At 33.1% G+C, this 121081-nt stretch overlaps 9 protein-coding genes, 1 long non-coding RNA gene and 1 pseudogene across 17 annotated transcripts; 3 read left to right on the forward strand and 8 right to left on the reverse strand.

Moving 5' to 3' along the window:
* Positions 1-20307: 20307 nt before the first annotated feature.
* LOC105788977 (UDP-glycosyltransferase 86A2) lies at positions 20308-23105 on the reverse strand. The gene is made up of 2 exons (XM_012616136.2): positions 22288-23105; positions 20308-21384 (listed from the first exon to the last, which is right to left on the reverse strand). Exons 1-2 carry the CDS (start codon positions 22805-22807, stop codon positions 20468-20470), a joined length of 1437 nt encoding a protein of 478 aa, XP_012471590.1. The 5' UTR covers positions 22808-23105; the 3' UTR covers positions 20308-20467.
* A 6983-nt stretch (positions 23106-30088) lies between these two features.
* On the reverse strand, positions 30089-33944 carry LOC105774941 (uncharacterized). Its single transcript, XR_008193752.1, has 4 exons — positions 33826-33944; positions 33122-33193; positions 30575-31117; positions 30089-30315 (listed from the first exon to the last, which is right to left on the reverse strand). It is a non-coding gene; the product is annotated as an uncharacterized LOC105774941 (long non-coding RNA).
* An 857-nt stretch (positions 33945-34801) lies between these two features.
* LOC128034568 (zinc finger BED domain-containing protein RICESLEEPER 3-like) lies at positions 34802-35349 on the reverse strand. The gene is made up of 2 exons (XM_052623085.1): positions 34913-35349; positions 34802-34805 (listed from the first exon to the last, which is right to left on the reverse strand). Exons 1-2 carry the CDS (start codon positions 35347-35349, stop codon positions 34802-34804), a joined length of 441 nt encoding a protein of 146 aa, XP_052479045.1.
* A 3423-nt stretch (positions 35350-38772) lies between these two features.
* On the forward strand, positions 38773-43436 carry LOC105788978 (dolichol kinase EVAN). 2 transcript variants are annotated; one of them, XM_012616137.2, is made up of 14 exons: positions 38779-39071; positions 39198-39310; positions 39478-39684; positions 39809-39913; positions 40013-40083; positions 40176-40256; positions 40328-40542; positions 40892-41081; positions 41192-41257; positions 41516-41604; positions 41693-41807; positions 42451-42502; positions 42615-42715; positions 42922-43436. In XM_012616137.2, the coding sequence occupies exons 1-14, from the start codon at positions 38887-38889 to the stop codon at positions 43033-43035; spliced, it is 1704 nt and encodes a 567-aa protein (XP_012471591.1). In that variant the 5' UTR covers positions 38779-38886; the 3' UTR covers positions 43036-43436. The 2 variants fall into 2 exon arrangements, with proteins under 2 accessions (XP_012471592.1, XP_012471591.1); XM_012616138.2 differs by lacking the exons at positions 42615-42715; positions 42922-43436 and having other exon boundaries at positions 38773-39071; positions 42110-42502.
* An 8275-nt stretch (positions 43437-51711) lies between these two features.
* On the reverse strand, positions 51712-55282 carry LOC105789715 (ABC transporter F family member 1-like). Its single transcript, XM_052627582.1, is given in 8 exon segments — positions 51712-52413; positions 52416-52553; positions 52556-53152; positions 53356-53590; positions 53690-53900; positions 54004-54077; positions 54763-55019; positions 55143-55282. Coding segments are annotated over 7 exon segments (1797 nt in total). The 5' UTR covers positions 54988-55019; positions 55143-55282; the 3' UTR covers positions 51712-52096.
* A 4587-nt stretch (positions 55283-59869) lies between these two features.
* Positions 59870-63536, reverse strand: LOC105788979 (ABC transporter F family member 1). Its single transcript, XM_052627583.1, has 6 exons — positions 63399-63536; positions 63044-63291; positions 62248-62321; positions 61934-62144; positions 61600-61834; positions 59870-61380 (listed from the first exon to the last, which is right to left on the reverse strand). Exons 2-6 carry the CDS (start codon positions 63257-63259, stop codon positions 60323-60325), a joined length of 1794 nt encoding a protein of 597 aa, XP_052483543.1. The 5' UTR covers positions 63260-63291; positions 63399-63536; the 3' UTR covers positions 59870-60322.
* Positions 63537-68116: 4580 nt separating this feature from the next.
* On the forward strand, positions 68117-72636 carry LOC105788980 (uncharacterized). 7 transcript variants are annotated; one of them, XM_052627585.1, is made up of 4 exons: positions 68117-68238; positions 69717-69832; positions 71269-71382; positions 72000-72636. In XM_052627585.1, exons 3-4 carry the CDS (start codon positions 71293-71295, stop codon positions 72402-72404), a joined length of 495 nt encoding a protein of 164 aa, XP_052483545.1. In that variant the 5' UTR covers positions 68117-68238; positions 69717-69832; positions 71269-71292; the 3' UTR covers positions 72405-72636. The 7 variants fall into 7 exon arrangements, with proteins under 7 accessions (XP_052483545.1, XP_052483547.1, XP_052483546.1 ...); XM_012616143.2 differs by lacking the exon at positions 68117-68238 and adding an exon at positions 69107-69236; XM_052627587.1 differs by lacking the exon at positions 71269-71382 and having other exon boundaries at positions 68120-68238.
* A 4432-nt stretch (positions 72637-77068) lies between these two features.
* Positions 77069-78744, reverse strand: LOC105788983 (heavy metal-associated isoprenylated plant protein 3). Its single transcript, XM_012616150.2, has 5 exons — positions 78617-78744; positions 78347-78482; positions 78023-78255; positions 77840-77933; positions 77069-77717 (listed from the first exon to the last, which is right to left on the reverse strand). Exons 1-5 carry the CDS (start codon positions 78623-78625, stop codon positions 77266-77268), a joined length of 924 nt encoding a protein of 307 aa, XP_012471604.1. The 5' UTR covers positions 78626-78744; the 3' UTR covers positions 77069-77265.
* Positions 78745-86719: 7975 nt separating this feature from the next.
* On the reverse strand, positions 86720-89939 carry LOC105788981 (probable CoA ligase CCL7). The gene is made up of 6 exons (XM_012616149.2): positions 88774-89939; positions 88276-88465; positions 87588-87733; positions 87309-87376; positions 87091-87193; positions 86720-86985 (listed from the first exon to the last, which is right to left on the reverse strand). Exons 1-6 carry the CDS (start codon positions 89788-89790, stop codon positions 86872-86874), a joined length of 1638 nt encoding a protein of 545 aa, XP_012471603.2. The 5' UTR covers positions 89791-89939; the 3' UTR covers positions 86720-86871.
* Positions 89940-93450: 3511 nt separating this feature from the next.
* Positions 93451-96836, reverse strand: LOC128039253 (probable CoA ligase CCL7; annotated as a pseudogene).
* Positions 96837-106217: 9381 nt separating this feature from the next.
* LOC105789716 (uncharacterized) lies at positions 106218-106751 on the forward strand. The gene has a single exon (XM_012617079.2). It carries the CDS (start codon positions 106218-106220, stop codon positions 106749-106751), a length of 534 nt encoding a protein of 177 aa, XP_012472533.2.
* The last annotated feature ends 14330 nt before the right edge of the window (positions 106752-121081 follow it).

Here is a 121081-nt window from a genome sequence, read left to right on the forward strand (position 1 = left end):
GGACGGGTCATCTTTTTTAGCCCGTGAGTTGTGTGTTTAGGGACCATTATAAGGTCCCCAATGTCCCATTTTTGGCTAGAAGAGAGAAAGTTTTTGAAGAAGTGAAGAAGAAGAAGGAGAGGGCAGGAAGGGGAAAAAGAAAGAAAAAAAAAAGAGAAGCAAAATAGAGAGATGGGAGGGAAGGAGAAAGAGAAGGAAAAAAATAAATAGAAAAGGAAATCAGAGTTTGTTATTTAGGGAAGACTAGGTGTTTAAGAGAAGGTAATTTTTTGTTATAAATTAATGTTAATATGTTTTTGTTGTTATTATTGTTGATTTGATTCGGATTTAATTTTTAATTTTATTTTTGTAAGGTATTATTTGGTTAAAAAGAGCTATTAAGGTATGTTTGTATTTATTTTATATTTTCATTCATTCATAATTTATATTTAATGTTTATTGAAGTAAAAAGCCTATTTATGTTATGTACAAAGAATGATTTATTTTTTATGTAATTTATTTGTTATGTGTGTTTTAGGTTGATTAGATTTATTTTTATGTAATTTATTTGGCATGTTATTTTGATTATTTTAATATAATTTTTCTAAATTTTTATGTAGGTAAAAGATGAGACCATTGATATGGAATTTGTGAATATGACTATTGAGTTAGAATTTATGAGATAAATTAGGAATAATAGTTTATATGTTCTAATTTTTAAGATTTTATAATTGAGAATAAGAGTTTCTTTTTTTAAATTTTTTATGTTTTTATAAATATTATAAATGAAATTTCTTTTGAATCCTTCTATGCAGAAAAATTATATTTTTTGACAATAATTAAGTTGGCATGTTATTATATATATTATATTTTAAACCAATACATTTTACTTATTATCATTTTAAAATAATAATAATATTCATATTTATTATGTTGAGATAGTTTATGTTACGTTTTGTTATATTTTTTTATTGGCATGTTATTTTTATTATTTTAAATTTTATTATTTTTATGTAGGTAAAAGATTAAACCATTGAGATGGAATTTGTGAATGGGACCATTGAGTTGGAGCTTGGGTTGAAATTTATAAGATATATTTATTTTGTTAATGTAGTATAGAAAAAATATGATGTGGACAAAATTGTTTGATATTTTTTGTAATTAAAAGCAATATATAAAATTTAGGTATTTTGATAAATATTTAAAATACATCAAACTTTAAAATTAATTACCGAAATTTGTTTTGAAATTACAAATATCGCAATGGGTTCATTGATTAAGAACGATGGTCACATATCAAACACAGTTAATAATATGATAATATATTGTTATTTGTTAATCACGGGTTCCCTTAAAAAAATTCTACGTCATTTATAGAAATAAATTATGTTATTATAACTATTTTCTGTAATTTAATAGTGTCAGGGCCCGTACCGCGCATTGAGGGATCAGGTGAATGGTTTAGGATATACCTCGGATGAACGACTGATGCCATACTTGGAGTTAGCTGGATTCGGGTCAGTAGCATTGATCCGGACGTTTGATTTGCAGTACGATATAATATCTGCATTAGTTGAGCGTTGGTGCCCAAAGACCCACACTTTTCATTTGTCGTGTAGGGAGTGCACTGTCACTCTGGAGGATGTTGCATTGCAACTTGGGCTCTCAATAGACGAGAGTGCCGTAACGGGCGTAAGTACGATACTTAAGCCGACTGCCCTTTTTTATAGTCTACTAGGAGTCTCACCCAACGATGCTGAGTCCAAATTTACGGGTTTGAGATTTTCATGGCTGAAAGCCAATTTTGAACATTTATCACTTAGTGCCACTGAGTAGGAGGTGATGTGCGCAACTCGAGCGTACATTATGCATATTATAGAGGGTGTACTGATGCCGAATGCGAACAATAACAGCGTTCATTTGATGTATTTACCCTTATTAACTGATTTGCAGAATGTTTGCTCGTATAGTTGGGGTTCCGCAATTCTGGTTATGTTGTATTGTGAGCTTTGTCGGACGACAAAGCCTGATGCCGTAGTCATAGGAGGATGCCTTATATTACTGCAGTCATGGGCTCTTTATCGGATGTCATTCTTGGCATCGGTTAGACACCAAGCATACGTATTTCCACCAGTGAACAAATGATAAAATTTAACTTGTTATAGCAATTAATTGACATTTTTTCTAATGATACTATTCTAACGATACTATTCTAACATGTAATTTGTTTTCGTAGATGGAGTTCTTACCCGGGTATCAACAGGTTGTACACTGTCCCAATATATCGCCTGATGATAGAACAACATGCCGGGAAAGGGGTAAGCTATTCCAATATTCGTAACATATAATTACTTTGTATATCTTACCCGAACCGTGTTAAATTTTAACAATGTTATTAATCGTGCAGTCTATCTGGATGTCGTATCGGAGACCAGAAATTGCGACTGTTATACCATTGTCTGCCTATATTCATTCTCACTTGTGGTGCATTAACGTACCAATTATCAATTTCCAGACAGTCGAGTGGTATAACAGGGATCAAGTACTCTGGCAGTTTAGTTGCATCTAGTATATCCCGGCTCCGCCAATGCAGTTGGGGAAGATTCACGGGATTAACAAGAGAGGAAAACAAGGTAATAATTGAGGGGTTGTGCACCAAAAATATATTGCAGTGTGGGATAATCGAATGGCGTGAAGACCTCAGATGGATACTTCTTTCAATTTGTTACCATCGTTAGAGTACATACAATGGTATTCTAGTACGGGAAAACCATATTTACTTGGTGGGCAGTCGACTGTAGTCCCTCCGCACATGCATCGACTTAGGGCATACGAGCCAGTGTCCAATATAGAGGCCGAGCTCGAGCCCGAGCCCGAGCGGTCACATACACATTCCAGTAATAGTTCTTATCATTCAGAGTTGTAGGTCAATGACTATTTCCCGGGCTCGTCGGGACAAGGATATCAGTCCGGGTTTGATATCTTTAGTCCAGTACCACCGCAGTACAACACTCCTCTCGGCTCTTATCCAACACATTACTCCGCTTCTTCTAAGTCGTATCCACTGCAGTACAACACTCCTCTTGTCTCAAGTTCATCGATAACATTCGAGGCATATGATTTTTCTTTCGTGTTTCGCACACCCCCACCTGCGATTGAAGAGGATGTTGATTGTTCCGATCACCCACAACGTGAACGTCAACCTCCACAAAAATATACTCCTAGGACCACACCATCAAACCATCAATTTTAGGGGTTTCTTGCAATTTAAATATTACAAAGTTTGTACTTTTTTTGTTATAAAAAATATAAATCAAGAAAAAGACAATCTTTGTATTTATTTAATTAGATTAATTGCAACATTAAAACTTAGAACAAACTTTGTGGTCATAAATTAGATTAATTGCAACATTACAACATTACAACATTAAAACTTGGAACAAACTTTGTAATATAAATTTTGTTATATAAATTAAATACACTACAACATTAAAATTTGAAACAAACTTTGTAATATAAATTTTGTTATATAAATTAAATACATTACAACATTAAAACTTGGAACAAACTTTGTAATAGAAATTAGGTACATTGGATTACATAAGCTCAATTCCTACCCAATCGTGACGATTGTCTAATATGGTAGTTTCGCTGCCAGCATTTACTCCGATTATGATAAGCTAATCTGCATAATCTACAACGCTTATCGTCAAATTTCTCCCTAATTTCCATTTCATTATGGATTTTGGATGATTACAAACAACCTTTCGGAGGCACCTCCCACGTAGATAGGTTAGACAGGACGGGGAACTCATTCTCCTAGACACGCAACATGCGCTCGAGGGTGTACACATCATCGACAAATTGTTCAACATTGAGCGAGACTTTAGCACACGCTGTCATTACATGCGCATATGGATAATGAAGTGTTTAGAACCTCTTGTAATCGCATTGTCTGTTTGGGAGATCAACTCCATAGGACCTAGGTAGTATACCAGGTCGACGACTAATGGTCTCCGTAACTCAAAACATTTCAAGACGTCGTGAATATACTTCTACATTCATTGACCTCGCTGTCGAAACCATTTTTAAATTTTTGAAAAACGAAAATCAACTTTTAGAAAAAGAAAACTCTGGGAGTCGCCACCGATCTTTTATTAAGGTTTGGTCGGTTCACCATTAAAAATAAAATTTAGGTCCGCGAGATTTAAGAAAATAGGTCCGAGAGTCGGTTACGCACGAGGAATGATTAGCACCCTCGTGACGCCCAAAATTGGTACTGAATCGATTGTTTAATGTCTTATTGTCGAAAATTTGAAACGATTTTTAAATATGATATTTGAAGTTTAAATTTGAATGAACCAAGTTGAATAATAAGACAGACTCATTTTGAAGAAGTAAATTGCTATACTCAGTGAGTTAGGGTACAACAATTCAATCTTTGAAATTAGATTTGTTCCTTTTTAGAAAATCATGCGATTTAAAAAGGAGATGCGATTATTTAAGCCAATCGAGAAATTTGAACCCAGTAAGTTAGGGTTTGCTCTCTCGAAATTCTTAAACAACTGACATTGCCTTTATTTTAAGAAACGGGATAACAAAATGTTGTATCAAGTAAGTTAGGATCAAACATTTTGAAACCTTAAGAATTTTGTTTTAATAATTGAATGGCTTTAATAAAAATGGGCACTTGGTTATCTAATTTCATCGAGAAGAATCGAAGCCCAGTAAGTTAGGGCACGATTCTCTCGGGAATTTATGAACGCCAAGCCCCATTTTTTAGGATCATGAAATAAAACGACTATGAAGCCCTTTTTTAAAAAAATCAACTCTCACGAAAAGAACACAATTAAACAACGATACATATAATGTAAAAGATAAATAAAAACTTAAACTTAAACTAGCAACAATAAACTTAAGCTAGCAACAATTAAACCAATAATAAACAAATACAAATATCAACTTTGATCATATTATACAAACAATCATAAAAATAAAAAAAATTAAGCATCCCATAAATTCATACAAATTAAAACAATAAAAGACAATAGTAAATAGTGCCCACATTTGATACAATTTAGTAATAGCATTAAGAAGACAAATAAAAGGTTTGAATGAATTTTAACGAGAGATTTAAAAATAAAGAAACGAATAAAAGGGTAATAAAATAAAAGTGAGCAATTTGAAATTAATATATACATTCTAATTTTTAAAAATAAGACTTAATAAAATTAATAGTACATACCTAGTGGTAATATATGAAGGTTAAATAAATAAAATAGAATGACGAATCTAAAAGAATAAGGTTTTCATACATAAAACTATCATTTGAAAATAATAATATAATTATATATACATATATACTAGAAAGTTTATAAGAATAATAATAATAATATTACATACGCACATATATATAGTACTATCTTAGAAACTAACTTTATATGAAACGAACATATAAGAATACAATAAAACAATAATAAATATAAGTATGATAATAAAATAACAATAAATTTCTTAAATAAAAACACTAAACGACAAAAGGGATTAACTTGCAAACAACATCGAATTAACAGAAAGAAAATAAAAATAAAGAAAAGTAGGGGGACCAGGCTGCAAGACGCGTATTACATGGGGGCCTGATTGGGGAAATATCCCGCTTCCCCAAAACGCAGTGTTGCAAGTCGGGCCGAAATGGAACGAAAGCAGAATATGGGGGGCTAAATCAGAAAAGAAGAAGGGACTTGATTCCAAAAAAAATGGAAAAAGGGAAGGGCTGGTCGAGCAAATATCCCTCCCTACGCCAGAACACACGGGTCTTGCCACGTCTGGGTCAGGTCATTGGTTCGCGCTCTAAAACGGCGCCGTTTAAGAGCCACTGAATCAGGCAATACGGCGACGTTTCTTGATTCTCCTTAAGTCCCCCTTTAAACCATATCAGTTACGCTAAACAGAAATAAAAGAAACCCTAAAAAACAATTTCATTTAAAACAAAATAAACCTAAACTAAAAGAGCTCTGCGCCGCATCAGAAATCAGAGGCCCCTCCCCCCATCCATTTGCGCCATTTCAAACATGAAACCCCCCATCCAAACTCCGATTTATGCGGAGTAGACCAGGGCTCCGTCAGCACGCTTGTAAAGGTAAGATTAACTCTTCTTTCTTTCTGGCGCCACAACCTTGAGGGTTCATCGCCTCTTTTAGAGGCTCTCCGAACCATGCCCCTAACTCCGATGACAACGAAGAAAGGGCAATCGGTCCAGTAGCGAGGTATGATCATCTCTCCCTTACTTTTTTTTTTGTTTTTAAAAAAAACAAACAATAGATGTAGAACGAAAAAAAAAGAACAGAAGAAAAAAGACTGCGAGAAAAAAATTCAAAAATCACCTTTTGGTGTTTTTTTTTTTGTATTATGATTTCGTATATGTGTTACAACAATGTTCTTGGTCTTTTTATAATATCTATTTACAGAGAATGAAAAATACAAATAAAATCAAAACAAATCACCCCTTTTTTTTGTTATCTCTGCTTTTTTTTTGCTTGTCTTTTTCTCTGTTTATTGCTTTGTTCGTCTTTTACAGTGCAGTCGTTTGGGGGCGTCATTTATTACTTGTTGGAGGCGATGATGCTAGGGTTTCTATTGTAACGGGTTTGGGCTAGGCTAGTGTTTGGGTAGTAGGTATTTTTGTAACCGGGTTTAGTGATTGGGCCGTTTGGGTTTAATTTAATTTTTAATGGGCTGTAAATTTGGGCTAATGTAATGGGACTGTTATGGACTGTTATAATTTTTGTTTGGCTTATATATTTATTTTCTTTTATTACGGGCCGGACAAATTGGGTTATTACATTCATTGACCTCGCCATCCGACGGTTTGCAACCATTGCATCCCTGACATCTTCGACAAACACATGTCCCGCCTCCATCTAGTTGACTTGTTGCTGACCCATTCTTGGCATCAAGGTAGTCAACCTGTAGAATGTAGCCGAAAAGACAGATGAAATCGGAAGATGTCATGTTTTCAACAACATAGAGTTCATCCCCTCCACCAAGTTTGTGGTCATTTAACCATAGCGAAATCCCTTGTCAAAACTTTGAGCCCATTGCCACGGCTTCATGGTACCTAACCACTGTAAAAAAGATGTGTTCATTTGACCCTCCGTGTCACTCTCAAGTCGAGTAATTCTTTGGTGAAAAATGTGTGGCTCTAGCTCGTGCACTGTATATGTATTAAGAAAAGATAAGTTACAGTATTCCCCTAAAACATTAAAACTTATATTGAAAAGATAAGGTTATCCTTTACCCATTCTTACAACTTGTCTCTGCCAGTCTGCATTCTTATAATCTCGATTGAAGTTAGCCGCAGTGTATCGGATGAAGTAAATGGATCTTTATGGCACACCGAAACGCCTAATGGCGACAATTAATCCTTTCCCTCAATCGGATATGATGCAAATATTATCATTGCTAATAACATACCTCCGCAGGCTGGTAAGGAAGAATTCCTACGATTCTATGTTCTCTTTATCTACGATGACAAATGCTATTGGGAGCACGTTCTTGTTCCCGTCTTGAGTAACCCCAAGAAGTAGTATCTGTGTATATTTTCCATATAGCCAGGTCTCATCTATTTGCACAAACGGCTTGGAGTGGGGAAATGCACGCACACATGGATCAAACGTCCAAAATATCTAATGGAAAATTTTTTTCCCGGTTGTAATTGGTCATTCAGGCCGTAATAAGGTCATGTATGTAACTAAATGATAGTCCTCAGTACGTACTCCCGTATAGGGACTATTTATCCCTGTAGCTCATTATACGACGTATCGAAATCCCTGTACAATTGCTTCATTGGCATATGCTTAGCTATCCACGCCTTTCGGTATGATACTCAATACTGGAATCGTGCCTGCATTTCAGAAATCAGTATTGAAACTTTAATAGTCGACATGTCCTTCACCATTGGCATGATACACGTATAGATAGTTTTGGAATCAAGTTTTTGATGATCTTCTGTTTTACGTGTTGATGTGCATGTGTGAGGCCTAACAAATTTTCATATCTCTTACATCTGCGGCTTTTGAATAAATACAGCTCGTACCCGACAATTTTCAACACTCCCCAATATATAATGTCAGTTTAGACACTGCGACTTTGTAGTCCACTAATATATTCATGCTTATACTGCTTAATAGCAAATACGCACTCTTTCTTACTTTTGAATCTTTGGCCTACGAATAACTCCTCAGGATCGGAATCTACGGCCAACCTGTGAGCAAGTAGTATTTAAGGGTACTCCGAAAACTCGGCTACGTGCGCCACGTCGAGGTCTATGAGCGACATGTGTGGCCCAGCATTATTGTGTATCACAATACATTAAATCTAGTTCCCGACTGAAGACGCGTTAATGTTTCCATTGTCATTCACGTCTTCGTCGTCAATATCATCGGGGTCCTCGCTCACATCGGGATCACTATCACTATCGACCTCTTAATGACAAGGATCACTACTATTGTATCCATCATCACCAACCACATCAATATCGGGTGCAACATTAAGATCGATATCAATCGCGTGTATAGTCTATTCACTATCAACGTACGATATTGAAGCCACCATACACGGTTCTTGAGCTCCATAGTCTTCACCAGATGCAGTGAGATCTTTAGTTGGCTCCACACCAGCTAACTCAGCAAATAACTGAATTAATGCATTTTTGTTACTCTAATTCCCAAAACAAAGAGCGATCATTGTCTCCACGTCTTCATCGTCTACAAGTTCCATTTCAGTGAATTTGATAGGATCTGTCTAAACTGGAAACTTGTAGAAACGTTTTGAGATCCTTCTCCCACAACATCTAACAATTTTTGCGCTAATCCTTTCCTTCATATCATCGAACGAGACATTTCTATTAAATCTCATTACTATTTGTTGCCGATATTCAAATATATATCCAACGGTTGTTGTCAAGATGATTCCATTGAAATAAACACATACGAAAAATTGATTATCCATCTTCAATACTTAATCTGTTAAAAAATAAACAAAAATTCTCAAAACAATTTCGAAAGACATAAAAATACTTACATAAAAATTTAATGAATAAAAGGAGACTATTTCTAACAATATCAAATTTATTACCATTTCTAACAATATCTATGATGAAATATTTTCAGTATTTATCTTCTTTTTTTTTTGTTATCACTAGCTAACAATTACTTTATAATAGTTACTAACATAAAACTTTCAAATATATTAAAAATTTTAAAACATAACATTCATAACCTAACAAATCAAAATAAACCTTAAACAAATAATTAATATAAATACAAAACTTACCAACAAATTACAATAAACAAAACTTAAAAATAACACTAAACAAACTATATAATACTAACAAAATATTTTTTTCTTATCATAATCTATTCTATTTGAAAATAACAATAAAAATAATAATACATTTTCTTTCTTCTCTTTTCTTTCTTTCTTCTGTTTTCCCTCTCTTGTTTTACTATTTTTTTAACTAATACTTTAAATTTGAGCCGGATAGGGGAGCCGGGGGGAGGGGAAATGCTACTGGTGTCGTCTATCAGATAGGGTTTAGGGTTGTCATATTTTTATACCGCATATATACCATTCTGGACAAAAGTGGTACCGCCTATCACTTTGGAATCACTATTAAAATATTATTTCTTTAACTGAAATGTGACAGAATTCTAGGGTGGTGTCGCCTATGCACCACCCTCCACTTATTTGGATGTACAATTTTGGTACATAATCTTTTTAACATACCATTTTAGTATTTTATTTAATTTTATAATATATAAATAAAAAAACTCTATTGATGCTGAATGGTGATAAGTCGGTTTAGGAGAACCTGAGGCAAACTTAGCTATGGGCCCCTCATCTTCTAAGGGAAAGTAAAAAGTTAAGGGAAAGAAGAAGCTGACTAAGTCTTCGATTCCATCTTGTGTGGATGGGAAGAATTTTAAGAAGTCAAAAGATTCTAAAAAGATAAATGTTTCTTCTACAACAAGAAAGACCATTTCAGATCAAACTACAATGAGTATTTGGATTACCTAGCCAAAAAGATCAAAGGTATGAAACTCTTTGTGGTTTAAGCTTGCTTAGTGAAAGAATCAATTCACAATTGGGTTATTGATTTTGGAGCCACTAACCATGTGTGTGTTTTTTTTACAGGGATTTAGCGAAACGAGAAGCATGTGTGACAGGAGCCTCTCGTTGTAGACCGGAGATGGGAGTTATGTTTCAACCAAAATAGTGAAAGAAGTTATTTTACATTTTGATAATTTTAGAAAAATTGTTTTAAATAACGTATTTTATGTACCTTATTTTAATAGGAATTTAATTTCTGTAGCATGTTTTAAATACCGTGACATTCAATAAAGGGATTGTTATTCACAGAAATCGTTCTTTAATTTGTAATGGATGGATGGAAAACAAACTCTATTTCATCAAATCAGATAACTACTTGATGCTTCAAACTGAAATAGTGAATAAAAAACTTAAAACTTCTCACTCTAATGAGGGGTACCTATGACACTTAAGGCTTGGTCATATTAATCAAGAAAGAATCACTAAACTCACGAAAGATGGTCCCTTAAGTATGCTTAAGGAAGTTAGTTTCCCACAATGTGAATCTTGCTTAGAATGTAAAATGACTAAAAGATATTTTAATGTAAAAGGTACAAGGGCAAGCCAACCTTTAAAACTTGTGCACACTAATGTATGTGGTCTCATGAGCATCATTGTCCGAGAAAGTTACGATTGTTACGTGAATTTCATTAAAGACTATTTGATAAATTTGATAAATTTATATCTAATGCACCACAAAAGTGAAACATTTGATAAATTTCAAGAGTTTCATGCGGAAGTAAAAAAGTAATTAGGTTTATCTGTAAAAAAATTTAGTTTGACCAATGTGGAGAATACTTGTCTGACGAGTTATTAGGATACCTCATAAAGAAGGAATAGAATCTTGCTTGATATGGTTCATTCAATGTTAAGCTATTCACAACTCCCTACTTCCTTCTGGGGATATGCGATACAAACGGCTTACTATATTCTGAATGATGTGCCAACCAAGTCTGGCATGAAAAGAAACCCGCTTGTAAGACACCTTATGAACTGTGCATGAAAAGAAACTCGCTCTAAATCACTTTAGAATATGAGATTGTCCAAAACACATTCTAGATAAGGATATTCTAAAGGAACAAATGGTGAATTATTCTACAATCCAAAAAATAATACGATCAAAGTTTCTACTCATACTACTTTCCTCGAGGAAAGCTACATGAATAACTTTAAGCCTTGAAGTGAAATGATACTCGAGGAACTTTTGGGAGTTGTAGAACAATCACCAAGTTCAATTCTCGAGAAAGTTGTAGAAAGACTTGCAAACAATCAACAACATAGGGGAATCTGTCGTACTGGGAGAATTTCTAAGAAAAAACTGGACTTCTTCATCTATGATTATAGTATTTATAATACGGAAGCCAATCATTGGATGATGATCCACTTACTTATGAGGAGGCTATGCATGATGTTGATTCCAAGCTTTGAAAATAGGTCATGGATGTCGAGATGGATTCTATGAAATCCAATACGGCGTGAGAACTTGTAGACTTACCAATTGAGATTAAACCCATAGGGCGTAAGTGGATCTACAAGAAGAAGAGAAATGTGGAAGGCAAAGTGGAAACACATAAAGCTAGACTTGTAGGAAAATGCTGCACATAGAAAAGATGGCATCGATTACGATGAGACCTTCTCTCCAGTAGTCATGCTCAAGTCCATCCACATACTCTTATCCATTACCGTTGCTCTCGATTATGAGATCTGGCAAATGGATGTCAAGATAACAGTCTTGAATGGATATATTGATGAGACCATTTATATGGTTCAACCCACTGGCTATTTTTTCAAAAGAAAGGAGGAGAAAGTTTACAAACTGCTAAGATCCATTTATGGACTAAGCAGACGTCCCACTCATAGAATAAAATATTTGATCAAACGATTAAGACTTTTGGGTTTGAGCAAAACGTTGATGAACCTTGTGTTTATAATCGTATAAATGACAAAAATGTGGTCTTCCTCATTTTGTATGTCGATGATATTCTACTTATCGAAATCGATGTAAGAGAATTGCTATCGGTTAAATTGACGTTACTTCAACAGTTTAGCATGAAGGACTTGGGTGAAGTTATTCATATTCTTGAAATTTGAATCTTTAGGGATCGAAAGAATAAAACGATAGCTCTATCACAAGCTTCATACATCGATTAGGTATTAGAATATTTTGATATGACCGATGCGGATTCAGGCGCTCAGCCGACCGCAACAGGCTTTCCTCTTTCTTTAAATGACTGTCCTAAGATAGTAGAAGAAATAGAGCATGTGAGTAAGGTTCCATATGCTCCAGCGGTTGGAAGCCTTATGTATGTGATGCTTTGCACATGTCTAGATTTCTGTTTCACAGTTGATATCAAGCAAATCATGGTCTCAGGCATTGGCAAGTTGTAAAGTATATATTAAGGTATCTTAAAAGAATTAGGGATTATATACTTGTGTAATCTAGGCAGAACTAGGGATTATATGCTTGTGTAATCTAGGCAGAACCTTACTCCTATTAGATACACAGACTCAGACTTCCAAACCTGTAAATATTTGAGGAAATTGACATCGAAAAAATGTATTTGTCCTAGGTTGTAGAGCCATAGTATGGAGAAGTGTAAAAAGAACTTGCATTGTTGACTTTATTATGGAGGTTGAGTATGTGGCTGCTTCTGAGGCAACGAATGAAACAATATGGCTTCTAAAGTTCTTAAACAAAATTGAAGTCATTCTTGGTATAGAAAAAGTTATAACACTATGTTTTGATAATAATATTACAATAGCTAATACAAAGGAAATAAGAAGTCACAAGAGGATGAAACACATTAATCGAAAGTATCACTTGATATGAGAGGTAGTAGCCGAAGGAATTATAGATATGGTGAAAGTAGCTTTTGAAGATAACCTTACGGATCAATTTACTAAGACTCTTGTAACTAGGAGTTTTAACAAACACGTTAAGGATATGAGAATGCGAAACATGACACATTTACTTCACTAGGACAAGTGGGAGATTGTTGGAAAATGTGTCAATATTGTAGTAAACATGTAATTATTTTTTATGTATTTGAACGATAATTAAATAAATTTCACATTTCATTGTTATGTCTTTTGTATTTCTGTCTTTCATATTTTGCATACATAGCGAAATTGAGATAAGCAAATATTAGCTCATTGATTGTCTAAGTTCAAACTAATAATAAATGGCACTGTAAGAACGTTTGCATTGCGAGAAAGGCAACTTACTTTAGTAGATAATCTAAACAAGTCCATAATTCCATAAAAAAATCAAAGTAAGCATTTGATTCAAATATTGAGAAGGATTATTATATCGTCTACAATTCCAATTGAAGAGATGCTTAGTTTTGGCTATCAGAGCAGTTGACTCCACGGGTAGAGACATATATATATTCATTAGCAGAACGATACATTGGATTGGACCTAAGATAAATTAATTCTGAACCCATTTGTGAATTAATTCACTTGTGACATTCATGGTGTGGTTTACTTAAATCCTGAGTTAGTCACTGACCATGCGTATGTAACTCATGTACTTTGATATAAGTGGAGGCTTATGCTCTAAAGATGGTTGACCTGATAGCCGGTATGTTGGGTACATGAATTGTGTATGGCATGGCTTTACTAGAAACAATGGAATTCATAACTCAATTAAAGAGTTAACAATATCCTCTCATTGCATTATATGGATTGATAAATATGGAACGTGGCCACAGGTTGCTAGTTCTCGAACGAGCAATTTATCACTGTCATTTGTTGATAGTGGTCATATTAATCATTAAGAAGAGACAATGGTGACAATGAGATAAAATAGTAGTGTATTGAGTGAACGGATTTAACTCAAAGGAATTAAGAATATCATATGAGGGTAACACACATATGACGATATCATTGGACAAAGCAGTTGGATGAATTGCTTTTGTAAAAAGTATGGCTTAACATACCTTCAAATTGATGAAGACAATCCTGTTAGCTGGGGTAGAAATTTGTTCGCTAATATAAGCCATTTTAGTTGATGGATTATTGTCATAATCTTGCAATTGTATCAATGCATAAGAGAAGGGTTTGGAATGAGTTGAAAATAAGGAAAACATATTTGATTAGGTATTTTGCCACTAACCCCCCAAATATTTTCTATTTTATTAGTCGATGAAACTAAAATCACAAATTCTCAGCTCGCAATTATCGTCCAAACAAGCCCCTTCACACTAGCAAGTTATGATCAATAAACTAGCAAGCATCTTGACACAACAAGAGAATACAAATCGAACCAAATTGAAAACAAATATAGCAAAGTAATGAGAAATAGTAGTAGGATCAAAAACAAAAAAAAAAATCAAATATAACAAAGTGATGCAGAGGCAAAGGCAAAGACCAGAGAACACAAATCAAACCAATCTTCAAATTACTTTAAGGATTTTGAAAGTTACCTTGTCTTTCTGGTCTTTAGCTAGGTTGCCGAAAACTTGAAGGTAAAAGAAGGGTTGGGTCAGTGGTTGAAGGCGGCAGAGGGAGGGGTAAAATCTGAGGGAGAAAAGACGAGGCGGTGGAGGGATTGATGGGACAGGTGAATTTTTTTGGTGTGTTTGCTTGGGTGTGTGTAGAGGAGAAACAGTTGGAAAATGTCTTGCGAGACATTTCCTAAAAAATGCCTTCATTTTACCGTGTTTTAGAGAATGATTTCATTTGGTAACTCATTTTCCACCAAACAAACATGGGAAAACAATGAAAATATTTTTCGTAAAATCTTTTACATGTAAACAAACTGACCTTAAGACTTTTGTTATTTTCTCTATAAATAGAGACTAGGGGTTAGGTTAAACACGTCTTTTTTGCATCGATATTCTGTCAAAATATAATTTAGTTTTATTTTTACAAAATAAATTATAACGATTAAATCTATCTAATCTAAAAATACAAATATAATTTGAAAAATGAATTATTACTATAAATATCACAATAACTCAAATCTTTAAAATATTTTTTTAAATATATCTAAAGATTGTTTTAAATAAATTATTCTAATAAATACAACTAAAACCATAATAGACAATTTAGTAACAATAAAAATGCCAATATTTTTGTATGTTACTACACTACTATGGTAAGTTTTTATATTTCCTATATTTTGGTAATTTGTTGCTTATCATGAGTTATGTTTAGTAAGAGCATAATATATTTATAGTATAATTTCTTAATTCTACAAACATAATTATAAATTTGTCACGTGTCCTATTTATATATATGTTAAATTTTTTTACTATATTCTTTTATACACTTATTATCAACTAAATTATTATGTACGGTTAGAATTAAGTGACCGAATCTTTATTTAAATCAAATATAGTGGTAAAATAAAATAAAATTAAAATCTCTATAGAATTATACTTCTTTTATTTTATTTTAGAATAAGGTTTTTTAAACCATATTAAACCTTATTAAACTCCATTTATTTGATATTGATTAGAATAAGGTGTTTCAATCTTACTACACTCCAATTTGAATATAGTTTTACAAGCCTATAAATAGACATAGTCTACTCCTCTTGTAATTAATTAGAATTCGACATAGTGAATTATCTTCTCTTTTGCCTGTGGTTTTTTTCTCGAAAGGGTTTCCACGTAAAATTTGTGTGTTCTTTATTTTTCTCTCTCTTTTTCTTTGTGATAAATTGTTGTTACCGACGTTCTATTTTTACAAATTGGTACCTGATCTTCTGGGTTGTTCATCTCAATCACGGTAATGGCGTCTTTGAAGTATGAAATTCCACTATTGGATCGCAACACTAGATTCGCGTTGTGGCAGATAAAGATACATGCAGTTCTTGCACAGATGGACTTAGAGGAAGCCCTACTAGGGGTAGATAAGATGCCTTCAACATTGACGGAGGAAGAGAAGAAACATGAGGATCGAAAGGCGTTAACACAGTTACATCTGCACTTGTCTAACAAAATTTTACAGGATGTGATGAAGGAGAAGACCGCTAGTGGATTAAGGAGAAAAACAAATATGTATGTCGAAAACTCTAACTAGCAAGCTGCATATGAAGCAGCATCTTTATACTCATCGTTTGGAGGAAGGTGCGCCTGTGCATGAACACTTAATAGTGTTTAAAGAAATTTTCTCAAACTTGGAGGCCATGGAGGTTTAGTATGATAAGGAAGATTTAGGGTTGATTCTAATTTGTTCATTGCCCCCATCTTATTCAACCTTTAGAGATACGATTTTATATAGTCGCGAGTCTCTCACAGTTGATGAGTTTTATGATTTTTTAACCTCGTATGATAAGATGAAACATCTTGTGGTTAAAATCGACTCTCAGGAAGAGAGTCTCATTTTTCGTGAGAGACAAGATCGAAATACAGATGATGATCGTGGAAGGACGTAGGAACGGAATTCTCGCGGTAAATCTAAGGGTAGATCAAATTCTTCAAACAGAGGTAAAACTTGTAACTTCTGCAATTAGAAAGGGCACATTAAATCTGAGTGCTATAAGCTACAGAATAAGATCAAAAGGGAGGCTGCGAATTAAACTGGAAAACAACCAGAAAATTCTGGTAAAGCTGATGTTGTAGAAGACTACAGCGATGGTGAACTTCTAGTCGCTTTTGTTAACAATTCTAAAGCGAGCAAAGAGTGAATCATTGATTCAGGTTGCACCTTCCACATGAGTCCCAATCGAGATTGGTTTACAACTTACGAAACAATGTCTGAAGAAGTTATTTTGATGAGAAATAATGCTTCATATAGAATTGCAAGTGTTGGAACAATTAAAGTTAAGATGTTTGATGGAGTTGTTAGAACACTTAGTGACATACGACATGTTCCAGAATTGAAGAGAAATTTAATTTTGTTGAGTACTCTTGATTCAAAAGTGTACAAATACATAGCTGAAAGTAGGGTTTTGAAGATTTTCAAAGGTTCCCTCATTGTGATGAAAGGGCAAAGAAAGACTGCCAAGTTATATGTTTTGTAGGGTTCTACTGTTATTGGTGATATAGCTGTCACATCCTCTTCCTTATTAGATGATGATATTACTAAACTTTGGCATATGCGCCTAGGGCATATGAGTGAGAATGGCATGACAGAATTGAGCAAAAAAGGACTTCTTGATGGGCAAGGAATTTGTAAACTGAAGTTCTGTGAGCACAGCGTTTTTGAGAAGTAAAAAAGAGTTCGATTCACCAAAGGAATCCATAATACGAAAGGAAAGTTGGAGTATATTCATTCTGATCAGTGGGGGACATCTAGAGTACCTTTGAGAGGTGGAGCTAATTACATGCTAACCCTTGATGATTTTTCCAGAAAAGTGTGGACGTTCTTCTTGAAACAGAAAAGTGATGTATTTTTCGCATTTAAGTCTTGGAAAACTATGATTGAAAAACAGACAGGAAAATAAATAAAATACCTCCGTACAGACAATGGCTTAGAGTTCTGTTCTGATGAGTTTAATAAATTGTGCAAGTCAGAAGGGATCATGAGACACTTGACAGTTCGTCATGCTCTATAGCAAAATGGCATTTCAGAACGAATGAACAAAACGATCATGGAGAAGGTTCGATGTATGTTGTCAAATGCCAATTTACCAAAGTCATTTTAGGCCGAAGCAACCTCTACTTCATGTTTTTTGATCAACCGATCTTCATCCATTGCCTTTAAGAAAAAGACTCCACAAGAGGTATGGTCTGGTAATCCTGTTGACTATTCTGATTTAAAGATCTTTGGGTGTCTTGCGTATGCTCATGTTGATAATGGAAAATTGGAACCGAGATCCATTAAATGTGTTTTTCTTGGTTATAAAGCTGGTGTAAAAGGGTATAAGTTATGGTGTCCTGAAAATAGAAAAGTTGTGATTAGCAGAGATGTTGTTTTTGATGAAACTGCTATGCTACCTAACTTTTCTCTTAAAGACTCTTCTAATAAAGAAAATCAAAAGCAGGTGGAGCATCAGATTAATCCAGAATCTACAACAGAGTCGACTCTTCAAGCTAGTACAAAAATTGAGAATAAAGTTACTTCTTTACCACAATACTCTATCGCCAAAAACAGAACTAGAAGAGAAATTAAACCTTTAAAGAAGTATGCCGAGGCTGATTTAGTTGCTTATGCTTTACATGTGGCTGAAAATATAGATGCAAACCAAGAGCCATCTAATTATTCTGATGCGGTTAGCTGTGAAGACTCAGGAAAGTGGATGTTTGCTATGCAAGAGGAGATGTAATCACTCCACAAAAAAAAATATGGGATCTTGTGAAACTTCCTAAAGGTAAAAAGGTTGTTCGTTGTAAATGAGTGTTTAAAAAGAAAGAAGGGACTCCAGAAGTTGAAGTACCCAGATATAAAGTAAGACTTGTTGCAAAGGGTTACAGTCAAATCCCAAGAGTGGACTTCACAAATGTGTTCTCCCCAGTTGTGAAGCATAGTTCGATTTGAGGTTTGCTTGGTATTGTGGCCATACATAATTTGGAGCTTGAGCAGTTAGATGTAATAACTGCATTTTTGTATGGAGAACTTGAGGAGGATATTTACATGCAACAATCAGAGGGTTTTACAGTCTCAAAAAAAAGGATTATGTTTGCTTGCTAAAAAAGTCCCTTTATTTTTTGAAACAGTCACCAAGACAATGGTACATGAGGTTTGATTCCTTTATGACTTCTCATGATTTCAAAAGAAGTAGCTTTGACAGTTGTGTTTACTTTAAGAAAAACAGTGGTAGTTATTTTGTGTATCTACTCATTTATGTTGATTACATGTTAATAGAAGCAAAAGATAAATGTGAGATAAGAAAGATCAAAGCCCAACTAAGTGAAGAATTTGAGATGAAAGATTTGGGACCGACAAAGAAGATACTTGGTATAGAGATTCTCAGAGATAGAAAAACAAGTAAATTATACCTAAGTCAGAAGGGGTACATTGAGAAAATTCTTTGCAGATTTAATATGCAGAATGCTAAACCTGTTAGTACTCCTTTAGCAGCCCATTTCAGACTTTCATCGGCTTTGTCTCCATAATCAGATGATGAGATTGAGTACATGTCACATGTTCCATACTCTAGTGCAGTGGGATCTCTCATGTATGCTATAGTTTGTTCACATCCAGATTTATCATATGCAGTTAGTACAGTTAGCAGCTATATGGTGAATCTTGGAAAAGAACATTGAAAAGCAGTTCAGTGGATTTTAAGATACTTACGAGGTACTACTGATGTCTGCTTACAATTTGGAAGAACTAGAGATGGAGTCATTGGGTATGTTGATGTTGATTTTGTTGGAGACCTTGATAGAAGAAGATCTCTCACAGGTTATGTCTTCACAATCGGAGGTTGTGTAATCAATTGGAAAGCCACTTTGCAAACTACAGTTGCTTTGTCTACCATTGAAGTTGAGTACATGGCGATTACTGAGGCTTGTAAAGAAGCTATTTGGTTGAAGGGACTCTTTAGTGAACTCAATGAAGACATTCAAATCAATACAGTATTTTGTGACAATCAAAATACCATCTTCCTTATAAAAGATCAAATGTTTCATGAAAGAACAAAACACATTGATGTTCGGTATCATTTTGTTCGTGATATTATTGCTCGTGGTGATATTATTGTGAGCAAAATTAGTACTCATGAAAATCCTGCAGATATGATGACTAAGTCACTTCCTATAACCAAGTTTGAGCATTGCTTAGACTTGGTTGGTGTTCATTGTTGAAGTTAAACCCTTAAGGGGTTTTATGGAAGAGGTGGGGAACTTATTTGTTGAGAGTTCGCGATGAAGAACTTGTTCATTAAGAATTCGTGTCAATGTGGAGATTGTTATAATTAAGTGACCCGAATCCTTATTTAAATCAAATATAGTGGTAAAATAAATTAAAATTAAAATCCCTATAGAATTATATATTTTTATTTTATTTTATAATAATATTTTTTAAACTTTATTAAACCTTATTAAACTCCATCTATTTGATATTGATTAAAATAAGATGTTTCAATCTTACTACACTCCTATTTGAATATAGTTTTACAAGCCTATAAATAGACATAGTCTACTCCTCTTGTAATTAATTCGAATTCGACATAGTGAATTATCTTCTCCTCTGGCCGTGATTTTTTTCCGAGAGGGTTTCCACGTAAAATCTGTGTTTTTTATTTTTCTCTCTCTTTTTCTTTGCGATAAATTATCATTACCAACGTTCTAATTTTTACATGTACATATGGGATTATAATTTTTAAATAAAAAAATTTACAATTTTATTTTCAATGTTTTAAGTATAGATATGAGAACATATTTTAATCTAATAAAAATCATGAAAACCCTATTCTAAATAAATGGATGACAAATTGTTGTAAAGACTATTGAGAGATGGGTTTGATTTGACACTTAGCCTTGAGTTGCTTGATGAACAGGTCCAGATTAGTCCCTGATGACCCATTTGGTGCCAAAGCATTTTCTAATGATTTCCTCACCTCTTTGACTTTCACCCTGTACTCATCCCCTGATTTCCAACTCATCAGACAGTTGACATTATCCGAAACCTCTTCCTTGGTGACGGGTCTTTTATTGCTCAAATTAATCCCCATCTTCCAGTCATCAACCACTAATTTCCTATTAGTGAATTGATCCGTCAACAAAGGGAAACACAACAAGGGAACCCCACACCATATACTCTCCAGTACAGAATTCCACCCACAATGTGTTAAGAACCCTCCTGTTGCAGGGTGGGCCAGCACTGCATTTTGACAACACCAAGGTATGATCATCGAACGGTCCTTAACTTCCTCTTTGAATCCAACGGGCAAGGGATCCGTATCATCAGAACTGACAATATCAGGCCGAAGCACCCAAAGGAAACTCACTTTGCTAAGGGCAAGCCCTTTAGCTATCTCTATTAGCTCGCTTTTTTTAACGTGGGCGTAGCTACCGAAGGACGCGTACAGAACGGAGCCATGGGGCTTTTTGTCGAGCCATTGGGAGCAGTCAGACTCGGACCATAGACTGGTAGCGACGTTGCTCTTGGTAAAGCCGGGTGGGAAAATGGGTCCGATTGCATAAAAAGGGACTTTGGCATGTAGAGCTGATATGGTTCCAAGTTCGAGATCTTGAACGGTGTTACACAGAACAAAATCGGCATTTTTGGCATCTTGGAAGGCATTGAAAATGATTTGATGACAAACGGATGTTGTATCGGTGTCTTGAAGGTATGACATCATGTCTCTGGGTTCAACAGCTTCCACTCCCGGTATGTATTTTATGGTGTCTTCCCGACATTCTGATTAAAAAATTCAAACCCAAAATAAAACATTAGATTTGTAATAATGAGTTAAGCTTAAATTTCAAATTATGATTTTCATCTGTGACATAACTTGGTCATTCTGATGTTCACGCACTCAATCTTGTGCTCAAATTTTGCAAAATGTTGTTCATATTTGTAATCACTGAGTTTTGAATATTACAGCTTAAACATGATTATATTTTAATTAGATTTACTTTTGTGCATAATTTTTTATTCAAATCTTCTCTAATATTAGACAAATTTTAAACTAGTTCTACTATTATTAATGTTATTCCTTAATCTAATTTAGATTAGAAGTGTAATCGAGTCGAGCTAAGCTTGAATACTGTTAAGCTCGAACTTAACTCAATATATAATCAAGCTATTCGAGCTTGATTAAACTCATTTATCTATTTTTAGACTCTAGTTCAACTCAATAAAAGCATAGATTTAATGATATATATTAAAGGTAATAGTGTAATTTAGTAATATAAAAATATAGAAAACTTGATAAGGCTCGTGATTCGTTCGTATCAAATATTATTAAGCTCGAATTCAGTTCGATCGATAACTTGAGCTACTTGAGCTCGAGCTTAGCTCGATAATTATCGAATCGAATTTAAATTTTTTAGTCGAATTTAAATAACTTGTGAGCACCATTATCTGATTTAAACCTTAATTTAAACTAAAATTCTTAGAATTTATTAAAATGACTTTAAAAAAATCTACCTTAAAACCCAAAACTAGTAAGTTTATAATTATCAAAATTTATCATTTTAGAACAATCCTAGCTTAGTTGATTTTTATATAACAGTGGATTAACAAATTTTTTAATGATATTTATGATTTAATATACAATAATGTTATCAAATTATGTTAGTTAAATTAAAATAAAGTTACCTTGCTGACCAAAGTGACCATTTTCCCTAAGAAGATCCAAGTGATAGTACAAAGTAAACACCAAAGCTGGTTCCGTCCAATACGAGACATAAAGCAACCCAAATTTCTTTGCAATCTTTGAAGACCAAACGAAGAAAGTGTCAGCAATGAGGCAATGAACCTTCTCCCCGGACCCTACTATCCGGCCGACTACCTCGTCAACGTGGGCTGAGAACTCATGCAACAACGAAGCCATGAACTGGTCGTGGTTCAACGACCGGTCGAACTCCACGGGGAGACCGTCAGAAACGGTGGCGTACCGTATGTCGAGGCCCGATTCCCTGACCTTAGCGAAGATGTCGGAACCAATGTCGGGGTGAGCCTTGGCGGTCTGGTGGTGGACGGCTTGGGTGTTGATGAAGGTGATGGTGAAGCCCTTGGATGCTAGCTTGATGGCTAAGTTAACGGATGGGATGACGTGGCCTTGGAGAGGGTATGGTATGAAGATTGCATGTGACTTTTGGCTTGATTCATCCGCCATTGTTGGAAGATTTTTCTTTTATAAGTTGCAGAGAGCAATGAAAAAAACAACGCTTTTCTTCTCTTTTTTTTTTCAATAAATGACGAGATAGATGAGGTTTTTAAGGTTCATTGTTATGGACGTCATAACTAATTTCGCGGGAAACGTAGTCCAAAATGACCGACTTTGCCTCCTTTGCGGATATGGATGGATAGTAAGCTTTTTGCTTATTTTCTCTTTCTATCATTAATTAGGGTCACCATCCCATTCGACCCCTATCAATCTGTATCTTAATACATCATCCCAATTTTTTCCCTTTAAATATGCCTCTGTACACAAACAAAATATATATAAATATCAATTCATATCCATACTTAAATACCATTTAAACTAAAACTCGATTAAAAAAATTTATTTTAATTAATACACAATAATAGGTGTTTGTGGATTTTATTATTAGAATAATTATTTTATTTTATTTTACTAAAGTATTCTACTTTTCATCAACTTATAGTTGATGGTGTATTTAATATACATTTTTACATTGTTAATGAATTAAATACTCGATTTGATCGGGATTGTTTTAAAATAGATGAAAATATATAATTATATAAATTAATTTGATCAATTTTAACTTTTATAGTGAAAGCATGGGCAGCTTCTTAGCTGTGAACATCCGTAGGTTTAACAGAAATTCAGCAATGTTTTTTCTTCCTCAACAATATGTAAACAATGCAAACAGTAGAAATAAGAGAGTTTTGAAGGATTGAATAGCTCTACTACTCTTTAGCTTCATTGACTAATGTTGTTGGTAATAACCATTTTTGATATTTTTAACTCACTTGAGCTCGTATAATTAAATATGATGAGATGGGGTCTTAAGTCAGTCCAGAAAGGTAGGACTCAATGAAGTCATCAATCGGTGATATATTGTATAGGAAGCCACAGCCATTATAAAGGCGGCGTCTATTATTAGTATATCTTTTTTTGGGTGCAAAAAGGAACTCGATTTTATTAAAAGTTAACCAACAGTTCAGTACAAAAGTTCTCCATATGCATCATTCGAACAAACCTAAAGGTGGCATGGTACAACTAGACAAAAGATCAGCACTTGTGTATCGATTCTTCTCTCAAAAGACGTACTTGATTGTCCCTCGAGTGTCCTGCAGTAAGAAACAAGAGTAGATAGCAAAATTTTATTATTAGACTCATTATTTATAAGACTAAGGCTACGTCCGGGATTACTTGTTGAGTCCCAAAAGCACTTTTGGGCTGCAGAAGCAACCCTAAATACGGTGTGTTTGGGATGTAAAAACACTTTGGAGAAATGCTTTTAGAGACAAAAGAAAAAGTTAGAGAAAGGTGCTGTGGCTTTTGGGTTTTGAGATGTTAAAATATCATTTAAACCCTTATTATCTTCGTTCAACCAAAGTTGTTGGTTATATGCAACATACATTTTCTCTCTCCTGTTTCACCAAGAAATTGTAGAGCATGTTCTTCAGCTGTCATTAGTGGCTCAATCAACTCCCTCATCTCCACTTTCACAACATGAATCGACTTTAATTTATAAGGTTCAACAAATTCATATATTTGCAAGTTCAAAATTATCTAAGACCCCAAAGCTCCACTTCTAAATTGTTTGCACGAGATATGTGACGATAGGAACCTGTAGTCCATTTATCCTTTTCATCTCTAATAAGAGTTTTCGTACTTTAAAATCATCTATCATCATTAGTGAAATTTTATTATGCGCTACAAAAATATTGTATTACAAAAGTTCTAACTAAAGCGTTAGGCTTTTGTGTAAACCTTAAACATTTTGGTATTGGTATATTATTAAAACATTTTGGTATAACTTAAGAAATTTTGATCATTCTTCGTTGTTATAATAATTTAAAAATATATGTTTAAACACACTTAAATACGTAATATTTTGGTTATAAATAATTAATGTATTATACTAGATAGAATGATAGAAATAAGTCTTGACTTCTATGGAATGATGATTAAAGCTCTTGTCAGATACTAGTTTGATGAGTAGGGATTGCATGAAACTATGATTACACATCAATAGGAGAATAACAAATCAGACTTTTTCTCCTAATTTTCAGCTTTTTCCTCTTGAAAAAATTCAAATCCAACTAAAAATAATAAAAATTAGGAGGAAAAATCTGATTTGTCATTCTCCTATTAGAAAGGGATAGGGATGACGTGGAATTATAGTTTCATACAATTCTTTTTCCTAGTTTAATACGAATTTAACCGTATAACTCCTATCCCTTATCCTAATATCAAAATAAATTAATTAATTACCAAATATAAAAATCATTAATATTCTAATAACTCGATTGGCCCTTGCAAAATCCCAAGAGGTTTTCTATGTCGTTTTCTTCCTTCAAACGAAGTTATTAGCAAATTTGGATGAAGCAATGGATGTAAATTCCAAATTTGCATGTGACTCCAAAATCCTCACCTAGTGTGTTCTCAATTGTCAAAGGGGTAAGAGGCTTGTACCTTACACACCAAAAATCAACCTTCAAATATACCAATTTATTATTATTTATGAGTGGATCTCTATCGAGTTTGGCTCAGGTTATTGCATTGTTTTAGTATAATTTATATTTATTCAAATTTAGTTTATCCTAAAATATCAATATCAATTTTATCTCTGTTCAAACTCATTTTAAAAATCTTCATTATTTTTTATTTTTTCTTAAAAACAATTATGCTATTTTAATTGAATGTTTAATAACTTTATATTTTTTTCTTTTATTAAGTTTATTGAGGTATTATATATTTATTCCACCAGTAATATTTAAAATTTTGCCACATACCTTTTTTTAATATTTATTTTTAATATTTTACTATTATTTTATAGGACATTTGCCAACTCCTAATTTTGTTTGTGGTGTTTACCAAATATTCTCCGCCCCTCCTTTTCCAGATGACATGACAGCCTAAATTTTTACATGTGGCATACTTATCCTATCAACACACGGCAATGCAATTTATCTATATATCCATTTTTAAAATTAAAAGAAAATAAGATTTTGAAATTATTAAAATTCAAATTCAAATATATAATAAATAATTAAAATGCAATTCAAGTGAATAAATTAATCAAAATGATACAAATACAAAAAAAATAATTAAAATATGATAAAAGAATTGAATAAATATATAGTCCAAATATATATAATAAATTAACTCATGGTACACGTAATATGCAATGTATATTAAATTAAATAGCATAAATGAGTACGTGGTTATTATATAAATTAGTATAATGATATTAAAATATAAAATTAAATATTATATAATTACATGATATTAATATTAATAAATTATTACAATATACATATACGAGTTTATGCATATCATATAATATTATTATATAATAAATTATACAAAACTTATCATTTAATTAAGTGTATACTAACATAAACATTAATATATTTGTAATAACAATTGATAATGATAAATATATTAATAATAATGTGAATAAGTATCTATTGAGTATATATCATATATATAGTAATCGGTGTAGTAATAAATTATACAAAACTTAATATTATATATTAATAATTTTAAAAACAAGTATTATATATAAAAATTTTAATTCCCACGAAATATTTGTATAAAATTGAGAGTGAAATTTAGAGAATAAAAATTAAGTGGATTAATTTCTGTTGACTTGATAATTAAAATATTTATCATTCTAAATATGATTTAAATTAAAATTGCGCTAATTACGTTACTATTAAACCTTTATCACTTTTATAATTAAAAAATTTTGAGTAAATCTGGGCTAAAGAATAGGGCAATTTACGGAAAAAAGCTCCTTTTTCAAAATTTACGAAATAAGCCGTTTTATTATTATTTACGGATTAATTTAAAACCCTAACCTAACCTAAATTAATTAAAAACCTAATCTAACCTAAATTAACTAAAAACCCTAACCTAACCTAAATTAATTAAAAACCTTAACCTAACCTAAATTAATTAAAAACCCTAAACCTAACCTAAAATTAATTAAAACCCTAAACCTAACCTAAATTAATTTAAAACCCTAAACCTAACCTAAATTAATTAAAACCCTAAACCTAACCTAAATTAATTAAAACCCTAAACCTAACCTAAATTAATTAAAAACCCTAACCTAACCTAAATTAATTAAAAACCTAAACCTAACCTAAATTAATTAAAAACCCTAAACCTAACCTAAATTAATTTAAAACCCTAAACCTAACCTAAATTAACTAAAAACCCTAATCTAACCTAAATTAATTAAAACCCTAAACCTAACCTAAAATTAATTAAAACCCTAAACCTAACCTAAATTAACTAAAACCCTAAACCTAACCTAAATTAATTTAAAACCCTAAACCTAACCTAAATTAACTAAAACCCTAAACCTAACCTAAATTAATTTAAAACCCTAACCTAACCTAAATTAATTAAAAACCTAATCTAACCTAAATTAACTAAAATACCTAACCTAACCTAAATTAATTAAAAACCTAAACCTAACCTAAATTAATTAAAACCCTAAACCTAACCTAAATTAATTAAAAACCTAAACCTAACCTAAATTAATTAAAACCCTAAACCTAACCTAAAATTAATTAAAACCCTAAACCTAACCTAAAATTAATTAAAAACCTAAACCTAACCTAAATTAATTAAAACCCTAAACCTAACCTAAATTAATTAAAACCCTAAACCTAACCTAAATTAATTAAAAACCTAAACCTAACCTAAATTAATTAAAACCATAAACCTAACCTAAATTAATTAAAAACCCTAAACCTAACCTAAAATTAATTAAAACCCTAAACCTAACCTAAATTAATTAAAAACCCTAACCTAACCTAAATTAATTAAAAACCTAATCTAACCTAAATTAACTAAAAACCTAACCTAACCTAAATTAATTAAAACCCTAAACCTAACCTAAATTAATTAAAACCCTAAACCTAACCTAAAATTAATTAAAACCCTAAACCTAACCTAAAATAATTAAAACCCTAAACCTAACCTAAAATTAATTAAAACCCTAAACCTAACCTAAAATAATTAAAACCTAAACCTAACTTAAATTAATTTAAAACCCTAACCTAACCTAAATTAATTAAAACCCTAAACCTAACCTAAAATTAATTAAAACCCTAAACCTAACCTAAATTAATTTAAAACCCTAACCCTAACCTAAAATTAATTAAAACCCTAAACCTAACCTAAATTAACTAAAAACCTAATCTAACCTAAATTAATTTACAACCCTAAACCTAACCTAAATTAACTAAAACCCTAAACCTAACCTAAATTAACTAAAACCCTAATCTAACCTAAATTAATTTACAACCCTAAACCTAACCTAAATTAACTAAAACCCTAAACCTAACCTAAATTAACTAAAACCCTAACTAACCTAAATTAATTTAAAACCCTAATCTAACCCTAACCTAAATTAATTAAAACCCTAAACCTAACCTAAATTAATTAAAACCCAAAACTAACCTAAATTTTTTGGCTTAATAATTTTACATATTTTTTGGCTTAATAATTTTACATATTTTGAACACTTTAATAACCATTAACACAATTTTTGGACTTAATAATTTGAGATTATTTGATAAATTTTTCTAACCATTAAGAAAAAAATTTTGGCTTAATAATTTTACATAATTTTACATAATGTTAGATCTGGTAAAATGTTTTGACTGGTACTAACAGTTAAGAAATTAAACTAATTTGATAATTTTACTAACAATTTATACAATTATCAATTAATAATTGAAGAAAATATATTTTTTTTCTAAAATTACATTCAGCTATTGCGATTAGGGCATGATCGACTTGTATGGCCTAGGTTCCTACACCATCCGCACAACTTCTGCTGACTGGATGTTTCTCGGATATCCATATTGTTCCGTATTCTAGTGGAGCAAGGTCGACCCTTTGGTTTGCGACGCAATTCTCTATCCGGTAACAGCTTAAAAGGAGCAAGAGATACGGGCGGTCACTTACGTTCATCTGGGACCGGTGGGAAAACATGTCTCCAAAAGTTGTACATGTTTTCTAGTTTGTACACTTCGTCCACATAACTCATTGGATCCAGACGAAGTTTCTGGCAAGCTGCAATAACATGAGCACATGGATAACGAAGTGCATCAAACTTCCCACAGTCACAAGTCTTGTTTCGCAAGTGTACACGATACTGCCCACCAACAACACCTTGGTGCTGTCTGTCAAACTCCGTCACGCGAAACCATAAATTGTTTCGATCGTGACTAGACCTGTCCATGGGCCGGGTTCGGGCCAGGCCCACAAAAAAATTTCAGCCGTTGACTAGGCAGGGCCCGCCCCGCCCAAATATGGGCTGAGATTTTGCCTGCCCGCCCGAATAAAAATATGGGCCGAGCCCGGCCCGCCCGCCCGTTTTAATTAAAATTAAATTTATTTTTTAATAAAATTAAAACTAATTGTTATTAAAATTAATTGTTAGTAAAATTATCAAATTATTAATTGTTAATTGTATTAATTGTTGTAATAAAATCTAACATTTGATTAGTAAATTTATCAAATTATTAATTGTATTAATTGTTGTAATAAAATCTAACATTTGATTAGTAAATTTATCAAATTATTAATTGTTGTAACAAAATCTAACATTTGATTAGTAAAACAAACTTGATGTTTTATTATTATTATTTTGTAACACTAGTCAAGGAAATGAAAGTAAATAAACTTAAAATAAAAAACTATTATATTTTAAAAATAAAAATATATATATTTAATATTTTTCGGGCCAGGCCCGGGCCAAAAAAATCTTACTCGAGGCCCGGCCCATTTTTTAAACGGGCCTAAAATTTTGCCCAAGCCCATATTTCGGGCCTATATTTTTATCCAAACCCTCTCATATTTCGGACGGGCCGTCGGGCCGGGCCGGGCCGCCCGGCCCATGGACAGGTCTAATCGTGACACACTGTGTGCATGATGTTTGCCCTCGCCTAGGGGTGTTCAGTCGGTTAACCGACCCGAAATTCTTGAAACCGAATTAACCGACCTCCCAAATTTTTTAACCGTTAACCGAACCGAATTTTTTAAAAAAAATTAACCGAACCGAAATTTTTTTCAGTTAATAAGGTCGGTTAACCGAATTAACCGAAAAATATGTGTTGATCATTTTTGGTTAAAAATTACCCGACTTGCCCGAATTACCCGACTTACCCGAATTACCCGAATTACCGGAAAATTACCCAAATTACCCGAATTACCCGAAAATTACCCAAATTACCCGAATTAAATCACTACATAATTAAAAACATTACATAAATATTTGAATCACTACATAATTAAAAATATTACATAAGTATTTGAATCACTACATAATTAAAAATATTACATAAGTCTTGAATTAACACATAATTGAAATGTATGTTTTTAACATTCTCCATTTATATCCATTTCATCTTTCCAAAATATATCCATTTCATCTCTCCAAAATATCTCCATTTGCATTAAACCTAAAAAAAACATGAGCAAAAATTTAGCATATAATAGAAATATACGCATTTAAAAAAACTCAAATAATATAAACAAACGAATAGATTATAAATTAACAAGAATAAGATAGTAGTAAGCATACCCTTCAACTCACAAAGCTCATGAATCTAGGGTAGGCTCTAATGCATTCCAAGAAATGTCTAAACATTGAATCAATTAAATAAGTAAGAGTGATATGGTAAAAAAATTGAAACTATTAAAATAAAACAATAAACATACCATTTTCAATCTTGTCAAGCTCTTGGATTTGTTCTTCAATCTTTTTTATGTCTTCTTGTGATGATGATCTTCGAATCCAATCTTGAGTATACACAAGAGCTTGTACAATTTTAGGAGTTAAAGAACTCCTATATTGATCAAGCACACGTCCTCCGGTACTAAATGCAGACTCAAACAACCGTAGAAACCGGTATAGCTAACACATCTCTGGCAATTTTTGAAAGAGTGGGAAATCTAGGGCTGTTCACTTTCCACCACAATAAAATATCAAAATCTTCAACAAATTCTTCATTAGCCTCAGCTAGATATTTATCCAACTCAGATGTTTTATCCTCACCACAAATTTCCAACTCACGCTTTTTATACAAAGCTTGCATTCGCCTTTTCATTTTTTGTTGTGGTTCACCAATAGAAACATGTGTTGACACACTCGATTGGCTACAAGTACCATGAAGTGGAGGCTTATACTCATCAAACAATTCATACAAAGATTCCTTCAACTTTTGCATCATTTCACAAGCTGCTTCAGAACTAGACATTTCACTAAGTGCAAATTCAAGATACTTTAGTTTTTGTCTAGGATCTAAAACACAAGCAACAAACATAAGCAAATTCATCTTATCAATATCACCCCAATACTTATCATACTTCTCTTTCATCTTGATGGCCATAACATTAAATCAATATTACTATTTAACTGAGCATCTCGTAAAAGAATATCAATTTCAGAAAGCTCATCAAAAAAATTATTGGACGTGACATATGAAGTGCCGATATACATAAAGTGACTTCATAAAAGTGTTCCAAGAAATCCTCAAGTTTCTAACATTATCCCAATCATCCACACTAGGCCAACCCTCTCCCTTTCAAGTTCAAATTTCTAAAATTTGTGTCTTGCTCCTCAAATCTCTCAAAAGCTCTCTCAAAGTTCTGAGCAGTGTCTAACATTAAGTAGGTCGAGTTCCACCTAGTACAAACATCAAGACACAACATCTTCTTGCACTCTATCTTTTCCACCACAACACACTCCTTAAACTTTTGTAATCTAGCTGGAGATTGTCTCACATATCTAACAGCCCCCCTAACACGTTCAACAGATTTATTCATTTCCTTTAAGCCTTCAACAACAATCAAATTCACAATGTGTGCCATGCATCTCATATGAAGATATTTACCATTTTGAACTAAACCCCCTCGAGGGTTAATGTAACACCCCCTAACCCCAAACCGTCGCCGGAACAGGGTTACGAGGCATTACCGGACATATCAAACAATTTACAAATAAATCGAAATAAATAACCAACATATTAAAATAATTCATAAATTGTTATAAATTTGTACTAATTGATTTCATTCATTTTTTATAAAAATTTAATGACATTTCGACTTATTTTTACATTAAACCCCCAAATTTTCAAACATAACCAACCCAATTTCAAGATTTCAACCAATGCATTTATATACTTAATCTTACTTGACATATAGACATAACAACTTAAGTAAATAAAATCCTATTATCATTTCTAATTAACACATAAAACTAACTAAGCCATTTCAACTTGATACCAATGCTATAAAATAACTTATACCATTTTTCTAATATAATCATCAAAACACATAATATCTTACTTTACAACAAAACTATATAACATGCCAAAATAACTATTATAAATCCTATGTACATGCCACTTTCTCTTAAAGGAAGAAAACATCACCAAAATCTTTATGTCGAGTCGGGATTGTCCCGGATCTTGAACCGAGACTCTAACCCCTTTTCAACTGCAAGCGCGAAACAACCGTCTGTTGAGTATTTTATACTCAGTGGTATTACTATAAATTAAACTATTGAATAATAATAAAATTTCAAATATTGACCATAGTCTTTAAAAATCACTTTAAACTAAATAAAATATTCATATATCATTCCATAAATCTTAAATTTATATATTTAAATATTTACATACTAAATCAATTCATAATTTATATCATACATTCTTTCTCATATTTTCAATAATGTCAAATCAACTAATCTCATTTTCAAATTTCCATCTCAATTATTTACCCTATTAACAAGGCTCGGACTCTGACAGATACGCGGATTCCACCCAAACACACCAAAATATCCAACCTAAACACACCCGGAATAATTTAAATCCTCCATAACACACCAGTATATCATATCCTCCCAAACACACCAATAAGGCATTTAATGCCTCTTCGGATAAATCGAAGCATATAATAACATAGTCATCTTCTCGGCCGAACTACAAATCTCCTCATCACATCACAAATCCTATGGCATGCCATTTGTATCCAATCTAGTCCGATAGGGTATTATTTTACTTTTCCAATTTCGAATTCATTTCCACAACAATTTCAAATATTCAATCAATACAAAACATCTATTATTTCAATTCACATATAATTCAATATTCACACATATTCTTACTTAATTTCAAATGTTAATACTTACATTCCTTTAAATGTCTCATGAATACAATTTCAATATAGCATTTATTAAATAGATTAAGTTATAGTAATACAAACCCGGAATACGCGTTTACTCCTCAACGATCTTTTCTTTTCCTTTAGATGCCGATGCCTCGTTTTCCTTGTTAGCTACGAAAATAATAATTATTTTCACTATTAATTACAATCATTAAAAATAATAATAATAATTATATTAACAATAATAATAATAATAATTATATTAACAATAATAATAATAATAAAATTCTTATTCAATTCCTACTTATTCCCAATTTAATTCTAACTAAGCTTACTTATTTTTCTAACTTAATTCACACTCTATTTCTATTCAAATTTCTTCTAAACTCAAATTTATCTACTAATTTTTCAACATTTTCACTAATTTCGAATTTTCCTCAATTTAATCCCTAAAATTCAAAACTTATAGTCTAGTTCACAATTTAATCCTTTTATCAACTCTAACTAGAAACTCTATCAAATAAACCCTCAATTCCATCATTTATTCAACATAAACCCTAATTTAAGGCTTTTTATAACTTAGTCCCAACTATGTAAAACTTACAACTTAGTTTAAAAATCATTCTTTTTATCTATTCTAACTAGAAATTCTATCAACTAAACCCCTAATTAAACAACTTGTTCAAAATGAATCATGTTCAAAAACCTATGAACTTCCATAACCTCCACTTAACTTCAACAAAATTTTGTTTTAAAGCTTTTAAAATATCAAAATGAAGAGGAAAGGGCTAAATTTAGCTTACCAATTAACTTGAAGCTTTAAATCCTCAGTTTTCCCTTTTATTTTTCTTTCCCCTTATCTTCCCCTGTTTTCGTCTCTTTCCCTGCTTCTTTTCTAGCTTTTCTGTTTCTTTTCTTCTTTGTTTCTTTCTTTCTTTTACTTTATATCTTTTATTTTAACTAATAATATTAATAATAATATATTAAAAAATCTTTTACTTATTAATTAAGCACATATTTATTTTTATTACAAGTGTACCCATGTAATTATTACTATTACACATGTCTTCAATATTTACCATACATTTGTCATCTTTTTTTATTTTTTATTTTTACTTATATAATATAATACAATATAATATAATATAATATAATATATTATATAATAAAATAATATATATAAAACATAAAAATCTAAGATTTTATCACTTTTACTGTCCCATTTCTTATTAATGGCTTAATTGCCATTTTAATCCTTTTATTTTTTATTAATCTATAATTCAACTTTTACCCCTAGATCAATTTAGTCCTTTTTCTTAATTTCTCTTAATTAAACTAAATTCACCCAATTAATACCTAATTAAACACACAACTAGTCTAATAAATATTTCTAATAATTATTTTCGAACTCAATTTACTAAGACGGAGGCCCGATAATGTACTTTTTCGGTGCTTGTGAATTTTGGGTCATTACAGTTAAATTTCTTTCTCAAATAACCAATAGCAACATCATTTGAACTTGCATTATCAACAGTAACAGTAAACAACTTATCAATCCCCCAATTCAACAAGCATTTCTCAATCACCATCCCAATGGACTCACCCTTATGACTAGAAATTGGACAAAATTTTAAAATCTTTTTATTCAATTTCCAATCGTTATCAATAAAGTGAGCAGTGATACACAAATAATTAACTCTTTGCAAAGATGTCCATGTGTCAGTAGTTAAGCAAACTCTAGAACAAGAACTTCTCAAAAGTTGTTTTATCTTGACCCTTTCATCTAGATACAATTGATAAACATCCCTAGTCATAGTAGTTCGTGAAGGAATATGAAATCTAGGACATGCCACAAACATAAATTTCTTAAAACCTTCACTTTCAACAAACTTGAAAGGTAATTCATCAATCAGAATCATTTGTGCTAATCCTTTCCTACATGCTTCTTGATCAAATCTCCAAGTTGAAAGATTCTCTTCCCCCCCTTCAACTCCCTTTCTAGGTAAAACTAGTTGTCCTTGACTAGTGTCAACAACATTACTAGGATTTTTCTTACATGAACCAATATGATATTTCAATGATCCCGTACCATTTTTTTTCATATCACAACAAAATTCCTTTTCACAATAATTACATTTAGCCTTACTTGCACCCTCACTATTAATAAATTTAGTGAAGTGAGACCAAACTTCTGACCTTTGAGGAGGGGCTTTTCTTTTCCCGGTAGTCCCCTTTGTTTGGATTGAAGCTCCAACTCCCGAATTTTCAGAATCTATCGAAGTAGGAGGTGTAACACTACCCCCAATAGATGTTGGTTCGGTTGACATTCTGCAAGAAAAAAAGTATATAATAAATTAAAATAATACGACAAACTTGGGGTCAAGGACAATATTATTTACAAAATCCAGAAACTTAATTAAATTGATGCAATATGGAACTTAATCAACTTAATCAATTAAATTAGTTGATCATTATGGAACACATGCACTGCACCCTTCGGTATTCAACTTAATCAATTAAATTAGTTGATAAAGCCCAAGCAAAGTCAGACTAATTAAATAAATATGCTTTTGCATCATTGGGTGGAGAAAATTGTAGTTAGCAATAAAATTATTGTTGTTTTGCCGTAAAGAAAAATGATCATCAATGTGAACGATTCATGTAAGATTCAATTTGATAATTGAACAGAAATTGAATTAAGGTATGAAAAATAATCTTATATGAAAAATAATCTTATCTGTTGAATTAAGGTATTTAGTTTGAGCGGTTCAATTTGATAATCTTATATGATATTTCAATTTATGTTCAATTTATGTAATGACAATGAACCCGATATTCATTTGATAATTAAGATGTTTATTATTCTAAATAATAACATATACAACTGAATCATAAATAATAACAATTTTAATTTTAAATATTTTAAGATTCAAATGTTAGCATTTAATTATTTAATTAACAATATAGGATTTTGTTATTTAATTAATGCAATATAAAATTATCATTAATTACAAATAAAAAAAGTAATTAAACAACGACAAAGGTTAACTATAAAGATGAAAGAAAAATTAAGACAATAGTATACAATGAAAAATTAAGACAATAGTATACAATGAAAAATTAAGACAATAGTATACAACGACATAGTTTTTCAACTAATAAATATTTAACAATGAAAACATTAACTTAAAATAATAGTTAATAAATAAAGTAAGGCAACATTTTATTTTGTCAGTGAGAGATAGTTATAAGATAGTTATCAACAAGCTTTTAGAGTTCAAGCCTTCAAGGAAATCAACAGAGAAAATCAACATTTTTTTTGAAAATAATAATGAAAGAAAAGCACAAAAAGTAAGAAGACATTATTACTAACATAAAAGTAAGCAAAACCCAGAAATAAAAAGAAAAACCCATAAAAGTAAGCTGAAAGCACAAATGTCAAGCAGTAAGGAGAAATGGACAGCAACATGGTGTAAAATTAGAAGACAACAAACCTGGGTCTAGGTGTTGGTGTAGTGGAAGAGAAATGGACAGCAAAAAGGTGTGAAAATGGTGGGTTTTCTCGATTCAACTGAGATTGAGAATATTAGGGATTTAGGGGTGTTAGTGAAATTGTAAAAAGTCGGTTTGGTCACTTCTTTGTGGTAGTGTCTTGAGTCTTTGAAAAAAGTTTGGTTCTTAAAGGAGAGAAAATAAATTGGGCCAAATTTAATTTGACCTGGTTGAGGCCCATGGTAATAAGGGTCCAAATTTTTTTTAAAGCCTACCCTGCAATATTCGGTTAACCGACCGGTTTTGAACCGAATTAACCGTTACCCGAAAAATCAAAAAAAATTACCCGACCCCCGACCGAAAAAATTCGGTTAACCGACCGCTTAACCGAATTCGGTCGGTTAACCGAATTTTTTCGGTTTTAACCGAATTATGCACACCCCTACCCTCGCCTTCGCCTTGTTAATTTCTTGAACCACCTTACTGCACCATACATGGCCACCTCAAGCATCGGCGGCATAAGTTCTTTGTCGCTTTGGAAATAAGCGCCAAATGAAAAATCTGATTTGTCATTCTCCTATTAGAAAGGGATAGGGATGACGTGGAATTATAGTTTCATACAATTCTTTTTCCTAGTTTAATATGAATTTAACCGTATAACTCCTATCCCTTATCCTAATATCAAAACAAATTAATTAATTACCAAATATAAAAATCATTAATATTCTAATAACTCGATTGGCCCTTGCAAAATCCCAAGAGGTTTTCTATGTCGTTTTCTTCCTTCAAACGAAGTTATTAGCAAATTTGGATGAAGCAATGGATGTAAATTCCAAATTTGCATGTGACTCCAAAATCCTCACCTAGTGTGTTCTCAATTGTCAAAGGGGTAAGAGGCTTGTACCTTACACACCAAAATCAACCTTCAAATATACCAATTTATTATTATTTATGAGTGGATCTCTATCGAGTTTGGCTCAGGTTATTGCATTGTTTTAGTATAATTTATATTTATTCAAATTTAGTTTATCCTAAAATATCAATATCAATTTTATCTCTGTTCAAACTCATTTTAAAAATCTTCATTATTTTTTATTTTTTCTTAAAAACAATTATGCTATTTTAATTGAATGTTTAATAACTTTATATTTTTTTTCTTTTATTAAGTTTATTGAGGTATTATATATTTATTCCACCAGTAATATTTAAAATTTTGCCACATACCTTTTTTTTAATATTTATTTTTTAATATTTTACTATTATTTTATAGGACATTTGCCAACTCCTAATTTTGTTTGTGGTGTTTACCAAATATTCTCCGCCCCCTCCCTTTTTCCAGATGACATGACAGCCTAAATTTTTTACATGTGGCATACTTATCCTATCAACACACGGCAATGCAATTTATCTATATATCCATTTTTTAAAATTAAAAGAAAATAAGATTTTGAAATTATTAAAATTCAAATTCAAATATATAATAAATAATTAAAATGCAATTCAAGTGAATAAATTAATCAAAATGATACAAATACAAAAAAAATTAAAATATGATAAAAGAATTGAATAAATATATAGTCCAAATATATATAATAAATTAACTAATGGTACACGTAATATGCAATATATATTAAATTAAATAACATAAATGAGTACGTGGTTATTATATAAATTAGTATAATGATATTAAAATATAAAATTAAATATTATATAATTACATGATATTATATACGAGTATATGCATATCATATAATATTATTATATAATAAATTATACAAAACTTATCATTTAATTAAGTGTATAATAACATAAACATTAATATATTTGTAATAACAATTGATAATGATAAATATATTAATAATAATGTGAATAATTATCTATTGAGTATTATCATATATATAGTAATCGGTGTAGTAATAAATTATAAAAACTTAATATTATATATTAATAATTTTTAAAACAAGTATTATATATAAAATTTTTAATTCCCATGAAATATTTGTATAAAATTGAGAGTGAAATTTAGAGAATAAAAATTAAGTGAATTAATTTCCATTGACTTGATAATTAAAATATTTATCATTCTAAATATGATTTAAATTAAAATTGCGCTAATTACGTTACTATTAAAACTTTATCACTTTTATAATTAAAAAAAAAATTGAGTAAATCTGGGCTAAAGAATATTCAATAAGGTGGGTCCCATAGCCAGGCCACAGTCCAACAAAATTGCGGGTCGAGCAAAATTCGATCCGATGGACCTCGATTTCCGAATTCTGAAAATCCAACAATTGAAGATAATTTTATTTATTTACTTTTTTTATTATTAGTTATTATCCAATCGATTCCCGTGTAGAATCGTCACCGTTTCCATGGCGATCTCGCCGTCGAAGGCGATGAACGGAGAGAGAGCCGTGGTTCTCATCTTCGTTCTCCGTGTTTTGTTCTCTCTCCCACTCGCCCTCCTTCCCCACGCGCTCTCACTTTCTCTCCTTTCCCTCTTCTCCCTCGTCGTCGAGATCCGCGTCGACGATTCGCCATCCCTCTTCAAAACCAGGTAAGAACAACCGAAAATGAAAGAAAAAAGATTTTCAATTCGAGAATTAGGGTTTTAGAGAATCTCAATTCGTTAAATTCTTTAATTTCTAAATGTTAAATTTTGAATTTTTGTTTGTTTTTTTAGGCCAGGTGCTTCATCAGGAATAATATTAGGAGCAGTTACGTTGCCAACTGTAATGCTATCGAAATTGATCCAGCTTTCCAGAGCTGTCTCTTTGCAACAAATTGAGATTGGAGGTACTTCATTTCTGCCTCGAAAAAGATTCAAGAGCAGTTTTTTAAATGACAAATTATGGGTTCACTAATGAATTCTACAAGGAATTGTAGGGGATATATATATATATATATATATATAAAAAGTATGGATTACTTTGATGTTTTTGTGTTCTAAACTTTGTATATAGAGCTTGAACACATGACAATGCAATTTTGGGCTGCATCGGCTTGTAGCTGCGGTGTGCTTATATTCCTCTTCATAGTTACATGGTGTGCTGCCAACAACAAGAATCCCCACTTCTCCTGTAGTGTTTGGGATGCGAAGTTTAGCTTAAGCTGTGTCATCTTATATTCAGCTGTTTGCTGTATATCACTTGCCACAATATCTCATACTGGTGAGTTAGTTGTTCTGTCATGGTTCTATGTTTTCCAATTCATGCATTGGGTAAGCTGTGAAGGTTTAAATTAGCATTGGTTTCTTGCATTGTGTAACCAATGGTTTCCTTTTTATGCATACAGGATTTAACACAGCTTTAAAGTTACTGTGGTTGCTATGTCATGGATTTGCAACAGTTAAATTAATTCAACATCTTCTCTCTACATTCCCATTTTGTGCTTCAATCGGTTTGTTTCATGCTACTGTTTCTTTATGTCAACTTTTATGACTGAAATGTTTGTTATTGAGCAAAATGGAAATGTTTTCTATGTCCCTTCATAATGCAGGGGAAGCAAATCTGGTGACTTCAGGTCTTGTACTCTATTTTGGTGACATGCTGGCATGTACTATTTCAAAGGTTAGAGCTGCTTTATCATACAGATACAGCATGCTATGGTTGAAATCTCCTGCAGGCTTAGCTTTTTAGTGTTAACGACATTGTTAGAACAGGTTTGTAGATTGTTGATTCCACCAGAGTTGGTATCCATACGGTATGGAATTAAAAGAAGTGAGATAGGTATTGTTATCCAGGTACGGATCTTCAAGTGTTGAAACTTTCATAAATGGTCTAGCCGGATGGTAAGAGTTGTTTTTATATGCAGGGTGTGCTGCTTGGACTTCTTATTTTTTCAGCAGTATTTAAATTTCTTATCCACTTATGGGAATACTTCTGGGGAGCTAACAACTCTGAATCGAGAGAAAGAAAAGAAATTTGGAGATCTCTTATATTTTTGACTTCCCTTGGATTTATCATGATTGCAGTTGCACCATCTTGGATGATGATTGTCCTAGATTTTGATGTACATCCTGTACTATGGTATAACTTTGCTCAAATATTTTCTCATTACAACTTTTGTTTATCCCCTTCGCATTTGGTGTTTGTAATATAATCTGATATGGAGGTAAGTAGATGTTTATGAAGAGATTTTGGTGACTTTAAATTTAACTGTTTGGTGATGTATATAGATATTATTTATGGAATTGCTGGTTTGCTTGCCTTGGTATTTGATGATCCTATGTTGCTCTGGTGATGGATAGTGAAAGAAAAGAGCAAACTGATTTATGCTAATACATGACATTAAAGGAATTATTGTTATAAATAAAGATAGCTTGCTTTATCTCCAACTTTCCAATTATCTCATCTTTACATCATCTTTTTTTAACAGGATATTCCAGTTTATATTTTCGGAACCTTTTAAAAGACTTTCACTATGTATCTACTGGTTGGTTTTGATATATGCATCTGTCTTGAGGTTCTACCACATTTCTAAGAATAGTAAGATTGAGAGGATTCTTCTTCGGAAGTACTACCATCTGCTGGCTGTTCTAATGTTTTTGCCCGCTCTGATTTACCAGGTGAGCATACACTTGAGTATCATGTATAAATTATTTAACAACTTTTTGCTCCTTCGTCCTTGTACTTACTTGCTTAGATGTCATATTGACTTTATAATTTCTTTTTCCAGCCAAAATTTCTTGATCTAGCATTTAGTGCTGCTTTGGCTGTTTTCTTGGTATTAGAGATCATTCGAGTAAGTTCACTAAACTTCGCAAATATTTTGTAGTTGACAATTTATCAAGTAATTATGTCAGCCAAAGTTGCTCTATTTTTTGTCCAAATGTTCACTAGTTAAGGATTTTAAAGGGTAATACTTTTGCAAGTGTCATAAGTTAGCAACCATATCCTAGTCCTTACAATTTACAGTCAAGGTTTATGTTCACTAATGTACTGGGGAACTGCTGGTTTTTTAGAAGTTTCTTGGTTGATGTAACCTTTCCTTTGTAGCCAGGTTTGGAGAATTTGGCCTTTAGGGCAACTTGTACATCAATTTATGAGTGCCTTTACTGATCATCGTGACTCAGATCTTATCATTGTCAGGTATGACATTTTAACCATTACTGGAAACTAAATTGCATATATTTGTTGCAAGCAATCCTAAATAAGGTCCCTTTTTTTGCTTATGTAGCCACTTTTCACTATTATTGGGATGTGCACTTCCTATCTGGATGTCCTCTGGGTTCAATGATCGACCTCTTACCCCTTTTTCTGGAATTTTAAGCCTTGGCATTGGAGATACGATGGTGAGTGTGATTACTATTTTTGCCATTGTGGCCTTAAATTTCTTGGATGTTTGTTCTTCTCTACCACTTCTTCCCTCTCCATCTTCAAATAATTTTGCTAGCATGTTCTTTACTTTTTACTTAATAAAGAAAATGGTCGCATTCGGATCCTAATTATTAATTCTTGTTGATATTGTGCTACATGTCACAATTATTATGATGTTTTCACTTGATGCTCTTTTGGTTTTCATTGATGTCAAATTTGGCTCTTGAACTAAAATCTTTTACAATTTTGGATTTGCTCAATATCAAATAATTGACAGTATGAACTGCTTACATCCCCATGCAAACGTGGCCAGTGTTTCTAAACCTAGGCAAGCATTCTACTCCGAGCCAATCCAAAAAGAGAGAGAAGGGGAAAGTCTTAGCGATTTTATAAAGGATTAAAAGAACCACCAGGACTGCACCATCACTAGTGCCATTATGAGGGAACCCCAGGGGGGTCGAACTTATGATGGCTATATTACAAAATAATTTGAAACATAATTGAGAATTAGCAGAGGTATAAATATGAAAAGGTCTAAGAAGTAATAAAATTGGCTGCCTGCATGGTGCTCCTTCCAAGTGGATCATAAATATGTGATCATTTTGCTTTTATGCTTAGGCATCAATGGTCGGCCACAAGTATGGTGTCCTTAGGTGGAGCAAAACTGGCAGTTAAGGATTTTCTTTCTTTATCTCTACTTTTATTAATTTTTAATGCTTAAGCTTTCTTTTGAGGGGCTTTACGACATACCTGCTAATTCTAGCAAATTTCTTACTCTTCAGAGAAAACTATTGAAGGCACTGCAGCTGGTATAACATCTGTCCTTGCTGCTTGCTCTGTTCTGCTTCCACTTTTGGCATCTACCGGTTACTTTCTAACTCAGGTCTCTCTCTCTCTCTCTCTCTCTCTCTCATCCTACATGTCTCTTCAGGATATTTCTGTTATTATTATATGTGCTTATATAACACTGCTGTTATGTTACGTGAATTGCATATATAACACTACTATATGGTTCCATGGGCATTGTTTAATGTTTGGATTATTGATACATAACGGATGTAGTGACGACCTAAATTCCAATTTCCACAGCATTGGTTCCCTATTTTCATAGCCGTGACCACAAGTGGTTTGTTGGAGGCCTACACAACGCAACTCGATAATGCTTTTATACCACTAGTCTTCTACAGCCTTCTTTGTCTGTAAATGCACACTTCGACCTTCAAAAAGATACAGAAATGGTTACAAACAAATCCTTCCCCACATGCTTCCATTTGGACACTTTCTTAAAAGGAAAAAAAAAATCATTTATTAGAAGCTACTAACCGCCGTCAGGGAATCCCAAGAGCCTGTTGTATGGCATGCCATTTGTAGTGTCAAAATAAAATAGAAATGCTTGGAAGATGAGGCATCAAAAAGAGGTGAGTTGCATAAAATGATTGGTTTGTAGAGTTAAAAGATTGTTTAGTGCAACTTATTACATGAATAGAATTACTTTTACGTCATATATTGTGTCATTGTAATATTTTGAAAACAATTTTTTCTAACATTACTGTTAGTATTTCTTCTTTTGGGAATCTTGCTGCAATCCACGATCATTTTAACAAGTCATGGTGCAAATATTATTCATAACTTGTTTGATGCTTCCCTTATTGAATCACTTTGAAACCAACTTTTTGTTTTATCTCCTGCCTTTCATTGGATAACCGATCTTCAAGTTTTTGTTAAATTCAAGTCCAAAACGTTTTTCTGTAATATAATTATCAAACTTTGTATTTTTCATTTCAAAATATTATACAACTCTTAACAGGAAAAAATTCATAATATTAAAAATTGGAGTCTGAATTTTGAAATAAAAAAATATGAAATTTTTGAGGGATTAATCTCAAATGTAGTAAGAGTCAATAACTTAGGTCTTGGGAGTATATTAAAAAAATTAGTCCTGTTTATCAAAGATGCGCTGCAGTGATCTAGTAGGAAGCACAACTTCAAGGCACATTTTCAATGGTGTCGAAACGGTGATTCGAGATCACTAAATTCGACAAGTGAGTAGAAAATATTATTAATTTAATGAGTATAAGTTAAATATGAAGTTAGGAAAATTTTTGAAATAGTGAATGGTGTACTAGAAATAAATATTAAAATAATTAGAATCGAAAATAAGGTATCCAGACCTCAGAGATTTTAAACCGAGTCATAAATATTGTTATAAATATTTATGAAGTGTTAAAAAGTTAGTATTAAAGTTTCGTCAAGAAATTTTAAAATTCTGATAGTTAATTAAATAAAAAGGACTAAATTGTAACAAATACAAATTTATGGGAAATGATTAAGTAGCTTAAATGATAAAATAAAGAGGGCTTAAAAGGAAAATAGACCCAAGGTCTATTTGGGCTGGACGGGAAAGGCATGAAATCAACAAGAAAATAAGGAGAATTAAGGGCAAAATTGGAATATTGTAAAATTTACTTAATAAAGTTAGGATTAAAGTGGAATTATCTAGATTTCTCTTTATTTTTCTGTATTCTCGTCAGAAAAAACACCATAGAAGGGTTTCCTTAAGCTGGTTTTTCATATTTTTACTGCAAGTAAGTTCAATTCTTGATTATTTTTTGAAATTTTTGTGTTTTTGTGACTTTTACAACTAGGTTCACTTGTTGAATTTATTAGTTTTTGATTCTATGAAAGAAATTGAAAGTTGCTATGAGTATGTGCTGGAAGTATATAATGATTTAGCATGAAATTAGAGCTTTAAATTGTTTATATGTCGATTTTATTGAAAGAATTGAATAGAAAGTGAACGTTTAGGACCTAATAGTAAAAGAGTTTGAAGTTAGGGTTTTATGTGGAAATTCTGAATTTCAATAGTTGTAAAATAACTTATAATGTGTAGGTAAAGTACTAATTGAGAAAAATTATCTTAATAGAGGGGTCAATTGAGCAAGGACTGAATTGTATGAACTGTGAAATTTGGGGCAAAATGGAAATCAACATTTTGCACTAAAACAGTTTTGGACAGCAGCAATAGTCTAACTTTGAAAAATCACCAAAAATTGTGGGAACCGAATTAGAGGATGAATAAAATATGAAATTAAAGCTTATTGAGTCTAGCTTCTCATAGAAGAAACGGTGTAAGCAATGAAATTATAAATTATAAGATATAATAAATTTTGTGCGACAAGGTCAGAATGGTTTGGGGTTCCCCTGTTCTGACTTTGGAAAATCATAAAAAATTAAATAAAAATAATTAGGGGCTTAAATTTATATATTTAAAATCCTGAATGAGTCTATTTTCAAGAGAAACAAACGAGAACATTATCCAAATCCCGTACGAAGAGATAATTAATTTTTAGTGAAGAAGGGTCAGAACTATTAGACAGCAGAACAGAGGTGACTTTAAAGAATAAACTGTACTTATTGGCTAAACCAAAAATTCTGAAAATTTTATGGTAAGAAGATATGTGAGTCTAATTTCAGGGAAAATTAGTGTATCCTAATTTGGAGTTCTGTAGCTGAAGATAAAAATAATTTAGTAACTATGACATTGATGGACAACACTGAATATATATAAGTAAATAGTGAAATTATAGATAATGTTACTTAGAAGCGGATTATAAACATTAAGGATGTGAAATAGAGTAAAGTTGAAGTCAATACTCATAAGTGAATGATTTTACAATGATATATCGAGAACCCGAAGCAAGTCGAGGAAAAGAAAAAGTAGTTTATTAGTCCCTAAACTTTTACAAATTATGCAAATCGACCCAGGTAAGTTCATATGGCTGAAATTTAATGATTAAATGTTAATTTCATAAATTATATAATGTATTATGAGATATATTTTTTGATGAATTGAGAACAAAACAATAATGCGAAAACCAAATAAATGATCAAATTGAGCGGAACATCGGATTTGAGTACTTCTGATTAGTAACAAGTGATAAGTAGTAGTTTCAGCTACACTTATCTGATCAGTGACAAGTGACAAGTGATAAGTGGTAGCTTTAGCTACACTTATCTTATCGATGACAAGTGACAAGTGATAAATATGATCCGTGTAAGACCGTAAGAGGGCTATGGCTTGAAAAGTGATAAGTGATCATACATGAAGACCATAGTTATACTATGGCAAAGTGGAAGTGAAGTACTCAATTTTCCGTAACTATTCCCTAATTTGATTAAGGATGGTAAGTGACAAATGAGCCCAAAAGAATTATAGTAAATGGATAAGTGGTAGTGAGTTTATACCAGGGGACTCACCAATGATTATGGTTGATAGGTAAACTTAGTAATTATGTATAATGTATAAGTGTAAGAATGTTTGGTAAGATTTATGTTTTATGCCAATGAATTTACTAAGTTTCTATAAGCTTACTTGAGTGTATTCAATGTCTCTTGTAGATTGACGTGAAAATATACGGAGGATCGGATCAACACTGAGGATCACACTATCCAGATTTAGTGAAGAAGGGTCAGAACTATTAGACAACAGAACATAGGTGACTTTAAAGAATAAACTGTACTTACTAAACCAAAAATTCTGAAAATTTTATGGTAAGAAGATATGTGAGTCTAGTTTTATGGAAAATTAGCGGATCCTAATTTGGAGTTCTATAACTCAAGATAGCTCAAATAAAAATAATTTAGTATGACATGGATAGACAATATTGAATGTATATAAGTAAATAGTGGAATTATAGATAATGTTACTTATAAGCGGGTTATAAACATTAAGGATGTGAAATAGAGTGAAGGTGAAGTCAATACTGATAAGTGAATGATTTTACAATGACAGATTGAGAACCCGAAGCAAGTCGAGGAAAAGAAAAAGTAGTTGATTAGTCCCTGAACTTTCACAAATTATGCAAATCGACCTAGGTAAGTTCATATGGTTGAAATTTAATGATTAAATGTTAATTTCATGAATTATATAATGTATGATAAGATATATTTGTTGATGAATTGAGAACAAAACAATAATGCGAAAACCAAATAAATGATCAAATTGAGCGGAACATCGGATTTGAGTACTTCTGATTAGTAACAAGTGATAAGTAGTAGTTTCAGCTACACTTATCTGATCAGTGACAAGTGACAAGTGATAAGTGGTAGCTTTAGCTACACTTATCTTATCAGTGACAAGTGACAAGTGATAAATATGATCCGTGTAAGACCGTGGCAGGGCTATGGCTTCAGAAAGTGATAAGTGATCATACGCAAGACCATAGTTATACTATGGCAAAGTGGAAGTGAAGTACTCAATTTTCCGTAACTATTCCCTAATTTGATTAAGGATGGTAAGTGACAAATGAGCCCAAAAGAATTATAGTAAATGGATAAGTGGTAGTGAGTTTATACCAGGGGACTCACCAATGATTATGGTTGATAGGTAAACTTAGTAATTATGTATAATGTATAAGTGTAAGAATGTTTGGTAAGATTTATGTTTTATGCCAATGAATTTACTAAGTTTCTATAAGCTTACTTGAGTGTATTCAATGTCTCTTGTAGATTGACGTGAAAATATCTGAGGATCGGATCAACACCTTGAGGATCACACTATCAGATTATCTCAAAGAGCCATTCAAAAAAGGTGCTTATTCTAAGTCTTACGATCCCGCTGCATTTTTTTTGAATGACTCTTTACTTTTTCGATCCCGCTGCATTTTTCTGTTATATACTTCTTCGAGCTTTTGAGCATGGTCCTATGTAATCTATTAACTCCGTATTTCATTGCCCCCAATCATAATTCTAATCTCATCATTTAACCCTTCTTCAAATCTAATACACATTTCTTCTTCAGTAGGTACAATGTCTCAGGCATATTTGCTGAGGTAGACAAACTCTCTTCAGATTCACCACGATTTATTTCCTGTCAGAGGTCGAGGAATTCCCTTTTCTTTTTATCCAAATACCGTCTGCCCACATATTTTTTCTTAAATTCATTTTGGAAAAATTCCCAAGAAATTTCCTCTATCAGTACCACGGCCTCAATCATTACCCACCAACTATAAGCTTCTTCTTTCAATAGGGACACAGCACATCTCAAATAATCATCTGGTGAGCAAGCTATTTCTTCAAAAATCCTGATCAAACTCTATAACCAGTATTCAGCTTTGACGGGGTCACCATCAGTCCTTCCTCGAAATTCTTCGGCTCTAAGTTTTCTAAGCCTTTCCAATGGAGAACGCTTACAGGATTCAGTCATTGTAGGAGGTGGAGGAGCAACAAGGGGTACCATTGATAGAGCAGTAGGGGGAGGAGGTGGTTGAGTCTGATTTTTTTCTTTCATCGTTTCAGTATACCGTTGATTCATAATCCTATAAATCATATTCTTTCATTCTTTCTCTTGCATTAAGGAAATCGGAACATCACTGCTTGTTTCTTGTTCAGAAATCTATATTCTACTGTTAATTTCTTCCTGCTCAGTACGTTCAGGTCTATCTGACATCTTTATAATCGGAGAGTATCTATAAAAATAAAAAAGATTAGATCGGATCATACACATCATACTATCATAGATTTATATGACATGTATTTCTAAACACTTTACACATCACACATGTTCCGAGAACCGGCTAAATCGGCTCTAATGCCACTAAATGTAACACCCTTTACCCGTATTCGTCACTAGAATAAGGTACGAGGCATTACCGAAGTTTACCGAATTAATTTTCCGTTATTACGAATTAATTACTATTCATTTACCTAAACATATAATGACGTCCTTTAGAGGGGTCTCCAAAGCCCAAAACATACTTCGAGATCAAACCGGATTAAATCAAAACCATAGGAAATTTTTCGCAAAATTCCAAATTTTTTTATGAACTCAATATAATCCCTTTATAAATATCCAACCTTCCCTGCTATTTTAAGACCGAGACCAATCCAAACCAACCAATCCAATTCAACCAATTTGATACCAAATAATACTTCTATTATAATTATACCATTTAACATATTCATCACTCTTTACTTTAATACATATTCATTAAACAAGTTTTGGCATTTATATAATCATCAAACCATATACATGCCATATAAATCAAAAAGGAAATTTACAAAAGCTACCGGAGATAATCTGGATAGTGTGATCCTCAGTGTTGATCCGATCCTCCGTATATTTTCACGTCAATCTACAAGAGACATTGAATACACTCAAGTAAGCTTATAGAAACTTAGTAAATTCATAGGCATAAAACATAAATCTTACCAAACATTCATACACTTATACATTATACATAATTACTAAGTTTACCTATCAACCATAATCATTGGTGAGTCCCCTGGTATAAACTCACTACCACTTATCCATTTACTATAATTCTTTTGGGCTCATTTGTCACTTACCACACATAATTAAATTAGGGAATGGTTATGGAAAATTGAGTACTTCACTTCCACTTTGCCATAGTATAATCATGGTCTTGCGTATGATCACTTATCACTTTCTGAAGCCATAGCCCTGCCACGGTCTTACACGGATCACATTTATCACTTGTCACTTGTCACTAATCAGATATGTGTAGCTAAAGCTACCACTTGTCACTTGTCACTTGTCATTGATCAGATAAGTGTAGCTAAATCACTTATCACTGATCAGATAAGTGTAGCTGAAGCTACTACTTATCACTTGTTACTGATCGAAAGTACTCAAATCCGACGTCCCGCTCAATTTGATCATTTATTCGGTTTTCGCATTGTTATTTTATTCTCAATTCATCAACAAATATATCTTATCATACATTATATAATTCATGAAATTAACATTTAATCATTAAATTTCAGCCATATGAACTTACCTAGGTCGATTTGCATAATTTGTGAAAGTTCAGGGACTAATCAACTACTTTTTCTTTTCCTCGACTTGCTTCGGGTTCTCAATCTGTCATTGTAAAATCATTCACTTATCAGTATTGACTTCACCTTCACTTTATTTCACATCCTTAATGTTTATAACCCGCTTATAAGTAACATTATCTATAATTCCACTATTTACTTATATACATTCAATATTGTCTATCCATGTCAGTCACTAAATTATTTTTATCTTGAGCTATCTTGAGTTATAGAACTCCAAATTAGGATCCGCTAATTTTCCATAAAACTAGACTCACATATCTTCTTACCATAAAATTTTCAGAATTTTTGGTTTAGTAAGTACAGTTTATTCTTTAAAGTCACCTATGTTCTGTTGTCTAATAGTTCTGACCCTTCTTCACTAAAAATTAATTATCTCTTCGTACGGGATTCAGATGATGTTCTCGTTTGTTTCTCTTGAAAATAGACTCATTCAGGATTTTAAATATATAAATTTAAGCCCCTAATTATTTTTCTTCAATTTTTTTATGATTTTCCAAAGTTATAACAGGGGAACCCCAAACCATTCTGACCTTATCTCACAAAATTTATTATATCTCATGATTTACAATTTCATTGCTTAAACTATTTCATCTATGAGAAACTAGACTCAATAAGCTTTAATTTCATATTTTATTCATCCTCTAATTCGATTCTCACAATTTTTGGTGATTTTTCAAAGTTAGACTACTGCTGCTGTCCAAAACTGTTTTAATGTAAAATGTTGATTTCTATTTTGCCCTAAATTTCACAGTTCATACAATTCAGTCCTTGCTCAATTAACCCCTCAATTAAGCTAATTTTATCTCAATTAGTACTTTAACTACACATTATAAGTTATTTCAAAACTATTGAAATTCAGAATTTCCACATTAAACCCTAACTTCAAACTCTTTTACTATTAGGTCCCAAACATTCACTTTCTATTCAATTCTTTCAATAAAATCGACATATAAACAATTTAAAGCTCTAATTTCATGCTAAATAATCATATAATTTTAGCATATATTCATACCAACTTTTAATTTCTTTCATAGAATCAAAAACTAATGAATTTAACAAGTGGACCTAGTTGTAAAAGTAAAAAAAACACAAAAATTTTGCATGCTGTAAAATATGAAAACCAACTTAAGAAAACCCTTTTATGGTGTTTTTGCTGATGAGAATGTAGAAAATAAAGAGAAATCTAGATAATTCCACTTTAATCCTAGCTTTATTAAGTAAATTTTGCAATATTCTAATTTTCCCTTAATTCTCCTTATTTTCTTGTTGATTTCATGCCTTTGCGGTCCAGATAGACCTTGGGTCTATTTTCCTTTTAAGTCGTCTTTCTTTTATCATTTAAGCTATTTAATTATTTCCCATAATTTTATATTTGTTACAATTTAGATCTTTTTGTTCATTAACTATCGGAACTTTAAAATTTATTGACTGAAACTTTAATACAAGCTTTTTAACACTCCATAAATATTTTTATAAATATTTATGGTTTGGTTTAAAATCTCCGAGGTCTTGATACCTCATTTTCGATTCTAATTATTTTAATATTTATTTCTAATAAACTATTCATTATTTCAAAAAAATTGAACTTCACATTTAACTTATACTCACTAAATTAATAATATTTTCTACTTGTCGGATTTAGAGATCTCAAATTACCGTTCGACACCACTAAAAATTCAAGTCATTATAAGTATAGATTAATTTTAAATTATTTAGTGATAAAGGAATATTTAGTTTCGGATTGACTTCTAGCTTTTGAATTTTTCCATTTTAAAATTTTTATCCATTTAATATTGTAAAAGAAAAGAAAAAGAATGAAGTATGTACAATTCTACAACACATTACCTAAAATTGAACATAATCTCAGTTCCATATCATCATCACAAACCTTCACAAAAATATTTTTAAAAAAAGCAGGAATTAATATGAATAGAATTAAAACGAATTCAAACTTACCAAATTCAAATACTTTATCACAATTATTTAATCATTTCATAAACATCCAAAATTTCAAAATAATTATGAAATACTGCTATGTATGTAGGATATAATTAACAGAAATACTGGTATTTCGTAGAGTTAATTGCAATAAGTATCTATAAAATAAACGACAAAATTTAAGTTACTCTTTATATTATAAGTATCACCGAAAAACCAACCTCTCGGAGAAAGCAAACCCAGGTTTGAAAAGCAAAAGGCACCAAATGCCTGCTTTGCGAAACCCACCAAACAGAGGTCACGAAAACTCGATGGCTTCAAACAATAACAAAGCCTTTCCTCGTTACCTCTGCTCTATAAAAATACTAAATAGCAGCTACTTAGCTTAATCCACCGCGCGAGAATAACCCATCTGGGATGGTGGACACCATCTGCTTTAAAGTTATATGCTAATTACTGCTTTGCTTCAATCAGATAAACCAGCTTTACTCTTGAGATGCTGCTTGAAGTCCATGATGTCCCCTTCCCATCGTGTTGCAGCTTGATTTTCACACACCCATATCTCCTCGGCTACCTGGTTTATCAGCCGGAAATCGTGACTCACCAGTACCAACCCACCGTCCCACTCGTTCAATGCTTCCGCCAGTGAATCGATCGTCTCGATATCCAAATGGTTAGTGGGCTCATCTAGCAGCAGCAAGTGGGGTTGTCGAAATGCTAACCACGCGAAGATGACTCGACTCCTCTGTCCATCGGATAGGTTCTTCATTGGCATCACTTGCGCTTTCCTGACAATCCAAACTTCCCGATTGCACCTCTCATCTTCTCTTCCTCATTTCCAGGGTATTCTCTTATCATGTACTGGAGAGCTGACATTTCCATATCCAGTTTCTCTGCCAAGTGCTGATGGAATTGCGCAATTGCAGATGGTTATGCCGTCGGACCATTCCATCAATAGGAGTCAATTCACCTGTCATCAGTTTCAGCAGTGTACTCTTCCCTGCACCATTAGGTCCTACTAATGCTATCCTTGAGTCCAAGTCTACCCCAAAGTCCAAGTTCTTGTAGATCAGATTCTCAGGCGTGTATCCGAAAGTAACTTCCACAAACTGCAGTACCGGTGGAGGAAGTTTTCCGACATCAACAAATCGAAACACCAGAACCTTGTCCCTGACTACCTTCTCCGTGAGTCCACCTCGCTCCATCTTTGCCAATGTCTTCTCCTTACTCTGTGCCTGCCGGGCTAGTTTGGCTGACCCGTGACCGAAGCGAGCAATGTACTCCTTCATTGAAGCAATCTGTTCCTGCTCCCACTTGTATTGTTTCATCTGGTTCTCTTCCAATTCAGAACGAGTTTGAACGTACTGATCGTAATTGCCAGTGTACAACTTAAGTTTTTTGTTTTGCATATGGATAATGTTCGTACAAACTCCGTTCAGGAAATCCTGGGAATGTGATACCACAACAAGGATACGATCAAATTTCTTCAAATTTTCTTCCAACCAGACACAAGCTTCTAAATCTGTTTCCAATTAAACCAATTGTAAGCATCAGAATTGAGAATCATAGTGAAAATGTTCTCCACGTCAAACTTTTGACGTCTAACAAAATGACCAGTAAAGACCCAACTAAAAGATTGGTGGCGTGGATTCATGAATAGACTTAAATTAATTAAAAATATTAATAAACAGCATGACATACACATAAAAAACACGAAATACCTACCTAAATGATTGGTTGGCTCATCAAGCAAAAGAATGGTGGGATTCATGAATAGAGCTCGTGCCAATGCAATCCTCATTCTCCAACCACCAGAGAAATCTTGGGTTTTCTTTGCCTGCATCATCTTGTTGAAACCGAGGCCAAATAAAATTTCAGCAGCACGTTTCTCAGCAGTTGATGCATCCAAGGCATCCAATCGCTCATAAATACGTTCAAGCGCCTCTCCACCACCATCATCCTAAAACAATATTAATGGATAAAAATACAGAAAACGAGGTTATAATGCATGTTTTTGATGAAACTTAGCATGATTACAACACTGGGTTTGCTGAATAACCTGTGCTGCCAAGATTTCTGCTTCTTTCTCCAACTTCAACCTCTCTTCATCACAACTTATGACAGCCTGCAATGCAGACATATCTGAAGCTTCAATCTCCCTCGTCAGGTGATAGATATCCATGTGCTCCGGAATTGGAAGTTCACGCAACCCTATTGCAGTAAGCAGCGTGGACTTCCCACAACCATTTAATCCTAGCAAACCATAGCGTCTGCAAAGATAATATGAAATAGACGGTGGTCTCATCAGATAAATATCCCAAACAAGATTTTACAATGAATATTCCGAAGCAACATGATACAAGGTCATCAGACCTGCCATAATTAAGCTCCAATATTGAATCAACAATAAGATCATGTCCGTGGAAAGTAACTGATAAGGACTCTATCTGCAACAAGAAAATCAATTCAACATCAATATAAATTATGATTCAAGGACACATCTTGAACATACAGAAAGGTTCTTTTACCTCCAATAATGGAATCAGTCAAATATATCAAAACTTTTTAACTAATTTGTCTATATTCATAAATGGATCATCCAAACTAATGAATCGTTCCAGTATTAATTTTTGGAAGCTAAAATACAAGATTTACACTTTTCTTCTTTCCCTCAAACAATTTAGCATAAAAAGAAGAGTATGCTTCAAAAAAATTATTTGGAGATATCCTTTTTTTAAGCATATTTTGTTCGGGTTGCCTGGCAGCATCGAGATTTTACTGTATTTAATAAAAAGTCCATATTAAGTCTGGGTTTTAAATCTTCAAATGGATCATGATTTCAAATTTTGTAACTTAAAATATGACTAATTTAGTAAATGATACGCAAGTGTACTGAACAGATATCGAGAAGGTTTTGAGTTACTGTTTAGAGAATATGATTTATTTATTTTCGTATATGATTTCAAATAAGATTCTGATTATCTTTAGGACTTCGAGTGGATTAATTCCTATTCATTGATTTCGGTTTAAGGAGTTCAGGCATGCGATTAGATATTACTTAACTGTTTTTTAAGAAACAAATCAAATACAATCCCATTTAATCTCACAAAGGAAGGAATCCTTCCAACTTACACGAATATCTCGGGAAAGAGGATGCGAGCAGAGAACACCGGTACAGGTCCGATCGGATATCTGAAGCATACTAACTTTATCAGAAACCTTATCAACGCCGTTCTCCGCGGTCGCCGCAGCTGCCGCCTTGGAAGATGCAGCGGCTGCAGCAGCCTTCCCTCCTCTCTTCGCAGCGGCAGCAGCCTTCTTCTGAGCAGCCTTCTTCTTGCTCGCGTCCGACACCATCTTCAAGTCTAACAACCACAACAAACCTAGAACTGCAATTAATGCAAAAAAGAAAAAAGAAAAAAACAGGAAAGTTAAATCCGAAAAGAATCAATACCTCCGTTAGTAGAGGGAAGATCAGAGAAGGTGATAATGGATCAAAGGTTTGGACGTACGGAAATTTGGTGCTACTGTGCGTTGCTGGAGAGATACAATTAGACGTAAAACTCCGAAAAATAGGGTTTCTGAATTATAAAAGCTTTCAGAAGAGAGGAGAGAGTTTTGTTTTTGAAGCGAGTAAGAATGATGGAAAGAGGTGAGGACACGTGTACGGTTTCGTTTTTTAACGGACTTCAATTTGCCTCTCTATCTTCCAACCAAACGGTGTCGTGTTATGTTTATAATTCAACCACGTCTCTTTTATGTTTAACTTTGACTAAAGGTTTTATTCACATTTTAGCCCCCAAACTTTCCCCGTTTTCCCAAATAGGTATCTAAACTTTTTTATCCCAAATAGGTACCTGAATTTTAACTCCGTTAACTTTTTTAGTCCAAGAGAATAACGTCGTTTGGAAAAATTCCTGACCAATCCAGCTTTGGCACGTTTATTGTTTTTCCATGTCAGACATTTAAAAGAAATTAATAAATTATTTGTGAAAAGATAAAATAAAATATTTAATGTACATAAATGTTTTACTTCTATAAAGTAACAGGGAAAAAAAGATTATATTCATATGTTTGTTTTCTTCTTGTTCTATTACAAGAATCTTGAAAAAAAAAAATCTAGATTTTGTTTTCATTTCCATCATCCATTTTCTTTATCAGATTACTAGTGTACAAACCCAAAATTTGCCCAACCCATATACAAATAATAAAATCAAAATTAAACTAAAACCAAAATAAATGAAACAGGCCTAAATTATCAAACCCAAAAAAAGGCCCAACAACCTAAAAGCTAACCCTAGCCCAAAACAAAACAAAAACAAAACCCTAGGCAGCAACCAAGCCTTAGACGCCGCACCCCAACGGCAGTCCCCGTGCGCGCCACCTTCTCCGCGCATGCCGCCACGTTTTTACCTGTAAAGGACTAGTAGAGTCCAATAGCAACACAAACAGTGTAAAAGTAGGGAAAATAGGAAATTTCGGGCTATAAAAAAAAGCTATTTTAACACTCACAAATGAATCAAAAGAAATTGGAAAAAAATCAGTTCAAATATCGGGCATTCTCAAAGGTAGTTATTTTATTTTTTTCGGCTTATTTATTTATTATTTTTTTCTCTTTTTTTATTAAAAAATAAATCGAAAATACAAAGGGTAAAAATCATACCTTTATTGCAGAGGAGGTGACCGATTCCGATGAAAATCAGCGTTCTATGGGTTTGGGGATTGAAAAAACTAAAAAAATAGTGACTCTTCATTTTTCGGTCATCGCGGGCGGCGGCACCGTCGCCGACGACCGGCGGCCGGCGGCTGCCGCGGTGATCCGATGACCGGACATTGGCTGGAGGGGGAAGGCTGTGAGAGAGTTGAGAGAAAAGAGTTTTTTTTTTTAAAAAAAGGAGGCTACAAATGTTTTTTATGGTTTTTTGTTTACTTATATAGACACCCCAAAACGACGTCGTTTTGGGCTTGGCTTCTGATGCCCAAAACGACGTCGTTTCACTCCCTTGACCCAAGCGGTGACCCGACCCAGGGGAAGGATCCGCGTGTTTTTGGAATTTAGGTTATTCACCCTTTCGGTCCTTCCGCTTTTTTGGTTTATTTGAATTTAGTCCTTTATTCTTTTTTTATTTTATTGATTTGGCCATAAAACTTTTGCGTGTTTCAACTTAGTCCCTGGCTCGCTAGAAGGGACATGTGTCCAGGGAATTGGGTTATTTTCCCATTTTGTCCTCAACCTTTGTGCGCCATTTGACTTTAGTCCTATTTATTTATTTATTTATGATTTTTACCCTTTAATTTCATTTTTTTGTCCCGATTTAGTCCCAAACCAGTTAGACTTCAATTTATTTTTGCCTATTATTTATTTATTTATTTATTTTGAACTTATATTATTTATTTTAAATTGTTCTATTATTATTTACTTTAAGTTTTTTATATATTATGCATTTTAAACTATATTAAATTATTATCCATTTATATATCCATATGTTATTGGTTTTAATTCTAGTTTTATTTTAAATTTCATCTATATATTATTTATTATAAGCTATATATATTTATCCTAACATTATTATTACTTATTTTATATTTTCCTATAATATATATACCACAATTTTAAATACCTTTATATATATATATGTATTATGTTATGTATGTGTGACATTTTTTTAAATGATTTTATTTAAACTTGTTCTATATATGTTGTCTTATTTTGAATTAATTTGCATACTCGTTTCTAAAAAAGGGTTTTTAAGTTTTTTTAAATTGTTCTTATAATATATTTTTTAAAATTGCTTTTGCATTATTTGCTTGATGTTGTTCTGTTTCATTTAGATTTTCCCACTATTCATCTCATTTTGGTATGAATGTAGATATTAAAAAAATTGTTATGTGGTATATGAGATTATGGTCTTTATGTATATTGTATTGCTCTTTTGTATCTATTGATTCTTAATCACTTGTTAGCATGTTTTAGCTTACGAACTATCATTTCAGGTTATATATCGTTATCTCATTGCGTTTCATTTGTAAAAAGGGATTATGTATCATTAAGGCATTAAAATCGTTTTATCCGCAAGTTTTCAAAATATTCGGTGTTCAAGATTCTCGAGGAGATTGTGCCCTAACTTACTGGGCTTCAATTTTCTCCGTTGAATTTAAATAGCCAAGTATCCTTTTTTCAATAAAATCTTAAACATTTCAAGATTAAAACTTACTCTCGGGAATTCAAAGGGTTGTGTCCCAACTCACAGAATACGACATTTTGTTATCTCGAGACGAGATTTTTTTTTAACAAAAGCAAATTAGTGTGTGGTCGTCAAAACTTCAAAGAACCGTACCCAAAGTTACGAGGTTTCGATTTCTTCATAAAAACAAGATGACCAAACTTTTTTTAGTTTTCAAATTAATAAATTTCAATAAAGATTTTAAAAGGAGAATCGTCTTTTTAATCTTTTTCATTCGACCTTAAGACATTAAATAATTAATTCGGTATCAATTTTTGGCGTTACGAGGGTGCTAATCCTTCCTCGTACGTAACTGACTCCCGAACCCGTATAACGAATTGGTTTTTTATATTGCATGTAAAAAAAATTGAATTCGTTGGAATCAGATTCTTTTTTATATGAATTGGATTGAATTTTTCTTTTTTTTTAATTTTAATTTCACAAAAAAATTTATGGCGTACAAAGTTTTGAATTTCGTATTTATCAAATTTTTTTTATAAGTGGTCCATTGAACTTCTAATTTAACAACCCTTCCATTTTCAATATCTATTTTAGGTGGTTCGCATCCAATCAATATAGCTCATCGTGTCTTCTCATTAATGGATTTAATATATGCTTTCATGCATGCTTTCTAGAACGCATAATTGTCAACACCTAGCATAGGAGGTTTTGAAGTAGATTAATCTTCTGTAGTTGTAGTTTGAGTTTAGCAATACTAGGGATCTCCACTAACTACTTAAGTGGTAAATTCTGATACCAATTGATATTTTAAAATAGTTGTTGAGATATAAGTGATGTGCTTGAAAACACTAGGTGAAATAGAAAATAAATAAATGATACAAAAATTGTCTACGCAGTTCGGTTTCCCTACATCTACAGAGTCTAGCTCAATAAGAAATATTCACTATCTTTAACACTTATAACAAGTGATCCTGATCTATCATCCATTCATGACAATTTCTTCACCTTTGTACCTTAAAATGAACCTCTCAAATCATAACACAAAAAAATTTACTATCAAAACAGTGTACCTTTCCTCGGTGCACTCAATCAACATTATTTATGGTTACAAATCTTTTCAGGGGCTTTGAAACATGACAGATGCTGCATTGAAATATTATTCAAAGTTGATTTAATGTTTTTAATAATAAGCATTTCAGGTTTACAATTTAAGCAAGTTCGGGTTTAATTTAATCTCATTTGTTTTATTTCATACGAAGAGATAACATTCCAATGGAATTTGGGTCTCTTTCAGTCTAACCCAGCAGCTTCTCCAGATTTTCCTTCAATCTCCATTGCGAACCCCATCAAAAATACTTCACCAAAATCCAACCCCAAACTCGAACAAGTTTTCAAACAATTCCCTCATCATCTCTATTTGAAAAAGTTTAAAAAGCTTAAAAGGGACAACACGTTTCTTTCTTTAATTCTTTCTAATCTCATTCTCTGTTAGAACAGAAGGCTAAAAGAACAAATTTTATACTAGGATTCTATTGAATTCCAATTTACTTCAATTCTAAAATGAATAATTTAATTAGTAAATTTGCAATGGCGTCATGTGGTTTACAAGCCTTTGTTGCTGGAACAGCTTAGAGAATCCTTTCCGGTTTGTGCTCCACTAAAATGCATATCCCTGCATCATCTGAGCATGCTTCCATCATGCGCTCCCTCGGCCAACAGCTCTCCTATAAACAACTCTCAGAAAAATGATCAAAGACATCGACGCTGACGGTGATGGGTTTATTAATTGCGAGGGATTTGTCTAGCAAAATACCAAAGGAGTCGATTCCAACGCAGCGAGAAATTTTGGATGAAGCCATGAGAGAAGGAAGGAAGCCAAAGATGATTTCGGTTTTGGGGGAAGATTTTGATGAAGTTCAAGAACTTTTGGATGGAGAAGATGGGAGAGTTTAGGGAGCTTGCGGCTTAAGAGAGGGTTGATTGAAAATATTGGGTTTAAGAAAGTCTGTACTTTTTTATCCTTCTCATGCATTCTGCATATTGTAATGCTTAAATTATTCATAACCCTCTTTCTTAAAATAGAGAACAGAAAATATTACACGCATAACACTGTTCAACCTGAAAATCCAAGTTAATGCAAGAAAAAACAAAAAAGATGGGAAACACAAAATACAGCATAGGAATGATTATATGATGCCAAATCCTCGGCAGCACAATGCCTAAAGAGCTTTAAACCTAGAACAGGTATCACCGAACAACCAACCCCTCGGAGAAAGCAAACCCAGGTTTAAAAAACCAAATGGCAACAAATCCTGCTTTGCTAAACCCACCAAACAGAGGTCACGAAAACTCGATGGCTTCAAACAATAACAAAGCCTTTCCTCGTTACCTCTGCTCTATAAAAATACTAAATAGCGGCTACTAGCTTAATCCACCACGCGAGAATAACTCATCTGGGGTGGTGGACACCATCTGCTTTAAAGTTATATGCTAATTACTACTTTGTTTCAATCAGATAAACCAGCTTTACTCTTGAGATGCTGCTTGAAGTCCATGATGTCCCCTTCCCATCGTGTTGCAGCTTGATTTTCACACACCCATATCTCCTCGGCTACCTGGTTTATCAGCCGGAAATCGTGACTCACCAGTACCAACCCACCGTCCCACTCGTTCAATGCTTCCGCCAGTGAATCGATCGTCTCGATATCCAAATGGTTAGTGGGCTCATCTAGCAGCAGCAAGTGGGGTTGTCGAAATGCTAACCACGCGAAGATGACTCGACTCCTCTGTCCATCGGATAGGTTCTTCATTGGCATCACTTGCGCTTTCCCTGACAATCCAAACTTCCCGATTGCACCTCTCATCTTCTCTTCCTCATTTCCAGGGTATTCTCTTATCATGTACTGGAGAGCTGACATTTCCATATCCAGTTTCTCTGCCAAGTGCTGATGGAATTGCGCAATTCGCAGATGGTTATGCCGTCGGACCATTCCATCAATAGGAGTCAATTCACCTGTCATCAGTTTCAGCAGTGTACTCTTCCCTGCACCATTAGGTCCTACTAATGCTATCCTTGAGTCCAAGTCTACCCCAAAGTCCAAGTTCTTGTAGATCAGATTCTCAGGCGTGTATCCGAAAGTAACTTCCACAAACTGCAGTACCGGTGGAGGAAGTTTTCCGACATCAACAAATCGAAACACCAGAACCTTGTCCCTGACTACCTTCTCCGTGAGTCCACCTCGCTCCATCTTTGCCAATGTCTTCTCCTTACTCTGTGCCTGCCGGGCTAGTTTGGCTGACCCGTGACCGAAGCGAGCAATGTACTCCTTCATTGAAGCAATCTGTTCCTGCTCCCACTTGTATTGTTTCATCTGGTTCTCTTCCAATTCAGAACGAGTTTGAACGTACTGATCGTAATTGCCAGTGTACAACTTAAGTTTTTTGTTTTGCATATGGATAATGTTCGTACAAACTCCGTTCAGGAAATCCTGGGAATGTGATACCACAACAAGGATACGATCAAATCTCTTCAAATTTTCTTCCAACCAGACACAAGCTTCTAAATCTGTTTCCAATTAAACCAATTGTAAGCATCAGAATTGATAATCATAGTGAAAATGTTCTCCATGTCAAACTTATGAGTCTAACCAAATGACCATTAAAGACCTAACTCAACGATCGGTGGGCCATGAAGAAAAAGAGTGGCGGATTCATGAATAGACTTCATTAATTAAAAATATTAATAAACAGCATGGCATACACATAAAAAACACGAAATACCTACCTAAATGATTGGTTGGCTCATCAAGCAAAAGAATGGTGGGATTCATGAATAGAGCCCGTGCCAATGCAATCCTCATTCTCCAACCACCAGAGAAATCTCGGGTTTTCTTTGCCTGCATCATCTTGTTGAAACCGAGGCCAAATAAAATTTCAGCAGCACGTTTCTCAGCAGTTGATGCATCCAAGGCATCCAATCGCTCATAGATACGTTCAAGTGTCTCTCCACCACCATCATCCTAAAACAAAATTAATGGATAAAAATACAGAAAACGAGGTTATAATGCATGTTTTTGATGAAACTTAGCATGATTACAACACTGGGTTTGCTGAATAACCTGTGCTGCCAAGATTTCTGCTTCTTTCTCCAACTTCAACCTCTCTTCATCACAACTTATGACAGCCTGCAATGCAGACATATCTGAAGCTTCAATCTCCCTCGTCAGGTGATAGATATCCATGTGCTCCGGAATTGGAAGTTCACGCAACCCTATTGCAGTAAGCAGCGTGGATTTCCCACAACCATTTAATCCTAGCAAACCATAGCGTCTGCAAAGATAATATGAAATAGACAGTGGTCTCATCAGATAAATATCCCAAACAAGATTTTACAATGAATATTCCTAAGCAACATGATATAAAGTCATCAAACCTGCCATAATTAAGCTCCAATGTTGAATCAACAATAAGATCATGTCCGTGGAAAGTAACTGATAAGGACTCTATCTGCAACAAGAAAATCAATTCAACATCAATATAAATTATGATTCAAGGACACATCTTGAAAATACAGAAAGGTTTTTTTACCTCCAATAATGGAATCAATCAAATATATCAAAACTTTTTAACTAATTAGTCTATATTCATAAATGGATATTCCCAAACTAATGAATCGTTCCAGTATTAATTTTTGGAAGCTAAAATACAAGCTTTACACTTTTCTTCTTTCACTCAAACAATTTAGCATAAAAAGAAGAGTATGCTTTAGAAAAAACATTTGGAGATATCTTATTTTTAAGCATACGTTGTTCGGGTTGCCTGGCAGCATCGAGATTTTACTGCATTTTATAAAAAGTCCATACTAAGTGTGGCCTTTAAATCTTCAAATGGATCATGATTTCAAATTTTGCAACTTAAAATATGACTAATTTAGTAAATGATACGCAAGTGGACTGAACAGGTATCGAGAAGGTTTTGAGTTACTGTTTAGAGAACATGATTTATTTATTTTCGTATATGATTTCAAATAAGATTTTGATTATCTTTAGGACTTCGAGTGGATTAATTCCTATTCATTGATTTCGGTTTACGGAGCTCAGGAATGCGATTAGATATTACTTAACTGTTTTTTAAGAAATAAATCATATACTAACATTTTCTGCAACAATAAAAAAAAATAGAAATAAATCACATTTATTCTCACAAAGGAAGGAATCCTTCCAACTTACACGAATATCTCTGGAAAGAGGATGCGAGCAGAGAACACCAGTACAGGTCCGATCGGATATCTGGAGCATGCTAACTTTATCAGAAGCATTATCAACGCCGTTCTCCGCGGTCGCTGCAGCTGCCGCCTTGGAAGATGCAGCGGCCTTCCCTCCTCTCTTTGCAGCCGCAGCAGCCTTCTTCTGAGCAGCCTTCTTCTTGCTTGCGTCGGACACCATCTTGAAATCTAACCACCACAACAAATCTAGAACTGCAATTAATGCAAAAGAAAGAAGATTAAATTCGAAAAGAATCAATATCTCCGTTAGTCGAGGGAGGATCAGAGAAGGTGAAAATGGATCTAGGGTTTGGACGTACGGAAATTTGGTGCTACAGTGCCCTGCTGGAGAAATACAATCAGACGTAAAACTCCGAAAAATAGGGTTTCTGAGTTGTGGAAGCCTTCGGAAGAGAGGAGAGGTCTGTTTTTGAAGCAAGGAAGAATGATGGAAGGAGGTGAGGACACGTGTACGGTGATATCTCCACCGGTTTCTTTTTTAAACGGACCTCAGTTTGCCTCTCTTAGTCAAAACAAACGTTGTCGTTTCGAGGTTATTAATTCAACCACGTCTCTTTTTTGGGTTAATTTCTCCACACATCTCTAAATTATTATTAAATTTCAAATTCATCTCTATGCTTCAAAACATCTTTATTAAATTTAAAACCCCTTGATAGGCCTATAGAATGCATTATTGTATCTACCCTTAAAGGGTTTACAAAATGTGAATGATTAATTACTAGCAGAGGTGTTCATGGGCCATGTTGATTTCAGACTAGGCTCAACTAAAAATCTAAGCCCGTGTGCTAGGCCTAGGCTTGGATAAAAATGCTAAAATTCAGGCCCAGCCTGACCCGTATTAATTTTTATATTATTTTTATATAATTATTAAATATATATAATAGATCAAAAATACTAAAAACATCAAAATAAATATTTCTTAACAAATTAAAAATAAAATTTTAAAAATATGTATACTAAATAACACTAAAATAAATACAACTTAACAAGTAAATATCTCTAAAATAATAACAAAATTAACAATAAAATAAATTTTATACAATATCCAAATAATAATAACAAAATAATAATTACATAATAATAAAATAGTAACATTAAAAAAACAAATTTATTTATCTTTTAGTAAATTGACCTATATTTCTACTCAAAGCTTCTCACCCGTGGCCTTTCGTTTTTTTTTTGGGCAAATTACACATAAAAGTCCTATTTTTTAAAATTTACCAAAATAGACCCAGTATTTAATTATTTACCGGAATGGGCCATTTTCCCCAAAATCGCGTCCACGTCGGTAGCGATGTCGGGGGCGATGTCGAAAATCGCATCACGTCGGTGGCGCTTTGCTTACGTGGACACAAATCGCGACCTCGTGGCGCGATTTGTGTCCACGTAAGCAAAGCGCACTGACGTGGACGCGATTTCGGGGAAAATGGCCCATTCCGGTAAATAATAAAATACCGGGCTCATTTCAGTAAATTTTTAAAAAATAGGGCTTTTTTTGGTATTTTGCCCCTAATAATATATATTAATGTAATATTGAAGAGTTAATTGATTAAAAAAATAAATGCAACAAGTACAAAAAAGATTCAAAATTATTACCAACAAAATTTGAACCAAAGTACTAAGGGTGCGTTTGGTTCGCTGTATTGGATTAGAGGTGTATTGGATTAGAGGTGTATTGGGATTAGAGGTGTATTGGATTAGAGGTGTAATAGCTAATCCATTGTTTGGTTGAATGTAATGGAATAGAGGCGTAATAGTAATCTTGTGTTTGGTTGAATGGAATAGAGGTGTAATAGCATAATGGAAAAAACTAAAATGACTAGAATACCCTTAGCATAAAATTGTTTTGGTAAAAAACTAAAGGGAAAAGAGCAAGCATCTTAACCAACTAAGCTAAACTAATTAATTAACATATTATAAAAAAATTGTTATTATCTTAACTATATTACATACGTTCTAACGATTTATCGGACCTATACCATACACATGTCAAATCAGAAAAAATAATACAACAATTTTGTAAAAAAAATCTGGTGTTTACTTCAAATAAATAAAGAAAATAATGATTTTAATGTTTCAAAATTCAATTTTAAACCGAAAAAATCAAAATTTAGAGGTAAAAAATGATCTTTTTCGACGAAAACTGCGGCAAACAATGGTATTTTATTTTTTTGACCGTTGAGTCTTGATCACGTGGTAGAAATCATGGCCTCGTCGGTACCGACGAGGCCATAATTTCTCTGCGTACTCGACATCAAGATCGACGTGGACGCGATTTCGCGGAAAATAAACCATTCCGGTAAATAATTAAATAATGGGCCCATTTCGGTAATTTTTGAAAAAAAGGGCTTTTATTGTTAATTGCCCGTTTTTTTGCTCTATTAACCCCTAAAAGCCGAACATCCCTTTCCCTTTTCCTTTACCTGTTCGCCGGTAAAGTTTTATCAGCTTTCCGTTTCCACTGCTAATCCTACGCCGCTAGATCCACCATCTCTTCCGTCGTGGTAATCATCCTCCTCCATCGGGAACATTGGTACTCATGACCCAGTTTGTCTTCTGTCTCTCTCCACCTCCCTCATAACAAATCCCGGCACCTCATCCGTAAGGTAAATCGTTTCCCCGCTTTTTAGTCCCTTTGTAGCCATAATGTGTGACGATCCATTTCCCCCTTAGCAGTGTATAGAAACTTGCAGCTATGGAAACCCTCCCTTAACCTCTGTATATCCTTGATAATAGCCCCAATAACCGAATCATCTTCCCGATCGCTGCACAACTTTTTCACAGCTTTTTAAAACATCGTGTTTAAGTTATTAATACGATTTGTACAAACATGTTTACAAATTGATATATATATGTTTTTAAATATTTTCACGATAAATCCAAGTTATACTTAAACTAACAAGGTTAAAAAAATCTGATTAATTCACGCGTAGATCTCGAAAAGTTATTCGAAATCAAAAAAAATCGCCTCAATCGAACAACCGAGCGAAAAGTTATGGCCTTTCAAAGTTTTCCAAGCTAAAAAACATAAACTGTTCATAAATTATTACTTCAAAATGCTTTTTTTGGAGGGAAAATACCAAAAAGCCCTATATTTTTAAAATTTATCGAAATGGGCCCGGTATTTTATTTTTTTGACCGTTTGGTAGTGTTCACGCGCGGGCCGAAATCGCGGCCACGTCAGCGCGCTGAAAAACGACCATTCCAGTAAATAATTAAATAATGGGCCCATTTCGGTAATTTTTGAAAAAAAGGGCTTTTATTGGTAAATTGCCCGTTTTTTTGCTCTATTAACCCCTGAAAGCCGAACATCCCTTTCCCTTTTCCTTTAACTGTTCCCCGACAAAGTTTTATCAGCTATTTCCACCAGCTTTCCGTTTCCACAGCTAATCCTACGCCACTAGATCCACCATCTCTTCCGTCGTGGTAATCATCCTCCTCCATCGGGAACATTGGTACTCATGACCCAGTTTGTCTTCTGGCTCTCTCCACCTCCCTCATAACAAATTCTGGCACCTCATCCATAAGGTAAATTTACTTTTAAAATTTATCGAAATGGGCTCGGTATTTTATTTTTTTGACCGTTGGGTACTGTACACGAGCGAGCCGAAATTGCGGCCACGTCAGCAAAGCGCACTGACGTGGTCGCGATTTCGGCTCGCTTACCCTGACATCGCACTGACGTGGACGCGATTTCGCGAAAAATGGACCATTCCGGTAAATAATTAAATAATGGGCTCATTTCGGTAATTTTTGAAAAAAAAGGGCTTTTATTGGTAAATTGCCCGTTATTGGTAAATTGCCCGTTATTGAAAAAAAATGGACCATTCCGGTAAATAATTAAATAATTAAATAATGGGCCCATTATTGGTAAATTGCCCGTTTTTTTGCTCTATTAACCCCTGAAAGCCGAACATCCCTTTCCCTTTTCCTTTACCTGTTCGCCGGTAAAGTTTTATCAGCTTTCCGTTTCCACTGCTAATCCTACGCCACTAGATCTACCATCTCTTCCGTCGTGGTAATCATCCTCCTCCATCGAGAACATTGGTACTCATGACCCAGTTTGTCTTTTGTCTCTCCCCACCTCCCTCATAACAAATCCTGGCACCTCATCCATAAGATAAATCATTTCCCCGCTTTTTAGTCCCTCTGTAGCCATAATGTGTGACGATCCATTTCCTCCCTTAGCAGTGTATAGAAACTTGCAGCTATGGAAACCCTCCCTTAACCTCTGTATATCCTTGATAATAGCCCCAATAATCGAATCATCTTCCCGATCGCTGCACAACTTTTTCACTACTTTTTCACAGCTTTTTAAAACATCGTGTTTAAATTATTAATACGATTTGTACAAACATGTTTACAAATTGATATATATATGTTTTTAAATATTTTCACGATAAATCCAAGTTATACTTAAACTAACAAGGTTAAAAAAAATCTGATTAATTCACGCGTAGATCTCGAAAAGTTATTCGAAATTAAAAAAATCGCCTCAATCGGACAGCCGAATGAAAAGTTATGGCCTTTCAATGTTTTCCAAGCTAAAAAACATAAGCTGTTTATGAATTATTACTTCAAAATGCTTTTTTTGGGCAAAATACCAAAAAGCCCTATATTTTTAAAATTTATCAAAATGGGCCCGGTATTTTATTTTTTTGACCGTTTGGTAGTGTTCACGCGTGGGCCGAAATCGCGGCCACATCAGCGCGTTTTGCTGACGCGGTAGGAAATCGCATCTTAGAGGGCGCGATTTCCTGGCGCGTACCCTGACATCGCGTTGACGTGGACGCGATTTCACAGAAAATGGACCATTTCGGTAAATAATTAAATAATGGGCCCATTTCGGTAATTTTTGAAAAAATGGCTTTTATTGGTAAATTGCTCCTTTTTTTGCTCTATTAACCCCTGAAAGCCGAACATCCCTTTCCCTTTTCCTTTACCTATTCGCCGGTAAATTTTTATCAGCTATTTTCACCAACTTTTCGTGTCCACTGCTAATCCTACGCCACTAGATCCACCATCTCTTCTGTTGTGGTAATCATCCTCCTCCATCGGGAACATTGGTACTCATGACCCAGTTTGTGTTCTGTCTCTCTCCACCTCCCTCATAACAAATCCCGGCACCTCATCCATAAGGTAAATCGTTTCCCCGCTTTTTAGTCCCTCTGTAGCCATAATGTGTGACGATTCATTTCCCCCCTTAGCAGTGTATAGAAACTTGCAGCTATGGAACCCTCCCTTAACCTCTGTATATCCTTGATAATAACCCCAATAACCGAATCATCTTCCCGATTGCTGCACAACTTTTTCACAGCTTTTTAAAACATCGTGTTTAAGTTATTAATACGATTTGTACAAACATGTTTACAAATTGATATGTATATGTTTTTAAATATTTTCACGATAAATCCAAGTTATACTTAAACTAACAAGGTTAAAAAAAATCTGATTAATTCACGCGTAGATCTCGAAAAGTTATTCGAAATAAAAAAAATCGCCTCAATCGAACAACCGAGCGAAAATTTATGGCCTTTCAAAGTTTTCCAAGCTAAAAAACATAAACTGTTTATGAATTATTACTTCAAAATGCTTTTTTGGGCAAAATACCAAAAATCCCTATATTTTTAAAATTTATCGAAATGGGCCCGATATTTTTTTTCACCGTTGGAGTCTTTTCACTTGTGGTAAATCGCGGCGGTCGGTAGCGATTCTGTCACGTCGACAAAAGCGCTACCGACGTGGCGCGATTTCCTAGCGTACAGACTCTCAAATCGCACGACATGGACGCGATTTTGCGGAAAATGGACCATTCCGGTAAATAATTAAATAATGGGCCAATTTCGGTAATTTTTAAAAAAAGGGCTTTTATTGGTAAATTGCTCGTTTTTTTGCTCTATTAACCCCTGAAAGCCGAACATCCCTTTCCCTTTTCCTTTACCTATTTGCCAGTAAAGTTTTATCAGCTATTTTCACCAACTTTTCGTGTCCACTGCTAATCCTACGCCACTAGATCCACCATCTCTTCTGTTGTGGTAATCATCCTCCTCCATCGGGAACATTGGTACTCATGACCCAGTTTGTGTTCTGTCTCTCTCCACCTCCCTCATAACAAATCCCGGCACCTCATCCATAAGGTAAATCGTTTCCCCGCTTTTTAGTCCCTCTGTAGCCATAATGTGTGACGATTCATTTCCCCCCTTAGCAGTGTATAGAAACTTGCAGCTATGAAAACCCTCCCTTAACCTCTGTATATCCTTGATAATAGCCCCAATAACCGAATCATCTTCCCGATTGCTGCACAACTTTTTCACAGCTTTTTAAAACATCGTGTTTAAGTTATTAATACGATTTGTACAAACATGTTTACAAATTGATATATATATGTTTTTAAATATTTTCACTATAAATCCAAGTTATACTTAAACTAACAAGGTTAAAAGAAAATCTGATTAATTCACTGTTGATATTTTGAAAATTCAAGTAGGATATATTGAAGTTTGGACTAATTTGAAATTGTAACATAGTTGGGGATGTATAGTAAAATCAATCTTTTTGTTTATTGAGCTTTAGAGCGGACATGTTGGCCCGACCCATTTATCTGTTCTCACTTTCAGTTTTCACTGATGGTATCTGCAAAGACTACAGTTTTCTTCTATTCGCTAATTGCTCGATCAGTGCATCAGTGGTTTCTCTTTGGATTCTTCTCTCGATTTGGGCTTTCCGTTTTCTGGTAGTTTTTTTTTTTTTGGCTTTTTTGTTTGTTTTGGGTTTGAAGTTAGATTTTATTTTGTAGTGAAGTTCATTTCTCTGCTGCCTGAATTTGCTTGTTTGCAATTTGTTAGAACGTAAATTGTTTGATCATTTGCCTCACTGAAAATTGAACCTTGTTTTGCTATGTAATTTTTATATTCCTGTTAAACCCAAGTTCTGTTTTTTAATTAATCTCAATTTTCTAAATTCTGAATCTTTGGTCATTGGGTTTCTGGTTAAATAAAGCCTTCTCTTTTGAATGAAAGATTTAAGTTCAGATAGAAAATATATGTTTTAGTTTTCTGTTTGTGTTGCTTATGTTGCTTTGCCTTATGCTATACATTTTGTAGTAGTTCTAAGTTAGAAGATTTAAACCCATAGTGGCATTGCTTGAAAGGGTTCAGCACTTGAGGCTCTATAAGATGCTTAATTCACACTTCATGCAAGCATTTGCTTTTTTTCTTGTCACATTTTCTCTTCTTTCTGGAAACAAACCACTCTGGACCATCACTGTATTTTAAGCTTCACTATATACTTTCTTTTTCCTTTTTCTTTTTATGATAAGGTACCCTTATTATAAGACCACTCATTGAAGCTGAAGAGCGGAAGAAAAGTGCACCTGTAAGGTCATTCACTAATAAGATTGTCCATGCATAACCATTGATCAATACATTTAGGCAGATCATGCTACCAAATAAAATTGCAACCACTTCTCAAGGTAGCAAAACTAGCTAGAAGATGAGTTGGTTGATTCCGTGACCTAAGTACATGTTTAAAATAAACCATCCCCAAACTAGAATAAAAGGACTTAATATAAGTAATTAGGTGCCCTAGGCTTGACACTACATGGTCAGTGCTTGTAAAGTACCGAATTATCACAAGTGAATCACTTTCTATAACGATTTCTAATACACATTTCTAAAAGCCATTGAACTCCAAACAAGAGCATAAGCTTCCAACATAAATATATTGGCAGTGCCAATTTGCACCTGGCACCTAGCATCGACAAAGTCTCCATTTGCATCTTGAATCACTGCCCCGAGCCCCAACTTATTATTAGACCTCTGCTAGCATCAACGTTGAGCTTTAAAAATCCATGCCATGGCTTTTCCTATTTCTTTGAGCTTCAATAAGTTTAACGGGTTATCGAAGATTGATGTTTCTGTTTCTTCCTTGGATGTTGGTGGTCTGGTAAAACTTTCCATGATATGGCATAATGTTATTGAAAAAGTGTTTACTCTGCTTACAGAGCTTATTGAGATGCTTACATGTAATTCTTGCTTTCTCTTTAGATGCTTACATGTAATTCTTGCTTTCTCTTTACTTCGTCATTTGAACTGCATGGTGAAGATAAACTATTGGAGATAAAGTTAGAACTTGGGTTTCATTTAATATTATATTGACTTGAGAATTTAGGCCGAAGCCCTTGTGTTGTATGACATGACAGTTACTTTATTTGCAATATACATTTGCAACACGTCCTCAAGAATTCAGATACACCTCCTCTGCATCAACTCAATCGAAACACCGGTTCGTATCTTTTTCTTTGTTATGAAAACGCCGATTTCATGAGTCAATGAGGGATAGAAAAATCAAAGAAGAGAGACTTATTCAGGTCCAAGTATGTAAATATACATCTTCCGAGTTGACCTTGAGATGTTCTTTTGTCATGATTCCTAGGGTGACTGCGAGGCAGTTCCTAAAGCTTTCTTCAAAATTGGCTATAATTTTTCTAGTAGGCTTATTACATGGAATGCATCACCCATTGTTGAAACTCAGTTAATTGCTATTAGTTCACTATAATGGTTTTGTTAAAATAGGGAAAATGCACAAATAAATAGAACAATGATACCGTTGTTGGACCTGGTAGTACGCCCACAAAGGGCAGATAGAAAAGGAAATTTGAAATCCAGTGTTATCAGATGTCTTGAGGTAGTTTAACAAATTAACTTGGAAAGTTTTCAAACTTAAAATTTGTCAATAATGTCTGGAATGACTTTAGAAATGGTGAATATGTTTTTACCTCCATTGTAGTACAAATATCGGTATGCTATTCTTCAGTTTGGCTGCAACTTAGTGAAATGAAGTGCTATGTTATTATAACGTATAAACTGCTAAACTTGATATCGTTTTGTTATGTTAAACAGATTGTTTGGGAACTCAAAAGGATGACAGTGCTGAAGAGGTATGTGCTGAGGTTGTTCGTATCACTTAAGTACATAACAGCAAATGTCGTGGACAGAAATAATGGACGGATAGTTGCAACAGCATCAACGGTTGAACATTCCATCAAGAACTCATTGGAGTGCGGCCGGTCTTGCAATGCCAAGGCAGCAACCGTTGTCGGTGAGGTATTGGCTATGCGACTCAAGGTGGAAGGTCTTGAGCAAGGACAGGGAAGAGGGATTCATGTTGATGTAAACAAGGAGGTCGAGAAGAAAGGCTTTAAGAACCGAACCAAGGTCTGGGCTGTTGTCAATGCCCTTAAGAACCATGGAGTTAAGGTCGTTCTCGAAGATATTGAAGACAATCCATCACGGCCAAGTTTCTGATATAGTTTTTGACACAGTACAGGGAAAAGAACAAAAGCCAGATAATATATGGATGTGTATCGTATACTACTCTTGTTTCATAAGTAATTTCCAAGCCTGGAAGTTCCACAATGGAACCCTGCAACTTGGAAAATAAACATGTTTCAAGACATGTTTGAGCTCCAGTTTCATGTTTCCCTATAGAAATGAAATATTTTTTTATGAAATTAAATTGAGTGAGAATATTATATTATTATTATTGCTTAACATTGTCACAAACAAAATCCAACCCCAGCAAAAAGTTAGTTGAATCATAATGACCAAAGGATACTTCCATGTTCATATTCCAAAGAAGTTTGTGCTGTTTTGCCTTTCAAAATTCATCATGAAAATATAGCATGTGCTGATTCTGCCTCTGGAATAAAGTTCAAAATCCATGCAAAATTATAACAATAATAACTGCATTAATTCTTTTTTTTTTTCAAAATTCTATAAGCTATATTAAGATCTGAATTCAAAAAAGGAAATACCTTTAACACCTGTAACATATATTTTTCTTTAACACTTTTCCTTTTTATTTATCGGGCAATATCCATATAAAATTGGATTCTTTTCTCATGCATGAAAAATGAATCCTTTTTCTCTTTAACTCTGTTTTTTCTATGTTATCTACTTCTTTATCACATGGGATTGAGCTTATGCAATCATCACTTCTTTAAAGGATTCAAAAGACTCTTTAATCACATGGATTTGGAATCTTTAAAGTAAATTTCCCCCCTTTTATACTCTTTACATTACAAGGAAGAACAGTCTCTATTCATCCATGACATTAAACACTCTTTTGTTTTTCTTTACAATGTCAAAGACTATAATTCATTTTTTTTTGTCTAAGATATCTTAATCATATTAGACCACGATTAAATCTAGAATCGAACAGAATTGAATCCCCGAACAGAGACAATGCTTTCTCAATGTTATTTTCTTCAATCCACGAGACTCGAACCTGAAATCTTACTTAAAAAAACATTCGAACTCCTTATAACTTAACTTAATAAACATTATTAAATTCTCAATTTCTTAACAGTCAACATGTATTCATTATTAAACTCTAGTCTTGAAATTTCTTGGTAAGTAGGTGGAATATTCCTTCATTTTCTAAAGCTCCAACCCTTTAATTTCCCTTTCTTGTCTAGCAAACAAAGAAATTTTGGAATTATTACAAACAACACTAAACTTGTAAAAGGACATAAGATTGCAACCTTTCCCACTCCTTTGTGGAAGTTTCCCCTTAATTTCACAAAGGAAAATAGGGGCACTGGAAGGAGGGTTTGAGCTGCTATATGCTGCATGAAATAGCACATTTAGGCATCATCATCACCATGATGGGATTCATGTACATGCATGCCACCCACATCATGACTTTACATGTGCACATGCAAAAGAGATAAGCTTGGGAGGGGAAAAAAGGGGTTAAATCTACATGGCACTAAATGATGGGTTTCATTGAAAAATGGAGAGAAAATTGAATATGCTTGCAGAAGGAAATTGTTTGGAAAAAATGGAAGCTCAAATACTGCCAAGAAAACATTTGATTGAAAGAAAGAAAAAGGAACACTCACATCATCATGAACTTTCTTTCTCATGTTCACTTTTACAAATTTTAGATAATATAGGTCAAATACATCAGGAAAATTTAGTCCTTATATTTTAATTTGTTATAATTTGATCTATTTCCTATAATTAGTGTTATACTTACCCTATATCATTTAAAAGGTGAAATTATAATTATCAAAATAATTAATTTTCACTAATTTGCTCTTTTATATAAAAAATCAATTGGTTTTTTTAAAAAGCGAAAATTATAATTCACTAATATATAACAATATCCTAAATTGTACCAAACCTTACAATGGGGTGATGGCAACATCCACCATGAAGCATTGGCTTGTTGGGTGACTGATTGCCCAGTGTTTGTCCCTTTTTAGCCTTTTAGTAAACTTTGTAGTAATAAGTTATATTGTATTTTTTGAACATTAATCTCATTATAGGTTTTTGTCATATCTGTTTCTTTTGATATAATGCCTAGAACTACCCATGTTCTCTTGCACTGACAACAATACCGATACTAATCAAGCTAAGACTCAATAAACAATTATATTGTACTTTGAACATTAGAAATTTACGAATTTATAAATCGTAAAACGTATATAACACAAAATTTCAGGAAAGGGAGTAGAAAGAGCCCATGTACATTACAGCAAGTTGCTCTTATCATGTATCCTGTTCCCTAACCAGGACAGCAAAGAAATAGGTTAAAAAATGGCTTGATGCTGAGCACACCTAATAACGACACACAGAAAGTTAAGGGGTTTATTCACAAGGTTCATAGGCCTGCCTGTTTTCTTTGAAATAATTTGGTAGGTTCTCTCCTCCCCTATTATTCACACCCTTTTGGTCTAAGGGTTTTGAATTTGGGATTTTTTTTTTATCTTAATTTGATTTTTTATTTTTATAATGTTATAGTAAGTACTAATCGGTATGTTAATTCCTGTTGTTAAAGTATTAACAATGTTATTTATTTGATTTTATAATGTTATAGTAGTCCCTTCTCAACCCATAAATAAGAAGATAATATATTTCAGCGCACTCGAACCCATTTCGTCCTGCATTGATAACAATACCCACGTTAATTGAGCTAAGATGCAACCAGCAAGTATTAACAATATTATTAGTTGCTAACAATGTTAATAAATTCATGAAAATCATTGAAATATTAATATTGTTATCTAACTTATGAATTTCTTTTGTTGTTGTTGTTGAGTTAACCTATGAAAAGCATTATTAAAATAGAGAATAAAATGATATCCAATTAAAGAAAACGAACTAAATTGGTTAAAATATGTCATAAATTTTTCTACTCTTCAGAAATTTGGAATTTAGTTCTTGTACTTTTATTTTCTAAGAATTTAGTCTTTCTACTTTTCAATTTTCAAAATTCAAGTCAAATTGTTAACACCGTTAAATTTATTGGTGTGACATTTTGAAATTAAAAAATATTCACTTGATAGCAATGTAACTAAAAAGGTAACGTTGTAATGAACCTAAATTTAACAAAATGATCTTTAACAATGTTAATAATTGAACCTGAATTCTAAAATCTGGAAAGTAAATCAACTAAATCCCTAAAAATAAAAATACAAGAACTTATAGCATATTTTAACCAATTAAATTCTACAAGAGGGATTAAAACTGAATTAGGCCAACCCTTTTAATGTCATTTTTTATGCTGTGGACCCAAAGAGTGTCTCTGCCAATTCATTTGTTTGGTGATTCATAGTGGGAGGGAAAGCTTTTGCATATTCACAAAAATTCATGCAAATATCAAATTTGTTCAATCTTAGAAGTTGTTCACTGATATGACATTTATACATGTGAATTGGGTAATAGGTTGGATTGATTTTGGATGTCAATTCGAATTTAAAAAAAAAAAAGTTATATTATTTCAATTTCGAGTTATTTTAGACTCTACCCATTCAAATTTACTTGGGAGTATCTGAAATCATTTTGGGAGGAGTACAAAAATGAACAAAAGTGAATAGATTTGCAAGCAAATTTGAGTCAAAGAGGAAATAAAGTGTGAAGCTGTTATGATTCAAAGAAAGCAGCCTCGTAAGGTTGCAGACATTGATTGCGAACTGCAAATCTTAATTGTTCATCACATTGAATGGGTTGATGGGTAGGTGTAATCTGTGCGTGCGTTTATGACCAGATGTTTTAAAACAATCGTGTATGCTAAAATCCCCTCAATAATCATGCTTTTAAATTTTCGCATTTATTTCAAATGCTTGAAAAAGAAAGAGTGACTCACTTCATCTTCTCCCGTTTCAAATGGTAATGAATGTCAGTTGAGTCCCGACGTAAATATGTAGGGAGTGTTTGATTGAATCAAGTTTAATCGAGCGAAAAAAAATTAACTTGATGAGTTATTTTTTATCATTTTAATTCGAATTCGAAAAATTTTCGAATCAAGTCAAGTAAAATAAAATTCGAGTTGAATTGAGTGAAATTGTTTGAGTTAAATTAAAAAAATTAAACATGTCAAATTAAATTTTTGTTACATTATACTTAATTCCATATTAAAACATATAAATTTAAAATCATATATATTTGAAAACTTTTTCACAATAAATATATATATGTTTTAGTATAATAAATTTGAATCATTAATTAACTTATTTAGGTCCACAAAATTATTGTTTTAAAAACTTTTTAAAATTTAATTTTATTTATATATTTTAAATATTTGAAAATTATTTTGAATTATTTTTATATTTTTTTGTTGAGCGAGACCAATTTATTCATTTTCGAAATTGATAAGGATTATTATTCGAGTTATTTGAATTATAAAATTTAACTCGATTCAAACTTGAAATTCAAATAACTCAATTCAAGTAATTCGATTTTTATTTTTACTTTTTTAAATCGAATTGAGTTTTCATGTTAGTGGATATACATGAGCATTGCCCTTGGGTGGCCATTTATGTCACACTGACATCAACAATGCATATGATGTGATGAGGAAGTAGGGTACGGCAGGATCCGGGCATGCTTATGTATTCAGGTGCCTCAATCCAACATCAAAATATGTTTGTTACCAAATTATAAAAACTCCAACTTGATGAACATAGGCGCAAAACAACACTAATCGCATTGAAAATGGCAACACCAAATTACAATATCAAAACCCTAAAATTAACATTTTATAAAATGCCATCCAAGTTTAACCCAAAATGTTGACTTCCAAGTAAACTCTCTGCTTCTCTATTTCTTATTTACACATTCCTTAACATAAAACCCTACGCCATTAAAAATCCATTTCTCCTCACATAATGGCACAAGCATTAGGGTTCTCATCATTGAACATGTGGTGAGGAGGATGAACAGATACTGGGTAACCCGGCACGTACCCGGAGTAGCCGTGCCCGTAACCGAACCCATAGCCCGGGTGCTCATATCCTGGGTAAGCGGGCATATATCCAAATTGGGGTTGAACCATAAATTCCATCTTGCTTCCTTCCATCTTAACACCACCACCACCACCATGTCCACCATCTTCGGCACCGCCATTGCCACCTTTGTTCTTCTTTTTCCCTCCATCACCGCCGCCACCATTCTCGCCACCCTCATTTTTGCCATCTTTCTCTTTCTTAGGTGGCACAATCTCAACACTCTTCTTCAGCTTGTCCTTCAATGCCTCAGCCAAGGCCTTAATATCCATAGTCCCCTTCACTGTGACCAACTCCTTCACCTCGTCTACTTTGAACTCATGCACACCTGCAAGTTACAATGCCGTCAAAAAAATATTTTAAAAAAAAACCCATAAATTAAAACAACTTAACGCACGCCGCCTTTATAGTAACCTACCAAACAGTCAAAAATACATAAAGGGTCATCACCTTTGGTATCGGACACGATTTTGCGAATCTTAACAATGCATCCCTGGCACTGGCATTTCAGTTGCACCTTCAAATCTGCCGTCGTTACAGGGGCCTGAATCAAAATTATTCAAATAGAAACAAGAAAATTAGTAACAAACTTTTTCAGTTTTCACATTCGAGATCAACATGTAAAACGTTTACCTCTTTGGGTTTCTTCTCTGGTTTCTTATTATTATTGTCATCAGAAGCTTGATTTTTCTCTGGTTTTTTCTCCTTTTTCTCTTCTTTGTTATCATCTTTCTTCGGCTGAGGTGAAACGAGGTCAACATTCTTCCTCGTTTTCTTCACGAGTTTCTCTTTAATGGCGGCCGGATCCACAGCTCCCTGTACAGTCACTTTGTTCGAGTTGCTCTCTGTTTTCACCGTCTCCACCCCTTCCATAAAAAAACAGAGAATACCCAGAGTGAATAACGGGAAAACCAAGCGAGAAAACAGAAATTTAAAATGTAAAAACATGAATAATACCTTGAAATTCACGAATGCATTTGAGGATTTTGAAGGAACATCCTTCACAAAGACAATCGACTTTGAAAACGAAGTTCGAAGAACCCTTTTCCTTCTTTTCTCCTTCATTCCCTCCTTTCTTGTTTCCATTCTTTTTCTGCAATAAAGATACAAGATAAAGAGATGGTGTGTAAGTCATGAACTAGAAATCGAAGGAAATGGAACGGCAAAAAAAATAAAACGAGATTAAAAGAGATGGGAGAAATGAGAATAAATTGTTGCTTAACTGACCTCTCCCATTGTGAATCGAAAAACCCTTTTACGTTATGATGAATTGGGTTTTTTTGAAGAGTAGAAAATAGGAGGAAAGGAAGGTGCAGAGAGTTGCAGTATTTAAAGACTGTGGGATGGGATGGTACTATGGTAGAGTTAAATGCCGATATGATGATGGGTGGATGTATGTATGCATGTATGGATTCAACCGTGGATTGAGTGGATGGCTTATACGGGTGAGTATTATATCGTATCTAGTCTAATTAAGTAAAAGATTTTAAATTAATTGACTTAGATGATAATATAATTACTATCTTATCTCTTTTTTGAAATTAATTTCATTATAGAAAAAGAGGATGAATCACGACCTCCTTCACTAATAGCAATGTCAATATAAATCGAGTTAAAATTTAATTGACATGTTTTATTATTATTAAGTTAATATATTTGTTTAATTATGAATTTTTTTGTCTTAAACTTATCATATCCTTGATATATAAGTGATAACTTTTATTAAATTATTCCAAATAATATAGTTAAGATATTTTATGGTTTTAAAGAGTTAATTGCATTGGATATTTTCAAATTATAATTTTTAATTTAAGTTGGTCCTTAAATTTTAAAATATTCTAATTATATCCTTAAGTTATTGGTGTTATATTAATAAGGTCCTTTTGTTACTAAAATCATTAATTTAATCGTTGAATGACACTTTATTAGTTTATTAAATGAGAATAGTTTATTAAATTAAAATAGAGTTATTACTTAATTAGAATTCTAAGTATCTTAATTATCACTTAACTAATATTAGATTTAATTAAAAATTAATAGAAATACCAGGCATGCCTTATCGAAAAACCGAAGTAATAATAAAACTGATCACCCATAAATGTAACCCAAATAGAAAAATAAATTATAATTATAAACTATTCTCATCAAATTTAGTAAATTTTTAAATAAACTATTCTCATAAAATTACCAAAATAATACATAAAATGCGAATTAGTTTATACTTTTTAAATAGCTTTACTTTAGGTAAAATATATTTACTTTTATAATAAAATAAAAGGCTTTTATGAGTAAAAATCATAAATTAAGGGCTTATTTAACTACAAAAATAGGTTGATGGCTTGTTTATTAAATAAAAAAGTGAGTTGAAGGGGAATAAAAAGAAAATAATAAATAAGGAGGGCTTAGAAGGCAATTAGCCACATTTCAATTTTAGTGCGCCCAATTCACTTTCAAAATCTGAAATGGTAAATTTGCATGTCAGGTCCTTGAAACTGCAGGTGGTCACATTTTAGTCCTTTGGCACCATTGGTGCCGCCAATCTCTTTGGCACCTTAGGTGCCGCCAATGTGATTGGCCTGATTAGGCTGTTGTCAGGTTTTTTTTTTCCTGTTTTTTGTTTTTTTTGCTATATTTTGGTAAATAAAAAAAGTTATAATATTTTGGTAAATAAAAAAGTTATAATATTTTGGTAAATTTTCTTTTTTTATAATAATTTTGTAAAAAACCCGTATTTAAGTCATGTTTTAGGCAAACTGTTCCCGTTGTTGCGACATTCACTAATCAGTGTTGCAATATTGAGAAATTTTGATCTTAATTGTAATACCTAAAAATTTTTATAGTAAAATATTAACTTTGATATAATAAAATAAGGAAATAAAGCGACAAAAAAGGAAAATTTTGGAGTTATGTCAACATTGGGAAGTATATTATGACATATTAGTTCAAGAAAGGATTAAATCGCAAAAGTGAGAAAAGTTTTGTTACCAAGAGTAAATACTAAAAAATTAAGGGGTTAAAGTGTAAATATGAAAAAGTTGAAGGACTAGTGATGTAAATATTTTAAGGGTGGAATGATCTAGAAACTAAGGAAAATGGATGGATTAGGACCAAATTGAAAAAGGTAAAGAATTTTGAGGGACTAAATCGCAATTTTACCAAATTAAGTGATAACTCAAGGATGGAATTTTAAAAGATCATAAAGGGCAAAATGGTCAATTAGAAGAGAGAGAAATCTAGAAGATAATGATGATGTTGGAGATATTTTATATTAATTAAATAAATATTAGTTTATTAGTATTTTAATTTGATTTTTAAATGTTATTTTATTATTTTATTATTATTTTATTTAGTATATATATAAGAAAAGGAAGATGAAGAAGCATGCAACCCACCATTTTTCCATGCACCAACGTGAGAAAAAGAGAGAAAGAAAGAAAGTTTTGCTTTCTTTACAATTTGGTCCTTCCACCAAAAATTCACCATTTTCATCTAGAACTTAAAAGAATTTCTATAGCCACCAAGAGAGAAAATTGATAAGGAGACTATTTGGAGCTAGAATATCAAGTTAGATTCAAGAAATAAAGGCTGGAGTAGAGAGAAAATCAAGTTAAAGATTGAAATCAATAGAGCAAGGTAAGAACATTAAGATTTCAATATATTTTGAGTTTGATATTATTGAAAAGTAGGAATTGATGTTAATGTAGGATTTATTATATAAGATTCTATGTTCTTGGTATGTTAGTGAAGGGAAACAAGAGGAATTGATAGAAAATATTGTAGAGAAAGGAAAGGAGGGTGTTATAAATTTGATTATCAACATCTTGCACTAAAACAGTTTTGGGTAGCTGCAGTAGGTTAACTTTGAAAAATCACCATAAATTGTGGAAATTGAATTAGAGAGTGAATAGGATATGAAATGAAAGTTTAATGAGTATATTTTTACATGAAAGAAACAGAAAAGAGTTATATATTTTGAGATATTTGAATTTTAGTGAGGCAGGGTCGGATTGATTTTGGAATCCCCTGTTCTAACTTTGATAAATCATTATAAATTATAAAAAAATAGTTGTAATTTTTAATTTATATGATTAAATTCTTTAATGAGTCTAGTTTCAAGAGAAATAAATGACACTACCATCAGAATTTTGTACTAAGAGATATTTGATTTTTAGTGAAGAGAATTAGAAACGGCAGGCAGTAAAACAGGGGAATCTTTAAAGAATAAACTGTACAAATTTGCTAAACTAAAAATTCTGAAAATTTTATGGTAAAAAGATATATGAGTCTGGTTTCAGGGAAAATTAAAGGTGCATAATTTGGAGTTCTGTAGCTCCAGATAAAAATAATTTAGTGATACTGACCGGATAGACAGCTTGAAATATACTTAAGGTGAATAATGAAACTTTAGAAAATGTTATTTCTAAGAGTGTTAAGTACATTAAGGATGTGGAATGGAGTGGAGGAGGAGGAAAAATATATTTGAATATTCTGATAATATGAGTTTATTTTAAAAATAGCTAATTTACATGTTTTAGGTTCAGGGACTAAATTAAATAAAAGTAAAATTTTAGGGTAATTTCGTAAAAATGGAAAAAAATGACGAAATTTCAAGAATTAATAGTTTTATTGTCTAAATTAATAAATTGAATGAAATTATTAATTTAGATCAAGATCGCGTGGAAAGTCGAGGGAAATGGAAAATTTCCAAAATGCCCCTGTATCATGGTATTTCTACAATTTAGCCTAGTAAGTTTGTATTACTGTAATTCAAATCTAATTATTATTAATTATTGTGTTTTAATTGAAATACATGGTAATTAAATGGAAATTGCTAATGATATGATTTGAATTGTGAGCATGAGAAATTGTGAATTGAATGAAATGAAAATGAAGCATTGAATTGCATGAGTATGTATCGGGTCCCGTAGGCCCTATTTATTATGAATATAATATTTTAAGGATATATTGTGAAGAATTATAAAAGCATGTTAAAAAAATTTGAAGGTTTTAATTTAGATGAAATTTTATAACTCGGTTAAATACGTTTACAAGTGGTGTTACATTGGTGTCACAACACCACAAGTCAGTGTCATGACATTAGAGTCATTGGAGTATTCTGCCCCCAGTGTCATGACACCCAATTTTCAATGTTACAACACTAACACTGTTTATCCTGATTTGCTCTGAAAAGGTCCCAAATGACCCCCAAATGCAACCAAACTATAAAGGAAGCCTAGAGATACTCAAATGACTTCAAACAAACTTAAATATGTTATTATAAAGTGTTCAGATGCTTTAAGTTAAGTGGGCTTTGTGCTCATATGTGATACCCATTACTTGAGATATATTAGTTTAATCCGAGTAAGGGGTGTTCCACCACATTTCAATTGTGGATTGGTCATTTAGTGCCATGTCATTTTCCGTAACGGCTTGGGTTAAACTAGTGGACGAATCTATTCCACAAGCACCAAATTAAAAAAAAAAAACCATAAGTACCACATTAAAAAAAGATGTATAGTTTTGGTACTAAACAACATATTAACCCTTGTAAAAAAATGATATATAACATCTTTTTGGAGCATTGGTTGAAATTTCTTTTTTAATACCTCAATGTTTCAAGTTTCAACCTTGGTATTACAATATTTTTTAAAAAATATATAAATTATTAAAAGACACAAATAATCTTATAATAATATTTATTATTTATTAAAAAATATTTTAACCATTTTATCTGAGTTTGTGCCCTATTAACCAACTCCGATAGAGATTTTATTATAATATTAATGTTAGAACTGAATCAGAACTCAATTTATGATTCTAAAATTACAAAAATATATAAACAATTTTATATTAATATGCATATATTTTATAACTTAACAACGAAATGAATCATTTAAATAAGCTTGAACTTTAAATTTCTTTTAGAATCGGACTTAAGTTCGATTTAACCCATAGATCACCTCTAATCATTCATTCTCACTATAATTCAAAGTGAAGAAACTAATCATTTATGTGATAAAAAAATTATTAAAAATTAAATATAATAAATTATTAATATATCAAAATATTTTTAAAGGTATATAAGTCATTAGAAGTACTAATGACCCATTTGAATGGACGTTTACCTCCAATGTGGTGCGTTTTGTTTTCTTTTTATCTCATGTCATAGTATCACTACAGTCTAATCTCACTGCCGTTGCTATTTTTACACTAATCGCAAGTAAACGCACTGTCTATCTAAAATGAACCTAAATCAAATAAGTAATAATCAGCTCCATTTGCATTTGCTTTTAGATAAAGTGAGATTCAAATCTAAAACTTGGACCTTAGATTGAAGCAAACCTCATTCTAATATATCAAATATTTGTTTGCAATAGAAAGAGAAATAGGGAATATTTATGGAAGATTTCCTCCACTCTCCCAATTCCTTCACCTTTTTGACTTTTTCCTATTATCACAAAACCTCAAATTTCAAGCCCACGAGGCAACTTTGTGAATTTGCTGACGTGGCAGTTCATGATTAGTAGGGACCCCAATGCCCACGTGATCCCAAGAGTTGCATCACGTGGCCTAGGAGGTACCAACCTCTCTGCTGGTAACTGGTTCATATCATAGGACACGCATATATAAATATAGGTCTAATTTTGGTTTTCGTCCCTATATCATACTAAAATTTAGGATTTAATCATTTTACTATAATTGTGCATAATTTAATCTTTTGTTTTTATGATCTTATTAGTAAATCCAAATTAAAAGCATCATTGGATAATATTATTAAAGTGATGATGTGTGTGTGCTTAAATAGCCTTAAGCATTAGGCTAACATGTAAGTCTATTATTTGAATATGATTAATTGAATTTTCACATAATATTGATTGTATGATCGAATATCAATAAAAATTTTACTAGAAATTAATTGTGTGATTGAATAACAGTAGAAAAAGTCCATGTCATTACTTTAACCATAGCCATTAGCAGTAGAAGAGTTAAATCTAAAAAATTAGCATAGTAGAGGGGGTAAAACTAAATTAAACCTATAAATATATAGTTTGCTTCAAAAAGGCATTAATAATGGACGCTTAATTGGCTTGTGCTTATCAAATCTTTATCCCTTCATAATTATCTTCCTTAATAGTTTCTCTCATTTGTCAGATTTATAACACTCTAATTTGCCTTTGCCCTTTGCCCTTTGATTCTTTGATTCTTTCTCTCCCATTATAAATATATATAAATTGATATATACAGTTTTGCGAGGTTTGGCTGGCTTGCTAAGATGTAGCCTTAATCTGCATTTGCACCTGCACCTTCTTTGTTTTCCTCAGTTTGGTTCAGCATCAGAAACTAAACCATGACAGTCTCATGGCAGATCATGTGTTTATAGTGGTGAAGGGAGATATATTGGAGGGTACAAAGAAGGTGCAGATGTAATTGCAGGTGAATGCCACTTCTACCATGGAAGCAAACTCCAGCTCCTATCATATATACATGTAAGTATTTATGTTTTTATTTCCATTGTGTGATTCTTAAAGAAGGGCCAAAAGGGCTTTTAAGTTTTTCAGGTCTTCCTTAGATAAATAAAGATCCTAGCAGCAGCCATGAATAATATACTAATGAAGCTTTGAAGAGGTTCCATTAGAATTTACAACATTTCTATTTTCTAGAGCTTCTTAAAATAAGGGTGATCTTAGATTAAGATGAACTTTTTAAAATCCTTCTATATTCTCTCTATTAAATTTAATATGAAATTAAATCGAATCTTTAAATGGAATAGAATTAAAAGCTTTACTTAACAGACATTAAACTCAACCAAGTATACATGGTGATATACATCACTGATTTCCTAAGCTTTTTAATGGGTATTTCTTCCTCCATCTATCCCTTTCTTTGTCTTCTTATAAAATATTGTGGTCCTCCATCTTCTTATAAAATATTATATGTTGATTATAATTATTTGTCAGTCTTTGTATTTATAGAACCTCATGATCACAAACCTCCAAAAGGGCTTGAGATGTTAGTATTTTTCATCTTAATTTGGTCTTTAACCCTAACTATCTGAATAAATAGTTTAGTATCCCTTTGCAATTTATTATAAAAATATAGTATGTTTAAAATTTATTTAAAAAATATATGATGAGTTTTTGATTATTTAAAAAAAATATAATAGTTTTATTCTTTCTAAATTATTTTATCATGTCAGATGATGGGTTTATTGTACGTGTGACATATATCACGCTTCATAATCTTTTTAGAAAAAAATTAGATTTGATTGTCGCATGTTCGTTTATGGTGAAACTACCATGACAAGTGACAATTTCACTTGAAGTTCACACATGAAAATCCAAGCAAATATTATTATTTTTAAAATTTAAATTGTAACATGTATCTCATACATAACAAATCCGTCATTTGAAAAAGATTGGCTATACACATGCATATATATGAAGCCTGGTTTTTACCCATATGTGCAGAAGTGCCCCCAAGCCTATTTCTTGTTAAGCTTCTTCATTAAAATTTTCAGCTGTTGTTTCCTTTCTGGTTCTCAATCAACTTTACTGCATTACAGAGGTTGTCAGTTTTACAAGATAATGCATAGCTAATAATCTTTTTACTTGAGAGATGTGGCTATCTGTTGTAGCATGCTTTTGAGTTGAGTTCATTGTTTTGAAGTATGTTATGTGTTACTGCGAAAGGTAAGCAGCTATACATTGTCATGGTATAGGATCTTCAGAGGTTATAATATATGTTTCTTCCATTGCTCAAGGAAGGACATTTAAAGAAAATATATGTTTGTAAACAACAAGGATGGCTACAACTCGTATTGCATAAATGGGTTTTTTGAGAGTGTTTTGTTTTGGGAATAACTTTCTTTCATTAGTATTTACTGTCTCATTAACTCTCGGGTTTTTCAGTTGCCCTAAATCTTTATATTGCCTCTTCTTTTCTTGTTGCTATGATAAATAAGGTTCAGATATTGCCTATGATCTGCAATAATATTCAATGTTCCAAGCAATTCAATGAACTAATATTAGGGTCCCATTTGAGCTTATCAATGTGGTGATGGGGTCTTTTGACACTCCATGAGATCCTGTAGGTTTAATCCAATCTCTTAACCTCACCACTTTAGCTTCCCTTACAGTGAAGGAGTCTCCGGACATTTGCGAAGTCCGTGCCTTCCGTCTGGTCGTCCTTGGACAGGTCTTATAATCATATAGCGACCGTTTAGTTTACTTTGAAATTGCAGTAATCTGCACCAAGTGTCTCAGCAATGATGTTCATCTTCCATATACATACATAAAATGCACAAAACAATGGTTTACAACACAAATGATGTTTTCGAGGAACTGAAACATTTATTGACCCAATAATCTGTTGTTCGTTGTAATTTTACCCCAATAATATAGTTACAAATTTAGACAAAGACAGCTTTAACTTAACCGCTAGTTTGTATTCATGCTATGTGCCTAAAACAGAATTATAGAATTTCACATTTTGGATCTTACTTTGGCTATAAGTTCTCTCCTCAGGATTTTCCCTGATACCGACTTTGGGACACTGCTTACGAATGTGACCTTCCTTAACCTTTTGAAAGGTGCCACCTGCAAAGGTGAAAAACAGCTTCGGTTTTATAAGGTCTTCCTATTTCATTGGAAGGGAAAAAGACTTCACTTAAAAATGGCTATCGATTTATTTGGATATCGTACCTGCTTAGCAATAAACTTTAGAACATCTTCTTCGGTTAACGAACTGTTGGGTGAGCGAACAACGTATGCAACTGGGACCTCACCAGCTTCATCATCAGGATATCTGTAGTGTGGTGAAATATGTGTTAACTCCCAATGATATCTTTACAAGGAAGAACTCAGGTATTTTCCCAGCTTTAGATTATGCAAACAGTTAACAATTTTTGGGTATAACTTACGGGATAGTGACAGCATCCACTATTTCAGGGTGAGATACAAGTAGACCTTCAAGCTCTGCTGGTGCAATCTGGTGAGTTATTTATGAAGCAAATCAAAGGCTTTAGTTTAGAAGGAAACACATTAAATCATGCACATATAACTTTGGGGTCACCACAAAGACTTACACATATAGATAGTTAAACCAGAACACTACAGCATAGGAACTGTCTATGCAACTATAACTCTTACGTGAAAATGAGCATTCAACGTAGAACCAATTGGCAATTGAAATAAGTTACCTGGAAACCTTTGTACTTGATCAACTCCTTAATTCTGTCAACAACATAGAGATAACCGTTCTCGTTGAAGTATCCAAGATCTCCAGTATGCACCCAACCCTTTTCATCTATTGTCTGTTTAGTTGCCTCAGGATTGTTGAAGTATCCTGAAAATAGTAATTGGAAATTGCAGTGTCAGTGAAAATAGCAGAAGTTATAATAGAAGTAGAAGACAATAAAAATATATTCCATTCATACAAATACAGGTATAGGTAGATTACTATGTATTGACTAACCAATGACTGTTCATGATCCTGTAATTGAATCAATGTTCCAAACTAGAGGAATGTTATGGTAAAACTTCATTTGAATGATGTGGTAGAAAGCAACATGCGAGTTGGAGGGCATGATTGGCTGTGGATGACGAAGCCCACCACTTTCCTTTAACCATTTAACTCTTGTGCCTAGCTTATTTAACTGTTAGCATAATACATGCACCTTTACTATAGCCCAAAACAAACTCTTAACAGACCACAAATAAGGGTTATTAAGAATTTTACTGATCTACATATGAGATGCAAAGCTAGAAGTTATTGTTATCATATCAAAGAGTCTGAATGATTAGCATATACAAATAACTGGATGTTGTTTATACCAAAAGATCGATCTTCTTTTATTTCCACAGGAAAGAAGAAGCAAGTAACGTTACCTTGCATCATATTAGGCCCTCGAACCCATATTTCCCCTAATTGTTTTGGAGGAAGAGGCTTTGGGTTCTCTGTACTGACTATCTGAGCTTCAATACCTGGAGCAAGCAGTCCAGCTGAGCCAGTATGTCGGACACCAAATGCGAGATTCTCCATTGAGATAATTGCACAGGTTTCAGTCATTCCATAGCCCTGAAACCAACGAAAGCTTCATTAGGAGAAGGCAGGTTCTCTACTTCCAAGTTATTCCAAAAATCCAAAGAATCATGAACTTGGAACAACTTCCAAGCAAATACAATTACAAATCCTACTTCATATATGCTAACAGGCTAGTCACCATTCATTGGTTCCCATTAGAACGTTGCCCAAGATATCAATTTGGATTGAAAGCAACAGTGACTAACACAATATGGATATTTAACTGAACATTTTTATGCATGCAAAGGACCATATCAGCTTGCAGATTTGAAATGCTTTCCCCATTAAGACAACTAAATTACCTGCATAACAACTGCTTGAGGGAACTTCTTTGCACACTCCTCCATCAACTCTTTTCCCAAAGGTGCAGCCCCAGAACCAATTTGCTTCAATGAGGAAAGATCAAACTTGTCAACCACATTCTGCTTAGCCATAGCAAGCACAATAGGAGGCACAACCCACAAATGGGTGGCTCTGTACTTCTCCACATTCCTCAAAAACATCTCAAAATCGAACTTCGCCATTGACACCAAAGCATTTCCCATCTGCACCTGCGCGTACACCATGACAGCCAATCCGAACACATGAAACATAGGCAAGATGCACAAGTAAACCCGGTGGATATCCCCTGCAAGTTCTTGATCCTTTGTCACCATCAAAGATGATGCAATGAAATTCCCATGTGTCAGAACAACACCTTTACTGAGTCCCGTCGTCCCCGAAGAGTAAAGCAGCACTGCTGTATCGGTCTGCTTAACGGAAACCGAGGGAAACTCTGTTACGTTACCCGCTATATCAAGAAGATCATGAAAAGAAAGGATTTTTGGGGTGTTTTTTACATTAAATCCTCGTTGGTTCCGTTTAGAACCAAGGGAGATCAAAGGGATGTTGAAATCCTTAACTTTGTCGAACAATTCAGGGACGGTGACAACAAGCTTGGGATTGGAATCTTTGAGTTGTTTCGAGAGTTCGTTAGCAGTGTAATTGGGGTTGGCAGTTGTAGCAATGGCACCGATGGCTGTTATGGCAAAGAAACAAAGAGGGAATTGGACTGAATTGGGAGCAAAGATCAATACTCGGTCGCTTTTGTTGATACCCAGTTTTAGAAATCCATGGGAGAGCTTGATGACAGTGGATTTCAACTGAGAGAAAGTGAGGGTTTCCCCAGAATCTGCATCGATGAGCGCTGGTTTGTAAGGGTAACAAGACACGTTCCTGAACAGAAACGAAACCATTGAAAGATTTGGTTCCTTGGGAAAATCTATCGGTGGCCTTAAAGACCTGTAAATCCCATCTCTTCCATACCCAGATTTCTCCATCAAAACCTGATCTTTGAGCTTTGATCCTTTCGTGATTGTTTTAGATAATGAAAAGCTGGAAGCTTGGAATGGATTAATAACAAAACAGAGTAAGGACTAACAATGTATGGAAGATCATTTGGTTGAAGAAGCAGCGGTACGTGGGGACAAGTTGACGAGAAACAACACTAATGATAAATGACCAATGTAGGATACGTGGACAAAATTAGGCAATAATTTCATGTTTTTCAACCTACGGAAAATCATGTGGATATTTTCAGAGCTTGATTTCGTTATGCATCTGACTCAAATAAGGATCAAAAGGCTGGATTTATTAATACTTTTGAGTATACTATATATTTTTTCCCCTTCTTTTACAACCTTTTTCATGCTAAAAGTTTGGAAGAAAAGAAAATGATGATTGGTAACTTTATTGAAAAAGTCCAATATTGTCTAATATGGAGTTCGAGTTAAATTAATTATATTTTACTTTTTTATTTAAAAAATATATATTAGATTAAAAATAAATTTATTTTTTGTTAAATTTTTTATTACTTTTATTATTAAAAACGAGTCCTCAGCATGAAGTACGCATAACACGCTATCTGTCACTATCGATTATTTTATGAGATATATTAGTTTTAATAATATAAATGAATAACTTTTGACAAAAATAATTAATTCTCTCTTTAATTTAACCAATAAAATTTAATTTCTCATATTTTAAATAAAAAATAATTTAACTAACTCACTTTTACCCCAAAATCTCCTTTCTTAACATTTAAACTTTGAAGTAGTTGACAAAAATTAATAAATAAAAAAACAAAAGTCAATAGCTTAAGAGTCAATTTTGCATTGCTCTTACTGTGTATATTCAAAAGTTACATTTGGGTAAAATAATATATTTGAAAGATATTATAAAAAATACAGTTGGTATTTAGTATTGTATCTAATTTATATAATATATAAAATAATATAATATAAAATATTATAAACTTAAAAATAAATCAAGTCAAATATTGAATGTTTAAGACCGAATTTGATCTATATTTTAAATAAATTTAATATTTTTATTTAAATTTATTTTTAAACTTAATATTTTTTCGAATAGACATTTGAATAATTTACTCATGAGCAAGTGTAGTAGACTTGAGCAAAAATTGGATGTAATTTTGTCTTCAACTAAGAAAAAGGGGCAACCTTAGACATAGTTTAAATCGTTACAATCCTCGACCAAGGGAAGTCCCTGTTCATCATCGAGCACAAGTCTAACATAAACTTACCACGACACTGTACTTTATATAAAAAATTTACGAGAATTCTACTGTGTGTTTCTAGTCATTCAAAATTATTTCGGCATAACTTAAGAAAATTTTGATATGATTTTTGTTTTCGAGCGCACAGCAAAATTGACACTTGTTTAACTTCTACAAAGAAAATCGGATGCAAAGCTCCAAATCACAGAAAAGAGAAGCCAAGCCGCAAATTATAAGCAGAGCGAAGAAGAAGTAAAATGATGCTTTGAATGAAGAAATTGTAGGAAAGTATTTGTGTCCCCAGACCAGACGAAAAGAGTAAAGTGCCGCTGGTTGGGTGGATGAAATAATGAATAAGGGTGTTCAGGTATTTTCACTTCTAGACTCTATAAGCCAATGCTTTTGCTGTCGGCAAGGGCTGCGGTGCCCAATATATTTGCTCTGCCCGTTGATGAGTAGCCTTATGTTTAGAATCTTAGCTCGGAATTTAGGAATCTTTGAATAAAGATATTAAGTTTAAAAAATGAGTTTGGATAAAAAATAAGTTCATTTAAAATATGAATCGATTTCGGAGTTGAATATTCAAGATTCAAGCTTGGTCCGACTCGACTTATTTTAAATTTATAATATTTATATTATGTTATTTTTATATATTATGAAACTTATAACACATTTAAAAATAAACTTATAGTAAATGTATAATATTATTCTAATGTAAACATTGAAATAATGTTAAGATGACTATATAAAAATTTTAATAAATAAATAAATAATGTATAAAATTATTAAATATTAAAATAAAATAAAATAAATATATTTTTTAAAAATTAAAAATAATATCGATGAACCTAAAATGAGCTTGGATTAATCTTATGCAAATATGAGCAGTTTTGAGTAAAGTTTTATACCTAAATTTTAAGTCGGGCCAAACTTGAACAAATATAAAATATATTAATATCATGTTTAAATTCAACTCAAATCCAATTTTACTAACAGGAGTTGAAACACCCAAAAGCTGAGTGCACCGCATGCCTCTGCCCTATCAAGTAAATAAATCAGCTTTTCCATACACAATATAAAGAGGTAAGGCGACAAAAGATCTTTCTAACGCTTATTTGTTCTATTCATATATGTAGAATTAATCGCTTTATACATTTAAAGAATTTAGTCTCGAGTATTTCATATCGTTTTTATTATTTTTCCACAATTATTAGATTTCATGTTTAAATTTAGTTTTTACTTTGTTTTTATGCTTTTTAGAAAAAAGTTGATAAGTATATACCATTAGAGATCTAATATTTGAGTAGAGCTTATTTCAAACATCTAGTTAATACAAGAATGAGAAGAAGAGATTGAACTGGAGTTAAAGTCACGACACCATTAACTAAAGAGTTGGACTTCACCAAATCACATGATTAACTGCCTTTGAAGTCGCGACACTAACACTCGTGCTCACAAAATTAGGCCAATAATGTTGTAATACCAACCATAACCCCGGATAATGAAGAATTGAGCTGGATTGAGAGCAATGCCACAACACCAGATGCTGTGGTTGCGACACTGAGAGGTCAATGACACCAAAGGTTGAAACTATTGAGGATGTCGCAACATCAATATGTGGGTGTCGTGATACAGACTTTGACTAAGTCAAAATTTTGAAGACCATATTTTAGTCCATCAAAACTTAACCCAGCTTGCAATGGAGCACACAATTGTCATTGCAAGGTTAAGTTAAAAAACGAGTATAAATACTATTTGTAAGTGTTTTTATGGTGGAGAAAAAGTAGGATAGAAGTTAAACAATTTTTATTCTCTTTGAGGTTTTTATTTTTCTTCTCTTCTCTTTTTTTTTTATTTTACTTTAGAATAGATTTTAATTTTGGTTGTTTCATTTCTTTTTTTCTTTTTTGAAGACTTTGCAAAAGAGAAATGATCAAACTCCTACATTTCATTGGATTTTCATCAATTGAGTGGTCATTTTTTCAAATCCTTTGCTTTTATATATAGCACACCATGCATTTGATGAAATGCCTATTATGTCATTGAGTTTGATTATATGCTAAATTGGTTGTCGGGTTAATTGATTAGTTATTTGGCAAACTAGGTTGATGATTATTCTTGATTAATTTGTTGTTTTTTTACATGGGAATGCTTAATAGAATTGATGCCTCTTGTAGAAAATCTAGATAAATGAAATCACGAGAAGAGTTTATCATTGATAGGTAAATATATTCCTACCAAATAGTGAGACCTTGTAGGTTTAATCCAATCTCTTAACCTCACCACTTTAGCTTCCCTTATCAGTAAAGGAAGCTCTGGACATTTGCGAAGTCCGTGCCTCCCGTCTGGTCGTCCTTGGGCAGATCTTATAATCATATAGCGACCGTTTAGTTTACTTTGAAATTGCAGTAATCTGCACCAAGTGTCTCAGCAATGATATTCATCTTCCATATACATACATAAAATGCACAAAACAATGGTTTACAACACGAATGATGTTTTCGAGGAACTGAAACATTTATTGACCCAATAATCTGTTGTTCGTTGTAATTTTACCCCAATAATATAGTTACAAATTTAGACAAAGACAGCTTTAACTTAACCGCTAGTTTGTATTCATGCTATGTGCCTAAAACAGAATTATAGAATTTCACATTTTGGATCTTACTTTGGCTATAAGTTCTCTCCTCAGGATTTTCCCTGATACCGACTTTGGGACACTGCTTACGAATGTGACCTTCCTTAACCTTTTGAAAGGTGCCACCTGCAAAGGTGAAAAACAGCTTCGGTTTTATAAGGTCTTCCTATTTCATTGGAAGGGAAAAAGACTTCACTTAAAAATGGCTATCGATTTATTTGGATATCGTACCTGCTTAGCAATAAACTTTAGAACATCTTCTTCGTTAACGAACTGTTGGGTGAGCGAACAACGTATGCAACTGGGACCTCACCAGCTTCATCATCAGGATATCTGTAGTGTGGTGAAATATGTGTTAACTCCCAATGATATCTTTACAAGGAAGAACTCAGGTATTTTCCCAGCTTTAGATTATGCAAACAGTTAACAATTTTTGGGTATAACTTACGGGATAGTGACAGCATCCACTATTTCAGGGTGAGATACAAGTAGACCTTCAAGCTCTGCTGGTGCAATCTGGTGAGTTATTTATGAAGCAAATCAAAGGCTTTAGTTTAGAAGGAAACACATTAAATCATGCACATATAACTTTGGGGTCACCACAAAGACTTACACATATAGATAGTTAAACCAGAACACTACAGCATAGGAACTGTCTATGCAACTATAACTCTTACGTGAAAATGAGCATTCAACGTAGAACCAATTGGCAATTGAAATAAGTTACCTGGAAACCTTTGTACTTGATCAACTCCTTAATTCTGTCAACAACATAGAGATAACCGTTCTCGTTGAAGTATCCAAGATCTCCAGTATGCACCCAACCCTTTTCATCTATTGTCTGTTTAGTTGCCTCAGGATTGTTGAAGTATCCTGAAAATAGTAATTGGAAATTGCAGTGTCAGTGAAAATAGCAGAAGTTATAATAGAAGTAGAAGACAATAAAAATATATTCCATTCATACAAATACAGGTATAGGTAGATTACTATGTATTGACTAACCAATGACTGTTCATGATCCTGTAATTGAATCAATGTTCCAAACTAGAGGAATGTTATGGTAAAACTTCATTTGAATGATGTGGTAGAAAGCAACATGCGAGTTGGAGGGCATGATTGGCTGTGGATGACGAAGCCCACCACTTTCCTTTAACCATTTAACTCTTGTGCCTAGCTTATTTAACTGTTAGCATAATACATGCACCTTTACTATAGCCCAAAACAAACTCTTAACAGACCACAAATAAGGGTTATTAAGAATTTTACTGATCTACATATGAGATGCAAAGCTAGAAGTTATTGTTATCATATCAAAGAGTCTGAATGATTAGCATATACAAATAACTGGATGTTGTTTATACCAAAAGATCGATCTTCTTTTATTTCCACAGGAAAGAAGAAGCAAGTAACGTTACCTTGCATCATATTAGGCCCTCGAACCCATATTTCCCCTAATTGTTTTGGAGGAAGAGGCTTTGGGTTCTCTGTACTGACTATCTGAGCTTCAATACCTGGAGCAAGCAGTCCAGCTGAGCCAGTATGTCGGACACCAAATGCGAGATTCTCCATTGAGATAATTGCACAGGTTTCAGTCATTCCATAGCCCTGAAACCAACGAAAGCTTCATTAGGAGAAGGCAGGTTCTCTACTTCCAAGTTATTCCAAAATCCAAAGAATCATGAACTTGGAACAACTTCCAAGCAAATACAATTACAAATCCTACTTCATATATGCTAACAGGCTAGTCACCATTCATTGGTTCCCATTAGAACGTTGCCCAAGATATCAATTTGGATTGAAAGCAACAGTGACTAACACAATATGGATATTTAACTGAACATTTTATGCATGCAAAGGACCATATCAGCTTGCAGATTTGAAATGCTTTCCCCATTAAGACAACTAAATTACCTGCATAACAACTGCTTGAGGGAACTTCTTTGCACACTCCTCCATCAACTCTTTTCCCAAAGGTGCAGCCCCAGAACCAATTTGCTTCAATGAGGAAAGATCAAACTTGTCAACCACATTCTGCTTAGCCATAGCAAGCACAATAGGAGGCACAACCCACAAATGGGTGGCTCTGTACTTCTCCACATTCCTCAAAAACATCTCAAAATCGAACTTCGCCATTGACACCAAAGCATTTCCCATCTGCACCTGCGCGTACACCATGACAGCCAATCCGAACACATGAAACATAGGCAAGATGCACAAGTAAACCCGGTGGATATCCCCTGCAAGTTCTTGATCCTTTGTCACCATCAAAGATGATGCAATGAAATTCCCATGTGTCAGAACAACACCTTTACTGAGTCCCGTCGTCCCCGAAGAGTAAAGCAGCACTGCTGTATCGGTCTGCTTAACGGAAACCGAGGGAAACTCTGTTACGTTACCCGCTATATCAAGAAGATCATGAAAAGAAAGGATTTTTGGGGTGTTTTTTACATTAAATCCTCGTTGGTTCCGTTTAGAACCAAGGGAGATCAAAGGGATGTTGAAATCCTTAACTTTGTCGAACAATTCAGGGACGGTGACAACAAGCTTGGGATTGGAATCTTTGAGTTGTTTCGAGAGTTCGTTAGCAGTGTAATTGGGGTTGGCAGTTGTAGCAATGGCACCGATGGCTGTTATGGCAAAGAAACAAAGAGGAATTGGACTGAATTGGGAGCAAAGATCAATACTCGGTCGCTTTTGTTGATACCCAGTTTTAGAAATCCATGGGAGAGCTTGATGACAGTGGATTTCAACTGAGAGAAAGTGAGGGTTTCCCCAGAATCTGCATCGATGAGCGCTGGTTTGTAAGGGTAACAAGACACGTTCCTGAACAGAAACGAAACCATTGAAAGATTTGGTTCCTTGGGAAAATCTATCGGTGGCCTTAAAGACCTGTAATCCCATCTCTTCCATACCCAGATTTCTCCATCAAAACCTGATCTTTGAGCTTTGATCCTTTCGTGATTGTTTTAGATAATGAAAAGCTGGAAGCTTGGAATGGATTAATAACAAAACAGAGTAAGGACTAACAATGTATGGAAGATTATTTGGTTGAAGAAGCAACGGCACGTGGGGATAAGTTGAAGAGAAACGACACTAATGACAAATGACCGAGGCAATAGTTTCGTGTTTTTCAACCTGCAGACAATCATGTGGATATCTTCAGAGGTCGACTTCGTTATGCATCCGACTCAAATGAGGCTCAAAAGGCTGGATTTCCCCTCTTTTTTTTTTTTTCTTTTTACCTTTTTCATGCTATAAGTTTGGAATAAAAAGAAAAAAAAATATTCGGTAACTATAATATCTCAAAAGTTATTACAGTAAAAAAGTAAAATATTGTGTTTGATATAATAAAATAAGGGAATAAAGTGACAAAATCTGTTTGGGAAGTATATTATGATATATTAATTTAAGAAATGATTAAATCGCAAAAGTGAGAAAAGTTTTGTGGCTCAAAAGTAAATACATAAAATTTGAGGGTAAAAGTGTAAATATGAAAAGTTGAAGGTGTAACACCCCTTACCCGTATTCGACACCGAAATAGGGTACGAGGCATTATCAGAGTTTACTAATTAATTTTCAGACATTTCATTTTTATCTAACATTCATATTTATAACCAATCAAAACCAAAACATTAATGAGCTAACGTTAACCAAATTAACTTATACACGCCATTATAACCAGAATCAAATCATCTAAAATTACCGATAGAACCGATGGATAATATAATATATCTCCAATAAGCTTCCGATAATCATCTCAAAGCGTCTAATAACTATACATATTACCAATAATAATTCGGTTCAATATAAAACACACATATATAATATTCATTACCAAATAGCATTCATTTCAATTGAAATTAAACAAAATATAGTTCATACGAACTTACCGAAGCTAAATTAGAAATACCAAAATTTAGGAACATTTTGGAAATTTTCTATTTTCTCAATTTCCACCCAATCTTGATCTAAATTGATATTTTATTCAATTTACTACTTTAAATAATAAAACAATTCATTTTATACAATTTGGTCACTTTTTGATATTTTTACAAATTTACCCTTAAATTTTCACCTTTGTTCAATTTAGTCCTTGAAACATATAAATTGGTCATTTTTAATAAAGAAAACTCATGTTAGTTGAATAATCATATATTTTCCTCCTCCTCCTCTCCATTCCACATCCTTAATGTATATAACATGCTTATAGGTAACATTATCTATAATTTCACCATTACTTATATATTCATTCAAAGTTGTCCACTTGAGTCATAGTCACTAAATTAGTTATATATTGAACTACAGAACTCCAAATTAAGATCCGTTAATTTTCTCTGAAACTAGACTCACATATATTCTTACCATAAAATTTTTAGAATTTTTCGTTTAGCCAATAAGTACAGTTTATTCTTTAAAGCCATCCCTGTTCTGCTGTCTGACACTTCCGACCTTTTTTCACTAAAAATTAATTATCTCCTCGTACAGAATTCTAATGATGTTACCGTTTATTTCTATTGAAAATATACTCATTAATTATTTAAAAATATAAATTTAAACCTCTAATTATTTTTCTCCATTTTTTGATGATTTTCCAAAGTCAGTACAGGGGAACCCGAAATCATTCTGACCTTATCTCACAAAACCTATTATAGCTCATAATTTAAAATTACATTGCTTACACCGTTTCTTCTATGAGAAACTAGACTCAATAATATTTAATTTCATATTTTTTTCATCCTCTAATTCAATTTATACGATTTTTGGTAGATTTTCAAAGTCAGACTACTGCTGCTGTCTCAAAACTGTTTTAGTGTAAAATGTTGATAACTAAATTTATAACACTTTCCTTCCCTTTTTCTTTAATATTTTACATCACTTTCTCTTATTTCCCTTTTCTAACATAACAAGAATATATAACCTTATATAATGAAACTCTACTTTAACATTAATTTCCTACTTTTCCATAATATCAAACTCAAAAGTATATAAAAATCTTGATGTTCTTACCTTATGCCATTGCTTTCAATCTTTAACTTGATTTTCTCCCTCCTCCAGCTTCTATTTCTTGAATCTAACTTGATATTCTAACTCCCCATAGTCTCCTTGTTATCTTTCTCTCTTGATGGATATGGAAATTCTTTTGATTTCTAAGTGAAAATGATAAATTTTTTGTAAAAGGACCAAATTGTAAAGAAAAGAAAGTTTCTCTCTTTCTTTTCTCTTCATACGTGAGTTGCATGGGGAAGAAGATGATGGGTTGGTTCCCTTTTCATCTTTCTTTCCACAAATATATATACTAAATAAATTAATAATAAAATAATAAAATATCATTTAAAAATCAAATTAAAATATTAATAAACTAATATTTATTTAATTAATTAATCTAAAATATCACCAATATCATCATTGCCTTCTAGATTTTCTCTCTTCTAATTGACCATTTTGCCCTTTATGTTCTTTTAAAATTCCATCATTGAGTCATCACTTAATTTGGTAAAATTACAATTTAGTCCCTCATAATTCCTTCATCTATTCAATTTGGTCCCAATTCATCCATCTTCCTTAGTTTCTAGATTATTCCACCCTTAAAATATTTACACTATTGGTCCTTCAACTTTTTATATTTACACTTAAACCCCTCAAACTTTAAGTATTTATTCTTGGGTAACAAAACTTTTCTCACTTTTGTAATTTAATCATTTCTTGGATTAATATGTCATAATATACTTTCCAATGTTGACATAACTCAATTACCCTTTTTATCACTTTATTTCCTTATTTTACCATATTAGTATTTTCATGCAATCTTCCTATCATAATGCAACCCATGTCATAATTTTAAAATAAATTTTCCTTGTCGGATTTGTGGTCCCGAAAACACTGTTCCATCTAGCCCCAAAATCAGGCTGTTACAGAAGGACCAATAGTACAAATATTTTTAAGGGTGGAAGGATCTAGAAACTAAGGAGAATAGATGAGTTAGGACCAAATTGAATAAGTAGAAAAAGTATGAGGGGTTAAATCATAATTTTACTAAAATGAGTGATGAGTCAAAGAGTAATTTTGAAGGATAATAAGGGGAAAATGGTCATTTAAGTGAGGAAGATAATTTTGAAGAGTAATAATGTTGGTGATATTTTAAATTAATTAATTAATTAAATATTAGTTTATTAATATTTGATTTGACATTTATTTATATTTTATATTTTGTTAATTTTTATTTAGTATATAAGGAAAGAAAGATGAAGAATTCTCTTCATCTTTTATGTTCTCAACGTGAGAAGAAGAAGAAAGAAAGAAAATTTTCTTTTCTTTACAATTTGGTCATTTCATAAAAAATTCACTATTTTTACCTAGAAATCAAAAGAAATTCCATAGCTACCAAGAGAGAAAGATAATAAGGGGACTATGGGGAGCTTTAATATCAAGTTAGATTCGAGAAATAGAAGCTGGAGGAGAGAGAAAGTTAAGTTAAAGTTTGGTTTCAATAGAATAAGGTATGGATGTTAAGATTTTATGTTATTATTAAGCTTAATAGTGATAAAAAGCATAAAATGGGCTGTATTAAATGCCATGAATATTTAGCTAGCATGAGTTTGCATTAAAAATGGTTAATTTGCATGTTTTAGACTCAGGGACTAAATTGAATAAAAGTAAAATTTGAAGGGTAATTTTGTAAAATGTCAAAATGACCAAATTGTATGAAATAAAATTTTTATTGTCTAAATGAATATGTTGTATGAAATTATTAGTTTATATCAAGTGCATTTAGAGCTTTAATTTTGTTGTATGATGACTATATAAAGTGATTTTGTTAAATATTGATTTTAGGATTAAATTGTGAAAAGGTTAAAAATATTAGGGTTTGGTATTAATTTTTTATTAAGGGTTGTATGATAGCCTAGAATATTTGGATAAATTATTAATTGAGAAAAATTAGTTGATTTGATAGATTAACTAGTTAAGGGACTAAATTGCAAAAGTTATAAAAATTGGGGTAATTATGTAAATTCAAAAGTTGAAGGGTATAAATTGTGAAATTAATTGGAACTGAAATATATGCTAATGAATGAGTAATTTTATATTTTAGATCAAGATCCATGAGATACTGTGAAAAGGAAAAAAAAGCGAAATAGTCCATGAACTCCTGCAATTATTACAATTCAATTTAGGTAAGTTCGTATGAACTGTATTCTGTATAATTTTGATTAAAGTGAATATTAATTGGTGATTGGTAATATATATGTGTTCTGTTGTTGGAATTGAATTATTGTTGGAAAAATATTATTGAAATTAATACTCAATTTGGATTGAATGCGGGATTTGAGTACATTCGTGATTTGGCGAATTGACGGCATTGGAGGAAAATGACGGCAAATTACCCAAGTAAACCGAGGTTCAGTATTTGTTGCGAACTCTCGTGTTTTACTTTTCGTTCAGCTCTTTTAAGCTTTTATTTAACTCATATGAGTTTCCGTTTAGCTCTTTTGATTCCTATTTAACCAATATGGGTTTCTGTTCAGCTTTTACGAGCTTCTGTTCAACCCTTATGGGTTTCTGGGTTTCTGTTCAGCTCTTACGAGCTTCTGTTCAACTCTTATGGGTTTCCGTTCAGCTCTTACGAGCTTCTGTTCAACCCTTATGGGTTTCCGTTCAGCTCTTACGAGCTTCTGTTCAACCCTTATAGGTTTCTATTTAGCTCTCATGAGCTTCTGTTCAGCTTTCGAGCTTCTGTTAACGATGTACTCAAATCCGTAAGTTATTCTTCGAAAGGTAAAATATCGGGAGCTGTCTTGAATGATATATGTATATGAAGAAATGGTAAGAGAATGATATGTATATATATCAATATCTTGATATGTTGATACATGGAAATTATGTAAGTTTAGACAAGTAATAAACTCAAGTGTAACGTGTTGAGATAGTCAGGTTATCGATGTTGAAATTATATGAAATATGTTAAGTACGGTAACAAGTGTTGTTGTTTGATGCTTAGGCAAGTGCCAAGCTATTGGTTGAATGGTATGTTTAATTGTAAGATGCATTGAAATGGTAAGTGCTCAAATGAAAATATGCTTGTGTTCATGAAAGAGTGGTAAGTTTAAAGTTATGTAATTTCTTATGAAATGACTTATTATATGATTAATTTGAAAAATGCTATGTTTAAATGCATTAGCTAGTGGCTATGGTTGAATGATATGTTTATGACTGGCGTGTTATGCGTATGGAATGAGTGTAGAAAGTAAAAATGCAAATGAAAATAAAGAAATTCGGAAGAGTTAAAGGTTGTTTAAAATCCTACTATGCTAGGGATAATATGTACAAGTGATGTTGTGGATTTATTTACCTTGTGAGTTGATGAATATAGCCACGTGAGTACTGTGGTATCAATATTAGATTATTCTTGATATTTATAAATTTCATATTTGAAATGAATGGATATGATTAAAGTTTATACGAGCTTACTAAGAATTTATTGCTTACGTATTTGTTTTTCTTTACTTTTTAAATTATCGGAAGCTCGATTGGGTTGAAAGCTTGTCGGAGTTATATCACACTATCCACGGTACTTTCGAATGTTTTGATTTTGGTTATAATGGCATGTATAGGTAACTTGTTCAATGTTGGCCTATATGTAAATTGTTGAGATTAGACACTTATTTTGGCTTGTTTTGGATGCCTAATTATGACTTGTTGATATGTATAAAGTTGATTGTAGGTTGACACAAAATTGAGTGGGAAATATGACTTGTAAAATGACCTATTTTTGTCCACACGGGTAGAGACACGGGCGTGTGTCTCAACCGTGTGTCCTATGTATCTTAAATTTGCATAAAACAGAATGCTCACACGGCTTAGCACACGGGTGTGTGGCTTGGCTGTGTGACTCAAGTCAGTATGCTCAAATTGTTCACACGGCTTGACCACACGGGCGTGTGTCTCCTGCACCTTAGAAAGTTTTTTTTGATGTTTTCTGAAAAAAATTTTGACTTCCCGATTTAGTCCCAACTTATTTCCAATGTGTATTTTGAGCATCGAGAGCTCACCTAAGGGACAATATTATTGTTTTTGCTTGGTTTCTGATATGAATGCTAAATTAAATACTTGAAAAAGTCCAACATTGTCTCCCTTGTCATCAAAGCCGTAAAAGTACTATAGAGTTGGATCTATTAGTACTAAAATTATATTTTATTTTTTATTTAAAAAAATATCTATATTTTATTTTTAGTTCAAATAGTAAATTAATTTTTTTGTTAAATAATTAAATAATTAATATCATTATTAAGAACTAGTCTTATACATCAGTATGTAGGCTCATCTTTAGAGGTTGTTTGAGAGTACAGTCGCCGAGGGCCCAAGACTAGAAGGGACCCAAAAAAATTATTTTTTCAAATTTTAATATGGGAAAGAGATTTTTCATACTAAAATAAATTAATTAAATGACTAGAGCTTTCAATTTTTCGCCATAAATGCTTTATCTCCTAGGGCCCCAAATTTTTTTTAATTTTTATTGTATTACATTTTATATTTTTTATAAAAAAATGGCTCAATTTATTGTTTCGTATAGAGCCCCAAAAATATCAAGACTGAGCCTGTCAGCATGAGGTACACGTGACACGTTACGTGTCATTGTCTGGTTATTTCGTCAGTCACATTAATTTTTAATAATACAAATTGATGAATTTTTTAACAAAAAGACTTATTCTCTAATTTAACGCATAAAATTAAATTTACTCAATTTTTAAATAAAATAAAATATAATTTACTCTAAATACGATTACCTCCGTATATTTTTACACCTAAAACTCGTTTCTTCACATTAAACTTTAAAATAGTCAGCAAAAACAAACGGAAGGAATAAGAAAAAAAGTCAAAAGTTGAATAGTCAGTTTCACATTGCTCTTGCGGTGTATTCAAAAGTTACATTTGGAAAAATAATTATTTGAAAAGTATTATAGAAAATTACAATTGATTAATATTAATATTTATCAATCGCTGTCAAATTGAATATCCATATTATACATGATATTAAAAATAAAAATTCAAAAATACCAAGTGTTATTAATTTGATAATAATAATTATTAAATTAATTAATTTAAATAATATTTATAAATTACATATTAAATATTAGTAATATTATAACAATTATTATTATTATTATTTAGGTCATTTGTTAGCAACGTGGATGTTGATAAATATGCCAAACACTAACAATAATTTCATAACAAGAAATTAATACGTTTCTTTTTTGTGTTTGTGAGAATAAAGACGAAAACACAAACATTTTGCTTTAGATTCAACGACGAGGCTATCTTTGAATAAATTTGTAGTTATTAAACTCTAAACCCTAAAATTCTAAAAAAATTTGCTTTTATTTCTCAATTTTGTTTGATTATATGCTAAATTAGTTGTTGGTTGATTGATTAATTATTTGTCAGATTAGGTTGATGATTATTTTTATTAATTGGTTGTTTTTTATATCAAAATGTTTAATACATTAAAATTGATACATTTAGTGAGAAATCTAGATAAATGAGATCGAGAAGAGAGTTGGTCCTTGATAATTCGATATAATTGTACCAGATGGTGAAATCGAGAGAATTTAGTTGGAAATTCCGAATTAAGATGAGACCGAGAGGATAACTTTATTGATAATTTAGATTTAGTTTCAATATATTTTCATATTTGGTTTGCACTAATAATTTTTGACTCGATTACATTAGTAATTGCTTAGCTCGTAGTTAACTTGATAAATATATTTATCAATTGAAAAATTCATTGGGTTCAATCCTTTGAATACTTTCGTATTTTGTTGTAAAAAAATTTATATTACAACTCGGCACTATAAACTTATAGTTAAAGTCGTTTTTCATATTGTTAAATATTTTCATTGTTTTCTACGCACGCAACACAACGATCAAACCTAAATGTAGAGAAATTCGACCCACCTCTTGGCCATTCAGAGAGATTTAATAATTAATTGTAGTGACATAGATCATGATCTAGTTCACCCACAACATAAAAAAAAACTCATTTTCCGCATTGTAAACCCAAGAAAATTCCAATCAATATGGTCATACTATTTACTAACATCAAACTCCTGAGCTATCTCACCCACCTTACCCCAACCTTTATTCTTCATGTAGTGGATAAGCTCAAAAGCGATTGAAATGTTATTCATGATCAGACGTACCAGAGCAAACTAAATTACATAGGAGAAATGATGGAAGGCAGAAATTCTTAAGGCGATTAGCAAGAACTTCAGCCACTATCTTGTAGAGAAAGTTACATAGCACAATGGGCCTCAAATCTTTTAAGCTATTAGGTTTATCCTTTTTGGGAATCAAAATAATCAAAGTTTCATTAAGAAAATCATGAAAAAGACCGTTATTTAATCATGAACAACATTGATCGATAACATTAGTACCCAAAATAGACCAACACCTTTAAAAGAATCCCAGATTCATTCCATCATGTCTTGGAGTTTTATTGGGTTCATGCTCATAATCGCATCAGAAAATTCCTCGATACAGAATGGGGCAACAAGAGACTCATTCTGGCTACAAAGAATGTAAGTAAGAAGATTAAAGAAAACAGTGAAACGAAGTGGAAGAATGTGTGAATAGATTAGGAAAGTACCTCTTAATTATATCGCACATCTCATTGGAATTAGTTCACATCCTCTATCATCATCGTGAAGCATACGAATATGATTGTCTCTCTTCCATTTAGAAGCTTGGGCATGAAAGAACTAAGAGTTAGCTTCTCCATGTTTCATCCAAAGGATTTTTGACGACCTCTTCTTGAGCATAAAGCACATTTAATTCCAAACGTAGGTTCACCAAATCAAGTGCATTAGGATGCTGTATTCGGGTAGCCTCGATTTGATTTTTCAAATTATCGATGCATGACTTATAGTTGTTACTTCAATTGCTTTTCCATTCCATGAGTCGTTCACCACAAAACTGTAACTTGGACATAACATCATTAGAAGGCATTCATACTAGCTTGAGTTTATAACGTCCCCAAAAACTCTTCGTTAAACTACATATTTTCAAAATGAAATTTACGAGCATGGTGGACCGGCATCTATTTACTTGTAACAAGCTTTTATCGGGTTACGACCTTGTTAAGATAATATGTTTAAGATTGCTGCCATTTAAATTTTTTCTGTTACTAAGTTTGAATAATTCTCCTTAACTTTAGGAGATTAGATTCTTGATTTGTTTGTTATTTTGTTATCAATTTTTTAGCAGTTTTTTAGAACCTCTTTTTTCTATTTTTAGTCTTGAATTTTCTGTATTTAAATCGTTGAGGTGCAAATCAATTAATATTCCAATCTTCAATTATTTTTTCTACTTAAAAACTTCCTGTCTCTTCTTTCTGCTTCAAATCTCTCGATCAACCATCAAAGTTCGAGTTCTAAACACCAACAAATTGGTATCGAAGCTGTTTTCTTGAGGGATCTGTGAGGTTATTTGCGTGTTAAGATGGAAGGAGGATCCAATTTTTTAGTTGTTGCACCACCAGTCTTCGATGGAGACAATTACGGATGTGGGCGATTCGCATGGAGACTTACACGGAGGCTTTGGATCTTTGGGAACCTGTAGAAGAGGATTACGAGGTCCCACCACTTCCAGCAAATCCTACTGTGGCACAGATTAAAGCACAAAAGGAAAAGAAGACAAGGAAATCAAAGGCAAAAGCTTGCTTATTTGCAGCTGTGTCTCAAATGATTTTCACACGAATAATGTCTCTGAAATCAGCAAATGAAATCTGGGATTACCTCAAGGCTGAATATGAAGGAGATGAGAGGATTTGTGGAATGAAAGTCCTAAATCTAATCAGAGATTTCGAGTTGCTAAAGATGAAGGAGTCCGAGTCAGTGAAAGAATATTCTGACAGACTTCTCAGCATTGCCAACAAGGTGAGATTGCTTGGTTCTGAGTTGAACGACTCTAGAATCATGGAAAAGCTACTGGTCACTGTTCCAGAGAAGTTTGAAGCCACCATTACTACTCTGGAGAACACCAAGGACCTGTCAAAGATCTCTCTTGCAGAACTCTTGAATGCTTTACAAGCATAAGAGCAAAGAAGATCCATGAGGCAAGAGGGAGTGATAGAAGGTGCCTTACCTGTCAAGCATCAAGACAACAACAGGTATAAAAAGAAGAAAAAATTTAAGAACCAGTCGATGAGTGGAGAAAATTCATCAGGCAATTATCAGAAGAGCAAAAGAGGAGGTGTCAAGAAATCCTACCCACATTGTCACCATTGTGAGAAGAAAGGTCATCCACCATTCAAATGTTGGAAAAGACCTGACGCCAAATGCTCCAAATGCAATCAACTTGGACACGAAGCAGTGATTTGTAAGGTCAAAGGCTAGGTGCAAGAAGTAGATGCACAGGTAGCTGATCAAGAAGAAGAAGATCCATTGTTCGTGGTTACTTGTTTCTCAGCCAGGGAATCAAGTGAGAGCTGGTTAATTGATAGTGGGTGCACAAATCACATGACGTATGACAAGGAGCTCTTCGAGGAATTGAGAAACACTGAAGTCCAAAGAGTGAGGATTGGAAATGGTGAGTACTTGGAAGTCAAGGGAAAAGGCACAATAGCTATTACAAGCTATGAAGGTACAAAATTCATTTCAGATGTTTTGTTTGTACCTAAAATTGATCAAAATCTTTTAAGTGTTGGCCAGTTGCTGGATAAAGGCTATAAAGTGCTATTTGAAAATAAGCAGTGCTTGATCAGAGATGCTAATGGCAGAGACTTGTTCAATGTCAAAATGAAGGGAAAAAGTTTTGCTCTTAATCCAATGAAAAAGGAGCAAATGGCTTTTAAATCCAGAGTTAGTACTACTGAGACTTGGCACAAGAGACTTGGGCACTTTTACCATCGATGATTGCTTCAAATGCAGTCGAAGAAGTTGGTGGAAGGACTTACAGACATTGATGATGATCTACCTTATTGTCGAGCTTGCAAATTTGGGAAACAACATAGACAACCCTTTCCTAAACAAGCTTGGAGAGCATCGAAAAAGTTACAGCTTGTTCATACTGATCTTTGTGGTCCTTAGAGAACGCCTTCACTAAATGGTAACCTTTATTACTTAGCCTTTATCGATGATCTAACAAGAATGTGTTGGATTTTTTTGTTGAAGTAAAAATCAGAAGTTGCTGGTGTGTTCTGGAAATTCAAAGCTAAAGTTAAGAATGAAAGTGGATGATGATTCAGATTTTAAGATCTGATAATGGCAAGGAGTACACTTCAGAAACTTTTAATAGGTTTTGTGAAGAGGTTGGAATTGAGCATCAGTTGACGGCGCCATACACTCCACAACAAAATAGAGTCAGTGAAAGGAGGAACAGATTCATAATGGAGATAACTCGATGTATGCTTCATGAGAAGAGTCTTCCAAAAAGTTTTTGGGGAGAAGCTGCAAACACTGCTGTGTTCTTGCAAAATCAGATTTCAACAAAAGCTGTGAAGGATCAGACTCCATTTGAAGCTTGGTATGGTTACAAACCTTCTTTAAAGTTTCTTAGAGTGTTTGGCTGTCTGTGTTTCACTTACATTCCACAGGTCAAGCATGATAAGCTTGACAAAAAGCGCGGTCGGCATTTTGTTGGGTATAGCTCTGTATCTAAAGCTTACAGAGTCTTTCAACCACACACTGGACGTGTTATTGTGAGCAGAGATGTTTATTTTGTTGAAAATGAGCAATGGAATTGGGAAGACTCGATCAAGACGAACCAAAGGTCTAGTACACCAAATCGTTCTACAATTGGCAGCACGTTAGAAGAGCTTGAAGATGAAGGGCAAGATGTTTTGGCTGATGATGCGCCTGTCAGAGGTACAAGGCTGCTCTCCGACATTTACCAAAGATGTAACATGGCTATTTGTGAGCCTGCAGGGTATTATGATGTAAAAAACAGTCAACATTGGATGGCTGCAATGAATGAGGAGATTTCAATGATCGAGAAAAACAAAACTTGGGAATTGGTTGATCGACTTCTAGACAGAAAGATAATTGGAGTAAGATGGGTGTTCAGAACGGAACTAAATCCCGATGGTTCAGTTAACAAATTCAAAGCAAGACTTGTTGTGAAGGGATATGCACAAGTCTTTGGAGCCGATTATTTAGAAACATTTGCACCTGTTGCCAGGCTTGACATTGTAAGGTTGCTGTTTGCTCTTGCTGCACAAAAGAACTGTCTAGAGGTCAAGCATGATAAGCTTGACAAAAAGGCAGAAGCTGGCATTTTTGTTGGGTATAGCACTGTATCTAAAGCTTACAGAGTCTTTCAACCACACACTGGACGTGTTATTGTGAGCAGAGATGTTTATTTTGTTGAAAATGAGCAATGGAATTGGGAAGACTCGATCAAGACGAACCAAAGGTCTAGTACACCAAATCGTTCTACAATTGGCAGCACGTTAGAAGAGCTTAAAGATGAAGGGCAAGATGTTTTGGCTGATGATGCGCCTGTCAGAGGTACAAGGGTGCTCTCCGACATTTACCAAAGATGTAACATGGCTATTTGTGAGCCTGCAGGGTATTATGATGCAAAAAACAGTCAACATTGGATGGCTGCAATGAATGAGGAGATTTCGATGACCGAGAAAAACAAAACTTGGGAATTGGTTAATCGACCTCTAGACAGAAAGATAATTGGAGTAAGATGGGTGTTCAGAACGGAACTAAATCCCGATGGTTCAGTTAACAAATTCAAAGCAAGACTTGTTGTGAAGGGATATGCACAAGTCTTTGGAGTCGATTATTTAGAAACATTTGCACCTGTTGCCAGGCTTGACATTGTAAGGTTACTGTTTGCTCTTGCTGCACAAAAGATCTGGAAAGTTTTTTAGTTAGATGTTAAATCTGCATTCCTAAATGGAGTTTTGCAAGAAGAAATATTTGTTGAGCAACCTGAAGGTTTTGTAAGCAGAGGCAATGAAGACAAAGTTTACTTGCTGAATAAGGCTTTGTATGGCCTAAAACAGGCTCCACGAGCATGGTATAGTAGAATTGATGATCATTTGATGGGACTTGGCTTTCAGAAAAGTCAATCTGAGCTCACACTGTATGTCAAGCATGAAGGTACAAACACTTTAGTCATTTCTCTTTATGTAGATGACTTATTGATTACAGGGAGCAATATTGATCAAGTTAATCAGTTCAAATTGGAAATGCAAAAGGTCTTTGAAATGACAGACCTTGGTCTGATGTCTTATTTCCTTGGCATTGAGATCAAACAAAGCCAAGATGAAGTGTTCATCTGTCAAAGAAAGTATGCAAAGGAGATACTTAGAAAATTTCATATGGAAGATTGCAAAGCAATGAGTACTCCTATGAATCAAAAAGAGAAGCTAATAAAAAAAGATGGTTCTGCCAAAGTCATTGAAGCTGAGTTCAGGAGTTTGGTAGGTTGTCTAATGTACTTAACAACAACCAGACCCGACATCTTGAATGCTGTAAGTATTCTCTCCAGATTCATGCATTGTCCCAATGAGACTCACATGAGAGCTGCAAAAAGAGTTATCAGATACATCAAGGGGACCTGGAATTATGGAGTAAAGTTTTTAAAGCACAGGGAATTGAAGTTGATTGGTTTCTCTGACAGTGATTGGGGTGGCTCAACTGATGATATGAAGAGTACCTCTGGTTATTGTTTTTGCCTTGGATCAAGCATGTTCTCTTGGAGCTCGAAGAAGCAAGAAACTGTAGCTCAATCCACTGCTGAGGCAGAATTTGTGGCTGCAACAATTAACCAAGCTCTCTGGTTAAGGAAGATTCTTGTTGATCTAAACATGGAGCAGAAGCAAAGCACAAAGATTCTAGTTGATAACCAGGCTGCCATTGCAATCTCTAACAATCCAGTCTTTCATGGGAAGACTAAGCATTTCAACATCAAGTTATTTTTTGTTCGAGAAGTTCAAAAGAGTGGTGATGTGTCTCTTTGTTACTGCGAATCTGAAGATCAAATTGCAGATATCTTCACCAAACCACTGCCACTTAGCAAGTTTGAAAGCTTCAGGAAGAAACTTGGAGTTTGCAGCATCTAAATAAGGAGGAGTGTTAAGATAATATGTTTAAGATTGCTGCCATTTAAATTTTTTCTGTTACTAAGTTTGAATAATTCTCCTTGACTTTAGGAGATTAGATTCTTGACTTGTTTGTTATTTTGTTATCAGTTTTTTAGCAATTTTTTAGAACCTCTTTTTTCTATTTTTAATCTTGAATTTTCTGTATTTAAACCGTTGAGGTGTAAATCAATTAATATTCCAGTCTTCAATTATTTTTTCTACTTAAAAACTTCTCGTCTCTTCTTTATGCTTCAAATCTCTCGATCAACCATCAAAGTTCGAGTTCTAAACACCAACAGACCTGAAATGGCGCTAACCATACAACTTATCAAATAGAAAAAGATGAAGCCATTCAAAGTTAGAAAATCCATAGTTAAGCCTTTACAAAACCAAAGAATTAGAATCATGGCCTCTTTCCCATGGATATCCGAAGCCCGTTAACAATATCTCAGCCAACTAACAGTCATTGATCTAAAGCTATCCGACCAACTAGGTAGGCAAATAGACCCTTCATAGTTATCACTAGAAGACAACAGATTGTTGAAATCTCCCAAAAAATCCCCATGAAGATCCAGTAAAGTTGCCAAAGAGCATAATAGATCCCATCTAGCAGTGGGTTCAAGGACAAGCAGTTAAATCTCAAGCGAATAAACATGATAGCAACAAAAAATGAAAAAAGGGACTTTAGAGTTGGGTTGTGCATAGATTTAAGTATTGGAGAACAAACTTGGAATATTGTCATAGTATAACACTTTTCTTGCATTAATCCTACTTTGTAATCTGGTTCATCAATTGAGACAATGGTTACTACAGTTAGTGGAAGAAAAGTTGTAGCTGCTGATGCTTCCCAATTCAACCATTCCGGGTGTTAGGGATCGACCCGATTAAGCAGCAAGTAACAAAAAAATGGAATAAATTGAGAAATTGAACACACAAATTTAACGTGGAAAACCCCTCCAAAGAGGATAAAAAACCACGGGCAAAGATAATTTTACTATAATGGCAAAAGAACGAATAGTACAAAAGATGAACATAAAACTAAACCCCAAAAACCCGAAAACAAAGAACCCTCAAAACGTAAACATAAAATTCTCTAAATGTGCTATGAGTTCTAATGTCTAATGGGTTTTTTTACTAAGGTTGTAAAAGAGCCTATTTATAGGCTAAATTCATATGTCAAATAATAATAAAATAATCTAAACTAATTAGTGTTTGACTGAAACAAATAAACAATGTTTAACTAAAAGATTATTTCTCAAATTTGACTGAAAATGTGAGTCATACTTAACAAATCTCCACCTTGACTCATATTTTCACAACGTCATCTTTGCCAAAGCCTGCCACGAGCCTATCTTGAACTATGCAAGGAATTAATTGAGTCGAATCTGTGCTTATAAACTGGAAGACTTCTAGCCTTCGACTTGTACACTGCCAAATCAAAACTAACTCGGGTCTGATTTTCACGAACACAATGCCCTAACTTTTCAAAACTTGCATTCAAAAGAGAACCTCTCTTCAACGAAACGGTCATACATTTTTCCCTCCTATGACCAAGTTGCCTCCGCTCTAAACGAGTGGACTTCGAGTCTGTAACGGATGAGGGACGTCTGATTTCACCGGTCACTGTAGAACCTTCCAGAATATAAAGACTGCCAGTTCTTTTACCTTTTAACAAAACGAGAGCTCCACGAGATACTTTAATACTGCTCGACTCGATGTTGATTCTGCATCCTTTCAAGTCTAAAATACTCAATGAGATGAGATTCTTTCGTAAATCAGGTACATACCTGACATCTGAGAGTGTCCTAATTGTCCCATCGTGTGTCCTGATTTTAACAGTTCCAATACCAACTACCTTACTAGATGAATCGTTTCCCATGTGCACAACTCCACCTTCAACCGAACTGTATGTAGAGAACTATTTTCTATTGGGACACATGTGGAAAGAACATCCCGAATCTAGGATCCACTTGGACGTGAGCTTGGAGTTATCACTTGTTGACACTAATAAGAAATCATCACCGCGCCAAATTAGCACCAGCTACATCTTCCTCGTTACTCTCAGCAGCTCTTTTATTTCGCAGTTTATAACAATTTGCTTTGACGTGACCTAAATTTTTACAATAGCGACACCTTTTTGTCTCATTTCTTTGATGCTACCAAAACGGAAGCTTGCCTATCTGCCTTGCTATCCAAATAATGCTCATTGTCAAGTTTGTCTCTACTCAACAAATGACTCTTCACATCTTCGAACGATATTTTGTCTCTGCCATAAATCAGTGTCTCCCTGAAAGACTTGTATGAAGGGGGTAAAGAGCACAATAATAGCATAGCCTGATCTTCATCATCAATATGAACCTCAACGTTCTTTAAATCATTTAAAAGAGTAATGAATTGACTGATGTGATCTCTAAGAAGCTCACATTCGTTCATGCGAAACGTAAATAGACGTTGTTTCAACACTAAACGGTTAGCCAGAGACTTAGTCGCATAAAGAGTTTCTAACCTTTTCCACAAGGCAGATGAGGTCTTCTCCATCAATACCTCATGCAATACCATATTCGCGAGACACAACTGGATTGCAGATAAGGCATTTTCATCAAGCTCTTCCCATTCTTTTTTATTTAGATTCTCAGGCTTTTTCCTGGTAACAACCTTTTTCAAACCAGATTGAACTAGAATTGCCATCATCCGAACTTGCCACAGATTGAAATTTGTCTCACCATCGAACTTTTCAATTTCAAACCTTGTTGTTGCCATATCTGAATGGGCTGATATTTGAACTAGCTCTAATACTACTTGTTAGGGATCGACCAGATTAAGCAATAAGTAACAAAAAGCGAAATAAATTGAGAAATTGAACACACAAATTTAACGTGGAAAAACCCCTCCAAAGAGGATAAAAAATCACGGGCAAAGATAATTTTACTATAATGGCAAAAGAACGAAGAGTACAAAAGATGAAGATAAAACTAAACCCCAAAAACCCGAAAACAAAGAACCCTCAAAACGTAAACACCAAATTCTCTAAATGTGTTATGAGTTCTAATCTCTAATGGGTGTTTTTTTACTAAGGTTGTAAAAGAGCCTATTTATAGGCTAAATTCATATGTCAAATAATAATAAAATAATCTAAACTAATCAGTGTTTGACTGAAACAAATAAATAGAGTTTAACTAAAAGATTATTTCTCAAATTTGACTGAAAATAGAAGTCATACTTAACACCGGGAAAGGGAGAGGATTAGAATGGCAAGGTAAAGAAGCTATCACAAGAAGGCAGCTTCAACAACAAGAAGATTCAATTAGGATGACTAGAGGGAGGCCTCCAAAGAACCATACATGAGGACACAAGGAAGCCAAACTTGGGCTATATAAAGTGCAAAATACTGGAACACTTGACAAATTTATGGTGATTTTGACAAGAATAGTATTTGACTTTTTTTTAAAAATTATTTTGAACAATAAAGTTAGTGGTCAAGAATTATTGAATTGTGCCTGCACTATAGAAAAGTAAAATAATATTCAACATCAAAATATTGAAGTAAACATATATGTAATTAAGGTAAAAAGTTATATTTATATATTTATTTTAACATAAATAATTATATATTTATTTGTTTATTTTAATATAACTAATTTTATTCATATACAATAATACTTTTATAGGATGCCAAAGAAAAAAAATCAATTTTATATACTTAGGTTGACAAAGAACATGAGAGCTAAAGAAGATCAACTGTTTGGTGAATTTTTATTCTAGTTGGTAATGGAACCGAACCTACAATACATGATGACTTAATATTTTGTTATAAGAAATAGTGATAAAATATGAAAATTAGAAAACATGTGAAAATGCTTTAATAGATGTTGTTTTCCCAACTGAATGACAATTCTATTTAAACACATATGAAAATTGTGTAATTTTGATGACAACAATAGACTACGTGGGCAAAATAAATGAGAAGATGAACAAGTTTGTATGTGATAGTAAAACATTCGTAAGTTTCAATTATGGATAATACAAATAATGACTATCTAGAAGTATTCTAGAAAATACTTCTACCAAATGGTTTGTCTCCACATACATGTGTCTTAAAAGTCAATTGTTTGATAACACTTTTAAGAAATTTAGATCCATCAAATGGTTTGTGTAATGGAGCAAGAGCGGTCTGTAAATGTTTTAATAACAATGTAATATGCACTGAGATTACAATTGGTCAACATACTAAAAAGTAAGTCTTTTTTACCAAGAATTTCATTCTCACCTACAAAAAATGAAGGATATCCTTTTTAGTTTAAGCGAACAATTTTTTTTAGTAAAATATAGGCTGATTTTATAACACACTGTTAAACAAAAGAATCATAAAAAAAACATGCAGTGTCTCTTTACCATACCAAAATCAGCCAAAGTGTTTTCTCTGAAAAAACTACCCTCGTACCCACAAAAGAAAACAGAACGCTTTGAAGACGAACCCTTGGAGGTTCAACAGAACCTTCTCCAAAAACAAAGCCAACTTTCAGCGAGCCCTCACTCTGCTGTTCCACGCAATCCTATCCTTTCTTACCACCATCCAAACTAGCTCCGGTACATCGATAGTCCAGATCTGACCAACCCCTTTCCTCCGACCCTCAATAGCCAAGGCATGCGCCACTTCATTCACTTTCCGAGGCATGAAATTGAAGGTAACTGCTTCAAACTTCCTTCTTAACTAATGTATATGGAAAATGATCGGTCTGATAATTGATTTCCCTGCCTCCCTGCTTCTGATGTTTTTTATCACAGATAGTGCGTCCCCTTCGACCTCGAACCGCCGGAATCCCATTTTGTGCGCAAATACCAAAGCCCTCTCACAAGCCTATGCCTCCACCACAAACGAATCAGCAACATTTAGAACCAGATAAGTTTCCCCTCCAACAACCTCTCCTTTATAGTCTCTAGCTAGAACTGCTGTTGTGGCTAACCCCGTATCCTGTGAAAACGCTGCATCAAAATTAATTTTAATGAGACCATCATCCGGTGGTCTCCAACATTCATTCACAGTAGATCCAGTAACGGAGCTGGAAATCGCATTATGTAAACTTAACTCTTGAACATAGCCACGAATGAAACCGAGAACTTCCTGCTTTGAGAAATTAACTCCTTCATGCACTAACCTGTTTCTGCGATGCCAGAGACTCCACAGTGAAATAGCTATAAACTTTTTTTGACTGTTATCTGCTTCCGAAAAAGTTCTTACAAAATTTTCTTTATGCCCCAGTAAACCGTCAGAAGGGGAAATCTGCACTTTTAAAGCATCCCAGATGTCCTGCAAGATAACACACACCCACAAGAGATGGTCAGAGGTTTCCAGCTCCGTTTTGCACAGTGGGCACACTGCTTCTTCGCACAAAGTTCGTCGTGCCAGATTTCCGTAGTGAGGCACCAAATTATGAAACAACCTCCACATATGTATTTTAATTTTTGTCGGAATATCAAGTTTCCACATTCCCTGATAGAACCATCTGTACTCCTCGATTTTAGGGGATAAATTAGGCATATTTTGTAATAATTCTGTAACAAGGGCCCGGTAACCACTCTTGATCGTGTATTCACTCGTGCCTTCGAACTTCCAGACTCTTATATCTTCTAGTCTACTATCAGAAATAGGGATAGTGAGAATTCTGTTTACTGTTTCACTATCAACTAGCTTATGGATAAGCTCTCTGTTCCAAGTACTACCCTCAATAAGTTGATCAACCGTTATCCAGCTAGTTCTAATATCGTGACCTTGAATTTTGTTGTTTTCTTTCCCAGGTAACCAGGGGTCATTTCAAATATTAATGTGGGTTCCATTCCCCACCATCCACACCAGCCCATCTCGAATCACATCACGAGCACTACAAATGCTTCTCCAAGTAAATGAAGGGTAAGAACCGACCTTGGCTGATAAAATGTCTGAAAACAGAAAATAACGTGCTTTAAACACTTTAACTAAAAGGCAGTTGGGACTAGTCAGAATACGCCAAACCTGTTTAGCTAACAAAGCTTTATTGAACAGAAACAAATCTTTGAACCCCATTCCCCCTAGATATTTTGGTCTGCAAAGCGATTCTCAAGTACTCCAATGAATCCCCTTTGACGTTTTATTATTAGTCCACCAAAATCTATTCATGATTCCTTCAAGTTTTTGACAGACAGTCCTTGGTAAAAGAAAACATTGCATCACATAAATTGACGTAGCCTGCAATATCGACTTAATGAAAACCTCCTTCCCCCTATTGACAAATATCGCACACTCTATCCATCAACCCTTTTCTTGAATGTATCCACATAATTGGCAAAAGCCCACTTTTTCGTCCTTCCCACCATCATCGACAATCCTAGATACTTTTTCTATACGTCTTTGTTTTACTATAACTATAAATAAAGCACAAAGCCAAATAATACCGATGGTAGAAGTATATTTACCGTAACGTGTTTTCTCTCATTGAAAACTATATGTTGCACTTATAGGGTTTATAGTCTCGTCATCAAAAGTGTTAGTCAAATCCAAAAAGAAAAGCATGAAATAAGAAAAATACACAAAATATGTGACATATATGGAAGCGTTACTACAAGAAAGGTACATATACAACATTTTTTATAATAGAAAATAAAATTATTATATGTATTTATAATATAATTTATTTGTTTATATTGGTTTTACAAGATCAAAACAATGAGAATTGAATAGTGGGATGTATGATACTATAATATGTCCACGTGTTTATAAAATAACATTTTATAATAGGAAAAATATTTGGTACACTCTTTGGTGGAGATTTTAAATTCCACAAGTAGAATTAAAGGATTGACAAGTGTCCTATAGAGGTATAGTAAATTATTAGAAAATATATATTTAAAAAAAGAGGCAAATATCAAAATTTTAAGGTTGCTTGTGAAATAAAAAAAGTACACTAGTGTACCAAATACTCACCCTTTATAGTATTGTACCTATTACTTACAAAATAATATGTATTTTAAATCTTATTACATTAAATATGTTATATATGATTTATTACTTTTTTTAATTTTAAAAAATTGCATTTGAATTTTTTTGAATTTATAAAAATACCCTTTATTTTTCATCATATTACTAAATTTGCATTTAAAAATAATTATAATATTTATCATATTGAACCTCCATGGCTTCAAGGTTCGAGAGAATTTCTTTAAACATTATTAAGTGTTCATGCACAGACATACCTTCCTCCAAACAATGAGCATAAGGACATTACTTCATATACATCTTGCTAGTTAGAGTTTTCGACATACACAGTCGTTCTAGCCTCTTCCATAATGCAGTGACGGTCTTCTCCTTCATTGCATCCTGCAAAATTTCATTAGACAAATGTAGATGTAATTGCGTCAAAACCTTTTGATCCTTACGCTTATTCTCTTCATCCGTTAATGTCGAAGCCATCTTATCTATCTCTAGCAAGGCATCCTCCAGACCCATCTGCGCAAGAACTGCATGCATATTAATCTGCCACAACGTGAATCTGGTGTTGCGACCCAACAACGAAATTTCATATTTTAGCGACGTCATTATCGTGATCGAGATAAGCAACCTTGAAAGCTATGATACCAATTTGTGAAAAATAGAACGTCGATAATGGCAATGTATCGCAAAAAAAAAGAGAAAGGAAAAACACATATTTTTACATGGAAACCCTTTCGGGAAAAAATCACAGGCAGAGGAAAAGATAATTCAATATGTCGAATTCGAATGATTATAAGAGGAGTAGACTATGTTTATTTATAGGTGTGTAAAACCATATTCTAATCAAAATAAAATAGAAGTAACGCAGTAATGTTAAAACACCTTATTCAAATCAACATTAAACAGAGGAAGTACACTTCTATTCGAACTTCTCTTGCACACTTGTATGTTACCACTTGTATTTTATTTTATCATGAATTTGGGTCATATCTCTAACACGTCTTGCATGTTTTTCATTCAGATTTTGTTTATGCATGCCATGTTACATTGCATGGGGTTGAGATAATATGGTAAGGAGGAAGTTTTGACAATTTAATGATCTGTATTATCTGATGGTTTAACCACATTTCTGTTCTAGAAGATTTACTGCAATTATAGTGGTTCGACCACACATATCTGTTTTGGCAGGTTGGCTGCAATATAATGGCTTGACCACATATATCTTATATGGCAGTTTTAACTGCAACTCTAGTGGCATTGTCCACAATTATCTGTTGGTGTGTTTTTGGATGGACGAGTTCTGGGGAACTCTAATTTGGTGAGTAGCGGAGTTGGGTAGGAAGTTTTCTGAAAAATATGCATTCTATTTTCTAATAATATTGCACCGGCATAATCACGCATGCACAAGTTTTGTAATTTGAGTTTGGTGAAATTCTGGATTTTATTTTGTTTAAAACAAACTATTGTAATTCTTTCAGATTCAGCCGTAACGTCTAGGTCAGATTTTAGGGTGTTATATAATATATATATTTATTCATGAATGTATGAATGTTGTATTAATGAGCAACTCTGAGAATTGATTATTTGATACATGAAACTGAAAGTTATGATGCTTAAATGGTGGTGGCATTGAAGTACCGTACTTTGAATTGAATTGCTATCTATGTTAATTATGAGCAATGTCATTTATTATATATCTTGTTAGTAGTTTATATTGGTTTTATTGTAAATGAATTTACACTGAGTGTCATAACTCACTTCCCTTAATTTTCCATCCTTTTAGATAACCCATCAAGTGAGGACACGAGCGCGACATTCAGATGAACACGATTTACTTTTGTTTTCTTTAAATATTTTAGTTTCTTTAATATGTTTTATTTCTTTAAAAATATTGTCATTATTTATTATAAACCATGACATGTTAGTGTTTAGATTTGATCATATGTTGTATGACATGCTTTATAAATTTTAAATTAGGATATTAGATTATAATTATATGATGAAACCGATTTTCTTAACAAACATAAACAGTTTCCATCTTTTCCGTTGCAAAGTAATAAATAAGATTTGAGGTATAATAAATTAAAAGAATATCTAAGTTTTCTAAACAAATTAAACAAACCTTTTAAAATGACCGTTTCCAAAAAGTCTGATAGCTTGTCGGGCCGCTTCAATGGCTAATATAATCTCTTGAATTCGGGTCTAACGTCTAGGTTGGGTTGGGAAGTTTATTCCTACATTAAATATGTTATACATGATCTATTACTTTTTTTTTAATTTAGAAACAAAAGTGTTTGGAAAAACTTTTGAATTTACGAGAATACCCTTTATTTTCTATCATATTACTAAATTCACATTTAAAAATAATTATAATATTTAACTTAAAATTATTAGTTAAAAATTGAAGTAAAATAAAAATTTTGGTAATTATATATTTAAAATAATTATAATTTAGTTTACAATTATTAATTAAAAATATTTGACGTAAAAAGTTGTGCTAATTTTATTGAAGTAACATAGAGTTATTATTTGAATAGAATTCTAAGCATTTTCATTATCACTTAATTAAAAATAGATTTATGTACCAACTAAAATTTAAGTTTAGCTTTATAAATAACATCCTGTAATTAGATATATTTGATTAAGTAGTATTTAAGAAAATTGTCGATAAAAAAATTAGAGATTGTTAGCATTAATAAGTTAGAATTATATATATATATATATATATTTATATATAAAGAAAAATAATGGTTATTCAAGAGGCAATAATAAACCATATTCAAACAACAACGACATTGGAAAAAAAAATTGAAGATTATTTTAATTATTGATGAGATAATATAATATATGAATTTTTTATAATTATGTTGTATGTTGTTTATACCATTTGAAGCATACACTCTTAAAACTGATTTTTTTTATATTTTTAATTATCATCATTAATATAATTAAAATCATAAGCAACAAATGTGACATTAGAAACTAGACTCCAATAATATATTAAAAATGAAAAGTTTGATAAGGCTCACGAGCTGCTTGAGCCGAGCATTACTAAGTTCGACTTTAACTTGATCAATGACTCCAACTGCTCAAACTAATTGTAGTAATTACCAAATCGAGTTCAATCGAGTTGAAACATTTTCGAATTCAACTTGAATAGTTTTAGAGGACCAATTCTTCATGTACCCACCTAATTTATTTCTAGTATTTTCCTTTTATGAATCATGTTAAAGAAAGATAGAATTCAATATATTTTATCACAAGAAAAAAAGTGATTCATACGATATATTCCTAGAGAAAATAATCAAGCAACATACACTTTAGCTAAAATGACATTTACAAATGAAGGTGATTTATGCTTA

The sequence above is a fragment of the Gossypium raimondii genome, chromosome 2 (genome assembly GCF_025698545.1).
Source record: "Gossypium raimondii isolate GPD5lz chromosome 2, ASM2569854v1, whole genome shotgun sequence".
In the NCBI taxonomy this organism is placed as follows: Eukaryota; Viridiplantae; Streptophyta; class Magnoliopsida; order Malvales; family Malvaceae; genus Gossypium; species Gossypium raimondii.

Coding starts and splice junctions, on each gene's coding strand:
- LOC105788977 (XM_012616136.2), bottom strand. CDS start 22,807: ATGGCGGATGAATCAAGCCAAAAGTCACATGCAATCTTCATACCATAC. Junction 21,385..22,287: donor TGGTCACTTTGGTCAGCAAG/GTAACTTTATTT, acceptor TTTTTTAATCAG/AATGTCGGGAAGACACCATA.
- LOC128034568 (XM_052623085.1), bottom strand. CDS start 35,349: ATGTCAACCGAACCAACATCTATTGGGGGTAGTGTTACACCTCCTACT.
- LOC105788978 (XM_012616137.2), top strand. CDS start 38,887: ATGGCGATCTCGCCGTCGAAGGCGATGAACGGAGAGAGAGCCGTGGTT. Junction 39,072..39,197: donor CCATCCCTCTTCAAAACCAG/GTAAGAACAACC, acceptor TTGTTTTTTTAG/GCCAGGTGCTTCATCAGGAA. Junction 41,258..41,515: donor TGGTATTAGAGATCATTCGA/GTAAGTTCACTA, acceptor CTTTGTAGCCAG/GTTTGGAGAATTTGGCCTTT.
- LOC105788979 (XM_052627583.1), bottom strand. CDS start 63,259: ATGGTGTCCGACGCAAGCAAGAAGAAGGCTGCTCAGAAGAAGGCTGCT. Junction 62,145..62,247: donor TTGGAGCTTAATTATGGCAG/GTTTGATGACTT, acceptor TTATCTTTGCAG/ACGCTATGGTTTGCTAGGAT. Junction 61,381..61,599: donor TGAGCCAACCAATCATTTAG/GTAGGTATTTCG, acceptor AATTGGAAACAG/ATTTAGAAGCTTGTGTCTGG.
- LOC105788980 (XM_012616142.2), top strand. CDS start 69,680: ATGTTGGCCCGACCCATTTATCTGTTCTCACTTTCAGTTTTCACTGAT. Junction 69,833..71,999: donor TTTGGGCTTTCCGTTTTCTG/GTAGTTTTTTTT, acceptor TATGTTAAACAG/ATTGTTTGGGAACTCAAAAG.
- LOC105788983 (XM_012616150.2), bottom strand. Junction 78,256..78,346: donor ATGCATTCGTGAATTTCAAG/GTATTATTCATG, acceptor TTTTTATGGAAG/GGGTGGAGACGGTGAAAACA. Junction 77,718..77,839: donor AATCGTGTCCGATACCAAAG/GTGATGACCCTT, acceptor TGTAACTTGCAG/GTGTGCATGAGTTCAAAGTA.
- LOC105788981 (XM_012616149.2), bottom strand. CDS start 89,790: ATGGAGAAATCTGGGTATGGAAGAGATGGGATTTACAGGTCTTTAAGG. Junction 87,194..87,308: donor GTGGATGCTGTCACTATCCC/GTAAGTTATACC, acceptor ACCACACTACAG/ATATCCTGATGATGAAGCTG. Junction 86,986..87,090: donor TAAAGTTTATTGCTAAGCAG/GTACGATATCCA, acceptor TCACCTTTGCAG/GTGGCACCTTTCAAAAGGTT.
- LOC105789716 (XM_012617079.2), top strand. CDS start 106,218: ATGTGGGCGATTCGCATGGAGACTTACACGGAGGCTTTGGATCTTTGG.